The sequence below is a fragment of the Thermobia domestica genome, chromosome 5 (assembly GCF_964235325.1).
Source record: "Thermobia domestica chromosome 5, izTheDome1.hap1.1, whole genome shotgun sequence".
Taxonomy (NCBI): Eukaryota; Metazoa; Arthropoda; class Insecta; order Zygentoma; family Lepismatidae; genus Thermobia; species Thermobia domestica.
The window spans coordinates 129,908,421-130,052,599 of record NC_137458.1 but is presented as its reverse complement, the minus strand read 5'-3'; the positions used below and the strand labels follow the sequence as shown (position 1 = coordinate 130,052,599).

The 144,179-nt window shown below is 37.1% G+C and overlaps 1 protein-coding gene across 2 annotated transcripts; it reads right to left on the bottom strand.

The window, feature by feature from the left end:
* Nucleotides 1-36,393: 36,393 nt before the first annotated feature.
* Nucleotides 36,394-130,839, bottom strand: LOC145686126 (phospholipase A1-like). 2 transcript variants are annotated; one of them, XM_081759100.1, is made up of 9 exons: nucleotides 130,773-130,839; nucleotides 113,260-113,370; nucleotides 102,550-102,679; nucleotides 93,783-93,881; nucleotides 88,556-88,704; nucleotides 85,536-85,784; nucleotides 44,797-44,982; nucleotides 41,091-41,247; nucleotides 36,394-36,669 (listed from the first exon to the last, which is right to left on the bottom strand). In XM_081759100.1, exons 2-9 carry the CDS (start codon nucleotides 113,315-113,317, stop codon nucleotides 36,600-36,602), a joined length of 1,098 nt encoding a protein of 365 aa, XP_081615226.1. In that variant the 5' UTR covers nucleotides 113,318-113,370; nucleotides 130,773-130,839; the 3' UTR covers nucleotides 36,394-36,599. The 2 variants fall into 2 exon arrangements, with proteins under 2 accessions (XP_081615226.1, XP_081615227.1); XM_081759101.1 differs by having other exon boundaries at nucleotides 36,394-36,666.
* Between the last annotated feature and the right edge of the window lie 13,340 nt (nucleotides 130,840-144,179).

The following is a 144,179-nucleotide window of genomic DNA, read 5'->3' as shown; positions in this document are numbered from 1 at the left end:
AGCAAGAAAGGAACTACATTTTTGTCTCCTCTTCAGTGATTATGTTTGTTACTTAATAACTGTTGAACCATCCGACCGATCTCGATCAAATTTACCACATAGATGAGGCTCGGGCCTGGGAGTGTTTTTATCATTTCACTTTGTGCAACTTAGGGGAGGGGAAGGGAAGATATTTAAAAATAATCGAAAATAACTGCTATTAGTGTCGAATCTATAGTTTTCGGAGTAGCTGAGATGAACAGTGACACTTCCGATGCCGTTTAAGTCCAAATTCAGTTCGGCAACTTCGGGGAAGGTGAGGGGGAGTCATTATAATGATGGAATATGACCGATATTAGTGCCAAATCCACAGTTTTCTAGGTCGCTGAGATGAACAGTAATACTTCCGATGCCCTAGCCCTTTATGTCCAAAATGAAACTATTCTCCCAGTGCGAAGAACGAGTATTCTGCTAGTTTTCTATACTGGTAAATATTCTCCTTGCACTCTAGGCTGCAAATAAGGCAAAGTTTCTCGAACTGCATATCATTAGGGAAGGTAAGAGTTTAGGCTTTGGCATGTTTGTATAATTCACTTGAATTCAGTATAAAAGACGAAGAGGAATGGAATGCATGGAAAAGAAGAGATGAAAAATATAGTATTATTCGTGGTAATATGTGGAGGTAGACGCTAGTTCATCATAAAACAACAATTATTTACGCATATATCCTTACTAACTAGAGTCAATGAACTATCAGTATGTGTGCAATATATTAAGTACTATACTATGCGAGAGCAAATTACTATGTATTAACATTTTTTTCCCAAGAAATGAACACCCTTCGGAACCATTTGTAACCGTGTGGAACTGTTAGTTTCAATTTGATTTCCTTAGATTCGTGAAATGAAATGAAATAAAATCTTTCAGTTTAACATCCCACGTTTATGCCTTTGAAGCTAAGGGAGACGATGATTAAAGCAAGTGAGTGATGATGGGAAAAAAAGTGGTGGAATGAGAAAGTGGGAATAAACAGGTATACTCCGAGAAAATTCACGGACACGATGTTGTCCACCACAAATTTACTTTGCCGGGGATGGAACCAGGGACCCTACGTATCAGAGATAAGCACTCTACCACTTAGCCACCGTGGCCCCTTTATTAGATTCGTTATGAACCCACCTCAGCTGGATGCATTTTTCTGCAATGAGAATTAAAGGAGTATTAGATATCGAAATTCATATATGTTTTGCTGCTAAAGTATAAAAGTTTATTGGGATATAAGTTTTGTAACAAAAACAATTCTAATGAGTTGACTAGTATACTTTGAGTGTAAGAACAAAGTTCAGATTTTATTCTTTTAAATGTTACTTTACTTTACGTGTTGTAAGTCAACTCATATTTAGCAAAGTATTTTTCGTGTGGTTTATTTCTGTCATTTTATTAATTTCATGACCATTAATTAGGAAGAAATAATAGACTTTCACCTACGTGTGTTACTGCCAATAGGTAAAAGTAAATTTTATTTGAAATTCAAAATTTATATACATGTCATCTATTAATGGAAAGCCTTAATCATCCTTAATTACAGAAGAGTTCTGATTAAGCAGTGTCAGGAAATATTTGATCAATTACAAGTAAATATTCATTGATATTATCTAGCTTTGCCGAACCAGAAGCAAGTATGTATTTGTTATCATTTAAAGCTGCATTTTTGTTGCATTTCATATCCATCATAACACTTCTGTGAGCAAAGTAGATGATTTTATGTAAATTCTGACTCGTAAGTTTTCAAAATATATATTGCTATAGTTCTGCTTGAGATTAGAGGTCTGCACGGGCCTCCCGACTCGAGTCCGAAATATGTTTTAGCATTTATGCCCGAGCCCGTCGAGCTCGCAAGATAATCAAATGAGCCCGAAATAAGCCCGAATTACAGAAAATTTAATAATTAACGCAAAATTGTATTTTTATTGACAGGAATTAGAGGTTTAATTTTGCAGTTGTGCTTTAAAAGTTCTGCAGAAAGAACGATGCAGCATATAATTATCGTTGTGCAGTATATTTACAAAGTGAGGCCCAAAAAGGTCCGAGAAATATGATTGTATATTTAAAAATTTACGGCTCGAGCCTGGCTCGGGCCCGAAGTTACATATGCTTTGTAATCCCAAGCCCGTACAGACCTCTACTTGAGATCCAAATTTACATGGGATAAATTGTCTTTTAATGGCACTTAATCGTATTTTAAATGATCAAAATCACACATAGACATAAAACAGCTCCCTCTTGACCAAATCTCTGAAAAAATATTTTTTTAAAATTCTTATTATGGCCAACTAAAAAATCAGCTCCCTTCTGGCTATGTTGATAGCGTAAGCGACTTTGGCGCGGGAGTCCAGGGTTCGATTCCCAGAGGATGTTCATATGGATTCCAAGTTAATTTGTAGGTCCACGTCTCATATAGTCTCACTACTGAAAGTTACGATAAACTGAAATTCAAATCCAAAATCTAACGAAAAGAAAGTCCCTGGGAAAAAATATATCTTCATGTCCTCACATTTAAAGTTTTGTAAACTCAATAAATTCGGGGAAAATTGCTTTCGGATTCAACACAACTATTAGAAATTATCTATTAAGATGAACCTCGCAGAAATAGGAATACAAAGTAGAAACTGAATCCAGTTGGCTGAGGACAGAAACCAATGAAGGGCTTTGTTAACGCATTGCACAACAAAAAATGAGATGTTGAAATACACCCTCTTTTAGGTGGGAGAAGTGAAGGTATTATGGTAGATAAGTAAGGCATGGGTGGGCTAAGAGTAATTCATTTATTTATTATTTATTTATTACTAGAACTAGGACATTATGATCTTTTCGATCATAATCATACATGAATTGTAGGTGTAGTTTTAATAACTTAAGAGCAGTAACATAATAACGAGTATAATTGAACACAACATAAATATGGTAATTGTAGAAATATATATATATATATATATATATATATATATATATATATATATATATATATATATATATATATATATATAAGTGAGAAAATAAAGCAAAATATGAGAAACAATAAAGCACGAAAATTAAGATGAGACATTATATAAATAGATGAAAAGAAACGTTACTTTACATATATATGATTGTTATTGATAGGGAAATAAATAAGGAAATAAGGAGACAGTATATTATAAGCAAAGAACAATATTGATCATAACGAAGGATTAGGTATAGTATGCATGATATATACGATATACGATACAGTAATGGGCGTGAATGATGTGGCGAGGTGCATACACAGGACAACACGTGGGTGATATTAGTTAGACAAATGAGCTTATCTTCAGCCTAGGGGCTGCTCTAGGCAATGATGAAAACGAATGAAGCCCATGTTAGTAAATAATGGTAATAACTGTGCTGGAAATGATGGGTGAATGAGAGGAAGATGTTCATGAATGACATAATCTGTGATAATGAGTAAAGCATGGTCTAATGGTGGTAGAGTATAATGATATAATGTGAAGAGAAGTGAAAGAGGAGGATAGTAATAATGGTGAGGTGTTGGATGAAGTGCTAAGTAACGCATTGTATCCTAAAGTAAAGGATAACGAGTTTCGAAGCGTCTGGCACTATATGTGAGCTGCAGTTTTTCAATGTAGAACTGTGAGGTCGGAAAAGGAATTTGATCTTGTGTGGGACTAGGTAGCTTAGTACGGAACGCTGTACGGAAAGCATGGCGTTCTAGGATTAAAAGTTCATTGTAGAACTTTGTCGGGGCAGCCTACCAAGCAGTAAATCCGTAGTAAGGACTGGTCGTAAGAAAACTTTGTACGTATTTAGTATGGTGTGTGCTTTAAGGCCCCAAGTGGTAACAGTCAAGCGTTTTAAGAGATTTAGTCTATTATAGGCTTTAGTAGTAACGGTTTTCAGGTGTTGCAACCAGGTAAGATGGCGATCATATGTAATTCCCAGATATGTAACAATATACTAAGTTGAATAGGCACCACATCAACGTGTAGAGAGAGTTTCCGTGGATTTCTACGGAATTTGGAAGTTCGTCTAGGTGGTAAGAAAACTATGGCCTGAATTTTAGCTGCGTTTATAGTAAGCCTCCAGAAAGTACATCAGGTGTAGAAGCTATCGATAGCAGTCTGTAAGATAGTGCTGATCTACTGAATAGTGGTTCCAAGTGCTAGAAGGGCCGTGTCGTCCGCATATTGGAAGAGATGAACTTTATCTGGCAATCGGGGCAAATAAGCTACGTATAGAAGATATAATAAAGAGGTTAAAGCCGATCCTTGCGGTACTCCAGAGAATAGAAAGATAGGATGTGATAAACTGCCTCGAACTGAGATATAGGTAATATGATTGGTAATGAAGTTGTATATGAGGCGAATATATGAGATAGGGAGCTGGAATTTGAGAAGTTTGTATATGAGCCCAAGGTCAACACTAGCCTTTTTTTTTTTTGTTTTGTTTTGGAGATGAGTAGATGCAAGTAATATTTTATTTCTTCATTCAGAAGTTGAGGGGTATCAATTAGTGGAAGAGCATTCTTTGTAGTATAGCAATAGAGTATCAAGGAGGTTATAACAATCTGCCACTAGAGCGTTTCGCCCTCTCTCTTGGCCTGGGATTTATGATCATTATTTATTCTTTATTTAATTTATAGATGGTCAGTGAGCTGTGAAAGAAATATACATAAATAATAATAATAATAATATGTGCCCGTCCGAATACTAAGTGTGCCCCCAAGGAACATTTTTCCTGAAAGAAACACTGCTTATTCTGTATTTCTTTATTAACTCAATTTATTTCATGCAAAACTGAATCCCAAAATGCTAAATTAATTACAAATTTCAGATCTTTGATTGATTTCATTAAATTTTAGGCAAATGATTTGACTTCTGAATTAGAAGACGTGATATAATTTTATCAAATGCTGCGAGAACATTTTTCAGCTCAGATTTCCTCCCGCTTTCTTCATTCCACCAACCATCGTCCATACGGCGTTCCAAACTTGCCGGCGTTACTCTTGCCTCAAAATGGCGCTCCCTACATGCTCTCAACAAGTTGCACCCCGGGGCAAATGCACCGAATCCCTCCCCCCGTAGATCCGGCCTTGCACTAATTAAGTTGAGGGGACAATTTTTAAATCAACTTATAGTCTTAAGAAATATATGTTATTTCTGGAGGGCTTTAATAGTAGAACTTTTTACGGAAATGAGCCTAAATCTCATTTTCGTTTCATTTGAGACATTTCTTTTTCGGGGGGTGGGGGGTAATTGTTGAATCTATTCCATGCTTCATATATACATTCATATTCATATCGTATCACATGTAATAAGGAAGTTTTACCTTGAAGTGGGCCCTTCCTCGAATACCAGGGAGCTTATACGGAGCAATTGCCCCCTACCTCCCACAAGTTATGCCAGTAACAACATGCTTTATTGTCAAAACCTTCTCTCTCAATTAAATGCATATCTTTGCAATACTGAGTCTTGAGAAATGAAAGTTTCAACGTATGTATTCAAACTACGTTAGGTATATTATAATACAGTATAAAATCATTTGTAAGCACTTCTTCTTCTTCTTCTTTTTTTACATATGTACTCGAACAAACAATATTAACAAACGTCCTGAAAACATCTATTGAATAATTGAAAAGAAACAAAACAAACACAACAAAAGGGCGAAAATTGATGAATATGCTTAAAAGAAAAACTGAGTAAATGGATTTGACACAATTTCTCCTTTTATTCATCAGTGTTCCAGACGCTTTGTATAGCCGTATTGTAAACAATCATTTTTATTTCTCTGCTTCGTTTCAGATGATGTGAGTCTAGAGATCAGAACACTATCTCCTTGAACTCGCTGACAACTATTTAAGTGACTCACTCGGAAATCGCAGTGTATAATTTTCATTGCTGACGTCATCAGAAATAAGATAATGATGGCTCGTCTTATAACACACTCTCTTTGGTACTGGTATTAACATGTATAAGCATTAGTTCACATAAGAAGAATAAGTAAAAAACTAAATTGTATTGAAAAGAAGGGAAAATTCTGTGCAAAATTAGAACACATACTAATATAATTAATTCAGCCGATGTTGCAAGACATTCGTAAGGTTAAGGTAGCTGTGCTGTAGTACGCGACAAAGAAGAAAGAAAAAGAAAACTGAAATAATGATACGATGATTTGTAAACTTCAATAAAGAGCATGCCAACAGGGATTCGGAAACGACGACGTCCTTGGGATAAACTGTGAGAACGCTACCTATGCTTTTGTAACCGAATAATTAAAAGGTTAGCTTGAAGCTATGTAGTAGCCTACTTTGCCTCAATTTACTCGAAAGTAAGTTCATGGTCCGTGTGTAACTTAACTAGATTACTTAACCATTTCAAATATTAAGGTGGCCAGAAATATTTTGATCAAAAAGAAGTATGAGATGAGTATATACTGTAAAACCATAACTCATATTTGTCTTGTTAGGCAAGGGGTGTCTTGATAGTGGTTCTCACAGTTGCATCGTCATGGAAGCTACAAGAAAGCATGACCACGTGACACAAATGATAAGCTAGCACTCTCTTCTGGTCCAGTGGTTAGCGCGCGCTCCTTTGATACACGGGTCCGTATTCGATAGGAGATTAGATGTCCATATCACATAATATACATCAATTTTATATCTACGATTACTAGAGGTAAATATGGATTATTATCATTTGGGTTAAAAATGTCTATGAGTACAGTAGTGCATAGGGATGAAATCATTTTTTTTTGTAAGAGTAACCTTTGGTAATTTGTAGTAGTTTGAAGTTATGACGACAGATGGCAAATCGATCATAAAGATGATGATGCATTGAATTAGTAGATCCTAACACTGGCTAAACTCACTGTTTCATTGTTGTAATGTCACGCGGATTTGAGATAGAAAAACCTATAAATCCTATAATAACTTAGAGAGTATTGTAAACAAAAATGTGTAATTGGTTGACCGATGATCTATGTTTAATTTACGATATGGTAAGTGGTGGCTCAGTGGTAGAGCGCTCACCTCTGGTGCGAGTGGTCCCTATCTCGATTCCAGGCCATGCAAGCTTGTGGTAGACAACATCGTATCCGCACACGCGCGAACCCATAGATTTTTGTTGGGAGGGATCCGAGGTTGGGGGGATGTTTAAGCAGTATCGAACGGGCGTTATTCTACAGGCGAAAAAAGAAGTGATTAAAGTTTTAAGTGCTGACACCTATATTCTCACGATTGTTTTTATTAGAAAAGAAATAGTACCGATGATGAATAAGGTCAAATGCTTAGTCTGTATCAAGCACTTCTCTGCTAAGCAATACTTTTATTAAGAAAGTGTATAAATGTATGTCGAGTTGCAAAGTTTTTTTTAGGGTGGGGGGAGCGGATCCGGTGAACCCCCCGTGGGTTCGGCTTAGTATTCGCAGGTTTTCTCAGTTTCTCCCTTTTCTCCTACGTTCTCTCTTTCACCATTTATTTAATAATCATTCATTATTCATCAATCACTTGTCTTGTGTAGCCTGAAGGGCATAATCGTAGGACGTAAAACTTGAAATTTCAGCTCATTTTACAAATAGTATGTGTGTTTCTGTTAGAAGCATGTGTGTCATCGTTAGGACATAACAACAACAATAGATAGGCCTATAATCTACTACTTAACAGAGCATTTGTCTTACATGCAGTTCTGGATTTGGTTTGATGAGTCCCTTTATATTTCTAGCTTCCTTTTTCAGCGAAAAAATGTCCTTTTTTTGTTTGAATATATGCTATGTGATAATTTATTGACCTAATACACATTTAAGTACGTTTACAAATAAAATATATATTTCGTTAACTTAACTTACTGTTTTGAAGATATTACAGAAAAACTGTAAAACTAGCAGTAGTTTAATTTCCTCCCAATGAAGCCTCTTACTGATCTTCTCTGTTTCCTTTTGCGCCAATTATGATCAATGCTCCATTCCATGCTTCTATATGAGAAGGCCACATCATTTCTAATTTCAAGTTGTTTCTATTCAGTTTGGTAAAGTTTGAAACATTTCCAATGTAGGTAAACACAGTTTGAATATCATCCAGGGTTGGTAAGTACTGCCTCGAGCTCAACTCCGCTCTCACCTAACCGTGAGAGCTTTTTCCATGTCAGGTTACTAGAGTAACTAAAAATGGAATGCAACCCTTGAAGATTACACAAGATATAATACGACGCAAATTCGCTGGAAACAGTGGCGAACCTAGAAGGTAAAATCTGGGGGAGTGACAACCAGAACCCAGATTAAGATAGGTATATCGTGTGTTTACTATAAATTTTCAAAAATATACAAGTAATAGCTTCAATTATTTTTGTCACTCAAACAACTGAGATCTTAGGCCCCTCCGGCCCCGGGGTAGAACCGCCTCTGGCTGGAAATAATCAAAATATAGGTGAAAAACGTAAGTGTTGCAAGTTAAAACGTAATCTTATAAAATTATTATAAGATCTATAAATGTATGTAGCTTCTTTTTACTGCGACGTGAAGATATCGGTACCTTGCAGGCCTGTAGCCAGGATTTCGTAATAGGGTGGTTCTGTGACGAAACACTGCGGTTATCACACCAGGGGCTGGATTGTTCTAAACTATTTTACTGGCAACATACAGTATATTAGTTCGTTTAGCCAGGATTTCGTAATGTGTGTGTGTGTGAGGGGGGAGGTCGTGACATGAAATATTGTGGTTACACACCAGGGGTTCGATCAACCTAAACTATCTTACTGGCAACATATCCATATTGGTTTATTAGGACAATAAAATGAGGACATGTTAGTAAGTACTTTACTAACAAAGTATAAATAAATATCCAGTAAAAAAATATTTTAAAAATGTTGAAAAAAGATATAGTCTTTCGAGGTCATTCGAAATCGGTTCGTCTTGTCTTTTTTGTCTCTTCTCACGCATGCGATCTTTGATCCTGGGGAACAGAAAAAATCACACGGAGCCAGGTCAGGGCTATATGGTGGATGAGTCATAAGTTTGACCTCCGTAGATTCTAAAAACTGAATTGTAATGTTGGCCGTGGTGCGGACGCGTTGTCATGATGAGGCAGGATCCCACGCAATCCAGTTCTTGGACGCCGTTCCCGAAGCTTCTGGAACACTTTTGTTAGGCAAACAGTGGTGTACCACTGAGCAGTAACAGTCCTTTGTTCTTCAAGTGGAACAGTTGCAACATGGCCAGATTTGGAGAAGAAAGTTGTGACCATCTTCTTCCCCACACTTCGCTGTCGCTTCACTTTCGTGGTCTGGAAAGATCCAAACTGTAGACTGGCATTTATTTTCAGGGTCAAATTGATAGATCCAAGTCTCATCACCAGTAACAATATCAGAGACGCGTCGGGAATTGCCTCCATCAAATCTTGCAAGCATTTCTTCACACCATTCCCCACGCATGCGCTTCTGCTGTTCAGTCAAAGTGTGAGGCACCCAACGAGATGAAACCTTCCTGAGCCGAAGATGATCATGTAGAATTTTTGTTACTGCTGGCTATCCAATGTTCACTGTAGGTTCAATGTTCTTGAAAGTTGTTCGAGGATTTTCTCGAATCATTTGTTCCACAGCGGCAATGTTTTCATCTGACACAGCTGTTGCCGGACGTCCAGCTCTCTCTTCATCTTTAAGGGATGTCCGGCCTCTTCTGCATTCAGCAAACCACCGAAAAATTGTAGCACGGGAAGGAGCAAGGTCCCCAAATGCCCCCTGCAAACGGTCAAGGTTTTGTGTCTCGTTCAAACCACTTTTGAAATCGTAAAGGATCATTGCCCGAAAATGTTCCCTTTCGAGCTCCATTCTAGACAGCCGAATACTGCTCACATCAACAAACAAGTGAAGGCGATACGGCCACGCCGATAAGCGAGGCGAGTTGAAACTTGCTTCACTTCTTCGCTCTGGATACCACTACCGAACACAATTGTTGGAATTCAAATACTGTGCCACAACAATGCGTGTCTCAAAACTTTCGTAGTGACCCTCGTATAAACAAACGAATGACTCATATACCTAGAACGAATGGGTCAAATCACTACGATTCGTGCTCCTATTCTTACCTTTAGTGATTCATTATTGACACCCTATGATCACTATGAAAATCAGTGCCAAGGCTAGCAATTCGGAATATTAGGAAAATACTTCTACACACTACTTCTCATACTTACGTAAAGCGAAATATCTATAATTTTGCAATATAAAAAATATTGCCGCTTAGGGCTGTAATTCCTTTATATTTTACTATTATTGTGCCAGCTTGTCGTTTCATGTCTTCTTCTTATGCATCCAATGTTACCAGACTCAATTTCTTATCGAATTCCAAAGAGTACGCGAAAGGGCAGCACTAGAGGTCTATCCGCATACAATTACAAGATACCGTATCACTTATACTGTGAAGTCTTATTTAAGTAGCTAAGTGTAATGACTGGGAAAGGGGTCACCATTACAAGCGGGGCTCTAAAACAGGTCCCATCACAAGCAGAGCTGGAAAACAAGGGGGCCCCATTATAAGCAGGGCTAGCAAACGACGGCCCCATTATAAGCGGGACTGGGCAACAGAGGTCCCATTGCAAGCGGGTTGGGAAACAGGACTCCATTATTTGCTTCATAAGAGCCTAATACATAACAGTACAGAACACTGTTGTATGCGCGTTTTATCTTATTTGCTTTTTGTTATTATTTGGAAATGACATTAAGCCAGATTTTTTCTTTAAATATTTTGGGGCCCATAAGACAGTGGGCCCTATATGTATAGTATATAATAAATAAACAATCTCTTCCAGCAGAATCAAAACTATCATGCCAATACGAATGGCGTACCAGTTGTAGGCTACTTTTTTTTTTTTTTTTAGTTATTTAAATTTATTATCTCGACTTTCATAAAAAGGTACGCAAAGGTATTCAACCTGTGGTGAATATTTTCTAGCAGTTAGGATTAGCAAAACTCCTTTATGTATTTACCATGTCCGTATATATAATGTGTGTGTGTATCTGTATAAGAGAGAGAGAGTGAGTCCGCCCGGGAGACGAAAAGATCACTACTATGCAATAAGGATGTTAGAGTCACTATTATGCACACCAGTTAAATTTGATTGTATCATGCGTGTCTTCAACTCCGGATTATCCTTAACTAGTATCAATAAAATTTGTTTAATTTTTACATCATCTCCGACACGTAGCAAGCTTAATCAGAGACTTATGCTATGGACGTTCCGGTAGTATGTCAAACGAGTGAAATTTGAATTCGAAAGTTATAATTTCACCAACGCAAATAAAAAACTAGTTGATTAAGTGCTTTGTGAAAATTCAAGTTGTAATGTATTGGGACGACAAAACTATAAATGAAGCAGAGACGTATAAAAAACTGCTAGAGTATAAAGAATACTTGTTCATCTTGAGCTTCTTTCAGATGTGTTTTTGCACATCTGATCTTAATGTACTTCAGAACATTTTGCAATAAAAAATACAAATGTTGAAAGTAATGGAAGAGCTTTGTAGTCATTTCCTGCATTCGAATTTCTAAGATTTGAGCAAATACTCTACTGGGAAATATTCCAGTATCATGTGAAATTCACTTGCTACAAAAGAAAAAAAAATCTATAACGAAACATCATATGACTAAATAATTACACAAATAGCAGATATGTTTGAATCGAATGAAATACCATGTTCAAGTGCACGTTACAAATTTTGTGTAAGGGTTATCTTGGGCTTCATGCGTTTCCTTCCACTTTCTTCAGTCCACCAGTTTCGTTCATTGTCATCATCACCGCCTCTCTTAGCCTTTGAACATAAAAATGACATTTAAACAAAAGAAAAATATAAAATATTATACCCTACTCTTATTTTCAGTATTGAATTCTCAGAAATGTTGAAAGGAAAATGAGAAAACTATTATTTTTTTCAGAATGAACGTTACTTTTATTTCCCAAAATTTTATGTAAAATGAGTAACTAAAAATAAAGTTTGCATTCCTAATGGTCGTTTTCCGATTGGTCTTCCAGTCAAGACTTTGAAAGCGTTTCTACTTTCTTCTATCCTAGCTACATGACCTGCCCACCTAAGCCTCCTAGACTTGATGACCCTAACAATGTTTGGTTACCATATAAATTATGTAGTTCCTCGTTATGAATCATTCCCCATTTCCGTTCCTCTTGGGTCCGAATATTTATCTCAGGATCTTGTTCTCAAATACTTTCAGTCTATGTTCTTCTCGCAGAGTAAGCGACCATGTTTTTCAACCATATAGAACAACAGGTATGATTGTCGTTTTATATATTTTAAGCTTCAAATTCCTCGACAGAATTCGCGACCACAAGAGATTTTGAACTGATTAATAACACGAATTCCCTACTTTTAATCGGCATTTAATTTTTTCGTGAATGTGATTTTCCTCTGTTAATATTGACCCTAGATATTTGAAGTTATGCACTTTATCAAAAGTATCATTTAATATTTTAAGGCATCCATAATTTGCCGTATTACGGTCCCGACGCACTTCCATGTATTTAGTTTTCTCTGCATTTACTTCTAAACCCATGTTCCTGCAAGGTTTTAATAAGACCTCTGCATTTCTTTCTATTGTTCTCCTATCATCCCCCATTAAATTTATATCATCAGCATATGCCATAACCTGGTGAATACCGTTCAACTCTAGGCCCTGGCTGCTATCTTTGATTTTCCTTGTAACGTATTCCAGAACAAAGTTGAATGATAACGGCGAAAAAGCATCTCATTGTTTCAGGTCATTTTCGACGTGAAAGCTCGTGGACAAAAAAGTTCCTACCCGGACTTCACCTTGGGATTCATTTAAACATGCATCCAAATAAGAAAATAAATAATAGTATCATCAGTAATTGATACTATTGCTTTTAAAACTTAATATTATTTTAAATAACAATTTATACAATAACAATATATAACAAATGTTTTTCGTAGATCTTAAGAACAGTAATTAAAATTTAAACGCAAATATAAGAATTATTTATAGAAAAGTAAAAGGACAGTTACTTGAATACATGATAGACACACCTGAAAGATGTAAACAAATACTTGCTTCTGATTGGCCAAAAACTGGAAATTGTAAACAAATCCATACCTGGGATTGTGCGAATGCCTGTCCACAATATTTGAAGGGAATGTCTAAGAATACTTATATATATTTTTTTGTTTATACAATTTTATTTCCTTAACAGATTTTCAATAGCTATTTGCTAATGGTTACTTAGAATTCAAATGTATTTTTATTTTTTCTTTGTTAGTAACACATTGAAATCTTTAAGTTTTACGTCCCACGATTATGCCGGTTAGGCTAAAGGAGACGGTGATGATAAGAGATGAGTGAAATGGTGGAATGGACAAAGTGGGAGGAAACGGGAGAACTCCGAGAAAACCTACAAGCACGGTGTTTGTCCATTACAAAGTCCACACGGCGCGAGCTGGGATCGAACCAGGGACCCCAAGCACCGGAGTTTAACGCTCTACCACTGAGCCACCGCACCCCCTAGTAACACATTGAAATATTTGGATTGTGGAATTATGCAAAGATCAACTTGCCAGTAGAGCGATTTGTCCAAATCACTCATTTCAATCACAGTTGTCCATTTAATGAGCTAATTTAGATATATCTTGTCAGATCTAGCTCGAAACGTTTTCAAATTTCATATTAATTAAAATAATATAGAATCACAATAGGATCTCTTATAATGGATTAACAGTTTTAAAAAAAAGCTTTGAGATTGGAGTGACTACAATAATATAACTTCTGCATCCACATTAGTACGAAACAGAAATATAAAATCCATATTTTCATAATACTCATGCAAATTATATTTCCTTTAAGATGCTTATTAACAGTACCATCTGACAGTATCAGATATTTGGAAACAAACTGCAAACTAAAACACTCACCTTTAAACGAAATTAATAATAGGAAATAAAGTATGTATAACTTGTTTTTTCCCCATCTGAAATATAGCCACTATAGATGCTGTGAGGGCGTTAAGTTTAAATGAAAAGTATATCGAATGTTAATGTTCTCAAAATGGAAAGGAAAAATAACCATAACACAAATGACGAAGCATTTTCCCTAAAGCAAATGCTCATACTACAAATTAGTTTTGGTGAAATAAAATATTTCTCAGTTCTTCATATAGTAGGGAATAATCTTTCGAAATGTACCTCCAGTCTTACTTCCGCGAATTTTTTTATGGTCCGCCATTTTAGGCGAAACGAGGATTAGGCCAAACGAGGATACTTATTTCGCCTAAAACGGCGGACACAAATCTTATCATTCATCTGCCATAAAAAATGTCAGATAATTGGTTAGGCGAAACGAGGATTAGGTCAAACGATGCAAGATCCATAGTCCCATAGGGTGTATCGCGAAATTTTAGAATCTAAAAAAAATATCACAAAGCACTTATAGTTAAAGGTCAATTCAATTTTGAGACAACTGAACCAGTCCACGCTTTCAGCGGCATCAACAATGCTTAGTACTACATGGAGTCACTCCTGTATAGAAACTTACAGTGTATCAAACACTATTAATATAAAAAATCACATTTTATCATATTAACAAATGTGTCACAATGTTGTAGATGATCAGTAAAGTGCGTCGTCAATCAAAAAAATAGTGGGAACCACTGTGTTGATAGATGGCGTAATTAATTATTAGGTTTACAAATAAAAGAAAAAAATGTTTTCTCGATTTTCTCTGAGATCTGTCGATGAGTATATATTTTTTCTTCCGACATTTTCTTTTCGTACATATCCCAACTATATACAGGGTGTTTCAAAGCAACACGGACAACGTTTGGGAGATGACTCTTGACACCAAAGTATAGACCAACCTGGGTGCACAAACGCTTCCTTTCGGAGTTATAGGTTACCGAAAACATGAAAAATTGAACTTTAAAGGCTGAGCTCCAAAACTATGGAATCTACCATAGTCGGGTAAAGACTTCACTTAGGAACTAATATGTGCCCTATCCAAATATCCATGTTTCAGAATCCTAAGGTATTTCCACAACAATTTTTAAAGAAGTAGTTTGTGAGTACTTCAATTTATATGCCCGTAGCCAAACTAATTGTGTGACTACCTTAGAATTCTGAAATACGTTGGTCTATACTTTTTGTCTTACCTTGGTGTCAGGATTCACCTCCCAAACGTTGTCGGTGTTGTTTTGAAACACCTTGTATAAAACTACATGAACTGACATAAAATAAAGGGGTACTTCCGGTTGACGTGGAAAGTTGAAATTTGGCATGATTGTGGCTTTCTGGGACTAACCGACAGAAAAATTGCCAAAAGTGAATATTTTAAATTTTTAATTGGTCTAAAGGGGAATGAAGACATCACCATGTTTTTTAAATAGGCGTTTTCTATTGATACAAAATCTTATCTTTTAGATACTTGAAATGGGAAAAGAAACTTGTAATTCGGCAGAATTGTGGGTTTATGAGGTGCGAGGCCATAGGCCTAGCAAACGCGGGGGTCTGGAGGCGGGCAAAAGGGTAGTATATATATATACTATATATATATATAAGGGTAGATAAAAAATCTAAAAACACTTCATACAGGACACGTAAGTTTGGCCCTCCACTGTGCAATGCGTGTTGCGGTTGCCGATCGTTTTTTGTTTTCAATGTGTCATATGGACCTTCCTCTTCCGTTAGCAGTAACCCGTTCACCTGTGAGTGTCGTGGTGTGAAAGTAGTGCGATAAAATGGGCGACCTGACAGACTTCCAAAGACACATGATCGTTGGTGCCCGTCTGATTGGAGCTTCAGTGGCAACAGTGGCGAACATTATGGAGGCATCGAAAGGCACTGTGCCCAATGTCACGAGGGCATTCACAGTTCATGGGCAAACGACGTCTGCAAAGCACAACAGTGTCGAAAGACAATCCTGTCAGATAGGGACCGGAAGTCATTAAAACGGATTGTAGCATCTAAAAATAAGACTACTGCAATGAAAATTACTAATGAACTGAATACCGGCCTACAAAACCCGGTTTCATCGAAAACAGTGCAACGGGAACTTCATAAAATGAAAATTCATGGCAGGGCCGCTATCGCCAAACCCCTGGTCACAGCAGTAAATGCGAAGAGGCGTATCCAGTGGTGCAAGGGCCACAAGGCGTGAACTCATGAGCAGTGGAAACACGTAATGTGATTCGATGAATGGACCTTCACCTTGTTTCCAACAACCGGTCGATGGAGAACATGTCGCAGGCCTATGATACAGACTGTCTGCTCCCAACTGTAAAGCATGGGGGTGGTTCTGTTACAGTATGGGCAGTGATATCATGGCTTTCCACAGGTCCCATCATAGCCCTGTATGGAATGATGAATGCTAAGGCGTATGAGGCCAGTTTGGAGTACCAGGTTTTACCCATGGTCCAAATATTGTTCCCTGATGGTGATGGCATCTACCAAGATGATTTGGCACCCATCACGCTGCAAAAATGGTGAAATCATGGTTTGAGGAGCATGACCAGGAGCTATCACACATCCCCTGGGTCCCACAATCACCAGATCTGAACATCATTGAGCCATTGTGGTCTGAGTTAGAAAGGAGTATTTGGTCTCATTACCCTCCACCAGCATCCCTTAAGGAACTGGAGCATGTTTTGGAGGAACAATGGTACGAAATTCCACACACCACGATTCAGGAGCTGTATACGCCCATTCCACATCGGATCCAAGCTGTTTTGGACGCAAAAGGAGGCCTCACACCATACTACGTATGATTTTCACACTTGCAAACGTTTTAGATTTTTCGTCCTACCCCTGTATATATAGTTCATTGTGTGTAGTTCATTAATTTCTGCAATATGTTAAGCATGAGAGGCAATATTGCAATACTATAACGATAAAATAATACAGTTGAAAGTCCAATGATCTTTTTACGTATACAAAAAAGGTAATAACACGCAACCGGAAATTTCCTCTTGATGCAACTGTAATCTAAACTCAAATAATAAAATATTATACATCACATGCGGTAAAACTTTCTATGCAGTGTTGATATTATCAAGTTTCCTACTCCACTTCAGTAACATGCGAATTGAGCAATAGAATTTTTGTGTCTTTTGTTCACCATTAAAATCTGACATAACTGGTGGAAGTATAATATACAGTATATACTGTTTCCTAATGTCAAATTGCTTTTAGATCATAAATACTGAGATATTTAAAATGTAAACTGAAGATTAGTCTATATCAGAATGCAAAATTGCTATAAAATGTCCCGTATGGAGAGATTCGTATGTTTCCAGATTTAAATCATGCTGGGAGTGCAATGATTCGGACGCAAATTCCCATTTTGGTCCGGACATATTTTAGTAATAGCCGGTCTGTATTTCATAATTTTCGTGTTGCGTAAGGGCATGAGTCACAATCAAAACCATCACAACGCCAACGTATTGATGCTATTCAGTGTACAGCCTATATTTCAATTTTGACTCAAGTGGTACTGAAACTAATCTATAAAGATACGGTAACCAAGAAAATTCTATCGCTTTTTCACCCACAACCTTCGAACATCGATATGTTACCTAAGACGTACTTGTAAGATCAAAAATAGTCCCCATCAGCATCGACGACCTTCTACCAACGTTCCATCGCATAAGGACTTGGTGGGCCGTGAAGCGAAGAAAGTACCAAGTGCGTTTTACATCTCTGCTACGGATTTGAACTGGCGTTCTCTCAGATGATTGTCCAAGAAATGGAACAGGCGATAATCGGACGGTGCAATGCCCGGGGAGTATGGCGGATGCAATAGTGTTTCTCATCCAAAGTGTAGAATGATGTCCCGAGTCATCCTAGTCACGTGAGGCTTAGCGTTGCCCTGTAACAGGAGGGCTCCTTTCCGATTCAGAACTGCTGGATCGAGAGTTTTGAGTTTTCCTTGAACACGGCTCAACTGCTGACAGTGCACAGTTGCATTGGTGCTCTGACCAGCTAGTAACAGTTCTCAATGCACGATGCCGCGAGCAGTCCACCAAACACACAGAAGGAACTTCTTTTGGTGCAGTGCTGGTTTCAGCTGTTTTGGAATCGGTTCATGTGATGCTAACCAATGATGATGGCGCCATGAAGCTTCGTACATGACCCACTTCTCATCACATGTCAACACCCTGTCCACAAATGGCTCCTTCCTCAGACGAGACAGCAAAGAAACGTAGCTGTCTTTTCGCGTTGCCTTCTGGCCCGTAGTCAAATCATCTGGGAACCATCGACTCAACTTGTAGTGCTTCTCAAGTCGATGGAGGTGCTGCCGAATGGTTTCTCCATTCACACTGAATTGTAGTCCCAGTTCCTCACATTTCTGGCCACTTTTCGTCTCAATTGCTGCCTGACAATCTTCATTTTGTACATGTGTTGGTCTTCCGGCACGTGATGCGTCTTCGAGTGTTTCGTCACCGTTCTTAAACTTGTTAAACCACCACCGCACTGTCCAAGTAGTCACGACATCCTCACCAAAAGCCTGGCAGGGGCGACAACAGGGGTGGATCAAGGAGGGCAATCGGGGCGATTGCCCCCCAGAAGAGGAGACTTCCTTATTTTATATATAGATTAAACCCCTCCCAGAGTTTGGAGCTCACAAAAGTAGCTCTAAGTAGCAGCATTACAACCCACCGCCCCCTCCCTAGAAGTCTGTCCTGGATCCACCTCTATACCTGTTGCAGGTTCCTTGGTCATACCTGAGATGAGATATGGAGGAGCAGCAAAGTCTCCATAAGAATAACATGGGGACATTTTTAAAATACAGGAAAACAACCGATATTAGAGTTAAATTCAAAGTTTTTGGGATCGCTGAGATGAATAGTGATAGTTTTATCCAATTCAACTTCAAGGTCACACTCCACTCCCAGGGAGAAGGCGAGATTTTAAAAGTAAGCAAAAACGATAGATATTAGTGTTGAATTCATATTTTTTTGAGATCGCTGAGTTTAATGGTATCAGTTTTCATGATGTTCAAGTTCATCCTCACCGCTTGGGGTGGGGTGAGAGAGAATGCCTTTTTAAAAATAATGAAATAAGCTACCTAATTAGGAAGTACTGTAATTAGAGCGAGTTAAACACATTAACATCTTTTCTCGTGCTTGCGCAGGACTCAGCGGGTTCCAAGTTTTAAAGATTACTTTATTGTGAATCTTAAATCCAAAATTTTGCGGCCCCCTAAATTCTGCCACCCTGTGCTCGAACACAGAATAGCACTTATCTAAATACTGGCCTGTCTCTACCCGTATAATTCTACTACTAACGGAAGTGGTTGAAATTCATCGCAACTTTCGGTTTCAACCTTAATATTCATAAACGTAGTGGTAGAAACGGTAATAGAAACAACAAACGATTTCCTGCAATCAATTAAGTGTCCCAAGAATACATTTCATCTTCATTCTAACCCCTTTACTAAAACCGGAAGTTATAGAAATTCACAAACTTCCTGTTTCAATATTGATTTACATAGAGGAAAAACGATAAGAGATACTGAGATGCGGTTATATTGGAATCCATTTAGAGTTTTAAGAGTGAGTATTACCTTCTCTCTTAATTCTCTATTCAAACCGGATGTGACAGAAGACAACCGCTTCCGGTTTTAAATTTGATAGCGAGAAGGTGTTTTCTGCAATCAAATAAGCATCCCAAGAATATATTCCATTTCCACTCTAATCTCTCTATGAAAACCGGAAATGGTAGTAATCTACTTCCACTTCCGGTTTCAATATTGAGAAAGCATCACATCACGTCATACAAATCAAACTCCTCACGTGGTGTACAAGTGGCATTGCTACTTGTATTTATAATCGTTAGTCACTATGGCAGCAAAGTTTACGCCGAGTACTATAGCAGGAATTTCCGTACAAATATGCCTCCCAATTTTTCACCAACTTAGATCTTATTACTTTTCATTCTCTTCATTTAAGTTTTTATATTTTCTTTATCTCAAATATCGAGTAAAAGCAGGGAATTATTGTCATTATTCGGTTCAAAATCTTCTGTCGTCGCGAATTCTGTGGAGGGATTTGAAGCTTAAAATAGATAGAACGATAATTATGCCTGTTGTGCTGTATGGTTGCGAAACGTGGTTGCTTACTCTGACGGAAGAACATAGATTGGAAATATTTGACAATAAAATCCAGATACGAATACTCGGACTCAAGAGGAACGCGGGAATGGGAAATGGCGGACACTTCGTAACGAGGAACTGCATGATTTGCACCGTTTGCCAAACATTGTTAGGGTCATCAAATCTAGAATTCTCAGGTGGGCAGGTCATGTAGCCAGAATGGAAGAAGGTAGGAAGGCTTTCAAAGTTTTAACTGGAAATCCAACGAAAAGCGTCTATTAGGAAGACCTAGATGCATATAAGAGGACAATATTAAGATGGATCTCTCAGAAATAGGAATACAAAGAAGAAACTGGATTCAGTTGGCTAAGGAAAGAAGTCAGTGGGGAACATTTGTGAAGGCGATATTGAACCTTCGGGTTCCATAGGCTATAGAGTTAGTTTTTTTTTTATCTTCTCTACAAGCAAATAATAATAATAAACAAAAATAAAAAATAAGTATACAAAGAAATATAAAAAGAAGAGCCTTCACATCTCAAGGACACATTCTGAACATATTGTTTATTGTATGATCTCGTTTACAAACAACTACTTTGTAATTGTAATTAGCAAATAACATCTCGTAAGTCCTCATTGTATTTGTTTCTGTAAGCATATTTCTTCTGCTGAATATATGAAATGCATTAACCTATATTCTGAACAATGATATTGGTGAAGTAAGCAACATTTATTTTACAGACATAATCAAAATAGCATTTTTAGATACGATTTTGACATTATTTCACTTTTTTTTTTTTAATGTATAGAAATATCTGAAGTGTTGTAAGCATACTGATAAAGATGATGCACGGATTTACTATAAGGGAAAAGGTAGTATCTGGTCAAAACTAAATAGGCAAAAGCCTGTGCAATGCCAAAAGAATGCAAGCAATAAGAGCGAACACCAAAAACGGCTGGTGAAAAAATGTGACCAAATTTTAGAAAGTAAATTTCGTATATCTAATACAACGGAATAACTAGATGATTAGTGATCTCTCCATTGGAGCGGCAGAGCGGATCCGCGTTCGAACCTCGATCAGAATACATGAAGCTCGGACCTAACCTTAAATTGTGAATTTAAGTTGCATTGAGTATAGTTGTGGAAAATGGACGTGGAAGTAACCAATACCGCAAAAGCCCTAATAAAAATTCTACGAAAGTAGGCAAACTGTCAACGTTTTTAATTCGTAATGGGGGTGTCCAATGTTTGTGATTGTTTATCTAACTTTTTTACTTTTGAGCGACGATAGAAGCGAAGATAATACAATGATCATAAAATAAATCGAATTCGAAATTTCAACGGTTTTACATGTTTCATGGACACTAGATACCGAAAAAGTGGTGGTTCTTGGATGTCCGTCCGTCCGTTCGTTCCGATGTAAACAGGTTCACTTGCCTAGAAGTCATACTGTTCAACGTATCCACAGCAAATTTGAAAATTTAAGGTTTATATAAGATTCACTAGGAGTGTTTTTCGAATAATCTGCCAGCCCCAAAATAAGGGTATTTTACTGAAGGGGGAAAATATAAAGTTGAAATTTTCTTCTGGTAGAGCGTTCACCTCCGGTGCTTGAGGTCACTGGTTCGATCCCAGCTCGTGCCGTGTGGACTTCGAGGTGGACAGACACCGTGCTCGTGGATTTCCTCGGTGTTCTCCCATTTCATCCCACTTTCTTCATTCCACCATTTCATTAATTTCTCATAATCACCGTCTCCTTTAGCCTAACCGGCATAACTGGGGGACGTAAAACTTAAAGATTTCATTTCATTTTTTTTCTATCATGTAACGTAATTTCATGTAACAATATTCCATTAAGATTCCTGTATTGTGGTATAAATCATTTTTCTGTGAAAATTCTATGAGAGGTAGTCGGAGATAAGCTCTTTTTGGACGATTTTCTCAGAACGACTCAGGTGATTTTGTTTTAATCCTATAATGTTGTGCGGATCAGTTTCATGAAAATATCATCAAGTGGTAGCTTACTCTTGAGAGTGAGTTTTTTTGGATAATTTTCTCAAATTCAACTCTTGCGATTTTGTTGATATTTTGTAAACAAATATTTCATTAATAACCCTAACATAAGGCATAATATATTCCTTATAAGAAAAATCCACAAACGGTGATTTACTTCTGGGGTTGACTTTTCTTCGGGAGAAGTCTTTTGGAAACACCTTATATATATATAAAATTAATAACTGCAGCATAACACAGAGTTATTTCTAGAAGTTATTTCGTATTTTTTATTGCTAATATTTCCAGTGTAAACTGTGGCCATGTTTGGATCTCTATTAATAAATAAATAAATAAATAAAGTATTTCTTACAGTGCACTACAAATGTGGTGGGAAAATATTCCAGCAGCTACATCTTCAAAACATAAGCTATTAATGGACTGGTATTAACAATGAAACAAGAAAAACTTTTATGTCCAATAAATCCATAATCGGCGTGAGAAGTTCTGCCTGTAGGTCTAATTTTCAAATGCTGTTCAGCGAAAACATTCCAAACCTTTAATATGTTTCATCTGATTGATCGGATACAGTATAAACGAGATTATCCCATCTGACTCAACATTCATATGCCAATCTCTCTGATCCATGAATAACTTCTGTAATTCTTTTGTGACTTTAATAAAACTTAATGAGAAAATTGATTAATCTGACCGAGGAACTAAAATAAAAAGAAGAAAATAGATTATACAATATGAAAATAAAAATGAAGAGGACAAAACCCTTCATGTACACGAACAACAGAAAGAAATAACATTTTTATTTGGCAGTGAACAAACTGAAGAAGTGAAATAATTCAAATATTTAAACAGCAAATTGAAAAAGTGAAAAAACGACGTTAAAACTTTTACTGCACATCATAAATAGAGATCTGCGCAGATATAAAATATCGCATCCGCATTTGCAGCATCTGTATCCACATCCGCCCCCGCATTTGCAGATAGTAAGGTAGCAAATATATACAACTTACATATTCGATAATAGTCATGATTTCGAAAATATTTTTAAACACATTTTAAATAGCTACCTCTTGTAGTTTTCTGAATCAAACAAAACAATACATTATATATATATATATATATATATATATATATATATATATATATATATATATATATATATATATATATATATATATATATATATTTTTTTTTTTTTTTTTTTTTGTAGTGGGACTTCTCCCAAGAGAGAAATCTGCGGGGTCGCAAATGTGCATTCGGTATCTGCTGTACTTCAAACGAAACAGTAAAGAAGATTTCTTTTAAAGAGACAGAGAGAAAGATGAGCGTATTTTTCTAGATTTTAGTTGCTGAAGATTAATGTGATTTATTTACTATTTCGATGACCTACACGCTTCTCCAGTTTGTCACAAAAGGCAAAGATCTGCTGACTAGTTCTCAGATTATGGAAGGGGATGTGGTGTGTTAAATTAGGGTTTTGGTTTCTGACCTCTCAGGCTGGGAAAGCTTTATTTGAACACATTTCTTCACCTTCAAGGCCAAGAGTCTGAAAATTTTCAGCTTTATCACAAGAACTTTAGTGGCATTTTTTCTTTTCTTTCCTTTTTTTCTTTTTTTCTTTCCTTTTTTAACAGTGAAAAGTGGTACTTGAGGAGTAGCGAAGGGGCCTGTCGTTTCGTTCTGTTTAGATCAGAGATGTCATTCACCTACAAAACGGCTGCTAAAAATATTGAAAAGATCAATAAAAGGACAACTCTCTCATGTCATTTCTTCTCCTTTTGCTGTCACTGACCGTGAGTCACAAGTTTCAAGCACACTTATTTTGATTTTACTTATTTCTTAACCGGATTTAAAACTTTTAATTCGAAATAAACGTTTCTTAGTGCTTTTTCACCATCACCACAAATTTCATAGCGTTTTTTTTTAGGTAGGGAAAAGATGTAGGAAACATATCCGCTATCCACATAGAAAAAGAAATATATTTATTCGTAGATACCCACTTTGATGCGGAGATATCTGCGGATACCCGCGTCTGCGCAGAGCTCTAATCATAAAGTAAACGTTCTTTGGAAACGATTGTGTACTTCAAACAAAGAACACATGAATAGCATTACGAAAAAACAACATAAAACTCTTTCAGACCTGATTTTATTTTAATCTTTAAAAGAAATATTTCTGTATTTCGGAGAATCAAGAAGGAAATCCATTAGGAAGCCATCCAATTAGTAGTACATCTAGTATCCATCTAATATACCCAATGTTCTCAACTAAAGCATTCTATCATAAAAATAAGAAGTAGCAAGATAAACTACATGTCCATTGGAATGAGCATTGGGTCTGAAAGGTTCAAAAGCAGAGATGTTCACCCTCGCGAGGGTGGCCCTCTCGAGTGCATTCCTCATCCTCAAATTCCCTCGCCCACAATTACGCGAGGGCGAGAGTGCGCGAGGGCGAGAGTGCGCGAGGGCGAGGACAAGCTTCGACAGTGAGGGTGAGGGTGCGCGAGGGAGAGGACAAGCTTCGACAGCGAGGGTGAGGGCGCGCGAGGGCGAGGAGAAATTCTCAACACGAGAGCGAGGGTGCGCGAGGGCGATGGACAACTCCCTTCACGAGGGCGAGGGTCAAATGTCACTGCGAGGACGAGGACAAGTTTCGGCAGCGATGGCGAGAATGCGCGAGGGCGAGAAGAAATTCCCAACACGAGGGCGAGGGCCAACTGTCACTGTGAGGGTGAAGGTGCGCTAGGGCGAGCGTCAACTTCCTCTGCAATGGCGAGGGTTCGCGAGGGTGAGGAACAATTTCCTTCGCGAGAACAAGGGCACGCGAGGGAGAAGAACACGCTTCCTTAACAACTATTTTGAATTTGCTGTTTAACCATTTTTGGAGGATTACGAGACAAGACGAGCGTTTTTTCGAGTTTTGTGAGCAACACTAGTTCACTCAAGTCTTAGGTCTCGAACACCATTTTGGCGCTAAATGATCCGTTTGAAAAACCTATAAATTGATAAAGGTGATCGCAATGAAGAGCATTTATGAACGTTTAAAATACTCAAATCACAATATATTCCAATAATAAATATGATTTAAATGTTCTTAGATGTTCTTATGGTGTAAATGTTCTTACACCTCTCGTGACGCAGAAGGATTCTGAGAACTTCTAGACAAGGGAATACATTTTGTACGTAAATTTACAGAACGAGACGAGAAGTGAGTCGTCGACAATGGAGACAATAAAGAAGTATCCAAAAATTGAGACGAGACGAGATTTCTATAAAATTTAAGAGACGATATGACAAACCTTATTTCTTGTCTCGTCTTGTCTCATGGGCAACACTAGTTTGCACCGAAAGATGTAAAGGAAACTATTCAAATTTCATCTGAAAATATTCATGGTAATATTAAGCTTGGAGTAGTCAATGATATGTTCCATTTTAGATGATCTGGAGTAAGTTATACGATGGTATGTGTAGTTTTCTTTGTTTAGGACTATGTTAAGGAAAACAATTCAGCAAATATTCTGGAAAATTAAGGATCTGATCCTCGCGAGGGCTTCCTCACCCTCAATAATATAAGGGCGAGGGCGAGCGAGGGCTGTGGGCAACTCCCTTCCCGAGGATGACGGTGAACGAGGGCAAGGGCCAACTGCCACTGCCATTGCGAGGGTGCGTGAGGGCGAGAAGAAGTTTCCAGTACGAGAGCAAAGGCGAGCGAGGGCAATGCACAACCATCCTCGCGAGGGCGAGAACGAACTTTCACTGCGAGGGCGAGGGCTAACTGTCACTGCGAGGGCGAGGGTGAGTGAGGTCGGAGCAAAATGAACATCTACAGTCAAAAGCTTTGAACAGAGTGTATGGATGATAAAAATACAGACAATTCGCAAAAGAGAGAGAAAAAAGAAGAAATTTAACATTATGTTTCTAAATTGCAGAAATAATTCATCTTTCATTCACAATAATGCAGAAATAATTGCAGCACACCTTTATTATAGGAACACACCGCATTTACTTAACGATGTTCAGTACCTGCGCCATCTTTGCTTTTAAGCTTATTTATTATATCGGGAAGTATTCTTCTCCTTTTCTTTGAAATAAACGGGGATTTTAATGGCGCAATTTTACTGTTTTCTTCTTCAGATCTAATTTAAATGTCTATTGCTTTGTCAAAATTATGCCTTATTACATATAAATGTAACATTCTTTAAATTAGGTTTCATTTATAATATTAAAACTGTAAAGTAAAAAACGTAGTTAGTCCGTTTTGGCATGGGAGCACCCATTTGTAATTTCTCCGAAATAACCGTAAAATTGAGCGTAGCTCAAATAAAGCCGAGTTGAGCTGAGAGTGTTAATTTTTTGAGTATGAACTTAACATTCAAGTTGAGCTAAATTCCTTTCAAATGTGAGGTTCTACAACTCAGTATCATATTAACCCACTATTTTATGCAGTAAAATATAGTGACGTATCTATGCTCAAAATCTTTACTATATGTACTTTTGTACTTCCTTTATATATTTCAGAAATGATTAAATTAAATGTTTTAATAGTTACGGACTATTTTATTTTTGTGTTACTGTATCTGTGATTCATATTCTCTGAACAAAAATATGTGTTACTTGGCTGAGTTCAACATTGACTAAGAGATCAAAGTCTTGGATTGTAGAACAGAACTGGTGAAAGAACGTGACATTTTCAGATAACTATAGCAGATTAACAACACAAGTCATGACACGTGCAAGAATTAAATATTTATTTTACACTATTGTGCGCTTTTCCTTTTCAGTCGAAGTTCATACTTAAAATATTCTTTTCCCTGCTAAAGCACAATGAAAGATTTTCTAAATTTCAATCTGGTGAAGTTTTTAATGGATAACTATTGAACATAGTGGCGTAATGTTAGAGTCGGGATGATCCAATTCAGGCAGAAACGTAGTGGCGTAGTGATTAGAATGAGAAAGATTGTATGTATTCAGACGGTTTTGTAGGAGAGTCCTATGGTCACTATAGGTAGGACAGAGAAAATTTCAAACACATATTTTAGTTTTATGTTGAGATTGGTGTAATTGTTAAGGGTGCTCAGTCTGTAAAACCGACCAATATATCTGACAGCACAGTATATTGGCTTTCTCTGCACGTACTGTTTCTCTTTCTCCCAGGGATGCTATATGTACTAGGCGCGAAGTCGGGAGACTCCAACATGAAAAGGAAGCAGCTATGTCTTACGCAAAACTAAAGTAACTTATAAATGCAGGGGCACAAAACTGTAATGGATTTAATTTTAAAATATTAGTAATTTATCTGATAAGTAATTAAACAACTTTCATAGGTATTGTAATCTAGTAATGACAAACAGTACAGTTACTTGAATTTTTCTCTGCTGCAATACATTGTAACTAATCGTAACTCACTTAGCTCCTGTAAATTTTTGACACTTTTCTAGGGAACCAGATATTCATTTTGAGGCCGCATAATTATCGTGACGCCACTGATTGAACTTGACAACGATATTGGAATGAGGTTATCGAAAGTTCATTTAAAAAAAAAAAATGTTATTCAACGTCATGAATGAGAAATCAGGCATCGGTATCATAAAGGAACAAATCTCACCCTGGCCAATCTTCGTAATACTGTTTTAATGTTTCAGGAATATTCCATATTTATGGAGAAATATATTAGGAACATGGTAGCTGTTTATACGGCTGCATTTTTGGATAAGGGAAAAAATTAACTAAAATAAACCGTTATTTGAGAAAATTACAAAGCCAAAAAGAGTGATGGGAATCCATTTTAAATCTCAGGATTTGTAATGCAAGGAATGACGCTTGAACGATTATAATTTTAGCATATAAGGCGGATTTTCATGTGTCCTTTACCTCCGTGAGTTGCGAGCGATTGTGCTAAACAGCCAATGAAATCACGCATCGGAGATGGCGCGCTACACTCGCGTCAGAGTTAGTCCAGTCCCTGTCCATAAGACCCGTAGGAATTTTGAGGTGGACTAAGTTTCTCTTCAGATCTAAGTAAGACACGTCTCAGTGATGGAAAAAATCTTGGGTGATCATCTGGCAACCCGGGCATAAGTTGGCAAATTGGAAATTCAATATGGCGGTCATGCGAAAATGCCATATTTAACTAAAACACGAATATCTCATCATTAAATGAAGCTAGAAACTTCATTCTTGTACCGAATTCAAGATAATGAACACTGTAATCAAGAAACATTCGTAACGTCGAAATATAGTGCCGCCATTTTTAAATATGGCGGCAGGTTTTTCGAAATTTCGATTTTTTTCGTACACTATTATCATTTATTCGAAGATAACTACGAAACTATAAGAGATACCATAAACATACCTCAAATAAACGGGATAGAGCATAATGAGAGCTTTCCAACGGTACCAATATCTTTTCTCTATCTTTAAATTTGACGGAGTTATTGAAATTTTAGTAGCTCAAGGTGTTTGGCTTCAGATTAAGTTAAGAAAGGTTAAGCGCTAAAACAAAACTATCCATGATTTTTCTGCACAAATTTTAATGCTGATAAATTACTCTAAGATCTTACAGTGAGATTTCTAGGTAAAAGTGCAAATGGTTAATAATAATAATAATAATAATAATAATAATAATAATAATAATAATAATAATAATAATAATAATAATAATAATAATAATAATAACTCGTGGTTGCTAAAATAATAATTCAACAATTTCAGTAGAAAAAAGCAAATAATTAAAAGTGATATAAAGTTAGTACACTAATACAAATAATAATAAAAGCACCATATTTATAATATAACAAAGCTTTATGAAATTACTTGGTTTTGGTTTTCTTACAATCCTGTGATGAAATATTTTGATCGGTCTTTTTGAGGGCAACTAATTAAATGTTATTAATAAGTTCGTTGTATATTTTGTCTACATGGATTGAGTTACAGTTCGTAACGTTACCGATTATTACAAATCATTTTGCACTTACAGAAGGTCGTACAACCAACAATTTTTTAAGGCATTTGCATCGTCTTGTAGAACAGCTCTTGCAAGTACATGTTAGAATAACATCTTCTGGTAGGTCATTAATGCTAGTATCCGGTGTGAGCGATGAATCATCTGCATTGTATGTCCATCCAAAATCCGTTGGATCTAATGGTTCTTCTGCGCCTAACACTGTAGAATACGAATATACCATGTAAAAGGATCTTTTCAGGTGACCCTGTAATGACGAACTGGTGCAAGGTAATTCCTGTAAGCTATGAAGACTACTTTGATTCATAATTTCAAATTGGAGAGTGTCAAATGTCTTAGATCTTGAGTCTGATTTTACAACCCTGACCAAATATTCTTCAGCAAGTTCCAAGCACTCAGCACTTGGAGGAAGACTTCGTCCAAATTTGCACATATACTTTTCCGGTTCTGCCTTAAGAGCGGATATTTTGTTACCTATCTTACTGGTAACATCAGACCCTGTAAGAAAGTGTGCTGCAAGAAGGGCATCTGTTGCTGCACATATTTCGTTGACAAGTGTGTGAATTGGTATAATATCGGATCTCGATTTTCGCATCCATAATTCTGAAAGTCCATTTTCATGTAGCATCTTGTAAAAATGAACCAGTAAAACAAACACATCTGTGTCATTTGAGAACACTACAACGCGTTGCATCCCATGCTTAACCGCATGGAAAACGTGAGGGATAATGTGTATGTCAGCCTCCTCAACACCTACTTTGAGAGTTTCTGATATTTCCGTGAATCTCTTATCTTTGATTGATACAGCTGGAATAAGACCACCGTCAAGCAAGACGCCACTGAGAATAGTTTCTCAATCTCGATTTATTGTAACTGTCTTCAAAAATTCAGCCAGAGCAGCCTGAATCAAAACTTTGTTCTCAGATGATGCCCAAAATCTGTCCATCTGTACAGGAAGTGTTGTGGTAGTGCTTATTGATGTCAATGGTAGTGGCTGTACAGATCTTCTTTCCCTCTCAGCACTTTTGATTGATGTTGGAAGATAGCTATCAAACACATAGTCGACACGGCTGAATTTGCAGGCATTATTTAGAATGGTGTCAAGTGATGTGAACAAGTCTTTAAATGTGACATTTCCTTTAACTTTCAGTCTTCGAAACTGGTTCATTACATTAACTACAACACAGGTTTCGAGAGGATCATTTTCTGGAAATTTATGGCCGTGGTATCTAATCTTTTTATCAAAATATTCATAAGCTGAGACTTTGAGGGTTTCGTAGTGGCGCCGTTCTCATCTATTAAGGGTGAAGGTGAAATATCATAACTAAGAATTTCTGCCATCGACAATCCTCTCTCCTTGGCAATTTCTACTTTTCTTTGAACCAGTAATTGATCCTTAATAACGCTTCTCACAGTTTTCTTTTTCATCTACATGCTAGGTTGTGTTATACTTCGAAATGTGGGAAGATTTTGTCTGTGAAGGGTGCCATCAGTGATTTCGAGCGAGATATAAACCTTTCCTGTCGGAATGTGGCAAAAGCTTCTTCGGCAGTCATCAAAATTGTAAAAGTTTCTTAGCACTCGATTCCGGGACACACTCATTGGTTAGAAGGTTGTGAAGCTTCACTTCGCCATTCACAATATATGATTTTTTTCTGCTCTCAATGTACTGGAACATGTTTTGGATGCTTTCTTCCATTTTATTTCTGAGCCTTCCCGTTAATTCATGATGCATTTTTAACTCATAATCACACGGTATTACATTAAGAACAGACTGAAATGTTTTTCGTATGACCAGTACTTCATGGTAAGCAAGCTCCCATTCTGCAATATATTCCTTCCTTTTTGTTTGGTCAATAATCCCTCCAGCTGATTTTTGAGAACGATTTAGTGTCTGTTCGAGAGCCATGTCAATACCCACAGCGTTAAATTTTCCACTTGTCCTTCGTACAACAAAATGTTCTTGTTTGAATTTGTTATATATTTCAGGATGGCGTGTTTCAAGATTCAGCATTTGCTCAAAGAATAGTGAACCCCATCTCAAATAGTTTATTCTGTCAAATACCTGAAAAACTGGAAGGATATCTTTTAGTGTTTGAAGATAGAGACTCCAATTACCTTCTCTGTCAGCTCTTATGAGGTTCTTTAAAAGACTTATTAGATGTAAGAACCCCTCAAGGAATTGACACTGCTCAGACATCCTCATCTGCTCTTCAGTGAAAACATTTAAGGCTTCCAAAACTGCCTGTGATGCTGCAATCAGCTCTTTAAACATTGCTTGCGCATCTTCTGTTGTTGAGTGATTCATAGCAGTAAGAACTTCTGCAACTCTTATAGATAACTGATAATCATCGTCAGAAGTATGCAAAAGTGCTTTCCACTTTAATCTCTCCACAACTTCTGCTAACATTAACATTCCTTTGGGTGACCTCACATAATTACTCCCTTGAAGAACACTTTCAGCAACTTTAACACCAAACACGTGATTTTCGATGAGAACATTTTCTAATCCACTCCCATTTATGTACTTATCAATACAAGAAAGTAAAATTTTGGTCATATGGAAAGATCCCAAGAGCAGCACTAGGTTTGGAAATTCATTTGAAACTAACTGAATTTCTGCTGCAATATGAAAAACGCCTTCATCACATGAAATTGGCAGAGCTGGTTGATCGAGAACTGAAAGCAAGCTTTGAAAGTTTTTCATACATGAATATACAGTATCATAAGATGTTACTGGATAAGGCAAAATAGGGAGAAAACCAACTTGTTGTAGTGGAACATCAGCTTCTGAAATAATAGCATGAATTCCAGACCATGCCAATGTTTTTTTGTTTGTCAATCCTCCAACAGCTTGCAACATACTTATCACTACCTCTTCTTTTTTGATCTCATCACACGGCAAAGTGTAAGCATCTTCAATGATTTTAAGATCCTGTGGAATGTTCAGCGGTGTTGATGGTTTCTGGTAATCTCTAATTTGTTGACATGGTAAAAGGACACCAGTTCGTTTTCTGAGTCTGTTAAGAGCTACTTCAGATAGTGGTGGCTTACTAGGATTTACACTTGGAGTTTTCTGGAATAATACCATAACAGTATCATGCGTACCCTGTAGACCGGAAAGGCTTGCCTCTTCGTGGTAAGTTATCCATAGCACCTACAGTAAAGTTACTACTGACAAAATGATTTGGAAGTGCAAGGTTCTGTGAGCATGCCATCATAGTGTATTGTGCAAGATTATGACGAGATTCCATAACTTCATTATAGCTGACTGATAACTCAGCTTTATTGAATAATGTTATCAGCTGTTTGCTCTTACATTTTTCATGAATTGAATGGCCAGTCATTAAATGCAAAGGGGTTTTCCTTTTTCCCTTATGAACATTATAAAACATTATCTGGAAAAGGACTTTAACTCGATTTGTTATAGGAGTTTCTCTTCTATCGTTGTTGTCTTCAATTTCACTGCATTCTGCTTCTTCTTCGTCTAAGCTCATAAATGCTTGACTGTCATCATTGATGTGAGAAAACAGTGTCAATTTATCTACGTTGAATACATGAGAGAAAAAGTCAATTAGCGGTTGGGGAATAGGTGTTGTCTTCCATGATTTTTCTAGTTGATTCGCATCTCCAAATTCATTGTCTAGGTTGAAGTCTGTTTCCAGAAGTGATTTTCTAATTAGCTTTCCAGCCTCTCCGACAGAAGAAACAGAACGTAGTTTGTCAGCTATTTAATCAATAGTGAGGTTTGATGAATAAACAAGTTGGGTCTGGTTTCTTTGTAGTGGTTGGCAAAATTGAATAGTATCACCAAATATATTTTTCATGTATAGCTTGACCTCTTTGTTAGTAATTAAATTCTCTCCAGCCTGCTTGTTGACATAACTACGAATCTCAGAAAGGGTTTGGCCATAGCCATTATTTAGAATGTTCTGAAAAAGTAGTCGACTATCCTCCATAAATTGACTTTTTTTTTTTTTTTTGGTATATATTCTTAAGGCAGAACCGGTAAAGTATGTGTGCAAATTTGGACGAAGTCTTCCTCCAAGTGCTGAGTGCTTGGAACTTGCTGAAGAATATTTGGTCAGGGTTGTAAAATCAGGCTCAAAATCTAAGACGTTTGACATTCTCCGATTTGAAATTATGAATCAAAGTAGTCTTCATAGCTTACAGGAATTACCTTGCACCAGTTCGTCATTACAGGGTCACCTGAAAAGATCCTTTTACATGGTATATTCGTATTCTACAGTGTTAGGCGCAGAAGAACCATTAGATCCAACGGATTTTGGATGGACATACAATGCAGATGATTCATCGCTCACACCGGATACTAGCATTAATGAGCTACCAGAAGATCTTATTCGAACATGTACTTGCAAGAGCTGTTCTACAAGACAATGCAAATGCCTAAAAAAATTGTTGGTTGTACGACCTTCTGTAAGTGCAAAATGATTTGTAATAATCGGTAACGTTACGAACTGTAACTCAATCCATGTAGACAAAATATGCAACGAACTTATTAATAACATTTAATTAGTTGCCCTCAAAAAGACCGATCAAAATATTTCATCACAGGATTGTAAGAAAACCAAAACCAAGTAATTTCATAAAGCTTTGTTATATTATAAATATGGTGCTTTTATTATTATTTGTATTAGTGTACTAACTTTATATCACTTTTAATTATATTGCTTTTTTTCTACTGAAATTGTTGAATTATTATTTTAGCAACCACGATTTATTATTATTATTATTATTATTATTATTATTATTATTATTATTATTATTATTATTATTATTATTATTAACCATTTGCACGTTTACCTAGAAATCTCACTGTAAGATCTTAGAGTAATTTATCAGCATTAAAACTTGTGCAGAAAAATCATGGATAGTTTTGCTTTAGCGCTTAACCTTTCTTAACTTAATCTGAAGCCAAACACCTTGAGCTACTAAAATTTCAATAACTCCGTCAAATTTAAAGATAGAGAAAAGATATTGGTACCGTTGGAAAGCTCTCATTATGCTCTATCCCGTTTATTTGAGGTATGTTTATGGTATCTCTTATAGTTTCGTAGTTATCTTCGAATAAATGATAATAGTGTACGAAAAAAATCGAAATTTCGAAAAACCTGCCGCCATATTTAAAAATGGCGGCACTATGTTTCGACGTTACGAATGTTTCTTGATTACAGTGTTCATTATCTTGAATTCGGTACAAGAATGAAGTTTCTAGCTTCATTTAATGATGAGATATTCGTGTTTTAGTTAAATATGGCATTTTCGCATGGCCGCCATATTGAATTTCCAATTTGCCAACTTATGCCCGGGTTGCCAGATGATCACCCAAGATTTTTTCCATCACTGAGATGTGTCTTACTTAGATCTGAAGAGAAACTTAGTCCACCTCAAAATTCCTACGGGTCTTATGGACAGGGTCTGTATTAAGTAGAAATTTGTTCAATTCTGACGGAAGTAGCGCGCGTACACTATTGTATTCACTGACTAACATGGCGGAGGTAAGAACAACGTTTGAAGAACTGCTCGTAGAACAAGTAAGAGAAAACAAAATTTGAACAACCTTAAGTATCCGAAATACAAGGATTCAGTATTAAGGACAAAAACATGCCATCAAATTGCTGAAAATATTGGTATCGTTGGTTAGTACTTTTATATTTGTGTAATTAATTAGTTGTATTACCGGGAACAATAGATAGTTCATACAATAACTGGTATGTACAAATTATCAATCCCTATATAAAATAAAAGCAATGTAATTTGAAACATGCTTTAGTATGATTTATAAATATTTTTTATTTGTTTTATAAAATTTATCCGGATCGGATTTTAATTCAAAGAAAAGGTTCCTGTATATTCCGTATTCTCGTCGAAGCTGGAAAATGGGGTGAGCCCACCACATTTTCCTAACATACTTCTGACAGCGGCGTTTTGAAATATAATATATTCCAGCTAAAACGATAGCTCTCCTTCGGGAATCCATTATCACAAAGTAAAGTCGCAAACTTTCTATTTTACGCATGCGCATTAGCTAGCGAGTAGTAATTTGGCGCAATACACGCACGGATGTATGAAAACGAAAATAATTTACAATGAATACGCTACATGTGATGCTTCCGTTCTAACGCGGGCATGAAAATCCGCCTATATATTGTAGGAACAGCAGCGCCCTATGGTCGGTGTCCGAAGTAATATAGTAAGAGGACGGTTTACTCAGTACTCACAAAGAGAACAGAGCATGGACAAATAAACAGGAAGCATGTGGGCAAGTGTCATTTGCGTCGTTATCATCAAAGGGTACAATGTAAACAAATAATTGAACTAATAAACTAGGTCACAATATTGATCTACGGAAAGAAAGGAAGCTTCTTTATCTTAACATGGAACACGTACAGAGGATGTCTCCACGAAAGTGATGTAGGAGTTGAAACGAACAAAAGAGAATTCTATGATTTGGAAGTGGATCGCACTATGTGCGCACACGTAGAATGACAGGCATCGTGTTCGCATTAACGTGACGGACTCTAAAGGTCCGTCCACCTTTAAGGTTGGCGTTTAAGCACGGCAACGGATGTGAAATTGTCTGTGTTGACGATTCGATGGAATCTGCTAAGCGCTGGACTGGCAACATGCATGCTTTTGTGTTGGCCTCCATTGATCAAAAAATACAATCGTTTCAAGCTACAACGGACACACAAACATTATTGTTCGCGCACTGAGAAGAAAACAGTCATATTTTCGGACGAGTTTCACTTCAACTTGTTCTGGAGTGAGAACTGCATACGCCCTTGACATTTCCTCGACTCCAGATGCAATATTTTAGCGGAACATTGACTGGTCACATGTATCCCGAACTGTGCAAGGTTTCTTCGAGGAACGGCGAGCACTTTGGTTCCTTGGTTTGCATGGTTGCCCGACACATTACCCAACGAATATATATAGAATGCGGTTGGTCGTTACCTTACTCGTCACGGTCCTCCAACATAACAGAGTCGGCATACGTGAACTCGTATACAAACAGCATGGTAAACTATTCTTCAGAAACACATCTGCTTCGATATCACGAAGAATAGAGACTTAGATTGCAGAACGCCGAGGTTTGAAGGTATCCTGATTTATTAAGGCTAGAGATAGTTGTACAGTTCTGAAATTCTGATCACTAAGCTGTTGTATAAATTTAATTTCATTCACACATGTCTACCTTGGCATTGCGATTTTCACAAACAGCACCATATAATTGAATTCAATGGCTACTCAACACAAAATCAAGACTTATTTTTATTCTCATGCTAGTTTTACTACGTTTATAATACAAAATATATACATGTATGGACTAATTAAAAGAAAATATTGCCTGCTAAAAATTACAAACACGGAATAAAGTTCAGAGTACATTCATTTATTACAACGAAGAATAACGACTCCGAATGTAGAGATAATTGATACGTTTTAGAAATCTGTTAGTCAACGAGGCAAAGTCTGAAATCATGAAAATAAAAGTTGCTTATGTAATTTCCTCTATAGCATATGGAGGCGAAGGATTCGTCACTAGATAATACTTTCCACTGGCACTACTAGAACAGAGAGAATAGTTTTAAACAAAGTATAGTGTTACATTAACTACAACATTACGTTTTAACAATGCATGGATAGTATCACAGTTTTGGATGTTATCCCATTGTCAGCAAATTACTAAATAATACGTACTATTCTTAAATTATACAGGCTGTTTCAAAACAACACTGACATCGTTTGGAAGGTGATTCCTGACACCTAGATAAGACGAAAAGTATAGACCAACGTGGGTGCACAAATGCTTCCTCTCGAAGTTATAGGCTGTCAAAAACATTAAATATATATATATATATATATATATATATATATATATATAATATATAATTAATATTATATATATAATATTATATATATATATATAATTAATATATATATATCCAAGCTGGAAGAACCAGGGACCCCATGCACCAGAGGTGAACGCTCTACCACTTTTTCTTTTAATTAACTGATTCGCCGAACGTGCCTCATTAACTTACTTTACTACTTATTACTAAATTTCTACTGAACTTTACTTGAGTTTTACTCGTTTAACCAGTAACCTAGAACGACAGGAACAGGGACATAGAAACATCGAGGACAGTTAAAATCACAAAGGATCTATCACCAGAAATCGAACCCGGGATCCCATGCAACAAAGACGCACGTGTTAGCCACTAGACCAGCAGGGAGAGCACCACTGAGCCACCGCGGCCCCCTGTGAATGCGGAGAGTAGAAGTGATCGGATGTATGATAACTGTGTATTATCTTAATTAACAATTTCTGTGTTCATCGTTTACTTGTACCTTCATTGGGTCTTGTCTCCCTAGTAGCTCCATATCGATCCCTCCAAAAAACTAGAACGTGGAGCGAAGATGGTAAAACTTTCTCTCGATGACAGATACCGATCATTGTTATAATATGACTATTTACTCATTCCGCAAAAGGAAGTCGCTGAGGAAGCAAGGGGTACGATAAGCGAAACAGCGTCCCCATATATTTATACAGAATAAAAATCGATTACTCATATATTCTTGTAATCTTCAGAAAGCTACAATCCTCAGCAGGGTGGTTTTGTTGTGTCGTTCTGTAAAAGGATATCTCAAAAACTGCTTGTTTACTAAAAATTCAGTCATCGTTGAAGACATCCCTAAACTTCGTGTTTTGTTAGCTCACGAAATAACACGGAGTATAAGTAAATAATTTCCCAGTATCTCAGCTTAGAAGATTGACTTGTATTGAATAACACTTTTTTTTTTATCACACAGATGCTCTTCAACTTGCTACAAGGACCTGTGACATGAGAATGCAGTTGAGTTTCAGCCGACGGAACTCGCCTCAGTCACGTGTTCCTCGAACCTTGACTAAAGAATATATTTGTAGAACGTAAAATTAAAAAAAAAAAAAAAAAAAATCATTTCATGTCTTAGATTATAGTGTACTTAAAATAAGTAATTGCAAGTGAATAGATTAGGGTATAAAAGAAATGTTACTAATCAGTTACGTATACGACTGAAAGTAAATAATGGTCACAGCATCCGGTATGTACAGCCGAGTTTTCTGAAGCTTAAGCTGATGTAAGGTGTGAAGTGAGACAGAAACGCATCATTAATTCAAATAAGATCTTTACTACACTTCAACCCAACAATTCTTTTTTCCGTAAATAATCCCAGGACAACAAATAGTGTGAGAATTTGGATGAAAGAACTATACTCTCAAGACTCACCACAAAAGAATACATATGGGATGTACTTTTGTTTACAGAGAACACAATTAATTAGGTCTCTCATTCCCAACTAGTCATGAAAATTGTGGAGTAGAAGAGTGTTGAGACATTATGGTGAACACTTCGGAAACGTCATTAAACGAAGCATGTTCCATTAAGTATGCCAAAATATACCTTTACCGCAGAACGGACGTCTCTGCTTTTTTCCTGTCAATAAGTTGATAACGAAGGTTGTCACTCACATTATATGATGTTGTGAAGCTTCTTTTCATTTTTTTAAGTGCAGAATCCGATGAAACACTTTAAGGTACACTGGATTCTCCCTCTTTAACCACCCGTCGACTTAATCAATCAATTTAGAAAAAATAGTTCATTTTTGTTATCAGCCACACTCCTTGCTTCACAATAATAATAAACATACATACACACAGCTATACCTACTGTTCAGTATGGGCTCAATTGTGTTTTTTCAGTTTTGTGTTTTTCTTCAATAAATACACATGCACCATAAATAAGTCCGTGGTTTATGTGAAAGTCTATTGTGCTTTATTCAATATACAGTATTTCGGTCAACTAAACGTCACTGGAGCAGCTTGTGGCCGAAGCTGTTTATTTTAATAAGCTGAATTTATAGAAGTATAGCACTATAAACCTTTTCTAAAACCTTTACCAAACTTTTCCAAAACTTTTACCAAACTTTCCCAAACCTTTTCTAGGTGCTACACTGTTGAGGGACTATGTAATGTTGATATTCATTTTAACTGACTTTTTCGTTGTCCGATCAAGCCCCATTCCCGTGGTGATCGGCTAACTGTGAGTCTACTGTGTTACGAAATCCTTTTTGTATAGTGATAACAAGTAACATCAATAATATTGTAATATCCTACACGTAGTCTATATTTGTAAACACCAATACGTGCTTTCCGTTTGTAGATAAAACAACGTTTATACTACAAGCAAGCAAACAATAGGCATCCTCGTCATCATCAAGCCATGTAACAGAGGAAAAACACTGGCGCCAACGCTGTCCAAAAGAAAGTATAAAACACCTTGTAAGGTATTCATCAACATCAGTTTCAGTTGGTCATCCCATCTCTTAGCTTGCCTGGAGCTCTAAAAATCAAACCTAACCCAAGCCTCTTAGCTTCCTTAGACCTTCGAGGTCTGCTCACTTAGCTTGCCTAGAGTTCTATGGGAACTCAGTATATAGTGTGACGGCTGAAAGGAACACCTAAACTCAAGTGAAACAAATAAACAAACGAAAACGACCTAGATTGAATTCGATCCAATTAGCAGATGCACCACCCGTCATCATATGCAAGAACAGCCTTCATTGTACAGGGCTGTTCTCCACTATACTATTTGACCTCCAAGAGAGCTGGATTATTGGACCAAAGGATGCTCCAAAATAAAGCATAAAATTCAGTAAACCCAGCTTTATCTGTTTTGTCTACGTCTCAATTTATGTGTTTACACTGTTTTATTTATTAGCTCAAAGTGTTGTATTCATTTGCCAAATTTGCCACTCCAGGTTTAAAATGTTGCCAATTTGGGGGAAAAGTCGCAAAATCTAGGGGATTCGACTTCCGTGATAGTGACAACAAATCATTTTTTTCCGATTAGTGACTTTTCCTGCTGATTTTTAAATACAATTTGGCGACTTACTTATAAACCTAGTGACTTTCGTGCTAGAATACTTGTCCTGCAATCAAGTACTATTAGTTCGAAGCAGTTTGTTTCTCTGCCTTTTTCTTGTTTTTTTTTTGTTTGTTTTAATCTGCACAAAACAGAACAAGGTGGGTAAATATACAGTGACCACCGATCCATATTTTTGTTTTATTTTCTGTTACCCATTCCCCTCTTACGAAGAATATCTCAACCTTCAATGTCCTTTAATTTACATAGCTTCCACTGAGAATCACAAGTAAAGCATTAATAGCGAGCAAATTAGCTGTAGAAGCGAGACTAGAATGGGTGTTAGTCAGTGATGATTTCAAGGGGTGTCCCGGGCTGAAAATCTCACTTCCCCGTAGGTTCAAAATACCCCGGAAACATTTGAAGGGTATGAGGCAAGACCATGGTAACCCACAATTTTACTATTTTAAGAAATTAGAGGTTTTCTGCTGCACAATTCATTTGCGAAGTCGGAAAGCTTATTTTTTACATAAGACTAGGCCTATACATGGAGGATTAAACACGGACAAGGTTAAATAAAGCGGTATGCGTTGCCCTCTATTGGGTGCTGTAAAACGCAGCAATTTCAAAACCGTGGGTTACCATGTTCTTGCCTTACACCCTTCATTTCTCCGATTATGTTCAATTTAGTTCACCAATATTTTCGCACCCTTGTTTATTCAGTCCTACGTGAATTTTCTGAAATCATTACTGGTGTTAGATTTTTTTCTTTTGTAAATTTTAATTTTTGTGTATTTTGAAAAATCCTATAATGTAAATACTTTATAATCTTAATTGTGTTTTGAAAGTGTTACGGTTTTAATTTTTTAGCGGCTTTTCACTCCAAATTGGAGTCATTTCATCTCTCGTTTAGCGACTTATTGTGTTAATGTTTTGGCGCAAGTGCAAACTATGCGTTATCGGTAACTCTCGACAGCCTAGTTAACAAAGCTTGTGCTGCTCTATTCATTAACCTGTTATAGTAGGCCGAGTCGGCTACCAATTTGGTGTAGGATGTTTTCATAGATGATAAAAATATTTACCTTTTGCTACAAGGATCTCCCATGAGTTGTGTATGGTCTTTAGTACACTCTTGATCTAAAAACTTCTTCCAAGAAGGGCATGGAACTCCTACAAACTTTCTTCCTTTCTTGATGGACTCGATAAAATACTCAACCGAACGTCGGTGGTTACAGAATACTATAAAATACAAAATAAGATTATACATGCTCAAAATTACATTCTCATTATTTCTTGCTATATTTATAAAGTTAACGTGTATTTCTAAGTTTCTATGTTTCTTCGAGGTAATGTCTGAAATTTTACTCAATTGATTTGAATAATTCTTTTACTAATGGAAAACATATTCCTTCCAGATTGCTATAGTTTATCTATTATCATGCCTTGATTCCTAGAGTGCTGTTAGAATTCATTATTCAAATGTTTGATTCTTCAAACACCTGTTATTCGAATAATGAATAATATATTTTTATGCTTTGAAAACGAATATTCGAAGAACAGTACATTTAGGATTTAGATTTCTGGGCTTTCGGCATCTAGGGCCATTTAGCCCTTCACGATTTGAGGGATGACGTCCCTCGGCGAGCACACTATCCGGGGAAAGGGAAGGAAGGAAGCGGCCTGGGACCTATAAGTTAGGTACCACCCCGGCATTTGCTTGGTGTGAATGAGGAAAACCCAGGAAAACCTCATTCTAGGTGGCTGGCCTGAAAAAGCGTGTTACACTTTTCGACAGAGTGAGCCCACCGGGAATCGAACCCGGGACCGCTCGCACCGAAGCGTTAGCGACTACGAACGCGGGGCCACCGAAGAACAGTAGAAAAATTATTCGGATAATTTTAATAGCCTTTTTTGGGTTTAAAATGTACATTTCGATTATCTGTGCCCAATGGTACCACTTTTGATTTCTGGAACCGACCTCTTCAAGGTCAAATTAGGGGTCAAAAATAAAAAGTGGGACCATTTGGGCAACGCGAACCTGTGGCCGACTGAGCGAAATGTGTGTCATTCGATTCGTATTTACACACATACACGAATAATTGATGTCATTTTCCCGAAAACTCAATTTTGACCGCGAAAATTAACGAAAATCTGGAATTTTCGACCTTGGATTTTCGTTAAATTTCCGGATCAAAATTGAATTTTCGGGAAAATTATATATAAATTATTCGTGTATGTGTGTAAATACGAATCGAATGACGCCCATTTCGTCCCAGTCGATCACAGATCCGAATTGACCAAAAGCCCGGATTTTCGGGGCCAAAATTGAATTTTCGGGAAAATGGCATATCAATCATTAATGTACGTGAATACGAATCGAATGACAACCATTTCGTTCCAGTCGCTCACTGGTCCGCGTTGCCCAAAATCCCATATTTTATCCCACTTTTTATTTTAGACCCGTAATTTGACCTGAAAGCAACGGCGCAAATCTATCTTCAACATTGGGGGGACAATCAAAACCGTTTCCTTTTTTCTTTCTTTTTTTCTTTTTTGTTAAGCGATGCTCAAAATATTTCTGAAGTTGAAAACCAATCCTGTGGAGGATCAGGGAGCAGAGTTGTCTTCAACATTAAGAGGCGGGCAGATTTGAAGCTTATTCTGGGTGGACATCAACTTCATCTCACTTTCCTTTGTGGTAATCGGACACAAATCATTACATTCCCCCTTCCAAAAAAATACATTTCAAATCGGATTATTAAGGTTGACAGTCCCCCCAGGTCCAAGATTGGAGGGGACATGTCTCCTTCATCTCCCCGGGATTTGCGCCAGTGCCATGAAGCAGTCGATTCCAGAAACCAAAAGTGGTGCCACTGGACACAGCTAATCGAAATCTATATTTTAAACACAAAAAGAAAAAGTTGAACAATACGGAGCCACGGGTGTTACCCTGAACTCCCTTTTAACTGAACTGATCAATAACGTGAAGCGGGAAATGGAATGTTCAGAAAACTTAGTATTACATTGACTATTTTCATATTGTTATTTGTTACTTTTCAATCACCGAACTAGAGCTCTCTCGTGGCTATATGGTTAGCGTACGCACCTTGACGTGGGAGACCCAAGTTCGATTCCCGTCAGGAGTTTATGCGGTTTGGATTCCACGTTAAGTTGTAGGTCTACGTCTTACATAGTCTCGCTGCTAAAAGAGACACTAAACTCAGAAATCCAATCCACCACAATGAACAAGTGAACATTAAGGCATGAAAATTCGAACTACTGCATGTATAAAACACGTATAAAAGTAAAAATTCTTTCCCGAATGCTTAAAAGTGAGAAACAATATGATAGACTCAGAAGAAGTAAAGGATTTTCTTTTTGTGAGCCATTGGACATAAAGGAACGAAATTTGGTACTACAGTATGCGGTAAAACAAACAGTACTGAAATTCGCGTACGGATGGCGTCAGGTGCAATGTGGTATGAACAGTGAGCTGCACATGTGCGCCCAGTTGTGTGTATGTGCACCAAGGAAGACGGATGAAGAATTAGTGGAATGAAAAGTGGGAGGAAACGGGAGTATCCCGAGAAAACCCACGGACACGATGTTGTTCACCATAAACTTACTAGGCCGGGGATCGAATCACGGATTCCACGCATCAAAGGTAAGCGCTCCACCACTGAGCCACCGTGCTCTTGTTAGATAGTAGAAAACTGTATATGGTATACAAAGCAACTTGTGTTTATATACATTGTTGCAATGAGATAAAGCAAAAATTATTATTATTATTATTATTATTATTATTATTATTATTATTATTATTATTATTATTATTATTATTAGTAGTAGTAGTAGTAGTAGTAGTAGTAGTATTTTTACGAAATCAAATTTTCTTATTCACATATATTTAAGAAAAATCTTTTCAAATATCAGTTGCACATATGAGTTTGGAAACTTACCTTTACGTAATAATGATGTATTCTTCAATAATGAGTCAAATCTTATATATAAAAGAGAACGCACAAATCCTTTGTTCCCTCATCACGCTAATACGGCTGAACCAATTTCTTTCATTTTTGGGGGGTTATTAGGATTTGGACCCTAGATGGTTTTTATCATATCACTTTAATTTTCAATTACCAGTGTCTTGAGATAATTGACCATTCAAGTGTCCATAACGTACAAATCCTTTGTTAGTTCATCATAGGTAAAAATAAACGTATTTATATGCAACCCGCATGACCGTGTCACTCGGCGGGTTAACATAAATGACAGGCGATATAATGTTAACATTTACTGCAATCTACTATGGTTTTTATCATATCACTTGAAAGCGAAAAAGTAAAAATTATCTAAGTAACAAAGTTTATTGCGTTCCGGGGTGACCCCAGCGAAGCGGGGTGAACGCTGCTAGTATAATATATAATTGCAGTCTCAAATCATATATAATTTCAATTGAAGTACATTTTTACAGTCATCATCAGTTAAATTTGTTCAGGATTAGATAAACGATACTTTACCTTGATGTATCTTTTTTTCTAATTAGTTTAGCTGATAATTTGGAGATTGACTGTGGCCTACGGTTAGAGTTAGTTCCAAAATATTAAATATACCGGTATATGCTTTCATCGGGAATCGAACCTGTGTCTCCACACGAAAGAAAGAGAATATTAACCACTTTGCAGCGACAGAACCCTCGTCTATTGGGATCCCAAGGTATGTATACGTATACACAACAGTATTAAATTTTCAATAGTCTTTCTTGATTTATTCCTTAGTTTCACTTACCATTTGATACTGTGCATCCTGGTTGTTTATGACCTCCATTAGGATAGAAGTCAGCGTCACCCACTCGACTCCCAATCCCAAATACTCCTGCGTTGGTATGGATTACGTCCACAAACTCAGCATCAGTCTTGTCCAAACGATGTTTGATGTCGGTTGTGTGGAACTGTGGTGAAGCTGGATCTAGGCCTAAAAGAGTCATAGATTTATCAAGATACTATAATTATATATAGGTGTATATGCAACCAATGGCGTCTTACACAGCGAGCTACAATAATCCTTCTAGACTTCCTTCCATGATCATTTCATGATATGATGATTTGGACCAATCATTTTCAAGCCATCGAAGCATTCAATTATAATCTCCTTCGTGACAATTTTGGTTCAAATCTGTTAATTTGTTTCTGACAAGTTAATAGTTTAAGGAGAGATGACATAATAAATAATTATGTTGTGAAAACACTGGAGTACACAGAACTTTATGAAGGAGAGAATGAAGCACCTAGGCTCATACCTCTTCACGACACGGGCGATTTTTGAATTCCATAATGATAATCATTTTGAAGGGGCAGCTTAAAACTCACAAGGAACGTACATGAACCTGTCATCCGTACATCCGAATCAAATCTAGTCCATTCGATAAACATAACAAAGATGTGCTCATGCACAAAAATAGGTACCATGAATAAATGAGTAAGTCCCTGGGGTCCATTAACCTTGGTATAAAGTAGATTTGCAGCGAAATAGCTAGTGAATCAATACTGTTCATTGGAAAGTTCATGGTTTATAGTTCATCCTCTTCAGCATGAAACAAGCTTTCCAGAGGGGCCCATAACGTAGTTGAACAGGGAAAATTGGGAGAATGTCGAAAAAATTCTCTCCACAAATCCCTCCCATCAATTTTGAACCCCTCTGGACTGGTCCCGGGTAAAGGCACACAATCCAAATGTATATCGGAAAATAGTATACGGAGTAAGAAATGTGTGTACCAAGTTTATTCTTGATAGACCAGGTGGAATAGATATGAGGGAAAAGCTTGCATAACAATACACGCTTTCCCCTCATATATAAATGTTATACGGGAATCAAACAAATCAATGTTCAAGCTCGAATAGTGGTCAGCTGTGTTGGTGTGGGTCAATGAAAACTTGATCCACGACCCACTGACCCACCACCCACCATGACATACCACCCACCGTGACCCACTCTGACCCACCACCCACCATGAACCACTCTCATCCACTGTGATCTACTCTAACTCACCAAAATCCATCATCATCAACTCTGACACATGATCCACGGCCTCTTCCCTACTGACTAAAGAGTTTATACTTGTAATAAAATAAGTCTGTGAAATTGTCACTAATCGGAGTTTGAATTTCTAAGGTCAATCGCTCAAGCACCACTCTGTTACAATAGCGGTGGATCTGACCTTTACGATATAAAATGGTAAAGTGTTTGTCAGTGTGGAAATTGAAGCATTTCGAGGTGGGGTGGGGGTGGGGAATTAGTGTGTGCCTAAAATATACTTGTACCAGGAGAGTATTCTTGCAAGTGTTAATTTCTCAACGCACTCCAAAAGAAACTTCTATTCGCAGGAAAATACCCCTGTTCAATATGGAAAAGGTTATGATTTCTTAGTTTACAGTATTTTTCTCACAAGACTTGTAAAATCAGTTTTTCATAGCGTATAAATGTACTCGGATATAATCTGTAAGAGCATCTCCACAAAGTATGCTCATAATTGTAATTTGTGTAATCACTAAAACACCACGTTAAATTTAAGTTACAAATATGCTTAATTGCAAATATTATGAATATTTATTCAAAGTAGTTTACCTTCTAGTTTAATAAAGCAGTATTATACATAAAAGGTAGAACAGATACTTGTGAAAAATTAGGTACAAAGTTGAATAACACAACTAAGCAATTAATAACACAAGTATACTTTTTCCGTAATCTGTAATTTGCAAAACAAATCTGAAATCGGGTTTCTTTCCTGCTGGCCTCAGAAGTTTTTCGTGGTAAATCATCCGCAGCGGAATGATGTCCATCCTTCAGCCAAGAAATAACAAGTTAGACAATGTTTAAGCACTTAGTCTATTTCTAATATCAATCATCTGTAAATTCATAAGAGGAAATTCCCGTTCGCACTCTGTTGTGGAAATTGGTAATACTTCTACCCGACGTAGAAATTCCTGCAACTCCTCATCGACAATATGTTTATTAGACTAAAGTCTGATAACAATTTTTCTCGGTCAGTTTTGAAATACTCAGCAAGAAGTATTACCTCTATATCAACATACAAGATATTTTCCATATCGACCATGTCAGTTGGCAATGTCGACTGATGGAGAACAGAAACTTCATTTACCACACCTTCGATAGGGAATCTTGTGCATAAATGATCAAGCCTGATAAACTGATGATTTCTTATTTGTTCATAACTTTAATTTTTGTAATTACACATGAAGGTTTGATGTCTTTACCAAGTTCCTCCCCCCCCCTCTAGAAAGCAAAAGGGAACGAGGTTTCTGGAAAGTGTTCAGAGGTGAATGGGAATTTCCCTCCTTCTTCAACTTCAATTATCACACTGCTGTTAGTCATGGGCCAAACTACGATGAATTTCAATTAAATTATCATAGTATAATTATTTTCTTGTTGAATTACAGATACTTTTCAGTGGAAAAAAGGATGAAATTTGAAAGTCCCAAATCAAAGTAAGTAGACCAACGTAAAGGAAAAAAAGTGTAAAATTTTCCATATAATTATGTGTATAGTCCAAACTTAAAATTTCCGTGTAATTAAGCTTACAGTGCAAATTTTTTGTCTATTTTTCTCACAACTTTATGAATTGATTTCCCTGTGCTCTAAGCGCTCCATATAATAAACATAAGCTTCAGCATTTATTATAGTAGAAAGCAATGGATATATGAAGCGAAGCACTGTATTTTTTGTTTCTGAGTTTTTTCTCAACTAATATTGATCGTTTTCGATTATTTTTACAAACCAGCCCACTACCAATTTTCCATATATAGAAAGTGCCCCCCCCCCCATAAAGAAGAATTTTTAAAAAATGCTAGGACACATTCTGTTTATTTTCAATAAAGAGTTAATACACTGAATTTCAGCTCCGTAAGTTTAACGGCTTGCGAGATTCGGATCCCCACTACTTCCTTAGGATATGCATTATAATGAAAGCGATATAACATAGTTTTGATTAAGGCCTAACTATATACCAAAAGTCATTTCATTTGACTTTGCAATTTGACCGTGATGATCAGGCACACATAGTTATATTCAATTTTTTATGTAATAATTTATATATTACAGTGATTCAAAAATGTATTTTTCCAGTAGTAGTTCCTCTAAAAACTCGAAAGCCAAATAATAATATAAGTCCTATTGCTATTATTACAATTACAAATATCAATATCCAAAAGTGTCTGCACTGTAAAAAATGAGGTGTTGAAACAACACAAAATGACTACCACTTTGGAGTGTTACTTGTGTGTTAATTCAGCACCAAGTTTTTTTTTAAAATTACTAGCCCGTAGGCTAGCTACCCTGTAGAGGGCTACACCCTCTTGGAGGGAAGGGTTGCAAACGACACTATTTGGATGTGGTATGACAGGCGTTGGGCTATGGGATGTTCCTATATTAATAAAGACTTCAGTTTGTAGGTCATTATGGGCTTTGCATCCATAATCATTATTGAGGAAGGTAAAACATAACACATGTATAAAACATTGTAAGTATCATATAAATATCATATAAATAGAAATAACAATTGCAATAACATTAAGGAATGCAGGATAGTTTTTTTGGGCAAAGATGAAGATGAGGGATGGAATGAGTTGCAGATGACATCAAAACACATGGGAGATGTTAGTGAGGACAAATGCAGGTTATCGTCTGTCTAGGGGCGACGCTAGGCCAATGAAGACGGGGGAAGCCCTGTTAGAGACAGAGGTTGATTACGGTGCTTGATGCGATAGATATATATGCGGAAGATGAATATGCAATCGATGGTTCTGCAAAAGTCCTGAGACTGGATGATTTGGTGGCAAGGTATAATAATACAAGGTAAACAGTAAATTTAGAGGAAGGTGGTAATATCGAGGGAGTGCCGATGAAAGTGCAAGGTACTGAATGGTGGCTAACAGGAGTGGCTGTTGCCGCATATAGAGGACAGTGATGAACTTTTGGCGAAGAGATTCGAGGTGATAAAGTAGTGTAGGAAAAGTAATGAGTGAATACAAGTTCTAGTTGGACTGGGAAGAGATATGCGATGAGCAATACGGAAGACATGGCGTTCAAAGGTGGCAAGTTTGTAGTAGTAGGGGACGGGAGCTGATATCCAGGCAGTGAAACCGTATGTGATCACGGGCCGGAGAAAGGCTTTGTAGGTGTTGAGTATAAGTTTGAAGCTGGGTCCCCATGTAGTGCTAGTGAGACGTTTAAGAAGATTCAGACGATTATATCCTTTGGTTTTGGTGTAGTTAAGATGAGGAAGCCAGGTGAGATGGTGGTCATAAACAATACCAAGATACGTGACTGTTTTAGATGGACGGGTCGGCGTACCTTGAACTGACAAAGAAAGAAGCGAAGGATTCTGGTGAATCCTGGAATGTTTGCGTGGGGGCAGAAATACTATGGCCTGTGTCTTGGAAGTGTTAATGGTGAGGTGCCATTTACTACACCATTGAGAGAAACGATTTATAGATTCCTGCAAGATGATGTTGATATGACTGATGGTGCGTCCAAGGGCAAGGAAGGTGGTATCATCTACATATTGAAAAGGATACACATCGTCTGGAAGAGAAGGGAAGTCGGAAACAAACAGTAAATAGAGCAAAGGAGACAGAACTGAGCCTTGAGGAACACCAGAATTCAAGAATACAGGATGTGACAGATGATTGTTGATATTAACGAAGGTGATACGGCAGGCCAAAAAGTGAAAAATAAAGCGGATGCAAAATATGGGCAATTTACATTTGATGAGTTTGAAAATGAGTCCAAGGTGCCGGAACTTATCAAATGCTTTTTCTAGGTCAAATGGAACAAGGCAGGAGGGACGGACTGAATTATAGTGGTTTGTAATGAGGGTGGTTAGACGTTGAAGCTGATCGTTAATAGAATATGACGGGCGAAATCCGGCTTGAAAAGATTGTATGAGATGGCGTGTACGAAGGTATGGATGAAGTCTATTGACAAGGATGCGGTCAAGGATTTTGCTGAAAGTGGAAGTAAGTCGTATTGGTCGATACAAAGAGACGTCGCTGGGAGGTTCGTTAGGTTTCGGGAGCATGAGGGATTTGGATATTTTCAATTCAGCAGGAAAAAAAGCCAATTCTAATTATAAAAATGCAAATGGATGCAAGAAGAAGAAGTAGAGAAATAGGACTTTCTTTAATATGGCGATATGTGATGGAAACCAAGCCAGGAGCAGAGTTGGTTTATGTTGAACAACTGTTGTTATGTCAGTAATGGTGATGGGAGATGTGAGTTCATGCGGCGGCAAAGGATGATTAAGATTTGGTTGGAAGATAGGATTTGTGGTGTTTACATGATCGACTGGATGACCAAAGATGTGGGCATGAGGGGATGGTGTAAAGATGCTTTACAGATAATCGGCAAAGGTGTTGGCTTTATCTTGATCAGAAGGTGCGTAGCTATTGTTGTGATGATAGAATATGAAGTTTTGGTGTAATTGCCACAGAGTGCGTTAAGACGTTTCCAATAACGTGAAGGATGTGCACTTTCAGCAAGGTTATTGCAAGTTTTGATCCACTGACGGCGTTTGTACGCTTGAATGTAATTTTTGATTGAACGTTGCAGCTGACGGTGGAGACGAAGAGCTTCGGGATTCTGTGTTCTTATGTAGAACTCGATAAGCTTGTCGGGAGCGTTTGACTTGAGCAAGGTAATTCGGAGGCAATTTAGGCTTATATGGTGTTGAACTAGTAGTAGGGATATACATCTCTGATGCATGGGTAATTTCTGAAGTTATAGTGTCAACATGGGCGAAAAGCACTTCTGATGTAGTGGGAGGATGTAAATGTGCTACGGCAGTTATAAGATAGGTGCGATAATGTTCCCAGTCGGCTTTGTCAAAACGTGGCGATTGAATCGGCGGAGGGACTAGAGTATGATCACTGCCGAGGAGGTCGAGAACTGTAAGGGTGATGTGAGCAGCAAGTGCAATGGACATGATAGGTACATCAGGGGTAGGCCTAGTAGGAGTCGGAGGAATATGCAAAATGCCAGTAGTATGAGTGGTAATATGGTCGGAGAACTGTGTGCGTTCTGTAGGAGTGCGACTATGATAGTTGATATCATAGGATGATATAATGTTTATAGCTATGGGATATGTGACTAAAAAGAACAAGAGGAATAGAGGAAGGTCGAACGTAAATAATGGCAAAGGTGATCATGATAGACTTGAAGTATAATGTAGAAATGAGATGTTCGAGTAGGTGAGGAATGTGACAAATTTGTTGGCGGTAAGGTATATGATTGCGAAAACCGATCGCTACGCCACCATTTGCCCGTAATGCTGATACTGTGCTGTCCTGACGTAGAAGCGTATAGCGAGAAATGTTTTTCGTTAGGAACGTTTCAATTAATAGGAAAACGGATACGTGTTCCTCAAGTAGAAGTGCTTCGAAGAGAGTTTTGTTCGTTGGTAGAGAGCGAATATTAAGAAACAGGAAGACTAAATCCATGATAAGCATGTTTAAACGGCTGTTTCTTGTGGTGATGTATGAAAATGAACATAGTTGTTTGTGTATGTGGCGTAAAAGTTGACATTGAAAACAGACTTTGCGGCCTCGGTGAGTTGTTGGAGAATGTGAGTACGCTGAAAGGGATGGATGTTCTGTAAAGTGAGTGTTAGAAATTGAAGTAGTTGTTGAATAGTAACTGGATTTGTAGTTTGTTGGGTGGGAGGAGGTGAAGAGTCTGAGATGCGGGGTGGAACTACTAAATATGGGTGTTGTTGGTCAGGTTGCGGTTTATTTTTGCATTTATAGCTGTATGCCGGATGTTGGTCGTGACAAGTTGGACATTCAGGTGACCATTGGAAATTCTGACAAGAGCATGTTTGATGAGGTCCTGCGCAGTACCCACAAACTGGCGGATTCTTGAAACTATTAGTACTATGATTATTGTAAGTCTGGCAATTTTCGCATCGCACAGGAAGAGGAGCGGGTTAGAGTGAGGGCTCGACTCTGTGCCTACGATGATATATGTAAGCGCCAGTAGTAAGCAAGGAATCTATGGTATTTTGTGAGGAAGTAAGCACACGAACCATATATTTGGCATCGTTATTGTTACGTATGCGTATTGCTTTGTGAATGGTATGGCCAGCGAGTTGAAGTTCCTCTTGGATTTCGTCATCAGAGTAGGATGTATCAACTCCACGGATCACGACAGACAGAAATGGCGGGTGTTTGGGAGTGGCGGTTGTTTCTAGCGTGCGGAAGAAAGAGATAACATCGTGGCATTCTTGCCAAATATTTCATATGAAGCCTTATTCCTGTGGTGAGAAACTGCGGATCTGTGGATTTGAAGATGTGGCTATCTCGAGTTTTGATGACTTTTGTGATCGGTATACTTGGAAGATATTTCCGAATTTGGAGAGTTATGAACTTCTCGTTGCTATACTTAGTGTCGTAGTGTTGTAGTAGATATGAATGAAGTATAGGTTTATCAGAAGGTTTGTTGATGGGTGAATATTGAGTTTGATGGATTGCAGAAGAGCTCATGTCACCGGTTTCCATGCCAGAAGTTTCTGAAACATTATCTTTGTGCGGTTTCTTGGCTTGATGGCGAAGCTGTTTGATAGTGTCAGCATAGACTTTTTGCTGTCTTGGAGACCTGGATCTAGTGGAGACATTTGAAGCAGTGGATGCTGTCGAACTGCCCGATTGGGTTCTCTGCCTATTGCCCTTATCCTTCCGCTTGACCACCTTCGCGGTCGAAGCGGACGGAGTGACAAAGACAGGAGGTAAGCCAGAGTGGTATCCATCCAACAAGGACCTAGGATGAGTATCTGAATTTCCCATCGCAAAAAAAGGGATGTGTGCTGGAAAACCGTGACGCTTGACAATGAAAAAATGAATGATGGAGTGGAAGTTGATTATGATAATGAAGGTAGGACAACCCGTTTGGATAGTTGTCCAGGGGGAGCAGGTCCCCTCCCTCGATCTGTAGAACCGGCTGCCCTTGGCTTGATCAGTCTGACAGACGGTTCGCGCAAAAGAGACAGAGAGAGAAAAGTGCAAAATTAAAATTGAACTAATACTAATTATGTCAAAAATTTCCAGTGTGATTACTGAAATGAAAATGAAGCAATATATTTAGTGTAGAAAACATTAAACGGAGTATTCTTCAGTTAATATTACAGTTCCTAAGGTAAACAGTTTTCTTCAGTGGTTTGTAGAAGAATAATTATACTAAAGCTTTGGTATTTGGACGTGAAGATTGCTTCGCCGTTAAATTGATAATGTCCACATTTCTAAAACGATATCGTAAAATGAAATGAAATCTTTGAGTTTGGCGTTCCATGTTTATGTCGTGTGAACTAAAGGAGAGGATGATGATGAGAAATGAATGATATAGTGGAATGAAGTAAGTGGAAGGAAACGGGAGAACCTTGAGAAAACACACGTTACATGGCCACCTCAAAGCCCACTTGGCGCGAGCTGGGATGGAACTATGGACCCCGCGTACCAGAGGTGAACGCTCTAGCACTGAACCATCGAGGCCCCTAAAATGATATCGTTTCAAAAAGTACCATAGTATTACTAAATACAGACGTCAAAAGAATGATATTTACTACAATGCTCAACGTTTTAGTCTAACATGATTGCAGCCATTTTGATTCTTCTTTTATGTTTTAATATATAACTCAACAAGGCTTACAGTGGGAGACCTGGGTTCGATTCCCGGAGGGAGCTTTGTGGTTCGAATTCCACGTTAATCAGTAGGTCCTGTCTCATACAGCCCCGCTGCTGAAAGGGACGTTAAACTCAAAATCAACCCAACTCAACTCAATAAGTCTCACAATAAGCAAATTCTTTTAAGCACGCTATAAAATTGTATTAAATGAGTTAATATTAGTTTTCTCAATACTTTTTCTAACGGGGCTGAAATATGAGTGCCTAACACGTAACACGCAATAAACTGAGCAAACAGATGTCTCACTACTCATCCGTGGTTTGTTTAAGAACAGTTTATGCGCAGTATTTGACTTTGTTTAAAATATTTTGATCTTTATTGTCTTAATTTATTCGCTTGGCTAAAAGATATTGAGCCTTTGGAGAAATACATTTATTGTGCTCTGAAAACAGCATTATACGAGCACGTACCAAATTTCACATAAGTAAATCCCCACGATAAGCGGGTTTGCATATCCAGGCTCCTAACTATGAAAATATTTACGATCACTCCAACCCCAATCATTTCACAGATTCAACCTGTTGTATATAAGTTATTAGGACGTAAAATTGAATGTAATTTATACGAAAAACCCTTTTATGCATTGCAAGACCTGTAACGTCCAAATATTCACCACAAACTTAAAGTTGTATCGACATAAACAAACAAAAAAAAAAAGTGTGGAGCACGAAACCACTTTATACAAAAGTCAAAAGAGGTCATTGAAGACATAGCACCTGGTCGAGCGGTTTGTGTCACTAGTCTATCAATCAGAAGTTTCTGTGTTCAAACCCTGTAGAAAATATTAGGTTTTTTTTTTTCTGAAAAGTGTGTTCCTATTTTCATCAGAGAACTGAGAACATTTCTTTGAATAAATCTTTGGAAACTACTTTTCTCTCAAATTCGGTTAGAAGCGAACATTATATGAATTGCTAATCTAAAATCCACAGCTGAGAACAAAATATTAAGTATGTTCAATATGTCATTATTATCATTTGATTTGTAATTAAAAACTAATTATAAGCATTGACGATTTCAGAAGATTCTCCCCGGTAATGGTCAAGATATGAATGAGAAAAAAACTGATAAAACATTATTAGTCTACTTTGAGCATGATCGAAAATAACTTATGGCCACGAAGGGGAAATTTATGTCGACAGGGTCTCAAATTCTCCGACGGGTCATGACCTGAAATTATCATTGTTTGAAAGGTTTCCTTAACAAATAGAATATTATATTTATTTCTCGTTCTACGTTTTGAAATGGAAAAATCATAATTTTAAATAGAATTATAATACGATAAGCATAAAGATTTATACAACTAATGAAGTAAATATCCTTGTGTAAGTTATCGATTTCTATTCGGATTAAAACTCGAATACTCGTTTGCATTACACTTTAAAGTAATTCCTCTCTCTATATATATTTCCTACTGGAAAGCATGTTTAACTCCAATTACTTAATCAATATTTTTAATAATATATTTTTATTGTAATACTCTTACTATTCAATGTTGTATGCACTTAATTTCTCAAAGCAAAACCTCACAAATGTATAATTGACTAGTAAATATTATCAAATAAATTATCATTTAGTTTACGTAAATATTGCATCGCCTGATTTGAAACTTCGTATTTTAAATAATAATAATAATAATAATAATAATAATAATAATAGTAATAAAATCATAGCCATATCTTTATCAGAATTTCAGGCTTAGTCAATAAATGAATTCAACATAGTCTCTATTCGAAGCTCTATTTAATCGAATCAGATAGAAATACGAAGAGGAACTTCGAGAACAGGTAAAAAAAAATGTCACTTTGGTGGGTTTGGAAGTAACTTTTAAGTTTTTTTTTTTGTTTTTTTTTTTTTACAGACAAATGCCTTGGACACTTTTTTCTTTTCTTTAAGTTAACTGATTCACCGAACGTATCTGACATATGAGTAACTTGTCTCTATTTTCTACTCGGTTATACACGTTTTTCCATTAACCTTGAACGACAAGAATACGAACACAAAAACATCCACATAGGTATGACAGTTAAAATTCCTAACTACCCCCACGGGGAATCGAACCCGGGACCACATACACCTGAGGCACACGTGCTAGCCACTAGACCAGCGGGAAGAGCAAATGAAATGTATTTTGTAGTGTCTGAAGTTTATAGCTATTTCACCCTGTTGTAGTATGTCTATTGATTTTTTAATGTTTACCGTATTCGTTACTTTGAGGAATGATATATATTATTGATATAGGCTTTATTACATATTCGGCCATAAATATTATATAAATTATCAGAATTATTCATGATCTTCCATGGAAATTCACTGGTGCATGCACAGTAGACAGACAGTGTAATTGGAAGATGAGTTCAACAGAGATTATATATTCCGCCGATTATATTTTATTTAATAACTATTTAGAAGAGATAACGAAAACGAGTCTACATAATGAAGATGGAATTTCCGTAGAAGATAGAATGGTGAGGTGTATACGGTTTGGGGTTGATATGGTTGTTGTTGCAGAATCTAAAAAGAAAATTAATAAGATGTAGAAAACTTGAGAAAGGCTTGTGAAGAATATGGGATGAAAATAAATGTTAGAAAGACAAAATCCATGGTGATTGAAACGAAGCGATCGGTGTGAAATATAGAAGTAGGAGCGGGAAAAAACAACAAGTGATTAGTTTTCGATATCTGAGTACTATTACTAGTGATGATATGACATGCGAACGTGAAATAAAAGCAAGGCTAGAAATGGCGAAAAGAGCCTTTAGGATGGAGGAAATAGTATTTTGAGGGGACCACGAATAGAGTTGTAAAGAAAAAGACTCATAAAAGGCTTCGTTTACTGTATTTTACTGTATTTATAGGACATAAACATGGACGAAACTGTAGAAACTGTTAAGAAGGAACTGTATCATGACGGATGTGCTAGAGGGTATGGTGGCAGGGAAGAGAGGGAGAGGACGAATTAGACTATATAGAAACAGAATTAGGCTATTGGCGATATCAAAACAGAAAAATCGTATGTGAAGATGGAGAGGTTAACAGAGGATCGTGGAGCATGGCAGCTTCTTAGCTGCGGTAAGTGACCCGCTGGTAATGGCGGAATACTTCTGATATAATGATACTGATTATGCACAGTAGGAACAGAAATATCCGCTTTACTGTCATTGCTAATACGAATCACAATGCAAATTTCTACAGGTTGTCAAAATACCTCGCTCTAAAAGCTGTAGAAAACTATATGTTACTATGCGAGGGAAAATCATAGGTCGAGCAACAATTAGACAAATTGCCATTCAGATAGCTAGGGGTATGAGCTGTGACGAGAAAACAGTGAAGAAATTGATTTAGCGGTATGAAGAAGGTAGTGAATATTTCACATCTTGGCCAAGAAGTAGGAGACCAATAATAATAATAATAATAATAATAATAATAATAATAATAATAATAATAATAATAATAATAATAATAATAATAATAATAATAATAATAATAATAATAATAATATTAATAATAATAATCCCAGGAATTTATATTTATTTCCAGCAAGACTTTTGCATACCCTCCTAGTGCAATATGTTTTTGTAAAACGGCAATTATAAAATTGTCAAGCTGAATTTGAAAGTCATAATAAGTAGTGCTTTATTTATTTATTGCACAATTCTTTTATGCCAGTAGCTTTCGCCACCTTATTCGCTCTTCATGCTTACTCAGGAGGAAGCTGCGGGTCCCTAGGTTGGGAACTACTGCTTTCCACCAAGGAATTCAGACATCCTGTTAGAAATTTGTGTTCTGACCAACATCAGAAAGTTGTGTTCTTCTGTTTCTACTGCGCACACACCAGTGAATTTCCATGGAAGATCATGAATAATTCTGATAATTTATATATTTATGGCCAAATATGTAATAAAACCTATATCAATAATATATATCATTCCTCAAAGTAACGAATACGGTAAACATTAAAAAATCAATAGACATACTACAACAGGGTGAAATAGCTATAAACTTCAGACACTACAAAATACATTTCATTTGCTCTTCCCGCTGGTCCAGTGGCTAGCACGTGTGCCTCAGGTGTATGTGGTCCCGGGTTCGATTCCCCGTGGGGGAAGTTAGGAATTTTAACTGTCATACCTATGTGGATGTTTTTGTGTTCGTGTTCTTGTCGTTCAAGGTTAATGGAAAAGAGTGTATAACCGAGTAGAAAATAGAGACAAGTTACTCATATGTCAGATACGTTCGGTGAATCAGTTAACTTAAAGAAAAGAAAAAAAGTGTTCAAGGCATTTGTCTGTAATTTGTAAAAAAAAAAAAAAAAAAACTCTTAAAAGTTACTTCCAAACCCACCAAAGTGACATTTTTTTTTTACCTGTTCTCGAAGTTCCTCTTCGTATTTCTATCTGATTCGATTAAATAGAGCTTCGAATAGAGACTATGTTGAATTCATTTATTGACTAAGCCTGAAATTCTGATAAAGATATGGCTATGATTTTATTACTACTACTACTACTACTACTACTACTACTATTATTATTATTATTATTATTATTATTATTATTATTATTATTATTATTATTATTATTATTATTATTATTATTATTATTATTATTATTATTTAAAATACGAAGTTTCAAATCAGGCGATGCAATATTTACGTAAACTAAATGATAATTTATTTGATAATATTTACTAGTCAATTATACATTTGTAAGGTTTTGCTTTGAGAAATTAAGTGCATACAACATTGAATAGTAAGAGTATTACAATAAAAATATATTATTAAAAATATTGATTAAGTAATTGGAGTTAAACATGCTTTCCAGTAGGAAATATATATAGAGAGAGGAATTACTTTAAAGTGTGATGCAAACGAGTATTCGAGTTTTAATCCGAATAGAAATCGATAACTTACACAAGGATATTTACTTCATTAGTTGTATAAATCTTTATGCTTATCGTATTATAATTCTATTTAAAATTATGATTTTTCCATTTCAAAACGTAGAACGACAAATAAATATAATATTCTATTTGTTAAGGAAATCTTTCAAACAATGATAATTTCAGGTCATGACCCGTCGGAGAATTTGAGACCCTGTCGACATAAATTTCCCCTTCATGGCCATAAGTTATCTTCGATCATGCTCAAATGGACTAATAATGTTTTATCAGTTTTTTCTCATTCATATATTGACCATTACCGGGGGAGAATCTTCTGAAATTGTCAATGCTTATAATTAGTTTTTCACTACAAATCAAAGGATAATAATGACATATTGAACATACTTAATATTTTGTTCTCAGCTGTGGATGTTAGATTTTCAATTCATATAATGTTCGCTTCTAATCGAATTTGAGAGAAAAGTAGTTTCCAAAGATTTATTCAAAGAAATGTTCTCAGTTCTCTGATGAAAATAGAAACACACTTTTCAGAAAAAAAAACGAATATTTTCTACAGGGTTTGAACACAGAAACTTCTGATTGATAGACTAGTGACACAAACCGCTCGACCAGTTGTTATGTCTTCAATGACCTCTTTTGACTTTTGTGTAAAGTGGTTTCGTGCTCCACACTTTTTTTTGTTTGTTTGTTTGTTTATGTCGATACAACTATAAGTTTGTGGTGAATATTTGGACGTTACAGGTCTTGCAATGCATAAAAGGGTTTTTCGTATAAATTACATTCAATTTTACGTCCTAATAACTTATATACAACAGGTTGAATCTGTGAAATGATTGGGGTTGGAGTGATCGTAAATATTTTCATAGTTAGGAGCCTGGATATGCAAACCCGCTTAGCGTGGGGATTTACTTATGTGAAATTTGGTACATACCATTTTGTTCGACGACCTTTTTCCGACACAACATAATCCCATTGCTATTGAAAATCTGTGGTTTAGTCAACAAATTGTGACACGTGGTTTTCATTGACCTCTTTTGAAATAAACTTAAGACTATGCAGAGAATTCTGCAAGACTGGAACGAATACTGGTCTGATGGTGCCAAGTCCGGGTTACACGGTCGCTTCATTAGAACATCCCAGTCAAGTTTTCTCAATTTCTGGCGAATTGTTAAAGATAGGTGCTCTTTGACGGTTTACATTTTGGTATATCCTTTTTGTTAATCAGTTCCGATTATTATTATTATTATTATTATTATTATTATTATTATTATTATTATTATTATTATTATTATTATTATTATTTGAATCGTTACGAGTAGGTGCTCTCGCGACAATTGTCAACAGTACAGGTTCGAGCTTATTGTTCTTACCAGGGGCAGCAGCTCCTGAAGCACGATGCCCTTCCAATTTCACTAAATGGACAGTATAACCTTCCTGGGCGTCAGTGTGGACCAAAGGTGGCCATTTTCCACTGGGCTCGCTCGGGCTCGCGCTCACTTCTCTCAACTGAGCTCGCACTCACTCGGGCTCGCGCTCATCTCTCTGGACTGGGCTCGCACTCACTCGCGCTCGCGCTCACCAGTCTCAACTGGACTGCGATCACTAGCGCTCGCACTCACTTCTCCCAATTGGGCTCGCGCTCACTCGCGCTCGCACTCACTAATCTTATCTGGGCTCGCACTCACTCGGGCTCGCGTTCATCTCTCTCGACTGAGCTCGCACTCACTCGGGCTCGCGCTCATGTCTCTCGACTGGGCTCGCACTCACTCACTCGGGCTCGCGCTCACTTCTGTCCACTGGGCTTGTACTCATCCGGGCTCGCGCTCACTTGTCTCAAATGGACTTGCGATCACTAGCGCTCGCGATCACTTCTCCCAACTGGGCTCGCACTCACTCGGGCTCGCGCTCACTTCTCTTCAATAGGTTTGCGCTCACCCGGGCTCACGCTCACTTGCCTTAATTGGGCTCGCGGGTATATGATGGGTATAAAGAGGTATTAAAATCTAGACTTTGACTAGCAGTAGGCCTAATTCAGTAGAAAATAGAGCTATTAATGCTATATATCAGTTGTCAGGTATAAAAATAAAATAATAAAAATGTTGCAGGGTTTAATGTATTAAACGTGGGCGGACTTTGAGGAACTTGAAATAAAATGCTCCTGATATTTAAATCTGGGCTTTGACTACTAGTAGTCCTAGTTTCTCAATAGAAAATAGGCTATATGACTAACGTCATATAGGAGTTATCAGACATCAGAATAAAATATTAAGAGTGTTGCAGAGTTCAAGTCTTAAGGCTGTCATCACACTTGTAGACCAATACTCATTAAATGAATCTCTTTCTTATTTACTAAGATCAAAACAACTTATGAACAAAAAAGCAAAAAAAAAAAAAAAAAAAAACCGCTTAGTGTTAGTAAATAAGAAAGAAACTTGTTTGAGTGTTTGTCTGCAAGCACGACGGCAGCACTAAGAAGCAAAGCCTAAATATATCTGAATATGATGATTTCGTAAAAAAAAAAAAAAAAAAAAAAGTCCTGTTAGCAAACAAATTCTATTATGTAAGTACTCATGCCTTATCATGAAATTATTTTAATGCAGTTGATGAATTGTCAGGCTTATAAGAAAAATTTGGTAGGAAAATTTCCAGGGCCAAAATTAGGCTTATTGTCGCCCATGTTTCACAAATTAAACTTGCAACATCCCTATTTTATTCTGGTATCTGATAACTGCTATACAACATTAGTAGCTTTACTTTCTACCGAGTTATTTGGCCTAATTTGTAATTGTAGTCAAAAGCTAGATTTTAATATCCAGGGCATTTTATTACAAGTTCCTCAAGGTCTGCCCACGTTTAATACAACGCAACTCCGCAACGTCCTTATTATTGTTTTTTTTTAAATATGCCTGATAGATAAGTCATATAAGATAGTAGCTCCATTTTCTGCTTAGGAAGTAACTAACACCTGAATTTCAATATTCGGTGAATTTTATTACAAGTCCTTCAAGGAAGCTTATGTTTGCTATCGGTGAGCTTTTGTCCATCCCTGTAATATGAGACTGTCGGTGAGCTTTTTGCCGGTGAGCTTATGTCCAACACCCACATTACGCATAGATATCTCTTGTTTTTAACTAACACACAGATTCTTAGGTTTTAATTTTTTATTTATTTATATTTTTGTGAGAAGACAGCTTTAGAAGTAAAATTAGAAGTAGAAATTTAGGAAGACATTACAGGTATTCAACATTCGTGAAATTACATAACTTATAATGACAAGAGCTAAACGTTTCCCGAAAATCTGCTAAACGTTTGGTAAAGGAAGTAACAGGATCTGATATCAGTGACTCTAAGTGTTTGTTAAAACCATTTTATAATAAAACAGCTAGCTCTGCGGAAGCTAAAAGCAAACCAAAAGGTAAAAGGGAACTTTCTCTGATCCCTTTATATCGGTTTGAATGTAACACAACGAAATAATAGTACTTCAGAGGGTATTGCAATGTCAATGGTCTCATAGGCTCCAGTAATACTTGCAGGAGTTCCGGCCTATCCTACAGGGATGTGCTAATCAAAGCACTAAAAATTAGAGATTTTTGAGAAATTTTGGTAGTGTATACCTCTAGAGCAATAACTTTTATATATATAGAGAAGGAAAAGTAGAAAAATATTTTCTAATTTTTTTAAAATGTACTTTTAATCGGAGGGGGCTTGTAAGAGAAGTAACACGGATAAAAATTAAAAGACTGTTTGTTGCTTCAAACTAAAAGAAGAAAACTTCCCTACTATATTAATTGTCGTATACAACAATCAGGGCCGGACTTCAGCGGATTGGACCGATTGTTCCCAGTCGGGTCCCGCGCTAGAGTGTAATCTACTATTCAGTGCCGTCTTAGCAGCATAATGTTCCCCTGTGGAAACCAGTGTGGCTCTTATGACTAAATTCTGCAAGTAATACTCGCGGGTCCCTCGGCCAAGTGATCATCAGACTGTTGGATGGCTCTTACTCTTGGCTTGTGAAATACTCACAATAACATATTGTAATAAATGTACATCCATGAACATAAACAAGGGAGCGTATAGCCTGTTGGCCTCTATCTAGAATTTGAGGGGGTAAATCGTTTGTATTAAAAGCAATATTTTCTAAAGTTAATTCTGCAGTAGTTTCTTTATTTCTTTACGTTTCCAACTTCCGATGAAAAAATATGCCTATTAAGTGATATGACATCTCAATGAATACCAGGATGATATAGTCTTTTAATGCGATTTCTTTACTTGTTTTTCTGGAACCGGGAGTCCCGCAATAGTGTTCCCATTCGGGCCTGCATCTTCTAAGTCCATTAGATTACTTTTACGCCTTACTTTGAAGCAAGAAAACTTTAATTTTTTAACGTTGTGACTTCCCTCAGGAGAAACCACTACTTTTAATTATGTATTTGAAAGCATATTGTCCTGCTAAAATACATTAAATATGAATATTTCTTAATTTAGGCCAAGTTTAAGAGTATTAAAACTGAAAATTTGAAAGTATGCGTTGATTATAGCCTGTATTTTGTTAAAACAACACCAAAGAAAATTAGAAGTTAATGAAAGCTCAATAAAGATATTTATGAATGAAATTTACGTCATAACATCAGTTTGAGTCAAGAAGTTATGTGTAATACTTTCGAAAGTGGTAAGCATATTGTGGTTCTAGTTTTCAATTCATCTGTACATTTCCTTATGTATATTAAAAGCCGGTTCTTTAATGGCGTAACATAACGGAAAAATAGAACTTATATAAAATAAGGTCTGCGTTAAAAGAGGAAATGTAATTATGTCAATTTACAAAGCTATCGTGAAATTTAGAATGTTTTGTGTTTGTTTGTTTGGAGCTTAATATTCTTTTTCATCAGTGAGGTTATATGAGATCTCGCTCGTCTGGAAGATGAGAATACTTACCACTTATTCATAGTGAATCAATATGAATAAGTGCCTGGCAACCCTTAGATATTTCGTCAGGTATGTGCTAATCTTCACGGTAATAAGATTTGATAAATCCGCAATGAAAATATTGTCAAACAACATCAAAATCGAGTTGTAACCAGGGGTAAAAATTGATCTGAAAAGGTTGGGGAACGCATGACGTCATGTCATCCCTTGTGCCTATCTTGGTCCACTATATTTTTTAGGAAGTGGAGGGACGCCATAGATATTTTTAGAAATGGGAGATGACGTCCCCCATGTTTTCCTTCACTTTTAACTCTGGTTGCAACAAACGACACGCCATCGTTTCAGGGTAGCTTTCGAAAATAGACTTTAATGAAAAAAGGTGTGTGTGTGTGTGTATATATTTTTTTTTTTTTTTTTTTTTTTAGATTTTGACTGTGTGGCTATTACTGAGTCCTGGCTAAAAAATGAAATATTTAGTTCTGAATTATTTGATGAAAGATATCAAATTTTCAGGAAGGATAGAAATTTTGAACGTTGTGGAATGCGTGATGGGGGAGGTGTGGTCTTGGCCATTAAAAATAAATATACTTCAGAGAGAATAAGTAAATTTGAGTTACCGGACTATGAAGATTTGTGGGTTAGGATAGATATATCAGGATCAAACTATATATACATTTGTGTAATATATTTTCCTCCATACAGTAAAGAGGAACATTATTTGGAATTTCTTAAGAACATTGAAAGATTCAAAGAATTATCACTATCCCAAAATGTTTTAATAATAGGCGATTTCAATCTTGGACTGCTAACAGAATATATGAAAGGAAATTATTCTGTAACATTAAGTACTTTAGAAATTAATGTGTTGCATAAATTAAACTTTTTAAATTTTTCACAGTTGAATACTGTTAAAAATGTAAACGACAGAATTTTGGATGTTGTGTTCAGTAATTCACCCAATGTTGAAGTGTTTGAATCTGACGTTTACTTTGTTCAACAAGATAAACATCACCCGTGCTTGAATATTAGTATTCAATTCCTAAAAAGTTGCAAAATATATAGGGAGCTTGGTGATGCGGTTTATGATTTTAAGAAATGTGATTTTCTAAAGTTATATCAGCTTTTGAAGATTAAAAAATGGGATTCGTTGTATGTAATTAAAGATGTAGATGAAGGTGTTAATTACTTTTATTCTGAACTATATAAAGTACTTGATGAAAGTGCACCTAAAAAGTCAAAGAGTAAGCATTTATACCCGCCTTGGTTTACTGCTGATATAATTAAAAACTTAAAGAAGAAAGATCGTTTTAGACGTGCATTTAACAATTCTAAACGCTATTCTGATTATATACGTTTTGTTGATATTAGGAAACAACTTAAGTCTAGTATTGAACTGGCTTATAAAAATTATAATCAGAAAATAGAAGAGAACATCATTAAAGAACCTAAGGTATTCTGGAGATATGTAAATAGTAGAAGACGTCCAAATTCGACTAAGAAACATTCTGTTCTTGAGTACAACAACGATAAAATTATCGATAATAAATTAAAATGTGAAGCCTTTGCCACACATTTTCAATCCGTTTATAGTTCAGAACGACCTAATATAGATTTATCTGAAATATACTCAATTCCAACACCTTCATCTGCAGACATAATGGTTTTAGATAAGATATATGAATTTGAAGTTGAAGCAGCAATAAATAAAATAAAAAGTAAAAGATCATTTGGTCATGATAGTATACCATCTTATATTTTTAAGGGCTGTAAAGAATTCCTCATCAAACCATTGACTTATTTGTTCAATTTGTCTTTGCATCAAGGAAAATTTCCAGCAAAATTTAAAATTTCAGCGGTATGCCCAGTTCCTAAAGTTAATCCAGTAAGACTGATAGAAGATCATAGACCAATTAATCTGATACCTTCTCCTGCTAAAATATTTGAAGCAGTTATTTATAAACATCTATTCAATCATGTTTCTAGGTATTTGTCTAACTCTCAATATGGTTTTAGGTGTAATCGATCAACTACTTCAAATTTATTGATTATGAATCAAGTAATTAATGACTCTTTCAGTAGAGGGACACAAGTAGATGTAATATATACAGACTTTAAACGAGCTTTCGACTTAGTTGACCATGGTGTACTTCTTAGAAAGCTGAGAATGTTTGGTATATCGAGGGATTTAATTAAATTGTTTTATTCATATTTAACTGAAAGAATGCAATATGTAATCTTTAATAATATAAAATCTAAACAATATTCAGTATATTCAGGGGTACCTCAAGGATCAAATTTAGGTCCTTTACTTTTTCTGATAATGATTAATGATCTACCAGAAGCTTTTAAACATACATCATGCCTGATATTTGCAGACGACACCAAATTATATAATGAAATCCAAACAGAGAGGGATTGTAATACATTACAGTCGGATATAAATAGACTAAGTGAATGGTGTATGAAAAACAAATTCCAACTGAATACTTCTAAATGTTATGTAATGACTTATACACTCAACAAAAAACAAATATTGTTTGAATATATTATAGGAAATCAGAGGTTAAAAAGAAAGGAAATTATAAGAGATCTAGGGGTATGGTTTGACATGAATTTGAAATTCAAACACCATATAAATATAATAACTAATGAAGCTTTTAAAATGCTCGGTTTTATAAAGAGGTCAAGTCATTATTTTAAAAATACTAGAACTATATTATCGTTATATAATGCATTTGTACGATCAAAATTGGAATATGCATCTATAGTTTGGGATCCTTTTTATCAGTGTCAAAAACAACAAATTGAGAAAGTTCAAAACAAATTATTGAAATATACTGCCTATAAAATATTTGGTATACAAACACAATATATTTCTTACGAAGTTCTTCTTAAAAAATTTAAATTGTTGTCACTAGAAAAAAGCAGGTTTATACAAATAGTGTTATATCTTAAAAAATTGATTGACAATAGGGAAGATAATATGTTTTTATTAGGTAGATTACCTTTTTATATTCCTCGACAAAATCTAAGAGGAAGAAATACTTTGTACATGCCTCATAGTAGAATAAGTACTAATAAAAATTCTCCACTGTATAAATTATGTGATGCGGGTAATAGAATTGGGATTATGGGTTTAGATATATTTCAGTATACATTTACGACTTTCAAGCGAAAGTGTTTTGAAATGTTAATTGATAAATTGTAGATTTGTTTTTGTATGTTATAACCTGAAGAAGGAAAAAAGGGTATACTTATTGTAATGTTCATGTTTAAATACTAGTTATATGTATGTTTGATGTTGCTCATCCTTTGATGATTGTATATAAAATTTTGTACTTTGTAATTGCCTTTGGGGGTTAAGTACAATAAAATATATTATTATTATTAGATGTTGAATTACTATCTTTCTTTTTTTTAATAGCCCATTGATTTATATGAGGAAGTATTTTTCTTTTCAATAGACGAGATTTTACTCATTCAATTTTACTAATTTCTTCTGGCCTAGTTAAGGGTTCCTTGCTTTAAAAATATTCAATGTAATATTGTTTTAGTTTTTATTTATATATATTAAAATTACATAATACAGTGGTTAAATTTCGCATAGAATACATTTAAAGATCTCAAGAAGTAGTTAGTAAAATTAACTGGCTAAAATTCTTTGTTTCCTCATATAAATTAATGGCTGGGCTGAATAACCATTATGATGTAAATTATCAACATTCCTAAGAGCTACTCTTGTTTATTGGGATTTAAAGAAGCTATAATTAAATAATACATAATTATTTCGCTCGACTTTTCTATGAACGCACAGCTTCATTAGTTGTTAGTAAATAAATTTCCTACTTCGGAAGGTCAAGTAGTTTCCTTATTCTATGATCTCGCACACACACACACACACAAAAGCTTGGGTCATGGAAGTTGTTATTAAAACAACAAAAACAAGTACCTGCCTCAAATACCATCCTCTCATAGTAGTCATGAAAAAGTCGGTTCTCTATCGAAAGGTGTTTGAAGTCCTCTGGACAATAAAATGACAGCTCAGACCTCAAGAATGTGATTTTTCATTTTGTAAAGTTGTTTAATTCTTCCTTTACAATTCTGCACATGGAATGAATTTCCTATTTTTTTGACTCTAAAGCAAATTAGTCCACGTGAGTGTGAAGTGAGCGCGGGCTCGCACTCACTCGGGCTCGCGCTCATCTCTCTGGACTGGGCTCGCACTCACTCGCGCTCGCGCTCACCAGTCTCAACTGGACTCGCGATCACTGGCGCTCGCGATCACTTCTCCCAACTGGGCTCGCGCTCACTCGCGCTCGCACTCACTAATATTATCTGGGCTCGCACTCGCTCGCGCTCATGTCTCTCGACTGGGCTCGCACTCACTCGCGCTCGCGCTCACTTCTCCCAACTGGGCTCGCGCTCACTCGGGCTCGCGATCACTTCTGTTAACTGAGCTCGCGCTCACTCGGGCTCGCGCTCACTAATCTCAAGTGGGCTCGGGCTCACTCGGGCTCGTGCTCACTTATTTCATTGGGGCTCGGGCACACTCGGGATCGCGCTCAATTATTGAGCCCGAGCCCGGTTGAGCGTGAGTGCCGAGCTCACGAGCATCGGGCTCGCGAGTTTGGACACCTATGGTGTGGACTTTACCACAGACTGTGGAGCTTCGACCACGATCTTTTTCCCACATTGTTATTGTACGTCAACCATTTTTTAATCACTCCTGATCAATCGCTTCAGAAATCGCACGCGTTCGTTACCTTTCAGTACAGATTAGCAGATAAAAAAAATCAATCGACTTTTTTTAAAGTCAGATCACGTGGTACCCAACGTCAAACTTCTTTTGTAGTCATCTTTCTCCAAATAGTTTTACTCTATTTAGCGATGGATTGTTAAGTCATTGGCGATGGCAAGACTGCTTATATGCCGGTCTTGCTTGACATTTGCTACAATGTTATCCGTTTCTTCTGCGCTTGGTCGCCCACTGCGAGGAACATCTTGAACATTGAAACTTCCAGAACGAAAGCAACTGATATATCTTTTAGCCATTACTTGCCCATAAACAGCACAAGTTAAAAAAAAAGTTTCACGGGCCTGCGCAGCGTCTGCTCCTTTATTGAAATACAATTGTAATAATGTAGCGTAGTTATGCGGAAAGTTAATTTATCTTCACGGCGCAATACCTTACAACTGGCCATAAGAATGCTAACATACTTTACACATCTACTAGATTTAACTGTCAGATATCAAATGACGTTGGGCGTGACCCGCTGTGATTCATATAACATGAGATTTGGGACACTAACGCCATCTCGTGCGCAAAAGGTTCAATACTTTTTAGACTACCTGATAATACTATATATATTTTTTTAAGGAAATGAAAGTCAGTAAGGAACTGGGTAAAATATTGAAAACTCGTAATGTTGCTATGTCAAAAGTTAAGCTTTGATAAGTGAATTCAATCGATAAGAACATAGCCTCGGATATGCAATATTTTATATTTACATTTCGTTCATGTACGATTGCCTGAGCCTGTTTTACGGACGCCAAAACTCCCCCTCCCCCCCAAAAAAATCGGGAAAATTCTTACGTTTTCCCTAATTTCTTTGTATTCTCTAAATTTTTCATCCGTAAAGCACGTGTTTGGTATTATTCGAAAGCCTGATTCATATATAAAGACAATGATGCATGAACCATTCACCGAGGCTAATTAAAGTATATAAAATTCAAAAATATTTTTTATCTTTATATCCATTACCTGTATTTCAGCAATTCGAAGTACATACGTTCCTAAGTAAGGTTATGAGTTACTTTTTGAGAAATAATAAAAACTTCCATTTTCGTGAATATTCCGATAAAATCCCTAAATTTTGCATCCATGAGAAAAGGTTGACTAATTATGAAAACAACTATGTACGAACCATGAACTTGATACACGAACGTAATAAGAATAAGAGCAGCAGCTTCCTGAGAGAAAGTATACAATTTCTTTAAAAAAAAAATCTTAAAAGAAACTTGATTTTAAAAGGTTAATAGCACTCATGCGGATGACAATAAAGCTCGATCATTACCATCATAAATAAATCTGACACAGTTAATCAAATTAATCGATATATGAAGTCATGCAGAATGTGCAACTACGCATTGAACACAGTAGCGTCATTTCAGATTTGGCTTGGGGAGGCTAAGACCCCTTGATCTAAGTAAAATTTCGCGTTTTTCACTGACTTACTACTATTCTATTGATAAAATCTATATAAATCTCAAACTCAGGGGGGGCAAATGCCCCTCCCTGCCCCCCTAAATGACGCCCCTGATTGAACACAATAACGGTCAGACGATTAGATCTAAGGAAGAATGAGAATAGTATAGAAAAGTATTGGCAGTGTATGAGTTGTTATATGGGTCCACGAATGAAGGACCTGCAGAAACCATCGACCAGACAAATAGCCAGGATTTCGTAATAGAGGGTGAGGTCCATGACGAAATACTGTGGTTATCACACCAGGGGCTTGATCATTCTAAAACTATTTTACTGACAACATATATTGGTTAATTTGGCCAGGATTTCGTAATGGGGGGGAGCGTGACATGAAATACTGTGGTTATATACCAGGGGCTTGATCCATCTAAACTATTGTATTGGCAACATACCCATATTGTTTAGTTAGGACAACAAAATGAGGATATGTTAATAAGTATTTTAATAACAAACAATGAAGAAATCTCGAGAAAAAGAATATTAAAAAGTACTGAAAAAGATATAGTCTTCCGAACTCGGTTCTCCTTGTCGTCTTCTTTTTCTTATCTTCGTTTAAGGCTGTCAAGGATAGCAACGATGGCTCTTTCGGCAGTAAAGACATCCTATAACATGGATTAGTGTTGCCGCGATATTGAAACTTTCTTTAACAAGTGTAACAGGTATCTATATTACCAGGCTCATATTGTTGGTGATTGGGGGCATTTCTTAAATTCTACCTGAGAGTCTCTCTAATCGAACCCATTTATCGATCGTCATTTATAGTCCATAGGATTAGCATGGAACTAGATGGAATTCGGAATGCTCCTTAAAGGGCATCGAAACAAATATTTATCTTAGACCCATAGCTAGAGCACTAAGACAGGGGGAACTGAGATAATTTGTAGGGATGACTTCAGTTCACCCCTTATGCATAGGGGCTAAATTCCAACAAACAACTGGAGGACTGAAGGTGGTCGCAGGGGACCTTAACCCCCTAGGCCACACCCTAGCTAAGGGCCTGATGTATCTACATAAAACAAGTGTAGTTATTGCAACTTTTCTCATTACTCCCTCTAGTGTTAGGTTCACGAACAAAAAAATGTTAATTATCCTCATGCAATTACCCTTATTATTGCGTTCAATGAACGTCTGCGCTCTCTCTCCTACTTCATGATTGCGCGAACTGTCCTATTTTGGTAAAGAACAACGATCCCACATAGCTTGGGTGGAATTTCTCAGACCAGAGGTAAAGTACACTTTGACAATGAGTTAATCTAAATACACATCACTTTTGAGTATTTGACACCATAACTTTACTTAAAAAAATGAACGTTTGGGGAAATGTACACATTAGTTTGCACAGCTTCTATCAACGCATGAATTTAGCTGATGACTGACTCTATTTCCAAAGTTGTCAATTGTCTTTACTTAGAAATTATAAAAGATTTTAAATATAGGAAATAAGTAAAGGAAAAAGATATATATACAGATGGTGATCAGAAAAAAGGAAACACCTGTAGTTGGCAACACGTCAGATGTATGGGTTGGCAGTGGTGTCGTGGCGCCCGCAGCGCCGGACCGCTGGTGGTGGTGTGTGAGGTCGGTCTCCATACTACGTCAGGCGCAGTGGAACAGTAGTGTCCAGTGGCTGCAGCAGACGGAGATAGTGTAAAATCGGAGAACTCTAAGATTTTCAAAGAGGGCAAATTGTTGGTGCGCGGTTATGTGGAGTGAGTATGACGGCAGTGGCTACTGTGTTAGGTGTGTCGCGTGGGACAGTGTCGAAGGTGATGACGGCCTACACAACACACGGAAAAACCACATCGGGGAAGCGGAACAGTGGGCGGAAGAAAATCATGAGTGACAGGTCACGCCGGGTATTAAAGCACATTGTCACGCAGAACCGTCGTGCCACTGCGGAGCAAGTGACGGAGGAACTCAATCAGCACCTCCCCCACCCTGTTTCGACAATCACAGTCCGCCGCGAATTACATGACATGAACTTACGGGGTCGTGTTGCACGGGCCAAACCGCTCATCAGGGACCATAACGCTTTCGCTCGCCGCAAATGGTGCCGCGACCATGCAACTTGGACCGTTGAGGACTAGAAACGTGTGATATGGTCGGATAAGTCATCCTTCACCCTATTCCCAACCAAGGGCCGTGTTTATGTGTGGAGAACGCCCAAAGAACTTATGATCTGCAGTGTCTCCGCCCAACTGTGAAACATGGCGGCGGCTCGGTGATGCTGTGGGCCGCCATACCATGGTTTTCATTGGGTCCTGTGGTCACACTTAGCGGACGAATCACTGCCAACGATTATGTCGCAATTTTAGGAGACTACTTGCATCCTATGGTCCGGATGTTGTTCCCGGACAATGACGCCATCTTCCAGGATAATAATGCACCCATTCACACAGCTGGCGTTGTTGCAGCGTGGTTTGAGGAACATCGGGATGAATTCCAACATCTCCCCTGGCCCGCACAATCCCCAGATCGCAACATAATTGAACATCTGTGGTCCTTCTTGGAAACACGACTCCGGCGACGATTTCCACCTCCATCCTCTCTCACAGAACTGGCCTCCATCCCACGTCGCATCAAGACTGTTCTGAAGGCGAAAGGTGGCCCGACACCATATTAATCTCGTAAATTGCAATTTCGTTCAGGTGTTTCCATTTTTCTGGTCACCATCTATATATATATATATCAAATCCTGGAAATATATCGTCAACAGCTGACGAGTAAAAGTCAAGATCGGAAAAGAAGACGATGGGAATAATACGTAATGTAGATCACAAATTGGGAAATGCAACATTGTAAAACAAAAACGAAAATTAAATCAAGCCATATAAAGAAGACAGAGTAGAAAAAATCGTGAAAATAAGAAAAATAAAAAGGCCTCTATTTGAAAATAATAGAATTGGATAGCAAAACTGGGAAAACGAATGAAAATAATAACGCACAGCATTAGAGTAACTCAGTCAATTCTTGAAGAACTTTACAAGATCTTTATTCATCCAAAACCACGAACGTGTGAGGAAGAAAAACGGTAAGCAACATGTATTATATAGAAGTATGAATGAAACTTTTACGTTTAATTGCAAATGTGTGCAAAATAAACTCAAAAGTATGCTTATAGATAATTGTGTTTAAAAGTACATATAATTAGTTTGCCATAATTCTCGTTCTGTGAGAGCATTAAAAAGAATGTATAAAGACAGCATAGTTGAACAGAAACACCATCTTACATTGTTTATTGAAATGATTTAATTTTAAGTTAATCGTTTGAAATACCGAGACTGGGTGAAGCAAACAATGGCATCACAAACCAGAGAGTTGGAAATGACACTTTTGAAGGGTAATTTGGGAAGTACTTTCTATTCACTAGCTTTCGGAAGTACAGTATATGTAAACAAGTGAGTTTCGTTTCACGGTCTGAAATTACTGTAGACTTCCAAACTATGAGAATTCAATGCTCAAACTTGAAGTAGTACATCTACAGCCAGAGTTGGCGTGGGTCAATGAAAACTTGACCCACGACCCACTGACCCACCACCCACCGAGACCCACTCTGACCCACGACCCACCGTGACCCACCGTGACCCACTCTGACCCACCACCCATCATGACCCACCACTCGCGGTGACCCACTCTGACCTACCACCCACCGTGACCCACCACCCACCATGAACCACTCTCATCCACTTTGACCTACTCTGACTCACCAAAATCCATCGTCATCAACTCTGAACACGATCCACGGCCTCTTCTGAACTGACTAAAGAGTTTACACTTGTAATAAAACAAGACTGAAATTGTCACTAATTGGAGTTTGAATTTCTAGTCAATCGCTCAAGCACCACTCTGTTACAATAACGGTGGATCTGACCTTTACGATATAAAATGGTAAAGTGTTTGTCAGTGAGGAAATTGAAACAGTTCGAGGTGGGGGGAAATTAGTGTGTGCCTAAAATATATCTGTACTAAGAGAGTATTCTTGCAAGTGTTAATTTCTGAACGCATTCCACAAGAAACTTCTATTCGCAGGAAAATACCTCTGTACAATATGGAAAAGGTTATGGTCCACAGGGCCGGCGCGAGGGGGGTCGAGCCGTGCCACCGCCCAGGGCGGCAACTACAATGGGCGGCAAAATTTGAAAACAGAAAAGAATATTATCAAAATATAATGCTTCGTTATAGGTCCACATGGAAAAATAAAATTGTGTTCATCTGAGAATGTAATTGAACTTATTTCACTCACATTCATGAAATTCAGAACATTCCCTTCATTTTCAGTTATCAAACTAGTAGCCACAGGTATCTCATTCAATATTTCCCTTGCCGACTTTCTGTTACAGAACAAATGACAATAATCTTTCGTTGTGTACAAATTACACACAATAATGGAGAATGCCTCGTAAAAATTTGCTAACACGTTCTTAGTTTCGTACACCACTGGTCTAGGACTGACAGAAGAAATAATTAAACAGCTAAAGTAAATAAACATTCCTATCGAAGACATGAGGAGCCAAGGATATGATAATGATTCCAATATGAAAGGCAAACATTCAGGTATTCAGAAGAGAATTTTAGAAATAAATTCCCGAGTCTTCTATGTTCCTTGCAGTAGTCATTCACTAGACCTTGTCGTTAACGATGCAACCACAGTATCTTAGTACGCCGTTTCATTTTTTTTTTTTTTTTTTTGTATAGTTAAAAAGTTTATGACTTTTTTTTTGCGTCAGTTCAACGTTGGGCCATACTAAAGGAGCATATTAGTAATCTCACTTTAAGACCATTAAGCACCACAAAGTAGGAGAGCCGAATTGATGCTCTGACTTTACTTACGTTAGATATCAAATAGGGGAGGCTTATGATGTCTTACTTCAAATAAGTAACGACAATAGAACAGATAGAATAGTCACCCACGATGCTCTGTGTATAGTAAATCAGCTCCATGACTTTTACTTTCCTTTGCTCACTTGATATCCGGTATGACTTTTTACTCCACGTAAACATAGTGAGCAAAAGTCTCCAAAGCATTCATTCTCATGTGTTGGATGCAGTCGGGTTTCTCGAAAATATACCTGAGTACTTTGAAAGAGGCAGAAATGATGCAAAGTTTCATTCTTACTTAGTTTATGCGATGGAGTTAGCATCAGCATTGTATATGGATGATCCACGGATAGGTACTACACTGTAAGCTCGAAGGCGAAAGAAGAGAGAGTTTCAGTACGAGGCAGAGGATGAAGCAATTGAAGATCCACAAACAAGATACAAGATCGATTTTTATTACAAAGTTCTAGACGTGATTATGTTAACTTTAAGAGAGATGTTTGAGCAACTTAAACATCACAGCGAGTATTTCGATTTTCTTTACGATACCGGTATAAGTAATCTTAAAGATATTATGCTACCTAAACTTTTGTCTGAAAATTGTACTAAACTTGCCAGCATTTTAACACACCAAGAATCGAAAGATATTAATCCCAGTAATTTGGAAGACGAACTGAAAGCGTTATCCGCTATAATTAAGCCTAAAAGTTCACCAAAAGAGATTTTAAGATTAATGAAATGAAATGAAATCTATGAGTTTTACGTCCCACGGATATGCTGGTGCTGGGACGTAAAGGAAACGGTGAAGATGAGAAATGAATGAAATGATGGAATGAAGAAAGTGGAAGGAAACGGGAGAACCCCGAGAAAACTTACGAGCACGGTTTGTCCACCACAATGTCCACACGGCGCGAGCTGGGATCGCACCAGGGACCCCAACACGTCTTTGCTCCCAACGTCAGTGTGGCACTTAGGATTTTGTTAACCTTACCGGTAACAGTGGCAAGTGGAGAAAGAAGTTTTTCGAAACTTATATCTAAGCTTATTAAAAACTATCCACGTTCTTTCATGTCTGAAACACGCTTGAGTGGTCTAGCGACGATATGAATAAAACACGAATTGCCTGGAACATTGGACTACTCGAATGTGATACAGAAATTTGCTCATATCAAAGCAAGAAAAGTTTCTTTCAATTAAGGTATGTTAAATTTTATATATCTCCATTGTATTCAGAAATTATAATGCTTAGGCTAATCACTTAGCTTGCCGTAATATCTGATTCACTATATTATCGTCATCCTCCATACTCTCTTGGAAACACCTTTTTGATATAAAATAAGCTTAAAAATTAAAATTCTTAGTCATGACTAAAACATATTTTTAAAAAAAATAATTTTTGCATTCGCTTCTGTATATCACAGATATACAGCGAAATTGAGCATACTGAATATTGTGTCATGTGTGTAACGTTTAAATATTACGTAAACCTTCGAGAAGGGTAGTTCAATTGTTTATTTATTTTTCCATTTCATAGTATACATGTTTTTAAATAGGGCATCTTACTTTTTCGTGACGTCTTCTGTTAAAATAAGGTTTGCGAATTAAAGGGGCGGCATGTGAAAGTTTCGCCCAGGGCGGCGAAACTGCTAGCGCTCGCCCTGGTTATGGTTTCTCAGTTCACAGTATTTTTCTCACAAAAGACTTGAAAAATCAGTTTTTCATAGGGTATAAATGTGCTCGGGTACCCTATGTGAGAGCATCTCCATAAAGTATGCTCATAATTGTAATTTGTATAATCACTAAAACACCACGTTAAATTTAAGTTACAAATATGCATAACTGCAATTATTATGAATATTTATTCGAAAGTAGTTTACCTAAAGCAAAGAAGAGAGCTACTAAAAAGTAGGTACAAAGTTGAATAACACAAATAAGCCATTAGTAATACAAATATACATTTTCCGTAACTCGTAATTTTCCACCTTAAAACAAATCTGAAATCGGATTTATTTTCTGTTGGTAACTTTTTGGCGGTAAATCATCCGCAGTGGAATGATGTCCATCTTTCAGCCAAGAAATAACTAGCTCGTCTACTTTGAGCTCGTCTAGCGATGGGCCATTAACATTAATGAGCAACAAGTTAGACAATGTTTGAGCACTTAATCTATTTCTAATATCAGTCATCTGTAAATTCATAAGGGGAAATCCCCGTTCGCACTCTGTCGTGGAAATTGATAATACTTCTACCCGATTTCTGCAACTTCTCATCGACAATCTACTTGTTAGACTTAAGTCTGATAATGATTTTTCTTGGTCAGTTTTGAAATACTCAGCAAGAAGTATAATCTCTCTATCACCATACAACATCTTTTCCATATCGACCATGTCAGTTGGCCATGTCCACCCATGTAGAACAGAAACTTCATCTCCCACGCCTTTGATAGGGAATCTTGTGAATAAATTATCAATTAAAGCCTGATAAACTGATGATTTCTTATTTGTTTATAAATTTAATTTTTGTAATTACACATGAAGGTTTGATACCATTACCAAGTTCCCTCCCTCGTCTAGAAAGCGAAAGGGAACGAGGTTTCTGAAAAGTGTTCAGAGGTGAATGGGAATTTCGCTCCTTCTTTAACTTCAATTACCACACTGCTGTTTGCCATGTGCCAAATTACGATGAATTTCAATTAAATTATCATAGTATAATTATTTCCTTGTTGAATTATCAATACTTTTCAGTGGAAAAAAGGATGAAATTTCAAAGTTCCAAATCAAAGTAAGTAGACCAACGTAAAGGGAAAAAAGTCTAAAATTTTCCATACAATTATGCGTACAATCCAAAGTTCAAATTTCCGTGTAATTAAGCTTACAGTACAAATTTTATGCCTATTTTTCTCACAACTTTATGGGTTGATTGTCCTGTGCTGTGAGCGCTCCATATAATAAACATAAGCTTCATCAATTATTATAGCAGAAAGCAATGGATATATGAAGCCAAGCACTGTATTTTTTGTTTCTGATTTTTTTTCTTAAATAACATCGATCGTTTTCGATCAGTTTTCAAACCAACTCACTACCAATTTTCCATATATAGAAAGTGCTCCCCCCCCACACACACACATAAAGGAGAATTTAAAAAAATGCTACGACACATTCTGATTATTTTCAATAAAGAGTTAATACACTGAATTTCAGCTCCGTAAGTTTAACGGCTTGCGAGATACTCATTTTTTTTCTCGCAAAAATTCGGATCCTCACTACCTCCATAGGATATTATGCATTATAATAAAAGCAATATAACATCCCAATTTGGATTAAGGCCTAACTAAATGTATCAAAAGTAATTTCATTTGACTTTGCAATTTGACCGCGATGATCAGGCACACATAGTTACATTCAATTTTTTATAAATAATTTATATATTAGTGATTCAAAAATGTATTTTTTCCAGTAGTTAGCTCTAAAAGCCCACAGGTCTCGAAAACCAAGTTGTAGTATAAGTCCTATTGCTATTATTACAATTAAAAATATCAATATCCAAAAGAGCCTGAAGTTCTTTTTTCACTTGGTTAGATATACTCACCTCAGGCAAGTAGACAGAAACAAGTGGTAAAGAAAGGGAAATGAAGGTCTTGAAAGTAAAACGGAGACACATTTACCAGTCTTCAGAAGATACTGTCTACAATGCAGTGAGCAGAGGGTCGGTAGATCATACTGAGTCGGTGGGTCGCAGTGGGTCACGGTGGGTGGTGGGTCACAGTGGGTCATGGTGGGTGGTGGGTCGCAGTGGGTCACGGTGGGTGGTGGGTCACAGTGGGTCATGGTGGGTGGTGGGTCGCAGTGGGTCACGCTTGGTGGTGGGTCACAGTGGGTCACATGCTGTTGACCCACGATCCACTGACCCACTCAGAAAACTTGACCCACTTGACCCACTGACCCGCTCCATCTCTGTCTACAGCTACTGGTTGCAATAGATTAATAAGATCAAAGATAGAACCTGTTTCTCGAAAGCTGAATCCATAACAGAAAGACATTATTCACTATGCTAGACACCTGATGAAAAGAACTAACGCCACCCCTCTAGCAATTCCGTAACAACGTCTTTAATGAAAAAAAATCGTAGAACCAACGTACTCAAGGAGAGTGAGAAAAGCACGAAACAACCAACTAGTGTTTCTTCCAGTCACGCTTCTTGGAAACGTACTTCCTCCGCCCGGAGTTGTAAGGTTGTCCCCCCGGAGGAGACCAAAATAATACCCGTATAATGTAAAGGCAACCAAGAAAGTTCTGTCGCTTTTTGTGGAGGTCTGTGTTCAATTGGCCCTCACACCGTGAGTTGAAAGCGAATGGAGATAAGGCGAAGGTCAGTTGGTGTGGGTATATCCAACATACTACCCAGTTGTGGCAGTTTACTTACACCGTCAACTTGCGTAAGAACAGAGTGAAAATGGGACCTTCACAGAGCGTCATAAGGGCGTGTATGCTGTACGAGTTCAAAGTGGTGTCAAACGCAGCTGCAGCTGGATATGCCAGACCTTTGGTGAGGGTGTCGTAACTACGCGGACAGTGCAGCAGTGGTTTAAAAGGTTAAAGATGCTGACGAAACACTCGAAGACGCACCACGTGCCGGAAGAACAACATATATACAAAATGAAGATCTTCTGGCAGCAATTGAGGCGAACAGTGGCCAGACATTTGATGAACTGGGACTACAATTCAGTGTGAGTGGAGAAACCATTAGGTAGCACCTCCATCAACTTGGGAAGCACTACAAGTTGGGTCGATGGGTCCCACATGATTTGACTCTGGGCCAGAAGACAACCCGAGCAGACACCTATCTGTGTTCCTCTGCTGTCTCGGCTCAGGAATGATAAATTTTTGGACAGGATGTTAACATGTAATGAGAAGTGGGCCCTATACGAAGCTTCACGGCGCCGTCATCATTGGATACCATCCCATGAACTGGTTCCAAAACAGCCAAAATCAACACTGCACCAGAATAATATCCTATTGTGTGTTTGGTGGACTGCTCGCGGCATCGTGTACCGAGAATTGCTACCAGCTGGTCACAGCACCAATATAACTGTGTCCTGTCATAAGTAGAGTCCGGATTTTTATGTAATATCAACCCTCTAAATATGTACATAAACATGTAACAAAAATCTCTTAAAATGTAAAAATGCGTAATATTATATAAGAACGTGTAATATTACATATGTTACATATATATGAAAAAGTAATATTAACACGCATATGAGTATGCAATATTTAAACGAATTATGAAAATAAAAAGGAAAATCTACTACACTTTATCCTGCTTAATGCAAGTGAAATGCTTGAACAGCTGAGACAGCCATACGTCACTGACGTGACTGATTGCAGGATAATAAAATTCAGACCCGAATGAAGGAAGATGTGAATCGGCTAGAGAGAAACAGGAAAGTCCCGAGAAAAGCAATGCATACGGCATTTGTACGTCAGAAATCTCATGTGGTGTGGTGTGGTCCCGTTTCAAATCTAGAACCTTTTACACTAAATGCGCATCCGTCACCACGGCCCAATCTTGAAATGAATTATACGCAATATACAAATTTAAATACTAAAAGCAACTTAAGACGAAGTGTATTGTTTTATATACGTATATTTATTTCATGTAGGGAAAAGCAGTCCTACATCTTTTAACCAATACCAGCTGAACTAAGATTGAAGAATATTTCCACTAATGAACATTTGTAATTTGAAATAAAGTACTTACAAGAGATGTGCCTGCAGTTCAACTGTGTGTTGTTGCACAATGGGTTACAAGGTATATTTCCAAATGATCAGAAGTAAAATCTTGTCGGCGATCGGATAACATATTCTTGTATGCAGAGAATGATCTCTCCACATCACATGGGGAACAGGGGAATGTAGTTGGTGAAATATCTTCAGTGGGGGTTCTTGTTTCACCACTGAGAATCTCACACACTTCCAATAGGCTGTCGTAATCCATGTTTCTTTCCAGCACTGCATTTAGTTTCTTTCGAACTTTTTCTCCTACATCTCCACACACACCTTCAGCAGTCTCTTTGCATCCTCTATGATTTCCATGGATTCCGGAAGAGGCCACCCAACAGTCTCTAGCTTTTTAATTTTTGTAGGTAGCCAACCAAATGCTGTCTATGTATGCGATATCACACGCTACAGTTGAGTCATTAAACAGTTTCTGAGCAATGCCAACTGACAAAGCAGACTCCGATGGAAATGAATGAACAACAGGCTTATTTTTTATTTTATTTTATTTTGTTTATTTATTTATTTTGCAAATGTTCATTGTAGAAATGTACTGCCAGTATCCAAGTGCCCCATCGTGTTAGCACAGGTTCCGGAGGAAGTGGCACGTCTGGCAGTTGATCTCTGTAAACTTGAACACGTTGTGGCGCCTTAACAAATTTTTTTTTTCGTGGAAGAAACTAGTTGATTTACTTCACAAAAGTTGCCTCTAACCTCTTCAGGAACACGCTGAAGAGCATGGGCCATACGGGTGAAATGAATTAAGTGAGGGTAAAAAAACTGTAAGTGCTCTAGCCGCTTTTAACATGTACCCTGCACTGTCTGTATAGAGAACAAGGACTTTTTCTTCCTGAACTCCTCCCGGCCAGAACACTTTAAGACCATCGTTTACAAAGCGAGCCATTGTGGAATGATTCGTGCGTTCCAGCAATTTACACGCAATAAGATAGGATTTAGATGGAGCATCTTCACTTATCTTTCCAATCACTAAATTTGCTATATAATATCCCAAAACGTCTGTTGTTTCGTCCACAAAATCCAAATATATGAACTACCTATTTCTGCCCTAATGATATCTATAGCTTCCCTATAACAAACTTCGAGATAACACTTTCGAAGAGTGGATTCGTCATGAATTTGACGCCCGCAATACTTCTCCAGAAAAGTTGAGTTGAGTTGATTTTGAGTTTAACGTCCCGTTCGGCAGCGAGGCTATATGAGACGTGGACCTACTGATTAACGTTGAATCCGAACCACATGAGCTCCCGCCGGGTTCTCCAGAAAAGCACGGTATTTTGGCACTTGAACTTTGTTCCAAAGAATGTTTGCTGCTATCATTGCTCGGCACAAGTCTTTGAAAAACTCACTCACTGAAGTATCTTGATGCATTTGTGTCAAGAGTACTTGTTTTTTTTTGCAGTTCGCAAATTTTTTATTCCTTGCATTGAGTGCACTTCGTCCATGTTGTTCTAACTGAGATTTCATTGAACCATGGACGTCTCTGGCGGGGGGACGCGTCCCCCTCAATATTTTGAAATACGAAATATTCAATATTTTATTGTAATTTAATTTATTTACTAACAACAGAATAATATATAAATAATAATCATTTCCTTTGATGTCCCCCCAAATTTTACATGCCAGAGACGCCAATGCATTGAACATCCATTTTTTTTTTTTTTTTTTATCACACACTTGGCACACCACTTTACCGTCCGTAGTAAACGCATCATCGATAGTAACCCACGACCGCAATTTCGCGGATTAAGTTGAGGCAAAAGGAACCATCTCTAACTTCAACTGTCAATACAGAACACCTGCGTTTTGCAACTGCGGTACTAGAGTACTGTCCTCCTGTCATTCTGTTGAACAAGCGAAGTTCTTTGAAAGCTTAGGTTACCTGCTATGATATTGCAATTGGAGCCATTTTCTTGGAACGAACTCTTGCAGTAAATTCCTCGAAGCACACTAGCATACAGTTTAAACTTGAATTGCAGGATTTGCTTTCATCTTTTTTCTCATCCGACCTCCGATAACAATCAAATAGACTTCATTTTAGGAATTTCGTGGCCAGTCGCCTGTTAGGCACGTGATCTGTCCTCCTCCAGAGTTGAGAATAGAGAGCGCTGCTAATGTACCCGGAGGGAGAATTTTTACTTGTTTCCTCTTATATTTCTTTTGTTATCGGCGAAAATTCTGCGAAACATGGTTTGACAAATAAAAAAAAAAAGAGAGAGAGAGATGTTTCTCTTTCGGTAAAGAAACGAAAAGATAGACCTGACAAAATTGAATCTAGATGCAAGCCTTGCACAGTTGGAGAGTTTACCTTTTTTTTTTTAATTTTAAATTAAAATTTCAGTAAACACAAAATTTTAAGACAGTTTTATGTAAAAAAAATGTAGAAACCATAGAAATATGTAATATTGGTCAAAATATGTAAAAATATGTAATATGAATCTTGAGTTGAAGCACCCTACACGTGTGAATCACAAACATTTAAGGATTTGAAGGAACCCACATATGAAGAAAAAAATATGTAATTATATACAAATACGGACATTAGTCATCAGTTAAGCCGTGTGCAAGAAAAGCTCAACACTCAACACTTCTGAATCGCGAATGGGTCCTCCTGTTACACGACAACGCTAAGCCCCACGTGGCTAGGATAACACGAGACACCATTCTACGCCTTGGATGGGAAACACTATTGCATCTGCCATATTCTCCGGACATTGCATCATCCGATTATCATCTGTTCCGTTCCTTGGACAATTGCCTTAGAGGACGTCAGTTCAAATCCCTAGTATAGGTGCAAAATGCGCTTGATATCTTCTTCGCCCCACGGCCCACCAAGTTCTACCGTGATGGAATCCATGGCCTTCCAGAACGTTGGCAGAAGGTCGTCGATGCTGATGGGGACTATTTTTAATCTTCCAGGTACATCTTAGGTGACATATCGATGTTCGAAGGTAGTGGGTAAAAAAGCGACAGAACTTTCTTGGTTGCCTTGTATATCAGACGATTTTCTTCAGATTTCATAAATAAATATTTCATTTACATATGATATGGGGCATTGAATATGGTAAACATGCTTATTACCGAGAACGTTTAGTAATGACCTGTACCTTTGTTTTAAGATACAATGTAAGGATCCATATACTCGCACATACTGCAAGCCTAATGTCTACAAACACGTGTTTTTACAATTGTAAACAAACAGTGACAGACGACGGAATAAGACTACACCTCCAGGAAGAAACGAAGATAATTTGGAAAACTAGGAAGAAAGCCGAATGTCCTTACTAGAGACCTGCATGGGCGGGCCGGGCTTGTGCGGGCCGACACTGATTTCTCTTCAGGTCGGGCCGGGCTGGGGCCGATTAATTGCAATTCTTTAATAATTATTGACTTTCGTTAAACGATAATTAGAATAAAGGCAAACGTTGAAGAAATGTACCCGTGGAAAATGTTACAAAATGAAACTTTTAAAATTTATCGGGCCCGGGCCGGGCTTGGGCCAAGAATTTTAAAAGAACTTATCGGGCCGGGCCGGGCTCGGGCCGAAAATCTCCAAAATTTTTCGGGCCCGGGCTTGGCCGGGCCTAGGTACATTCGGGCTGGATTGGGCTCGGGCCGAAAAATTCGGCCCGTGCAGGTCTCTAGTCCTTACATGGGTTCTTCCTCCAAGAAGATGGCTAGAAAAGAGGATGACGAGACGAGGAAATTATGAGTTCTGTGCTGCTAACCCAGCGTTTCCCAACCTTTTTCAACTTGCGGCACACTTCAGGGTAACTTGAATTCTCGCGGCACACATATTATTATTATTATTATTATTATTATTATTATTATTATTATTATTATTATTATTATTATTATTATTATTATTATTATTATTATTATTATTATTATTTGAAAATATAAAATACTGTAGTATTTTTTTCTGATTACTGACATCCTTCTCACAGAGAAGAAAGCTAGACCACTGTTTTTTCCCCGTGGTAAATCATTATGCTTATTTTTCATTTTAATTTAAAAATAGAAAACAATTACAATCAGATATAGGGCTCAAGTTGTTAAAAATACACTTTTTTTTTCGAAAACTGTATCCAACCTTTCATTAAGAAGGAGGATCACTAAATAACGAACGAACAAACGAATCTCTTTTACTTTTAAAACACAAATATAGGTAATTCGTATGCATGTTTACTTTGCCGGAAGGATTGAATAATATTTTAAAATTTCAAGTTACGAAATAGTCTGCAACAATAAAGAAGCAATAATGGTCATAACAATGATAACAAATTCTTTTTTTCAAAATTAGAAATGTACAGAAAAATGTTCTACAGAAAAGTAACACAGTATGAAACTTTAAATTTTAGATTCATAGTAGTAATTTGAAATACAAATATACCTTTTTCTGTATGTCTTGCAATTTGATTGCTATAGAATTAATAATTTTGTTCCGATTTCCTCGCGGCACACCAGCAACCCATTCGCGGCACACCACTGTGCCGCGGCACACCGGTTGGGAAACGCTGTGCTAACCTATCAAAACCTTCTCCCGACACTGCCATGAGCTACAAAGACTTCTGCTAGTACTTACTCCTGGGGCTGCCATGAGCTACGGAGTATAAGCCTTTAAAACCATCTAATGAGGCTGCTATGAACCAATGTGATATCCTTTAATAGCTACTTCCGGGCTGTCATCCATGAGCTATGGAGTATAATTAATTCCTGTGTAATGCGGCCGCTGTGGGCTAAGACAAACATCTTTTATTCAGAGACCACATAGTGCACTGAAGAACAGTAACAAGAACTTTGAAATATATAAAAACAATGTCATATATATATATATATATATATATATATATATATATATATATATATATATATATGACATTCTTTTTATAATAAAAAAGTGGAGTTGAAATTCCGTATACATTATTTAGACTCTGCCTATAGAACATTGTAATAATCTAGTCATCTTTGTAATTGAACTTAACTAAAATAGTCGAGTTTAAGAGTCAGTTATTTCGAACATGTATATAATTACGAGTACTTACATATAATGATAAAAGTAGTTACTTGGGATACTAACCTGTGATACGACAAAGATTTCCGTATTTGACAAACTGTCCAACAAATCCTGCAACGTGTGCTCCTAAGCTGTAGCCCACAACGTGAATATTGCTTGGTCGTATCCCACTCAAAACAAGGTAATCCAACAACCTAGCTGTAAACTTCCCAACGTACACCGCATTTTTGACAGCCTTTATATAACAAGGAGGCGCTGACAGAGAATTCCATAATACAATAATCACATTATAGTTACCTCTTTCCAGATACGCTGTATAAAAACAGGAACCAAAAAGAAGTAAATCTTGATGTGGGAGTTAGAAATAGAACTTAACAAAAATAGTAGGGGCTAAAACTATTTAATCAATTCAATAATTTTAAAGTTCGTGTTCTAATTAACATTAAGTGCTTTCTCGTAGCTGTCTACTTAGCGTTACTGGTTTTGGTTCGTCAGACTCACGTTCGATTCCCTGTTAGAGCATGTATGTTTCGTATTCTACCTTGAGATGTAAGTTTATATCTGGATTCAAACGCTTTTTTTAGTTGGTATGTTCTCCTTGTAATCTTGCTTAAATTAAAATCCATTTCTTATATCCAGTCAATAGCTTGGACAGCTTCTATAGCGATGGTAATAAAGTTATCTCTTACTTTTTCCATATCTAATAATAAATTCCTTTAGTGTAAGAAGCAGCAGCGTCGAAAAGTACACCTCGGGAAGGAGTTTGGTTTATCACAGTGTACACAACGTGAAAATTTAAGTTTGAATTTTTGCATCTCTCCTCACCCTCCATTCCCGACTCAAAATTTTTACTAAGATAAATGAATATTTGAAAATTAAAAAAAAATACATTTAAGTTTTTCTTTGATTTATCGAGTAGAAAGCCATTTGGTTTCATTTTAGCGTTGTATTCCATGGACAGGTTAGTATTCAGTATCCTGAACATTACTCCAACCCGCTAGTCTCAACATTTATGCGGATAGTCTATCAATCAAGGATACTATCCTATTTTATTCCCATAGGAATACACGGGATAAACGAATTTTGATTGTCTATATCTTACGATCACCTCCATCAACGAACTTAACCTTCTAAATCCTGGCCAAAACTGATAGTGATCCATGAAGTAGTTGCTGAGATTTTCTGCCTCCCGGACAGATATACGGACAGAGTAAATATATAAAAGAGCTTTTCCTAAACCAAATTCCTTAATTACCCAACTCTTTCCGTGTCCCGAGCTTCTTCGTGGCTAAGCGGTTAGCGTACGCGCCTAACGACGGGTTTGATTCCCGGCGGGAGCTCATGTGGTTTGTTTTCCACGTTAATCAGTAGGTCCAGTCTCATATAGCCTCGCTGCTGACCGGGACGTTAAACTCAAAATCAATTCAACAACTCTCTCCGTGTCCCATAAAAGAAAATCCAACTAAAACTGTCAAGTGTTAGTGGGAAAATGATTATATATGTTTGAAGTACTGGTCTATACCAAAACAGTCATGTGATCACTCAAAAGGCTATTGATCAGGGTAAATTTCGCGGCAAAAGGTTCATTGATCCAGTCACGTTAACATCTTATGCGTATTATATTCCAAAACACACGTGTTGTACTGAAAAATAAACGTTAATGATTTGGTAAAATGTTTCATTTCTCAATAACAGTATTTACATTAAAAATGGCTTTCATAAAGGAGAAAGAACACTGCAAAAGGAGACGAAATGTCCAAAAATATTTGTCAAAAGATTATGTATGTTAACTATTTTGTCATTCAGTAGTAAGTTAAGACCTTTTTTTCTTCAATTTTGCACAGGTAGTTATACTGTCTCTCCGATAGTGAAATTTTTTCATCTGACGTATTTCACTATATTGTAGATGGTCTGTTCTGCTATTAAATTAAGTTTTGTGGGAAGATATGTATAATAAAATGACATCAACAGTTGCGAATAATATTGTGATATGCAACCAGATTGAAGTGCATAAACGTCAGTAAGAGTGGCGAATCCAAACCGGGGCCAGGGCGGCCTAAGCCCCCCCCCCAGTTTTCTAAGTGACAAATATAATTGAAGCTATTATTTATGTTTTTGAAAGTTTATAGTAAACGTTACTTTTTATTCTTTTTTGGAACATTTTTTCAAACATGAGATATAGCTTCAGTTGCAGTTTTCCTGTTATATAATGTGTAAAACAATACATGAGGTTCACAATGTCAACGTCCAACCTAAGCATAATATCCATCTGAACATGGGCACCCACAGAGGGGGGCAAGAGGGGGCAATTGCCCCTCCCTGGATTTTCGAAAAAGGTTAAAATTTTTAGGCTCATCTGGTGACAAAAGTATACTTTTAAAATCAACATTCACTAAATGATTTAGAGTAACAAAATTTAGTCAAATACATCCCCAACATTTTAATCTACTTCTCTCCCCCATATGATGCTTCATATTTTTTCAGTAATAATTACGTATATCCAGTCTGATGCCGCATGCAATGCTAAGTATTTTGAATGATGGTATCTGTTGCTTGAGTTGAAAAGATAATTTCGCTCTTTGTTGTTTCTTTTGCTGACGTGGTGCTGATAGCAATGAAGTTTTGTTTTGTTGGGTTCCATTCTAGCAATTGTGTGTGTGTGTGTGTTTTACCCCCCCCCCCTTGGAAAATATCCTGCGGGCGCCCATGCATCTGAGGAGAGTTAAGTTGAAAAGTTGTAAACTCACTATATCTATGATAGTTTGGGTTCTGGCTGCCCCTAGTTTTTTACCTTCTAGATCCGCTACTGATCAGTAAATCGCAAAAGAGAAAGAGGAAAAATCAAAGAAAGCAATAAAGTTAAGTAATAAAGACATGTAAAGGATGTAGAAAACTTGGACATTTGTGGGAAAGCATTCAATGCACACTACTGTGCTTCGGGATGCTTCTTTCTTTAACTGTAGGATAACTTCTTATATAGCCTTGGTGCTGCAAAAGAAAACTTAGGCTTCAACAGAACAAACAAATAAACGAAACAATATTTCTTCCAAATATATACATTTGACTTCAAATTACTATCTTACCGTTTGTAACTTCTCTAATAAGTCTGTTATTGTATGCTCCTGAGAATCCATGGATGAGAACTTTTGTGGCCTGATTCGCATCGTAGTATTTTGATTGAATAAAACCTGCCTTGTTTATGTCAAAAGGCTTTCGTGTAGAGATATGCTTTCTGTAGAAGTAGACAATAATAACAAATAAATACATAGTTCAAGGATAGGCATAGAATGTCAATTGAAGACCTATATTTACCATATGTCTACTTAAACACTAGGACAAGTATGATTATTGGACATTGTCGTTTTTAACAGTTCAATGCGTACACTATATAATTTCTAGTTTTAGACAACGGAAGTGATATGTAAAAGCATTTATGCTACATTAGTTTTTATAATATGTGAATGTAACAACATTTTGTTAAAATCACCGTATGCATTACAGAAATTACCGTCTTATTCTTCATTTCAATGTACAACACTAACAAAGTATAATAATAATAATAATAATAATAATAATAATAATAATAATAATAATAATAATAATAATAATAATAATAATAATAATAATAATAATAAGTAGGTCTATGAAATTAAATTTACTAAAAATACTTCGAAATGCTATAATCAATTTTTCGTTCTTTTTTTTTAAATAAAGTGAGAACGTGAAATAAAAGCAAGGATAGGAATGGCGAAAGAAGCCTTCAGGAAGAAGAAAATTCTATTTTGTGGCATCTTGTATAAAGAGTTGAGAAAAAGACTCATAAAAAGTTTCGTGTGGAATATTCAACTGTATTAGTCAGAAACATAGACATTACGCAAAAACGATGAAAAACGACTGGAAGGTTGCGAAATGTGGGTGTGGAGAAGAATGGAGAGAATTAGCTGGGTCGAGCAAAAAACGAATGTGAGTGTCTTAGAAATGATATGGGAGAAAAGAACAATTTTAGGCATTATTAAGAAGAGGAAAAGAAACTGGTTTGGATATTGTCTAAGAAGGAATTGTATCATGAGGGACGTGGTAGAGGGTATGGTGGCAGGAAAGAGGAGGAAGTGGGAGAAGGAAACTACAATTAATGGACGATATCCGAACAGAAAAATCGTATGTGAAGAAAAGAGGTTAACGGAAGACCGCGGAGCATGGTAGCTTCCCAGTTGCGTCAAGTGACTTCCCAATACTGGCATAATACCTATGATGATGATTAGAGTCCGTATTTTTATGTAATATCAACCCCCTAAATATGTACATAAATATGTAACAAAAATCGCTTAAAATGTAAGAAATATATAATATGTACATATGTTACATATGTTACATATTTATGAAAACGTAATATTAACACGCGTATGAGTATGCAATATATAAACGATTTATGAAAATAAAAAGGAAAATCTACTATACTTTATCCTGCTTAATGCAAGTCCCCAAATGAAGTGAAATGCTTGAACAGCTGAGGCAGCCATATGTCACTGACGTGACGGATTGGGTGGGGTGCTGACTGCCACGGGTGCTGACTGCCACAGCCAATTATTGGTGCTGACTGCCACGACTGTCGCTGATTGCAAATATGAAGGTGCTGACTGCCACGATGGCGTGCTGACTGCCAGGAGCCTGAGAGAAAGTTGCTAGACGTAACATTACCAGACGCCAAGAAGCATGAAAGAAACTAGATGATCCTTAGGATCGTGTTGTTCAGACCAACACCTAACAAAGGTAAACAGGTCTCTGTATGTACACTCATGTCCAAAATTATTGTCACATGATTATAAATATGTTGTTCTAGTAATATAATTTGATAACGAATTCGCCCGGTATTTCTTATAATGTTAGTATGTGTATAATCGGCAAAGACAAGTATGTGGTAAATTTCATGTCAAAAGAGCAGTAAATAAGAACAATAAAACGAAAATAAAATTTTCTTGTCCATTTAGTTACATTTTATTTTACTCATTATGATTTTCGTATTTATAATTCTTTCCCTATGAAATTTACAATATATATATCAGTATTAAAAGTACTCTGCAAAATTATCAAATTATATACTTACAAGAAGACAGTTATAGATATGCGACAATAATTTTGAACATGAGTGTACTTTCAGTTTTGTCAGGGAGCGGTGCGTACAAAATTGGTACGATTTATGTATTCTCACTTGAACTCCCTATGTCAGCATGAACTGTGTACAACTGTGCAAATTGTTTCGAGCAGCTCTAGAAAGTTCCATCAAAAAAGCACTGCTGGCTGTACCTCACAAGGGAAGTTCAGGAGAAAGCACTCGCCTGCAGAGAATCTAAGCATGCCATTTAAAGTCCCAATTCATGTTGATTATAACAAGCTAATAAAATTCCAGTACGGTTGAGAACGGTTCGAGATATTCAACTTGGAAGTTTATATGAGAAAATGAGGATATAAGCATTTATACGTGTCAAGTACAACATAATTAGTAATGAATATTGACATACGAATTGAAAGCTATCGGAAGTAACAGAAAAAAAAAAGTGTTTCGCAATAACTAACGGGTTTGTTAGATACAATTAGTCATTACATTGTTCACAATAATCATAGGTTAGAGATGAAAATTGATCACTGTTGTTCTTCTGTTTTATGAAGAAATGACGCAGGCAAAAGACTCCCTTGCACCATGAACATTTTATATGTGCAATTGTGTTGCATCCGTCAAGGGAACAGTTCGCAGAACCAAAGCAAAAAGCAAATTCGACAAGTGATTCAAAAGTCACAGGCCTATAATTTGTTCGTAACCTGCCTTGCAGAACGCATGGACACGAACTTTATTTGATTGTTTCGTTGGTACATTATAACGTCCAGATGAAGAAGATTCATACTATGTACAAACCTCCTGCTATAATCTTTGATTGTTCGGAATCAAAACACATCAAATGGTTGCACAAATCGTGTGCAATTCTTTGGTATCTTCTCAACCATTAGGTCTTTGCCATCCGTCATGCAACTTGTAATGGATAGTTTGTCTGTGAATAGACCCCAGTGATCAAGCAATAGTAAGTTCAAACAACCAGGCTTCGCCATGGGTGAGAATACTTAACGCATTGAAACGTGCTTCCACTCATTTTCTCATAGAAATTTCCAAGCTGAATATCTCGAACAGTTCTCAACGTACAGGAGTTTTATTACCTGTTGTAATCAGCATGAATTGGTCCTTCAAATGACATGCTTATTTCTCTGCAGGCGAGTGCTTCTCCCAAATTTCCCTTGTCAGCTGGCTTCAGACCATCATATCCATTAAATAATACAATAAAACAATTCATATAAACAATGAAATGTGCAAATTGTACATATAACAGAAAAAACAATCCCTTTATAAACACCCAAGTGTATGTCGCTCTACTTAGTGAGAAAGTTTGTAACCTATAGGATGCCACATAGATTTGCTGTGATGATTACTAAATTAATCCCTACTAAATTAATTAATAATCATAAATTTAGTATGAGGGATTAATTCCTCTCTTTCCAAATACAGTTTCTCCCAGGTTCGTGGCAGTCAGCACCTTCATATTTGCAATCAGCTACAGTCGTGGCAGTCAGCACCAATAATTGGTTGTGGCAGTCAGCACCCGTGGCAATCAGCACCTATCCACGGATTGCAGGATAATAAAAATCAGACGCGAATGAAGGAAGATGTGAATCGGCTAGAGAGAAACAGGAAAGTCCCGAGAAAAGCAATGCATACGGCATTTGTACGTCAGAAATCTCATGTGGTGTGGTGTGGTCCCGTTTCAAATCTAGAACCTTTTACACTATTCCTGGAAGCACACTAGCATACAGTTTTAACTTGAATTGCAGGATTTGCTTTCATCTTTTTTCCCGTACGACCTCCGATAACAATCAAATAGACTTCATTTTAGGAATTTCGTGGCCAGTCGCCTGTTAGGCACGTGATCTGTCCTCCTCCAGAGTTGAGAATAAAGGGCGCTGCTAATGTACCCCAGAGGGAGGATTTTTACTTGTTTCTTCTTATATTTCTTTTGTTATCGGCGAAAATTCTGCGAAACATGGTTTGACAAATAAAAAAAAGAGAGAGAGATTTCTCTTTCGGTAAAGAAACGAAAAGATAGACATGACAAAATTGAATCTAGATGCCAGCCTTGCACAGTTGGAGAGTTTGCTTTTTTATTTTAAATTAAAATTTCAGTAAACGCAAAATTTTAAGACAGTTTTATGTAAAAAAAAATATGTAGAAACCATAGAAATATGTAATATTGGTCAAAATATGTAATATGAAACTTGAGTTGAAGCACCTTACAGGTGTGAATTACAAACATTTAAGGATTTGACGAATCTACATATGAAGGAAAAAATATGTAATTACATACAAATCCGGACATTAATGATGATTGTTCCTAAAGATTTTAATACTGCAAATTCAACCCTTTGGAAAGTATCAGAAAGCTTTATTGAAAGAAAATAATTCTAATACAGCAAAACGTCTGAATAACGGACACCTATGGTTACAGAAATTTAGATTACTTATAGCTCATGCGGCAATTATATGTAGAATACAGTAACTTCATTAATTACACGTTTAAATGTAGATGATATAAAAACAATGTACTCAGTGTTTCAGTTACTGCTGGGTTGAAAACGATATTCACTTCGATAAAGAAAGTAAAGTATAGCTGGGAACGTGTTTATATGGACTGTAAAATAATAGTTGGTTTGTGGTAATATTTCTTTCTTAAGCAAATGCTGTCTCCTTGAGAACATTCCGTAATTCGCACACTGACTTTATTAAAGGTAATTTAATAAGAAAAATATAACATCATTATTAATGTACTGAACATTTATTATGGACAGAGACAAGCATACTTTAAGCTCAACTTGCATCTGATCCGTGTGGTGACTCACCAGGACATTAATTGACTTGGGAAATGGAAGGGATTTTCTTTCTATTTCAGTACATTACAGATTCATTTTCAAATTGCGAACAACTATTTTCTGTTCTAAGTATGTTTAAAATGAGAATAATTTCTGTCCGTTATGAAGAGGTCGTTAAAAAATGTTAGGGGCAACACAAGACTGTCTATGTCCGTATCTGAGTACTAGAGTACACCTGTAAAAGTGAGTGTTCTGCCCTGTAATAATGCATTTATTTTTGTTCAGAAAAAAAAATGGAGGTGCCCGTTGAGAGATTTCACTGTATTACTTACAAAATACATTGTAAGCATTACAGCAATAAGTATTATTAAAAATAACCCGTAAGTTAGAATCTTTACTTACGTTTTTAGAATATCACACGATACATCTGGCAAAGGGACTTGTGGGTGCTTTAGATGACGAAATTTCACTCCTAATTCTTCGCCATCATTGTTGTTCTTTCTTCATCACATGAAAGCAAAAGAAAGAAAAGAAAGCTTTACTAACCTAAAATTTGCTAATTATATGTATGCGCATACTTATAGTTATGAAAATAATGTAAATACCTTAATAAAATGCAAACTTACTTTACTGATTCAGCGTTGGACAAACTTCAGTCTGTAACACACCTGCTATTCGCAGCAAAATTCAGGATTATTACTCGTTCATGGCTTCTAGGAGAATGGTGGACCATTCCTCCTGCAATCAGCACTTACAGCGTGAAAACGTAATGAAAGCACTTCACCTTGCAGTTCACTTATCAATTCACCTTGCACAGTTACTCAGTAATTCTAGCACATATGAGTACTGTATACAGTATAACACATAGTCAAGCATCTCTTCAGTAATTTTGGTTCATTTGATTTGATTTGAAGGGTTTTAGCGTCCCTTTGAGCAGTGGAGTTATATGAGACGTGGACCTGCAGCTTAACGTGGGATTAGAATCACAAGTGTTCCCGCCGGAAATCAAACCCGAGTCTTTCACGCCAAAGGAGTTTACTTCACTTTTGTGTTTGGTTTTTTTCTTTAACAGTCATCTTGCTACTGCGCACCTCTGATTGGCTCATTCACTGTATCTTCTGCTGTTCTTTTGCCACAATTATTTGAGGAACAAGTTTCATTCCACTCTCTTTTGTATAATCGTAAAATAATAAAGAATCGCTAAGTAACCGCAGTTTTCATCCACTCTGGGACATGAAATAGAATCACCACAAAGATACGTAATTTATATATGTTCCGTTTGAATGCCAAGTGGCCTACCTTTAAAATTAAAATTTTTCGGGAGAGACATTTGATGTTAAATGAAAAATACATATTTCTCTTATGTTAACAATCAGAACCATGATTATATACACCCTCCATTCCAAAAGAAACCGAACTTTTGAAAACAAATAGTACCACTACTGCCATCTGTTGTAATATTTTACCGGTAGATGGCGTAGTCCCTCATTGACAACTGGTATAAATGTCATGACATTTGGATGCATGGCAACAAAGTTATTGCGTTTCAACTGTCAGTGTGTTGTGTACATCGGTCGGAAAATGAGTTTCAAACAACGAGCTGCAATTGAGTTTTGTGTTAAACTGGGTAGCCTAAAACTTTTAGTGAAACGCACCAAATGCTACAAAATGCATATGGTGATGAGTGTGTATCCCGTACGCAAGTTTACGAGTGGTTCAGGCGATTCAAATCGGGTAGAGAGACGCTGGATGATGACGAAAGATCAGGCCGTCCCAGAACCGGATTATCGGAAGAAAACATCGAAAAAGTGCGTGAATTCATCAAACATAACAAAAAATCGTCGGTGAAAGTTACTGAAATGGAATTAGGCATTCCTCAAACAACCGCATACAGCATTTTGACCGAAGTTTTGGGCCTTAAGAAGGTTAATTCGCGGTTTGTACCACACAATCTCACCGAAGACCAAAAAGTTGATCGAATTGCGCATTGCAAAGACCGTTAAAAGTGCTCGGCAGGATCGAAACTTCTTGAAATCGATTGTAACTGGTGACGAGACGTGGTGTTTTGAATATGAGCCCGAAACAAAGCGGCAAAGTGCTGAATGGAGAGCGCCGGATGAAGGAACACCCAAAAAAAGTCGCTTGGTGAAGTCAAAAGTTAAGGTGATGCTGATTTGTTTTTACCATTCAAAAGAAATTATCCACAAAGAATTTGTTCAGCCCGGCCAGACAGTCACTGGAGAGTTTTACTTGGGCGTCATGAAGCGTTTGCTGGCAAGAATTCGTTGTATTCGGCCCGAATATCGCGAAATCGGCAGTTGGACTCTTTTGGACGATAATGCACCATCACATCGTTCGCGACTTGTAACTGAATTTTTGGTCAAAAATCACATTATTCGGTTGCATCATCCGCCCTATTCACCAGATCTCGCTCCGTGCGATTTCTATCTGTTCCCGAAACTGCATTTGGCGATGAAAGGAAAGTGGCACGCATCGATTGATGCCATTGAGAAGGCGACGACCACCGTCCTAAAGACCATTCCAATAAAGGACATGGAGAAGTCGTTTGACAACTTGTTGGAGCGTGCAAATATGTGTATCGATGCAGAAGGGGAATACATTGATTAATAAAAATTATTTGTTCCAAAATGTACATTGCTTTTTTGTTTTTTTAAAACGTTCGGTTTCTTTTGGAATGGAGGGTGTAGTTTATTATCTTATCATTTATTGTTTACAAAAAAATCTTTTAAAAAAGTAAAAGAAAGACTAGTGTTAGTGTGAAAGAAATGAAATATTTAGAAACAACGACAAGACTCAGTTGAAATTGAATAACTGAAAAAGTGCTGGAGAATACTACGTATACAAACTAAAGGTTTGGAGTTACATAAGGTAATAGAAAATTGAAATAAATGTACTTAGGTAAGTTGTTATCAAAACTTACTGTGACAGGTTTCTCAGTTCACGTTCCCTCATTCTTGTACTTCTTCTACGTCTTCTGTCTCTTCTCATAGCTATTCTATGCACGTAAATTAATAAAGAGAAGACGACATAGTGGAATGAAGTGAAGTAAATCTATCGCATCTTTCTTTTTTACAGACGGTTACTTCCTGCTATCCGGATATACTCATGCTGATGCGCAGAAAGAATTGTACATGTCGAACTTTTCTTCTGTTTAGCTTTCTCGTAGATCAAGCACAGATCTACCCACGGTGGTGTTTAGATTTCCTTTATATTTATAAAATATCTGTTGTAGAAATTTTTTGTCATACCTGATGTGGGGCATCTTGAGCCAATTGATTGTGTTGTATTCGTGGTTTTCATTTCGTCTGGTAATATTTTCTTCGAGTGGCGTGACTAATGTCAAATCTGTGGGTTTCGTTAGGTAATAAACTTACACTTTCTGCGGGATGTAACCATTATGTTGTACCTACTTTAGGGATGTAGATAGGTTTTTCCTTAGCTAGTTTCAACTAATCCGAAGTTTACGTCATTAGAGAGATAGGAGTGTATCTTAAATCAATCCCAGGGAATTAACTCTTGCAGCATTCTTTCAATTCCTTCACCACTCTCCCTCCCATCATTTATAGAATCGACACGAGACGAGACTTCTACAAAATTAACGAGACAAGAAAAGAAAATTTTCTTTTTCTTCTCATTTCGTCGATGGGGACACTATCGAAAAAGTGTAAAACCTTTTTCAGGTTAGCCATCCTAAGTAAGGTTTTCCTGGGATTTCCTCATTCACACCAGCCAAATGCCTGGATGGTGTCTAATATATAGGTACAATGCTGCAAATCATTCTAATTCCTAATCGTAATCGTCTCGTCTCTTCTAATTGGCGTTATGTAGCTCTGTCGGAATGTGATGATAGAAACAAGTCGTTCCAGATGCTGTTTGACTGGTGCAGTTAGTTGTACCACATAACCTTTAGTCTTCGGCAATCTCACCTATGCTTATTAGTCTCTGACCCCAATTCCTCCTCTCTCACGCTGTCCCTTCACGAGTTCTGTATGCCTTCATCATTTGGACATTGTTGTTCGCGATATACTTAACACACCGGCAGTCTTGAATAAAATTTGCCGAACTAACCACCACCCACCCACTAGGGTCGCCAACCGTCCGATATTTTACTATTACGTGTTAGAGGATCTATTCAATTAGCTATATTATGCTGTCACTTTTTATCACCGTATATATACTGAAAATGCAGATATAACCAGTGACCACAGGTTACTATTTGATACCAAAATGTTCACCATCTCTTACGCATTAATTAACACCAATATCATCTCTCTTTGACTTACCGTAGAGGTCTGCACGGGCTCGGGAAGAGCCCTCGGGCCCACAAAGCATATATCACTTCGGGCCCGGGCTAGCTCAGGTAGTACATTTTTAAATATACAATCATATCTCTCGGGCTTTTTCGGGCCTAACTTTGTAAATATACTGTGCAATGATATTTATTCTTAAGTTCTTTCTTGAGAAGTTTTAAAGCATAATTGCAAAATTAAACCTCTAATTGCTGTAAATATAAATGCAATTTTGCGTTAATTATCAAGTTTCTGTAATTTGGACTTATTTCGGGCTCATTTGATTACCACACGAGCTCGGACCGGGCTTGAGCCTAAATGCTAAAAGAGCTCCTCCGTGGCTAAGCGGTTAGCGTACGCGCCTTTGGCGTGGGAGACCCGGGTTCGATTCCCGACGGGAGCTCATGCGGTTCGGATTCCACGTTAATCAGTAGGTCCACGTCTCATATAGCCTCGCTACTGAACGGACGTAAAACTCAAAATCAATCAATCAATCAATCAACCTAAATGCTAAAACATATTTCGGACTCGGGTCGGGCCTTACATTACAAATTCAAGGACCGGGTCCGGGCTAAAAATTCTGGCCCGGGCAGACCTCTAACTTACCGTTTCCGAGATATCGCTTCTTAAATCTCCCGAAATTGGAATTTGTTTTGATCAATATCTCAGGAACGGTAAGAATTACGTGAAAAATCCCATCACTTCTTTCAGATAGTTTTTGATACTCTATCGAATGGAGGGCTCAATAATTGAAAACTTCGCACACACAGAGACATATAGAATTCAGTAATGAAGTTTTTAAGTTCATTGAAAACGGAGAAGAAAACACAAAGCTGCAACACAATGAGTACAAGTAACTTCATTTTCATTTACCCCCCCCCCCAAAAAAAAAATGCTTTCTGCTTGTATACGTATTTTTTTCTATCGTATCAAACTATAAAATTGATTACCATTATTCTTTTATACAATTTTTATAAATAATAATTATATTTTTTCTGAACAAAACTTCTATTTTTTTAAAAAAATATACTAGAATATATAATAATGAACTTGTCACTACTTTAAGAACGGTTTGGAATAATATGGAATAACTACAATTCAAAAGATTGCTTGCACTATTACACTAAAACTGGTTGTTTACGTAACTGAAATATTAAAATTTGGTTACATAAGGAATTAATAGCATAATAAACAATTGACTGTGGGCATGCTTATCGAAAGTTCTTTGTTTCACAATTAACTCAGTAAATAAAGTCACAATAAAATCATTCAGAATTTAATAATAATAATAATAATAATCTTTATAAAGAACGTTTATGCAATATTTTTACATTCAATAAATGCATTTTTTAGAAATATCTATTTTTTTCGCACTTTACACACAATCAGAGACAGAGAGAAACACGTTGTAATTTTTTATTATTATTAAGTTCTAATATGTGTAAATAATATATAAAAATTTTCCAGTTGTGAAAATTGATACTGGAAGATTATTATTTGCTGTTATTTAATATTTATATGCATGGGTTCAAATCAATTTTATAGTTTAATCTGAATTTATCGAGGATATGTTCTAGAACACAATGTTCTATCTCACATCACTACCTGCTTTTACACCTTTTCATGCACTGAAATATGTGATTTATTAAGAAGTTGTTATGACTGAAAGGAAAATAATGAGCATGAAAAAAAAAAAAAAAAAGTGTAGGGTTGCAATGAGCACTTTCAGGCCCATTGCTAGATATATATATATTGAAGGTATATAATATTCATATTTTTCTTTGATTATTAATGCATATATAATTAGGGTAAGGAACCAGCGCTGGTAAAATTATTATAGATTGGTATTTTTGTCTATTAATCTTTATATAAAATTATATATTTCATGTGTGCATTTATGTATTGTTTAATGTATATATATATATATATATGTACCGTGTCATGCGAAAACGAACTAAGCGCCACTTTCATACTTTTAAGAAAATTACGTTTAAAGGTTGATGTCCAGCATTAAGGTAGCCGTAATCTAAAGTGAAATTATGTTTCTTTTTTTGGAAAGGTGTTGGTTTTCCTCTCTTTTCGATTGTGCAAAACGTTCTAATGCTTATCAGGAACCAATCGTCGCATTTACGTGGAATTTCAAAATTTGGCGCTTAGTTCACTTTTGCATAACACGGTACATATATATATATATATATATATATATATATATATATATATATATGTTAATCTTAAAGTTATTCTTTTCCGTTTTAGAAAAATAATTCCAAGTAAGGTTAAAGATTAGTAGCTAGCTAGCTCATTTGGAAACACTGCTAAGCTCAGTGACAGTTTCTTCTCGCCGTGCTGAGAGGGGGAAGCTGTTAAATCGTATATAAGTAAGAAGGGAAATGGCAGCGGGGAGGCAGAATTTGGATTCTTTTGATAGAGTCGAGACGGAATTTCTTGCGGGAGGAGCTTGCATGCTCCTTGGGTCTCGTTTGCTTCGCGACTTTTCTTTTTAAGTCAGAGCAGGGGTACAGCCGAAAGAGATGGCTGTGTATAAGGTCAACCTTTAGACTTGTTAAGCGGAATACGAATCAGAATATTTAAGTTCTGGTTGTATGTCCTAGGGTTTATAGTCTAAGGATAGGTTCGATTCCCGGTTAGGAATAATTAAAGAAATGAAATTTAGTAGGGATCTTTAGATCTATTGTGGCAACGTTCCTTTCGAACGCTGTCTGTTTTCAGAAATTTTCTTTTGTTTTTTAGGGAAGGCTGTTGCTATGGCAACCTGGCCGGATAAGTAAATTATATTTTTTTTCTCGGTTAGTTGCATTTGATTAGCCGATTAGAATTTTCACAGCTGATTCCTTACATAAGGGGATGGTAGGCTGTTGTTTATTTTGATTTTATTCCTACTACCGAGCCTGAGCGGAGGTGCTTTATTCCTAAATGAAGGAAATTTCTCTTTCCCTTTACCTTTTAAAGTCAGTTAGCTAGCTATTTCCTTAAGGGTTGTCCAATAAAGGGCAATTCCTGAATTAGGGACTTAGGCCAGACAGTTCTCAGAATGTTGGGTCTGTCTTTAGAGTATGTGAGGTTCATGATGGCTTGTACGAGGACGCATGTTCAGAACCTCTCTTAAGGAATTTTAGTCAATTTTTAAAGGAAGCTTCATTTTGGAGCGAACTGTTATTTAATGTTTTAAATAGGTGGGGACCTCTGGGTCTAGAGGTGTACCTGAACGATTTTTTTTTTTTGGATTAGAGAAATCATTTTCATTAAGGAACATTTTTCTATGTTTTGGAATTTTGAATAAACTAGTCTACTTGGAAAAGTCTGATTGATATAAAATTCCCTGAATCCTTGGGTATTAATTTTAAGTTTATTGTTTCGTAGACGATTAGTAAGCAAATTTATTTATATTATGTGAGTGTCCCATGGATTAAGTTTCAGGTTTGGAAGCAAAGTATAAGATAGTAGAAGGAACATACTATATCATATACGTGTTATATAGGGCACATCACAGGGTATATCAGGAAGGAGTTCGAACTTGGATATATTGATGTGGCGCTAACCAAAAAGAATTGTCATGCAAAAAGGAAAGATACAGTGAACCACAGTACAGCAACTCGTTGGTTCCAGAAATTTCGTGTCGGCTGTAAAAATTTCTAAGATCAGAATAAAAATTAAATGAAATGAAATTTTGAGTTTTACGTCCCACGGTTTTTCGAGTACTGTGTCTCATTTCTTTATTTTCGAGCGAAGTACAGTATATTGATCGTAGAAAAAAATAATAAATAAATAAATAAATAAAAATTAAATAAAGAAAATAAATTCAAGATCTTGACGGAATTATACCTCTCAGACTTCACGATATTGAAAAAGGGGGATTTTTCGATGCTTGACCATTTCTGTCAATATATATACAGTCGCCTAGAGGACATATCATTCAACATACCCGGAAAAAAATCAAGGCTTTTATAAGATTCTAGAGAGAGAGAGAGAGGGGGGGGATTTTCGACTCCTCTTCCTACGTCGCAAAAATAAGGGTAGCTTATCTTGGTGATTTTCTCGAAAACAGGCTTTAACGATTTCGTTTATTTTTCATAAATCAATTTTCATTAATAACTCTATAATTAGTACAAGTATTTTTTTTCTCTCTCTCTCTCTCTCAAGAAATTAGAATGGGTAGTTTACTCTGGAATGAGGAAAAAACTTTCAAGACTATTTCTCAGAAACGGTTTATTTAATTTTGATCATATCTTATAAATAACTATTTAATTGACAACTCTACAATATGGCATAAGGTATTTGTCATGAAATGTTAGAAATCCACAAGATAGTTTACACTTAGGGTTGAGTCGAACTTTTTTTCTTCTCAAAAATGGCTCATTCGATTTCGCTCATATTTCATAAATAAATGTTTTATTATTATCCTTACGATTGGTATAAATAATTTCTCATGAAATAATCCAAAAGGGTTAGTTTACTTTTTAGGGGTGTTTTCTTTGGACAAAGTTTTGCGAAAATACATATTGTATTTCTTTCTTTTTACATTTTGTAAATAAACGTTTCCATTATAACTGCAACAGGACATCATTCAATGTAAGATATGGGAGTGAGAAATTTTAGTGCAATGTCCCGTACCTTTTATTTTCTGGTTCCGGCCTGGCGTACAATAAGCATTCAAACTGATACTCGTTTACTTTCTTTTAGAAAGTACGAAAAACATGAATATCACTTGACATATATTCAAAGACTTACAACATAAGAAGATATATTTTATCATACTAATAATTCTAACAGTAGAGAGTACTACATAACGTTTGTCAGAATGATATTGGTAACCTTGTGATTAAATAAATACCGTTTACCTGGTAAACAATACAAATTGAACGTCTCTCCTTGCTGGTGGGTGATACGAATTGATTAAGCAGCGCCATTGGGCAGAGGTTCTTAGAGACATGTTCAAGTGCTTTCCTGGTATCTTTCTGGCAGCAGTCACTGTTAAAAAAAAAGTAAACTAAAGGAATATTTAAATAGATCGATATAAATAATGATGGAAGTAAAGGTAATTAATAAAATAAATTCAAAATATTTTAACATTATTTGAAAAGTATTTACTATAATGCAAACAAATATCTTTATTCTGCATAGAACATTTGTTAAGAATAATATTTCTTTTTAGTGCAGGAATAGGCAGAGCAAATTACAGTCCGGAATCGTTTCCCACTGGCAGTTTTATTATAAAAATCCTCTATAAACAGTATTTTACAGATATACTACAATAACATACGTAAATTTTCTAGTATAAGGTAGGAATGGGCTTTTCTTCGACTTGACGGTTTCGGAAAGGATTCCTCAGTAGCGAACTACGTGAGGAGGCATAGAATACTAACTGCTTTACTGCAAGTAAGGCCGGGTTGTGATTAGGAATCTCCTGCTGCTCTACTGCAAGTAGAAACAAATGTAAAGTTTCTCACAGGGCTCCACTGCAAGCTAGGAGAAAGAGGAACCGTTAGTCCCATTGCAAGCTAAGACGTGCATCGTGGTCGTGGGTTTGGGTGAGGTACTTCCTAGGTTCCGCTGAAACCCAAGAAAGGGGATTTAACCAGTCGAAACTGAGGTCTGTCCCTGGAACCCTTATGGTTATATATGTGCTCCAGTTGAGGTGGTGGCCTTGCTGTTCCCTCGTCGTCATGTCACCGGTGGTGTCACTGTCGTCACCGTCGCTGCAGCTAAAATACTCCATAGTAAGGTGCACGTGGTCGTTGTTTGTAAATAGGAACACATGTTTGATGTTTGTAAACACAAGTACGTGAGACATTACAATATATAAGTTCGATGTATAGTCTCTGATATTTATAGGGGAATTAGTAAATCGCCTTCTTAGCGAACTATAAATTTTTGGTGAGATTAAAGAAGATTGGGTGGGAGTGAATGGACCAGAGACTCACGACAAGCTATACCGTATATGAACGATGTATAAAAATAATACTATAAACTAAAAGTATAGCTAAAGTAGAAGTAGAAACGATAGAAAAAGTGTAACTGAATGGGAATTTCGACAGAAATGTTGCATCTTAACAAAGTTGTTTATTATCAATTTAGAGAAAATAGTAAAGTAAATAAGTATACATAAAAAAAAGTACACAGATGGATGACAGTATTTTCAGGAAAGGATGTAACGGAAAGGTTAGGTACATAGCTTGCTACTAAAGTGACGGCTCTTATTGTGTAACTCAAATAATAATAATAATAATAAAAATAAACACGATATTAGAAAACTTGAGAAACAGCTGTGAAGAAAATGGAATTACAATTAACTTCCGAGAGATAAAAGCAACAATAATTGGAATGAAGCTGTCAATATCAATAATATATTTTTATAATTATAGCTACTCATTTCCTATGTAAGTGGGACAGCAGAAAGTAGAAAAAGGGACTTGTGTTTAATACCTAGCTTATATTATTAATGAAGATATGAATGTGAACGAGAAACCAAAGCATGAATAGGAATTGCGAAGAAAGCCTTTAGGGAAAAGGAAAAGTGTTTATAGAGGATCTTTCACTAAAGGGCTAAAGAAATGACTTCTTTGATATCGTCCGTCGATTATAATACTTACTTCTTTCCTTCTACCATCTCTTCTATCACACCCTTAATAAGACAATTTCTACTTAAATATTCTAATCAGTTCTTTTATTTTTTCATTTATTTCCATATTTGCTCTGATTTCAAATATAGGGTTTTCTGATTAGATTTTCGTTCCATCCAGCTAAAGTCAGTCTGTACCTATATTTCCATCGTTTTCAGTCGTTTCACAGGGTCTAGGTCAAAACCCCCACAGCCAAAACCTCCACACTCAAGAAATGTCAAAACGCCCACACGATCGGTCATAACCCCACACAAATGGACAAATCTCCCAAACGCACGAACGGTCAAAACCCCCACAGCCAAACTCACACACTCAAGAAATGTCAAAACGCCCAGACAATCGGTCATAACTCCCACACAAATGGACAAATCTCCCAAACGCACGAACGGTCAAAACCCCCACACTCAAGAAATGTCAAAACGCCCACACAATCGGTCATAACTCCCACACAAATGGACTAAACAGCCACACATAGCAACGGTCATAATCCCCACATAAATGGACAAAACTCCCACACAAATGGTCAAAACTCCCATATGCAGAAATTGCAGGGGTGTAGCCAGCAGGTTTGTGTAGGGGGGGCGTCGTTTTTGAGGAGGGGCCAGCTACAATGTACAAAGCCCAAAAAATGTGTTGCTACTAGTGTTTTTGAGGTCTGAAAGAAAGGAAAATTTGGTTCCCTTCTGGAAAACTGAAAACGCTATTTTAGCTCTTCTTCTTCTTCTTCTTCGTCTTATTATTATTATTATTATTATTATTATTATTATTATTATTATTATTATTATTATTATTATTATTATTATTAATACTATTAATATCTCCATAAATTATATTCAAGATAGTTTTTATTATGTTTAATCAAGAACTACTGCCTGGGACCAAACGCTATACTTTTGTGCATAACTGTAAAGGTAACCAAGAAAGCTCTGTCCCTTTTTGTGGAGGTCTGTGTTCAATTGGATCTTACATCTTGAGTTGAATGCGAGTGGAGATACGGCGAACGTTAGTTGTTGGTGTGGGTATATCCAACATTCTATCTGGTTGTGGCAATTCAGATACACAGTGAACTTACATAAAGACAGAGGGAACATGGGACATCCACAGAGCGTCATAAGAGCATGTATGCTGAACGAATTCAAATGGAGGTCAAACGCCGCTGTAGCGGGACAGAAGATCTGCCAGGCCTTTGGTGAGGGTGTCGTGACGACGCGGACAGTGCAGCGATGGTTTAACAAGTTTAAGGACGATGACGAAACACCCGAAAACACCACGTGCCAGAAGACCAACACAAGTACAAAGAGGAACTGGGCTTACAATTCAGTGTATGGAGAAACCATTCGGCAGCACATTTATCAACTTGGGAAGCACTACAAGTTACGTCTATGGGTCTCACATGTTTTGACTCCGGGCCGGAAGGCAACGAGGCAGTCGCCTGTGTTTATTTACTGTTTCGGAGCCATTTCTGGACAGGGCGTTGACATGTGATAAAAAGTGGGTCCTATACGAAGCTCCACTGCGCCGTCATCATTGGTTAGCATCCCATGAACCGATTTCAAAACAGCCGAAACCAGCACTGTACCAGAAGAACTGTATCTTCTTTGTGTTTGGTGCATCGTGCATCGGGAACTGCTACCAGCTGGTCAGAGTATCAATGCAACTGTGTAGTGTCAGCAGTTGAGCTGTGCTCAAGAAAAACTCAAAACTCTGGAGCCATCACTTCTGAATTGCAAATGGGTCCTCGTTTACGGGACAACGCTAAGTCCCACGTGGCTAGGATGACTCAGGACACCATTCTCCGCCTTGGATGGGAAACAATATTACAACCACTATATTCTCCGGGTATTGCACCGTCCGATTATCACCTGTTCCATTCTTTGGACAATCACCTTAGAGGCTGCCAGTTCAAATCCCTAGTAAAAGTCCAAAATGCAGCTGATACCTTCTTTTCACGGCCTACCAAGTTCTACCGCGATGGATTCCATGGCTTTCCAGAACGTTTTCAGAAGGTCGTCGATGCTGATGGGGACAATTTTTGATCTTTCAGGTTAGGTGTTCGAAGGTGGTGGGTGAAAAAGCGACAGAACGTTTCTTGCTTACCTTTATATTTTAATTTAAGACCTTGTATACAGAACCTATCTACACAAGATTGATTTTCTTTGAAATTTCACTTAATTTCTTTACGGTTTCCTGACAAAAATACTTATTTGTTATTTGTGACTTAAAAAAAAAACACAATTATTTTATTACACTGAGTAGAAATAAAAGAGAGAGCGAATTAAATCCAAATTGAATAAAAACATTGTTTCTCCCAAATTTTCCATCCTCTGTGTCTTTTAAAACACTTGTTAAAACATATAAAAATATACTGCACTTACAAATCAGTTTAGTACCTTTGTTTTATGGCTGTATTTGTAGTACCTTGTTAAAACGTTTGTCTTCAAACTGTCAAATATAAATCGCAGTAAATTGTGTAATCTGCTGTCACAAAAAAAGTATCCTATTTTTCGATCGGTATAAGGAAGAGATAGTATACTATTTTTCGATCGGTATTTAAAAACAATATTTCTCCATACTATTTTCCCATAAATTATTAATTGTCAATAAACTTTGTTACTTTTAAATGAATGAATCGAGATAATTTTACTATGATGTTTTAAAAGCTGGTCATTTGGGGGGGCGAGGAAACCATTTGGGGGGGCCGGGCCCCGATGGGCCCCCCCTTGGCTACACCCCTGAGAAATTGTCACAACTGCCACACAAATGGACAAAACCCCCATACAATCGGACAAATTCCCCACACTCTGAAATGATCGTGATTGCACGTTTTTGTTGTGGCTCTTTATGACGCCCACTTTAGTGTTTCTGTCATTAGAAAACAGTGCAAGAAGAATAGTTGCAACATCAGTTTAAGTGGAATAAAAATGTTATTAAAAAGTACAAGGGCAAGACATGCATCCAGGATCATTTCAGAGTGTGGGAGATTTGTCCGATTGTGTGGGGTTTTTGTCCATTTGTGTGGCAGTTGTGACAATTTCTGCATGTGGGAGTTTTGTCCATTTCTGTGGGGGTTTTGTCCATTTATGTGGGGATTGTGACCGTTGCTATGTGTGGGAGTTTTGTCCATTTGTGTGGGAGTTTTGTCCATTTGTGTGGGAGTTATGACCGTTGGAGGTTATGACCGATTACCAGTGTGGGGGTTTTGGCTATGGGAGTTATGACCGTTCGTACATTTGGGAGATTTGTCCGTTTCTGTGGAAGTTATGACCGATTGTGTGGGCGTTTTGACATTTCTTGAGTGTGGGAGTTTGGCTGTGGGGGTTTTGACCTGTTCCCGTTTTACATTGTTGTTTGGAAGCGACACGTTTCTGCCTCGTGCGTGACAATTAGTGCTCTCAAACGGGTCGGGTCGGGTCAACTCGGGTCGGGTCAATCGGGTGAGCTCGGGTCGGGTTGTCGGGCCGGGTCAATCGGGTCAGCTCGGTTCGGGTTATCGGGTCGGGTCAGTCGGGTCAGCTCGGGTCGGGTTGTCGGGTCGGGTCAGTTCACTTTCGTCAACTGAGTTTAAGTTGAGCTTAAACTCGGCTGGAGTCGAAAGCTGCTGTTTTTCACTAGCTGCCTAATTAAAAATAGCAATTTTCAATTGATTTTATAGAAGCCATAAATCTATTTTGAGCACTTGCAGCTAGTGTTTTTATGCTAAATGCTTATTTTTGTACTTGTGTATACTTTAATTTTTAAATGTGGAAAATTGTTTTTACCAATCGACTGTAATATTAATATCTACGCCAATATGGAGTCTGGGTTTAGAACAAAACTAGAAGTTGCTTAAGCAAGGCCAAAGAAAGATTGGATATGGACAACCAAGCCCAAGCAGGACCGCGGTGGCTCAGTGGTAGAGAATTCATCTCTAGTGCATGGTGTCCATGGTTCGATCCCAGCTTGTGCTAAGTGGGCTTTGTGGTGGAGGAACGCCTTGTATTGAGTTTTCTCTAGGTTCTCCTGTTTCCTCCCACTTTCTTCATTCCACCATTACATTCATTTCTCATGGTCACCATATCCCTTAGCCTCGGTACAGAATCGAGGGACCTTAAACTGAATATTTCATTTTATTGCACCAAGCCCAAGGACATCGATACAAGAATAAGATAAAGATTATATAGTATGAAAGACCTTAATCAAAATCACACTTGGTCTTCATTTGTACCGATGAGGCGAGCATTCTTGGCTCTTATATAGCATGAAAGATAACCAAGACTACGAAATGCAGGACCAAGACTTGACTGTGCAAGACAAAGAATAAGACGCAGTATTGATGACCAAGACCCAGGGTGCGAATCATTTGAATTTCATTTGTTGGGCTGAAAGTGATGAAATAAAATTAGTACTCTATAATTAATTATCATACTGTATTTTTAAATTTTAAATTACAAAATTCATATTATGTATCTTCCTACTTGCAACTATATATACTGTAAAATAGGTTTTAATTACCGAGAAAGAAAAATCAAAGTGGCGCGGGTCCCGGAATCATAAGAACCTATTTTGGAATGAAAGTTGAAGGGTTGGAAAAAATCACAGATGTTCTCCCATTTCCTCAACCCTTATCATTGTAGTTAAACTATTTCCTTGCTACTGCCTTCCGAGAAGACCCCCTGTCGTCCGAGCAGGTGAGAACTTTGAACTTGAATAAAAATTTCGTCTCATAGAACTAAAGCAAGAAAAAATAAATAAATTTCTCCCACGTCGGACATTTGTATCAGTTATAAAAAGAAATAACCAAACCTCAAAAGTGCCAAATATTCATTAAGAGCACATACAAATCCCCCGCTTGACCTAGCTAGTGATTAACGTGTAAGACTTCGGTACACGTGGTCCGTGTTTAATTCCCAATGGGAGTGCATTTTGGCGTTCACCCAGTGTCGTGACCATAGTGCTCTCAAACGGGTCGGGTTGACCCGACCCGACCCAATCCGGGTCAGCTCGGGTCGGGTTGGGTTGTCCGGTCGGGTCAGTCGGGTCAGCTCAGGTCGGGTTGTCGGGTCAGGTCAATCGGATCAGATCACGGGTCGGGTCAGTCAATTTGGGTCACGGGTCGGGTCGGGTCGGTCTTCAACCCGACCCGTTGAGAGCACTAGTGACAATACTACTACTACCTTAACGTGTCTCGTTACTTAAGAACCCACCAACAACAGTAGGTTGTATAATATAACAGGATAGCGTGATGCTTGTTAGGGTGACATATTTCCCTTTTATAATTATGATTAACAGAAAATGGAAATGGTAAGGAATATTTAGAAGAAAGTTCTCTAGGAAACTGTATATAAAAATCAGATCAGCAGTGTGCTGTGTGCTTTGTCAGTTTGACCTCAACGCGTCCGCGAGGGTGAACTCCCCAGCCTCTGCTGACGATTGGTGCTACTGCTCCAGGCATACAGCTGCTGCTCGACACTGTAGTGGACGTGCTCCGGAAGAATGGCCCTGAGCTCAACCTTCAGAAGAGCTCACTACTCTCTCTAACGCCAGACCGAAAGAAGAAGAAGATGAAGATCTTGATATAGCCACGGTTTCACGTAGGATCCGACTCTCTTCCTCGAACCTATGTCATCTCACGCTGCGGTTATTTGGGAGTGAAATTTACATCTAGGGGACGACAGACGATCAGGCCTTCTATGGCACTTTATCTAGAAAGTCTTCGGAAAGCGCCACTGAAATCGCAGCAGCGGCTCTTGCTATTAGTCCAGTTCCTGTTGCCGAAGTTTTATGAAGTACTGGTGTTGGGGCATACTACAACGGGTCGCCTTGAAGCACTTGATCGACAAGTGCTTGTTGCAGTGCGCCACTAGCTTCGACCTCGAGATGTCTCGAAGGCGCATGTGCTGCCCTACTTTCATCACATTGCAGAAGGGTTATTACATTTCGTAGTTTTCACATTTTAGGTTCTGCGTGTTGATGGAGACTTCCACAGTAAAGGATATTATCATTTCTACTCTCCATATCAGATGTACATTCAGCCTATGATTCCTTGTACTATTTACTGGATGATATTATTAAATGACGTACTGGTATACATATGTGTAGATATATTTTATTGGAGATTAATTCAGTTACTCCTTTATCAGCCTCTTCATCAATTTAAACATTATTATTATTATTATTATTAACATACACATCACTTATCATTATATTTATTTTCAATATTTATTCACATATTATTATGATATATAGATATATCAAATTATATTCTGTTGAAGGCCGAATTTAGTAATAATACACTAGGATCACATGTCAACATATACACGTAGGCATCATCATCCAGCTAATTATCCATCATACCGCGTTATTAAAATTACTCATTGCACTATCTGATAGTTCAAATTAAATCACAATATCATATACAAACTACAGTTGGGACAGCGTCGATGTTTGATCCGAGGCTTACAAATTTTAAAGATACATTTCTACACAATGCATGTTAACTAACTCAGAAAATGTCTTCTTTACTATAATATTTATCTCAGTTTGTTTATCCAAAAACGATTCGAAAAAATGTAATTTCTTTTAGATTTGGAATGTTTTAAATCATCCGGTACGGACCACTATCCCTTAAATATTCTCAAGAACAGTTCGTAATGCGTCGCTCAGCTATACAATAGCAGCGCATTACACGCATCAGACGTCAGATGTTATCTGTGGTGCTTTGTGCTAGATCTTAAGGAGCAGGGATGGATTGTGGTTCGGGAGCCATCATTGAAACATCGAAGGAATTAAGGAAGTCTGATATAGTCGCTTATCCTCCATTGCAATAATAGACGTGCAGGTCGTGGGCTGGACGTGGCTCTCTACTAAAACGTGTCAAATACTCCCGAAACCCTCAACTCCGGGAGTACTTTAGAAACCTTTCAGGAGAGTGGCCCCGTATAACTACGTGCACTGTCTCGTGGAGGGGAATATGATCGGCTCACGCCTCTAGAGAGCTGGCCGTTTTCGCACGACATGCTGCTCTTGAGCGCATTATGATCTTTCCACGCACCGATAAGAGATGGCGGACTTGGTATCCTCTCCCTGATGTTAACCACATCTATGCTGAAATTAAGCGACTCAACAAGCTCCAGAACGCACCACTCGAGGTTTTCCGTGCTGCCTTCCTCAACTTGCTCCAAACAGTTGGAGCTTAAGCTGAAGAGTTCCACCGACGGACATGAGCTTCGGGAATGTTTCAGAGCTGGCGCGTTATCTGCTCCTCCCTTTGAGTGGTGCATTGAGTCTTTCCGGTGTGGTCTATGTGGATTTTATCCATACGAAGATCAACTATCTACCTACTAGGATTCGAACTTCTCATGGGCCCCGGAGATATGGGATGTCTACTGACTGTCGGGCCAGCTGTAGAATCTGAGAGACAGTTGCCTATATCATCCAGAATTGTGGTAGGACTCATGGAATTCGCATCAGACGTCAGATGTTGTCTGTGGCGTTTTGTGCGAGGATCTTAAGGAGCAGGAATGGATTGTGGTTCGGGAGCCCGTATTCCAACCTCGAAGGGATTAAGGAAGTCTGATATGGTCGCTTATTCTCCATTGTAAGTGGAATAATTGACGTGCAGGTCGTCTCCGGAGCCACTGGGCTGGATGTGGGTCTATCAAAAACGTGTGAAATACTCCCGAAACCCTCAACTCTAGGAGTACGTTAGAAACCTTTCAGGTCAGTGACCCCGTATGACTACGTGTATTGTCTCGTGGAAGGGAATATGATCGGCAGCCTCCAGCGGGTTGGCCGTTCTCGTACGACATGCTACTCTTGAGCGCATTACGATCTTTGCGCTAAAGGGATAAATTAAGATATTCAGAAGCTTCATGATCAACGCTACCCGTAAGGCAGCCGATTCAAAGTGTCGGAGTGGGATAAGGAGCCTTTACTTTGTTCCACTACCCTACCCTGATTTCACCTTGAGTGGTAATCATGGATCCACTGAATGTCTTCCTTACATCCACTGAAGGTTAAGACGGATATATAAAAAAGAAGTTTCTACTGCGAGTCTGAACGTTTCGGGAGACTTTTGGATTAACGTCTGAACGTCTGAACGTTCCGGGACACCCGGCTGAAATTTTACAGCTTATGCATTTAAGCAAGTGCAAATTTGGACCATATTTCAGGAGTGGTTATTGTTCTTGTCGATCGGGCTCCGAGTTTTATTTATTTATTTTTGTTTTATTCCTATTATTTTTGTTGAAAAGAAGTACTAAAATAGAAACAGCAGTTCCAAAAACGTCTAAAGAGTCGAAACGTAATACTCATTGCACAGATGTTGAAGTATACGTACAATTTTCTTGATTGACAAAGAATAAATTATTCCTATCAGTTAAGTATAGATCACTACTAAAAGCGTTCTTTTAAAAATATATAACAAATGATATTCATTTATGCTTTGGATGGAAACCGGGACATTTCGGATGGATAAATCAAGTAATTTCGTTACTTTTAATATCAACCTAAGGGCAAGATTTCAAAAATCACATTTTCGGTTCCAAACATTTTCGTCTGCTAGGTAAACATAAGCCGATATATGTTTCATCTTGTTTCCATGTAAATAGTTTCCTTACATATCTTATCTTTGATCCATTTGCTCTTTAAAGTTTCTTCTTGTGGAAATTTGAACGAAAATTGCAGTTCTCTCTCTTTCACTATAATATTTATAATCCAATGCAAAAGATTACATTTGTAACTTCCGTATGTAACTGATTATGTTTGGAAGACACCGGAAACAAATAATACCAGAAGTACCGGCGGAAATACGTCACGCTTGGCCCATATATTCAGAACAATTCCTTTGGGAAAAGGGAGATAGATAATGTCGGGACGTCTGGAAGAGTTATGTGGTCTGTCACGTTCGAACCTTATTTCCATACATTTTACAGGGTAGTTCCTTCTTACCTATTATTTGGCTAATGATGGATACCAAAACAGCACTGAATAAAAAGTTAATTAACATTTTTTCTCTCCTCTGAACTGAAGAAATCTTCTGCTCGTATCCGAAGTGGGAACCTGAGAGATGGAAAATAATGAATGTTGTTAATTTAATTAAATCAACTCTTTTGTTATTCATTATGTAAATGAAGAATGCCAGTTTTTCAGGAACATCATCATACGAAAACTACTTTCTAAATTGGAATTATCTTTTAGTTATGATGACTGCTTATTGCTTCAGGCAGGTTATAGGTATATTATGAAAATTCAAACCTCAAGGAGGCAAGGAGTACACACTTTCACTATCGAAGCGACTTTTGGTCGGTTGTGAAGGTTTGCCTGGGTGTTATTATAAATGACCTATCCTTATACTAGACAGGATATGTCTCTGTGACTAAAGCTAATTCCTAATACAAGGTGCGTTCAAGTTATAACCCCTCCTATTTTTTTCTCACTAACTAATCACACGGACACTATGAAACTTATGTCACTTCTCGATATGATCTCTCTGCAGCCGTAAACATTTTTCACAACGTCGACGCTATGATTCCATAACTGCAACAAACGCTCCTTTAGGAGTCTGTTTTAACCAGTAGAAACTTGCTGATGAAATGGTTGCACGGCTAATGAATGTGCGACCATGCGGAGTGTCTTTCATCACTGGAAACAGCCAAAAGTGTGTCAACGTTACTTGACAACATGCCACACGCGCAGCCTTGTGGTTGTCTGTCGGGATTTGCGGCAGCTACCTGAAGGATATTTTCACATTTTCAGGACTTTATGCAGAATTGTGTGCACAGATTCCACGGCAATGCCAACTTTTTAGGTGATGTGTTCCACATTCATTCGGTGATCCTCCAAAACAACTTTCTCCACTCGTTCGATCATGTTGTCTAACCGGCTTGTGCAAGACCGAGATTGTCTTGGCTTGCTGTCACACGACGTTCTGCCTTCTTTAAAATGTCTCATAAGCGAAAGCACATTAGACACATCCATGACACCATCGTCACATGTCTCTCTCTACTGGCGATGAATTTCAAGCAGTGTCACACCACACAAATGTAGAAAACGAATGATTGCATGTGGTTCTTGTAATGAAAACGTCGCCATTTTACGAGTATCGTAAGTACTATCAAAAGCAGTCATCACTCTCGCCGCTGCCGTTAGAGTTCTGTGCCGCCCGGTATTGCCATTTCTGTCACGCATTAACAACGAGTGACCGCGTATTTTAAAACAAACAGCATATTTCTCTTAGTTACCAGTCCTGAGAAAAAATGGAGATGTTATAATTTGAATGCACTTCGTATAACGCTAATCATAAGTGAAAATGTTTCTGAATACGGCTGATTATGTTTTAGCCTGTGTTTTTATTAGGGATGAGCACGAACGAGTTCGAGCGAGTTTTCATTGAAACTCGACTCGACTCGAAACAGATATCTTTGACTCGAGAACTCGGCTTGAAAAATTTCCTCCAACTCGACTCGGAACTCGGCTCGAATTTGACTCGAGCTTCGAGTCGAATCGAGCCAAATCGAGCCTAATGCTGTGTGTAGTTTCAAGTACTTTCTTTAAGTATCCTACATAGACAATATAATTATTATCAATGATACTACTACTACTATAACATTATTATTATTATTATTATTATTATTATTATTATTATTATTATTATTATTATTATAACAACACCGTGTATAAACATGAAATATAGATGTTTTTTTTTTTATATCTGAATACTAAAAACTAGTTGACTGCTGACCTCGGTAGTCCTGAAGACTAGGAGGCAAGGACATCATTCACTAGGTTCTGGGTTTGTGTTCCGGAGGAGCAAGTATCCGAGCTCGAACCAAAAATCGTTAGAAGTTAGAGGGCGCCGGCCACACATGTTCAAAACTGCTTGGTCCGGATTTATCAACGGCTATCAACAGCTCAAGCGGCTCGGCTCACAACTCATTCCCTATCGAGCCAAGCCAACAGCTCACCCTCCCAAACCGACACGAGCCGAAACAAATCGAGCTAATGGCTCATCCCAACCGGGCCGGCTCGAGACGATGGCTCACCTGAGCTGACTCGGTGCCTCATCTCAACCAAGCTGGCTCGAGCTGTTCGCTCAGTTGAACCGAGCTAAGCCGGTTAACATCCCTACACGTATTGGGCTTCTGCTTCGGCTCAAAACTTTCACCGTGCAGGTCTCAGCCTTGATTGTGAGAACTACAGTATATACTTCTGTTAGTGCTCACAACATTTGAGGCTGTCTCGTTATAAAAATCCATTGTCGTCTTGTTAATCGAGACGAGACGAGATGCTGGCAGTGTCTCACCTCGTGAGCAACACTAAAAACTTTCCACATTACTGCTTACATTTCTCATAGCTTTCACTTTCTAATCGGGGAATGATTTCAAAATGAGTTGAAACGAGCTAAACGAGCGAACCATTTTCCAAACTCCACTCGACTCGAAACTCAACCTCAAAACAGTGACTCGGCTCGGAACTCGACTCGAGAAAATTACCTTTAACTCGACTCGTGCCCATCCCTAGTTTTTATAAACAAAAATGAACATAACATAGATACAAAATTAACACACTGATTTGATAGTTCGTCTTACAAATTATATTGACATATATACATTATTATTATTCATATTATACATATTATACATGTATTATTCATATGAGTAGAACTTAATTTTAGGTTGCTAATGCTACCGCGACAGTCGAACAGAAACAGGTATGGAAATTTGCAGCAGTTAAAGCAAACACTGTATATAGGCAAGTTGTGGATGGAAAAATATGATAACTGTCAAAAGTTAGATGATGATGTCAATTAGGGATGAGCACGAGACGAGTCGAGACAGGATTTTCCTGACAAAATTCGAGTCGAGACATTGCTCTTCCAATAGATAAATATACATTTTTCGAGTCGAGACATCACTTTTACAGCATACTTCCGAGGCGAGACAACCACAAATCTTGTCTCGTGTGCATTCCTAATGTCAATGTTTCTTCACATTTTTCAGTTATCATTCTTCACATATTTTCTTCAAAATGTTTAAATAGTGTGAAAAGATTGCGATAAACTGAATAACATACTGAACATAATGAAGTGTCCTTTTTACTTCTACAATTATGTTTAACATAAAAGCAGTGATCGAAGTGAGACGGTATGAGGTGGTATGCCATACAGCTTCCGGTTTTTCAGTGACGAAAGTATACCGCTTCTGGTTTTCCAGTGATCAAGACTTACCGCTACTGGAGAGTAGATGCTAAATATCTTTAATAAATCCGTTTTTATACACAGTAATTGAAGAATAGCTTTGCACATAAAAAGATTTAATTTCTTATTTGGAAATAATTTCTAAGTTGCCGACACCGACATTTTTATTATCTTTTCCTACCTTTTGTTTTTAAAATGGGATGTCTTTTTTGATGTACCATATTCAATTTTTCCTTTATATATATATATATATATATATATATATATATATATATATATATATATATATATATATATATATATATATATGTGTGTGTGTGTGTGTGTGTGTTGTCTGCTGTGGGGGTGGATCTTCCGGAGGTTTGGAATACCCCTCAGTCGAGTAGAGGGACCGGAAGTTTTCCCGCAGGAAATTGTTAATATAAAAACTAGGTTTTTGAGTATTTTCGTGTTAATTCTCTATAATACAACATAAGGGGATATTTAAAAAAAAAATCAAAACATTGTTGGCAGGGGATCAAAGTCTCTCCATGTCCTCCCCCCCCCCCTGTAACTACAAAGAAGCTCTCCAATGATTTTTAGTCATTATGTAAATAGAAATGCAATCTTTTAGGCAACATACCCTCACTGTATTTCAACATTTAGATAGCCGGTATGTCGAGTAAAAATCGTAATAAAATATACCGTCTACACTTTCTTTCCACTTCGAACACTGCATAAAATTAAAAAGAAAAATATGCATTTGAAATTATGTGAATGATGTAGTGGTATTGATACGTTTAAGAAGGTAGAAGCAGGCACGTAGCCAGGATTGCGTGAAGGGGGGGGGGGGTCCGAGGATCGGCGCCCTTGGTCATCACACCAGGGGCTCGATCATTCTAAACAATTTTACTGGAATATATATTGGTTCGCTTAGCCAGTATTTCGTAACGGGGGGGGGGGGGGGACATGAAATTCTGAAGGCCCAGGAGCTCGATCAATCTAAACTACTTTACTATCAACATTTATTGGTTTGTGAGGATATGTTGGTAAGTATTTTAATAAACTATGAAGAAATCTCGAGTAAAATTTTTAAAAAAGTATTGAAAAAGAGAATACAATATTTACATCCTTCCTCTGTTTATTCAAATATAACAATTTTCCTTTCATTATGACCTCAACTATTATAAAAAGTACATATTCACTATTATAAAAAGTACATACTCAATAATGTATTGTAAAATATTTTGCAATATCTCCGTTCTTCTTTCTGTTGAATCAAATGTTAACATAACTTTCTTTCCACATATATTTTTGTTTTTATTATCCGTCAACTACTGTCTGTTTCAAATGACAGGTTAAAGGAGCAGTAGAAAATTGTTTTTGAAATAACATGTTTGATATTGCAAGGATGCGATGACGAAAAATTATGATAAAAAATGTACACGCTGTTACACAACGGCACTATGCTTTCGGAAGCTTGAACTCTTTCTGACTAGTAGCAGAAATTCTGAGAATTCCGCAACTTTTCTAGAAATTTCAAATTCCCTGACTCTTCCAGGATATATCCTATCGCTCATCTTGCAACCTTATATTGCAAGTAATACAAATTTCCTTATAAGAAAGAGTAATCAAAAGCTTCCTGTAGTTTATTTTTAACGCTGATCCTTCTTTTTCTCATTTCATTTTGTTCCATCCTTCCTTAATTTTTTTCATTTCTGGTCTCGAAGGGGGGGGGTCCGGACCCCCCCCTTGGCTACGTGCCTCGTAGAAGCATTATTTCCATCCTTCACCGAGACGCAGTTAAATGCTAGATACGTCACTAGATGTAAAACTTCCCTCTTCTAGAATTCTGGAGTCACGACCGCTGGTCCTTTTTCCCTAATCAAACCAACATTCCGAAACAAATCACGTATTCTACTGGATCCTTTACTCATTACAAAGTACAACGTAATCCCGTTAGATGTCAGCAGAAGTGAAATATTTTAGCCAGACTTGCCTCACGTTGTTTCACTTACCAATTATAGATGGCAGGAGAGTACAGTGTACTTAGTGTTCATACTTTGATTTGAAAATGGAAAAAGAAGAAATAACAGGTGGTGTGGTGTTTTTAGCTTTACCTACCCATATTAAAAACCAAATAAGCAGTGAGACTGATTTTAGGTGAATAGAAAATGGAACCAAACTGTTCCAAATTAGACAGTTTTCAGTAGAGATGCAAAAAAGCCGGCTTTTTTGAATCGATGGTTTTTTTCACATAAAAAGCCAGCTTTTTGGGGAAAAAAACGAGAACTTTGGAAATTTTGGCTTTTTTCATTTTCATGATTTTTCTATCTAAATAGCTTTCTTATAGTATATTCTGTACTTAGATAAGAATTCCATGACCTAAATGCCATATTTCGCTCTAAAATTCACCATCAAGATGGATGGAGCACATGTTTTACGAATTAAAGCTAACATGAAGAATGTAGTATTTGAGGGCAATTTTAGAGGCTATTTAACTTTTGAGTTATCGATATTTTTTCTTCTCGATATCATTTCAGTTTGTCGTCTGTTTCATTTCTAAGAGCTTAGTACTCTAGCTTCTAACGCAGAAGTTAAACTTACGTTTTTCTATATATCCGTCAAAGCGTACCGGTACGTTTTTTAATATATCCGTCTAACCGTACTTCCACATTTCTGTTATACTGTAGCTGTGCAACGATTTAGCAATAATTTTCCGGATACAACCTTGAATACTAATTTATACAAATAATCAGTAGCGGATTTAGAAACGTACTTTGGGACGGGTTTCTCTGATTGTTTCATTTTCTAAAATCTCCTAATTTTATTTGGGAGGAGCTTGAAGTTTATGAGTACAGGCATAACTAATACTGTATTTCGTTTCGTTTATATATTTATCGATAATCTTCCGGATACAACCTTGAAGATCATTTTATATTGAGAATCAGTGGCGGATTTAGAAAAGTATTTTGGGAGGATTTTTTTCTTACTAATGTTTAGTTTTTCTAAACATTCGTAATTTTTATTTGACGGCAGCTTAAAGTTTATGAGTAAAGGCATAACTAATAGATATTTCGTTTGTTTTAGACATTCTGTAATTTTGGGGAACAGGCTTCAGTCCGAAAGACCGCCCCCCTAACCCTCGCAAAACCGTCATTGCTGGTAATTAGTAATAATAACGATTTAAAAACAATAAGAAATGAAGTCAGCCAACTCACAGTACACGCACTATTTCTACTTCACAGATGGAATGAAAAAATACTTTGTCAGAATGGTCGAATGCTGGGTTGAATTCCGGACTTCTCGATAGAAGCGCAAAAGCTCCAGTCAATCATGTTTGTTGTGCAGTTGTATTTATCTTAACTTAAATATATTCCGTAGTCCTTTTTTTTTTTGTGTGTGTGTTGGTGGAGTGGGGAGAGTTCCATAATGATATGAAGGGTGTGAGCCAAGAACATGGTAACTAACAAATTTTCAATTGCTGAGTTACGCAGCATCAGATAGGCAGCAACGCATACCGCTTCGTTTAATCCCTCATGTATAGACTAGTGTTGCCACGAGACGAGACGAGACGAGACTTTAGGCTGTCTCGTCTCGTCTCGTGCAAAGCATGTCTCGTCTCGTGTCTCGTCTCGAAAAAATGTGCTCGTCCCGTCTCGTGTCTCGTCTCGAGAGGTTCTGTCCCGTCTCGTCTCGTTTGTCTCGTTTTGTCTCGTCTTGTCTCGTAAAAATATAGCAGCATACCATGGGAACGAAAGCAAAATGTAGCAGACTGCACCATGCTAATCAAGATACAACTAAGTTACAAGTATTACCCAGAACACACAAGACAAGAAATGTCACGGTAGCTACACCGTGAAGCCTTCACCTCTGGTGTATGTGGTAGTCGGTTCGATCTCGGTTAGTGCCATGTGAGCTTTGTGGTGGACAAACGTCGAATGTGTGTGGGGGCCGCGGTAGGTCAGTGGTAGAGCGTTCACCTCTGGTGCTTGGGGTCTCGGATTCGATCCCAGCCCCCGCCAAGTGAACCTTGTGGTGGACAAACACCGTGTGCGTGGGTTTTCTCGGGGTTCTCTCGTTTCCTCCCACTTTCTTCATTCCACCATTTCATTCATTACTCATCATCACCGTCTCCTTTAGCCTAACCGGCATAACCGTGGGACGTAAAACTCAAAGATTTCATTTCATTTCATTTCATTTTTCGTATGTGTGTGTTTTCTCGAAGTTGTCTAGTCTCCTACCACTTTCTTCATTCGACTAATTTTCCCATCAACATCCATTCGGGGTGGGCCAAAGTTGCCTAAAGGTCTTAAAAATAAATTCAAATAAGTTCACGAGGCAAGGAAAAATAGTTTACAAGATAATATATCTCTGCTGTTAGTCGTCTGAGGCTTCTCGTCCCTGGCTTTTTTTTTTTTTTTTTTTTTTTTTTTTTTTACATTCTGAAACATTGTAATTTGTTTCACAGTTTCAATACACGAATATACAGTAAATTGCTCATAGGTACGTCGAAGATGAAGACACTAATGTCAAATAACACTGGTATACAAAATTTTGCTTATTATTACTTCTTGATGAATTTTTATGTATTTTGACCCCCTGAACATGAATCTGGCACTTATTTTTATGTAGTGTCAACATTTTCAATGATATAAGCATGTTTTATTTTTCTCCTATACTGATTTATGCAGAGTAATTTGCGTCCTTTTACTTCGATACTCGCTAGGTGTTATCGCATTTGTTATTAAAGATAATTGTTCGGAGTACGAAACAGAGAATATAGATTCTAAAGATACATAGCAGAATTGTAAATTGATTAAATAGAGTTATTCAAGTGTGAAGCTGATTTTGGAGAAAACAAAATATAAGGAACATCAATGGGACGTGTGTGAGGATTTCAAAATTATTGGTTTTCTTCTTGGGTTGCAAAGTGGTTATACTAAATATTCCTGCTTTCTATGTCTGTGGGACAGTCGGACAACTAACCAGCATTATGATCAAACCGTGTGGCCTGAAAGAACGGAGCTTATTCCAGGAGCACATAATGTGATAAATGAAGCATTAGTGCCCAGGGGGAAGATTCTCATGCCAACATTACATATTAAGCTGGGATTGGCAAAACAATTTGTGAAGCTCTGGGTCGCAATTCACCAACCCAACAACGTATCAAACAAATGTTTCCAGCTTTATCAGAGGCAAAAGTTCTGGCTGGCATTTTCACAGGGCCTCAGATTTCTTGTCATGCTTAATAGTGCTCCACTTAAACAAAAAATGACGGAGTTGGAAAGAAACGCTTGGGAGGCCTTTCATAAATTGGTGACGGGATTTCTTGTGCATAAACGAAGTGAAGCGTTTGAACACCAAGTTAAGACACTCATTGATCAATATCGAGCATTGGGATGTAGAATGTCTTTAAAATTACATATGCTACATTCATACTTGGATTTCTTTAAGAAGAATTAAGGAGATGTTAGCGAAGAGCAGGGGAACGTTTCCATAAGGACATTGAGGTAATGGAAAGCAGATACCAAGAAAGGTGGGATTGTGCAATGATGGGTGATTATATTTGGGGGTTAGTCCGTGAGGAAGTGAACGTTTCCCACAAAAGAAAGAGAACCACTAACCTTCACTTTTGATTACGGAATTCCAGTACTTGATTAACACTTTCCTCCAATCTCAAGTACTTTTGTATATAATTTTTATAAGAAATGTAATATTCATATATTTTAGTATTTATGTATTGCTATGTAGATTTTTGTTACCCAGAAAGTTGATGTCCAAAATGTGTGTTATGTTTGTAATTCAATGTTCCTATAAGACACAATTGTATAATATATTACTGTTTGAGTCAAATCTAATATGCTTATATCATTACAAATTTTGACATTACGGGAAAATAACTGTCATACTCGTGTTCAGCGGGTGCAAATCGTTAAGAAACCGACGAAAAACCAACATAAGCACGACCTTGATCAAAATTTGTATACCAGTGTAATGTTACATGACAAGCAAAGTTCAATGTAAAGGTGTCACCATCCCCGACACTATCAGCCCACTTGCTTTATAGTGTCTGTATATATATATATATATATATATATATATATATATATATATATATATATATATATATATATATATATATAGAGAGAGAGAGAGAGAGAGAGAGAGAGAGGGGAAGATATATATATAAATACAGAGATAGATATGTGTGTACACTTTGATTTCATATATTCCAGCCTTTAGGTTTCCATACCAATCCAAAAACTACTTTCCATTTTAGCATATTTAGATTTGTTGCAATTCTTCTTCTTCTTCTTTTTTTTTAAAAAAGCTCGGAACCAAATAATTTTATTGAGTAATGGAAAGTATTTGATTGAAATTTTATATGTTACTGCACAATAAGCTCTACTTAAAGTGCCATAGTAATGGGAGCTGAAAGACACATCGGACCAAAGAATGCTTGGGGTCAGTCTTCACCTCCATGGTACAAATCTGTTCCCATAACCGCGGGGTGTGTGCCACTATATGGTGGTTGCCCCGTTTGTGTAACAAACTCATGACAGTACACCCAGATTAGCTAGTGGTCTAAAAAATAGTTGATTTTTGGGTGGCCATTTTGGATTAAAGTTTCTTATATTGTCGTGATCTATTCGCAATCATACAACTTACATCTTCATACCAAGCCGAGCGGTCTGCGGCGATAGACCATCGGCTTGAAGGCCCCGGGTTGAGTCCCGGAAGGGTCATGTGTATGGATTTTAACAGCATTTGTTTTTTCGTATTGTGTCAGGGGGCGAAATCGTACGGGATAAAAGGATTTCAGTCTGAAAAAATTGGAGAGAATATCCTCCCCAGGATACTTTCATGGGAGTAAGAAATTAGTAAAAATATAGGATATACATTTTATAGCAGGTTTAAAATTATGGGTATCCTATTTCTTTTCTGTTAATTATGTTCTTCAATGTTCGAATTTTGATCATTCTCATATTTTCTGCTTTCAACGGAGTTCCATGAATATTGTACCAAATGTTCTTTACACTCTGTAAGAAACCATTTCGGAAGATAATTTAGGTCCTAATGAATATTATTCACTAGGAAAGGGAAATATTCCCCTGCTCAACATGGAAGCAGAGGGCAATTTCGCACTCTGGTCAGATCAAACATTTCCGCGTAACAAAACGAAGGTCCCCCTCTAAAGGCTCTTCAACTAAAGTGTTATTGTTAGTATCATAAATTTGCTGAAAGCAAACAATTTGAAGGGTTCGTCGATAATATCTTTGCCTTTTTTTTGTCCTTCGACCGCCTTCCAAACAAAGAGGTGAATTTTACAATATGACTGCTGTATAATAAGCGAGCGATTGGTAAAACGGTAAAAGTGTGTTTTTATGTGTATGTGTGTGTGTGTGTGTGTGAGAGAGAGAGAGAGAGAGAGAAGACAAAATTTTAGTTACAAGATGACATACTTCAATTGCCATTTTCGGTTCATATAGCAAAAAGAATACTGCCACCAGAGAATAAAGACAAGTGTAGTGTGTTCTGTTCTTTTCCGCCATCCCAGCCAGAACTTTCAACTACAGCCTGTAATGAGTGTAGACCTTATCCAGTTTTCAAATTGAATAGATGGTCGTGGTAGTTCGGTTTCTTGACCTTGTAAAAATCTTCCCTGTCGTTGATTTTGTTTGTCATTATTCCAGCCAGAAATGAAAAAAATGAGAATTCCTCAGTTTACAGCAAGGGGAATTGGGGACAAGACATTAAGGATGATATTCCTGGAAGCTCATGTATCACGATTGTTTCATTCAATAGACAGAGGACACTTTTCTATGAAGGCTTTCAACATGTTTTCACACAAACATGTCTTCTCCTTTTGCAATCTATATGACTACTGGCAATTTCAATCTTGGCCATTTCCGCCAGCGTTTTCATTTTCGAGACACGAGACGAGACGAGACATTTCAAGAGACGTCCCGTCTCGTCTCGTGTCTCGTCTCGTTTTCGAGACGGGACAAGTAGTCTGTCTCGTCTCGTGTCTCGTCTAAAAGGTTCTGTCTCGTCTCGTGTCTCGTCTCGTTTACGAGACGAGACGAGACGAGACACGAGAAATGTCTCGTCTCGTGGCAACACTAGTATAGACTTATGTGAAAAATCAGCTTTCCGACTTTCAAAATGGATTGTGCAGCAGAAAATTTCTAATTTCTTAAAATAGTAAAATTATGGGTTACCATGTTCTTATCTCACACCCTTCATGTTCAATCCCTCTTGTTAAAAATACAGAAAACTTGAGGACTGAATAAACCGTGATGGTGCTTATATAAAACTGTAGAATTTCAAGAATATACAAAACCAAAAGCTCTAGGTGTGCAGCCTTTAAGTGTATCATATAAATCTAAGTATTTTTCTTATGTTTTATTTTAATTTTATTTTGTTCCAAAAAGAGGGTATGGAATATTTTGAAGTAAAAATACTACATAGAATTTTGCTACTTATTTGAGTATTTTTTTAAAAAGAAGTATTTACTTTTAGGGTTGGCCGGTTTACAACAGCTGTTTTTCTTTTTTTTAAAATAAACAACTGGTTTAAACCGAAAAAAAAATAAAGGGTACGAAAAATGCGAATCGTGTGAACTTCATGGTGACGTTTCCATACATCAATCCATCTGCATTAGTTTTATTTCCTTTTCACCTTTTAATCAAGGTGTCCCATGTTCAATTCTCGGTCGAACCACAACCCTTCTTTCATGCGTAAACAAAGTAGCGGTTCGGATGTCACTTTAAGCGAAATTCTTCTCCTTGATAACCTCGGTATTACGTAAGGATGTTAAGCCTGAACATACGAAACGAAACTAAATTGTATATTTCTGCATGCCTGAATGCCTGTTGTTTTATAAAGAAGCCAAGGTTGCTTAAATATACTGATATAAATTGACAAAATTTATCGATTGCCTACGTAGCTTCCAACATTAGCTTGGATTGTACTTTCAATGATATGTACGCACTAAATTTGTAATTTAGTACCTCAGTTTTAGCGTACTGATTATGATACGTTGACCTTTAAATTTTACATGCAAAGCAATAACAGGATTTTTTCCGCTATTCTTTTACATTTAGAGTAATGACGGGATTTTCCCGATTGCTAGGGCGGGAGTTTCTCAATTTAAGAAATTTACTGACCGGACTTCTTTAAGCTTATGTGACCTCTTCCAGCATAACCCCGTTGTTGCATAATAACACTAAGGCGAAACAAACTTCTTTCTGTCAATATGTAATATAAATACATAAAGCAAAATATCTAAACCCAAAAAAACCTGGTTTAAACCAAAAAAGCCTAGTTTAAACTCCCCCCAAAAAACGGGTTTTTGGCATTTTCAAAAACAACCATGGCTCTTGCCAACCCTGCTTACTTTTGTATGTAGGAGGTTAAAAAAAATCTTATTATATACATTGGTTAATCCTTTGAAATTCATAATGTAAATATGTTGAGAAGTAAAACTGTTTGAAATATCTTTTAGAAATTCATGGTTTATTTTCGAGGTTTTATATTATTATCGGCATCAACCACTAATTAAATGACTTTTTGTGTTGTAGAGAAGCGAAACAAAATGTGGTTTATCAATTTAAAGCAGAATTTTCAAAAAAGCCCAAAATTTCCCAAGCAAAAAAGCTAAGCAGAAAAAACCGAGTTTTTTTCCAAAAAAGCCGGTTTTTTTCCGAGCCCTTGCATCTCTAGTTTTCAGAGAAAAAATGTTAGGGCATCTAAGAAAATTCGATCATTCTCAAAATGCATATTATTTAGGTTAAAAGGATAAACGGTTAAAAGGTTAAAGACCATGAAGATTTAAAGCAGCAACAGAGGTTTGACATTTAGTGGTTTACACCAGTGATGGCCAATGTGATTAAAAGTTATAAGAAGCTATGATTGCTTCCTCTCTTTATCTCCGAACATAACAAAAAGAATGTAGCCGGAAATCATAATGCGCGCAAAGTATTGTTTAAAAAATAAAATTGGTCAGCAATTTTTCACTTTTTAAAAAGTTCTGCACTCTTACTCACAGTTGGGGCACTCGGTCGGAAAAGTGTTAGAAAGCTTTTACAGGTCAGCCATCCTGCATGAGGGTTTCCTGGAGTTTCCTCATTCATACCAGGCAAATGCCGGGATGATACCTAACATACAGGTCCCAGGCCGCTTCCTTCCTTTTGCAATCCTTTCTTCCTTCCCTTCAGGCCCGTATCCAAGGGGTCTAAGGGGGCCGGGTCCCCCTAAATTTTGGCGGGCCCCCCTAAAATTTTCACGGTAGGCTTGCAAGTGAACTATAATATGGTGATAAACTATAATATTTTTGGATCGGGCCTCCCCTACATTTTTGGGCTGGCTACCGGCCTGCTTCCCTTTCCCCGGATAGTGTGATCGCTGAGGAACATCATCTCTCATACGTGACGGGCTAACATGGCCTTCAGATGCTGAAGGCCCTGAAGTCTAAATCCTAAATCTTACCCACAGTTAAGTGTAGATTTCAATCAAACAAATGTGAATTCTCTTCAGCCAATTGAGATCTTTATATATTTAGAGTCACAGTATTAGAATTGTTTACGTATGGTTGCCAGAATATGATTTTTTTTAGAGCAAGGTGGGTGGCCAGAATTTTTGGACAAGACTGTACCTAAGTTGAGATTCAATTTTTAACTACGAAAATATTTTCTTGGACCTTTTGTTATCAAAACCATTCTGCAAAGTAAGGATATTGGCAGCGACATTTTTTTTTTTTAGAAAAAAACATATTTGAATTGAATTAAATTGATTTTCAGGTTAGCATCCCTTTCAGCAGCGAGGCCATATGAGACGGGGACTTACAGCTTAAGTGAGATTCGAACCACATGAGCTCTCGCCGGGAATTTAACCCAGGTTTCCTTTGCCAAAAGTGCGTACGCTAACCACTTACGAGGGAGCTCTAAGTGCATATTTCGTAGAGCTACTTTCAAATGTTCATCAGATTCTAATTGACCTAGACACATGAAACAAGAGATAGGCAGAATAGAACAAAGATTCATAAAATGTATGACTTACCCTTTTAAACTTAAGGAAGGAAGAGAAGGGAAGAAAAATGGAATATGGTTCCTAAGTTTAGGTTTTGTTTTCTTCTACTAGCAAACACTGAATTATAAATTACTCATCTATGGATTAAATTACTTACGTATGTACACAGATGAGTAAACTTTGTTAGAAGACAATGTATAGGCAGCAAACATTTATATGGAGGCATGTGAGAATTAGTTTGAACACTTAGATGTTGTGGTAACGAATGAGGTAAACGAGAGAGAGAAAAAAAAAAAACTTTTGGCGGATGATGAGTGTTAGTTCTGTAATATGTTGATTTGCGCTTACGTTTTTTTTCTTTCTTGTCAGTTGCGAGTCTATTCCCCTTTTAATTTGTTTTTTTTTTTTTTAAATATACATTCTCCTAGAACCCCAAGAAACTTAGAATCATGTTTATTCCCTTTAGAATGAAGCAGGGTTCGAATGAAGCCATAAGCATATAAGGACCCATACATTTGGGAGAAATTCGACACATTCTTCGAAATTTCCTTAGATTTTTTTTTTCATTTAGACGTCTCTATCAAAGGTACACCGAGAAACATTACATGTCCTAAACTATCTATATATTTGCTAAGTTTCATTGAAGCACGTTCAGTAGGTATGAAGATAGAAAATATTTCTTGAAACAAAGATTCTTCAGTGAGCAAAATGTTTCGCTTGTACGGGGGTATTTCCAATAGTTTCTCTCCTGATACTGAAATATTGGGCCATTGGAGCCGATCATAGCATATGAAAAAAAAAAAAAAACAATGTATCAGTTTCAACTATCTAGACTATGTTAGTGTTACATGATCCATAGTATATAAAACTATACATTGATAAAATGACTGTGCGAACACAATAAACAGCACTAATCAATGTTTGAAAGGCTTAAGTTTAAGAGTCTTGACTACAGCGAAATTAAACTTCCGCTAATTTTAGAGTTTTTTTCTGTAATATCTTCAAAACAAATAAAAATATTCGAAAAGCAAAAAACGTAGTGAACTAGACAATACGATTTTGTATGTGATACCTTTACCACAATTCACCTATTCGCTATCGGTATCCCGCTATTTACAGAACCCGCAAAAAAGGCTAAATCTATCTACAGTTGCATATCGAAAGCAGATACATGAGTTGTGATAACGGTATCATATGCAAAATCGTATTACCTAGTTCACTACGTTTCTGCTTTTCCAGTATTTTAATTTTTTTGAGACATTACAGAAAAAAAACTCTAAAATTAGCGGTAGTTTTATTTTGCAGTAATGAAGACCCTTAAGAGTTGCCCTTACAGTTTCAAACATACAAAAAAAGCAATTAAAACAAATATTGTTAAGTTATGTTAGGTTTGGTTTGGTAAGTTTAGGTAACGGGTAAGGCTTTAGTTAGACTAGAACAGTGAGAGGAACCGGTTCTCATAGAAGCTTTAGTTATCAATAAATTCAGTAATCCGTACTTCTCATAAAAATTTAATAGATTCTCTTCATTATTCTTTTGTAATTCTGTAAAACTTAATGCGGAAACATCACATTCAAAGCACAGATTCTCATTTTATACGACTACTATGCTGTTGAATCTCCGAAACCTTCCGCGTGTTGCAAGTAGTACCCATTTCTACATATCTTTTCTCGGATTAAATATAACTTTATTAACTAACTAACTAACTAACTCTATGGCCTATGGAACCCGCAGGTTCAGTGCCGCGTTCACAAAAGCTCTCCACTGACTTCTATCCTTAGCTAATTGCATCCATTTTCTACTTTGTATTCCTATCTCTGCGAGATCCATCTTAATATTATCCTCCCATCTGCGCCTAGGTCTTCCTAATGGTCGTTTTCCTATGGGTCTTCCAGTTAAGACTTTGAAAGCGTTTCTACTTTCTTCCATTCTAGCTACATGACCTGCCCACCTAAGCCTCCTAGACTTGACGACCATAACAATGTTGGGTAAACCGTATAAACTATGTAGTTCTTCGTTATGAAGTTTCCGCCATTCCCCATTCTCGTTCCTCTTGGGTCCGAATATTCTTCTCAGGATCTTGTTCTCAAATACTTTCAGTCTATGTTCTTCCCTCAGACTAAGTGACCATGTTTCGCAGCTGTACAGAACAACAGGCATGATTATCGTTTTGTATATTTTAAGCTTCAAATTCCTCGACAGAATTCGCAACGACAAGATATTTTGAACCGAATAGTAACACGAATTCCCTGCTTTTAGTCGACATTTAATTTCTTCGTGAATATGATTTTCATCTGTTAATATTGATCCTAAATATTTGAAAGTATCCAGTTTATCAAAAGTATTATTTAATATTTTAATGCCTCCACAATTTGCCGTATTACGGTCCCGACGCACTTCCATGTATTTAGTTTTCTCTGCATTTACTTCTAAACCCATGTCCCTGCAAGCATTTAATAAGATCTCTGCATTTATTTCTACTGTTCTCCTATCACTTTAATATAACTTTACTGCCAAACTTAAACACTTAAACATAACATAAGAACTCCGAATCATTCATTTCTCCTATAAATTTTCCTATTTTTATGAGAAAGGGAGGGGCAACTCGAAACTTAACCCGTTTGAAAATATGCAAGTCATTATGGTACAAAGTAGTTTAGATGTTGTTATATCGTACCGGTAACCTTTGTGAACCTTTCGTGACGCGGAAGAATTTGTAACTTCTGGGTAAAATCAGGGGAAAAAGTGCGAGGTAACACGAGAGATGCCCATCCCCCATTTCCATAAAATATCTAAGGCGTCCCTCTACTTCCTAAAAATTACAATGAGTAAAGATAGGCACGGGGAACGGCGTGACGTCGTGCGTCCCCCTACGTTTTCACATCCACTTTTACCTCTGGATAAAATTAAGAAGAAATAGGGGCAGGGGCGTACGCAGGGGGTGGGTCTTGGGGTCCGGACCCCCATGAAATCCCGACATTTTTGTAAATGTAGTCTACTTTTAGGCGCAATTTTAGAAATGTTCATATAATTTAGCCTCAAATTGTATTTGGACCCCCAAAACGCTTTAGATCCTTCCCGAAATAAATTCCTGCGTACGTCCCTGAATAGGGGATACAATTTGTAGATAATTTTATAAAGAGAGACGAGAAAAACTTCTTAGAGAATCTAATCTAATACACCGTAACTAAACCAAAAAAATTTTGAATCTACCACATACAATACATTTTAAGACTTTTAAGACAATACTTACTGGTAATGAATCTGATCTCATTATCATATTATTGACATCATCAAGAAAAACGTAATTTCAATCTTCAACAACTAAAGAAAATTTGAACTTTCATATTTAACAATGTTTTCAAAGAATACACTTTTCGTTACTATTTGTAACGTATTTGGGATTAAATTTATGAGTTAATGTTACAGTTTTGTTGTTAAATCATATTTCTGGCCTTTGTTATGTTAGTAAAAATTCAATCTTTTCCAAAAATCTGGAAAGAAAGTATGAATATGTTTAAATTATTATTTGGTGATTATGCGTTTTGCCGTTATAATAGACTTAAAAGTAGAGATGCACCTAACAAATTGAGATCTGATGATGAGAGGTTTCCTTATTCTGAAATACCAAAATGCTGATAAACTTCCGCCAGACTAACTTGTTATATACGAGAGAGTACCAATAAAATAACGGAATATTGCTGGGCTGCGCGGAGCTTCCCTAGTACCATGGGCGCCGATCCTGTGGGGAGGGCGTGGGGGCCCGGGCTCCCCCAGAGTTCACGTGGGCCCCCTTACAGTATTTAAGAATATACCGGTACAATATTTGGCATAATTTGAATGCAATTTGTCTTAAAATCCTCATATATGCCTTCTGCATCTGAACGCCCCCCTCCCTCAATTTACAGAGAAATCGGTGCCCTTGCTTAGTACGCATTTTTTTTTTCGTTAGCCATGTATCGAGCAACTTGCTCTGAGTTAGGGCACCCAATGGCGTTGCCTTGGAAGGTTTTATCTGGTCACAGTGAATTTCTTTCCTTAAAAGCAGCTTCGGACGTATCTCGTTTCCTGTGATACCCGATTTAAGAGAATATCGTACGACTGTGAAATTTTGTTTCCTGCTCGGGCAAAATGCCGCAGAAACTACATTGATGCTTAACATAACTTATTGAGGACATCGGTATGGGAAGAACTCAAATATATGACTGGTTTTCCCATTTCAAAAATTGTGAAATATCGATTGATGACAAATCTCGTTCCGGACCTCCGTCAACTTCCGCAGCGGGCGTAGACGCCGAGAAAATTAGTGCATTTATGCTCGAAGACCCGACGACGGACATTCAACAGATGAGGAACGTATCTGGTTTTCTGGACAATCTTGGAGCTTAGTTCAGCGAATTTTAACGGAAGGCTTGGGAATGAGAAGGACAACTGCGAAGTTTCTGCTTCAGGTTCTGATTAACCTGCAAAAAGAAACTTTAGAAGAAGCACCACTTTGAAAGAACAGACCTTTTTTCCCCCAAGGTCATCACTGGTCTTTTTGTTTCCGCAAATAAAGAGAGACATGCAAACACAGCGATGCGATGTAGAAGAGGTATTAATCAAAATGTATCACGAATCTGAAAGGGACATTAACATTAAAAATCAAATCAAATATAAAGGTCATCGTACACCTTTCAGCGTCACAAAAATGTTTTTTTTTCGAAAACTACGCATGACTTTTGAAAATTACGAAAACGAAAACTACCCTCAAAAGGATGTCTTTTTCTTCGGCTCGATCTGATTTATCGATTGTTATGCGCCTGATCTTTGGACAGTATTATAGATCTCATAAAAATTAAATTTTACGAGCTAATAATTATTTTGAGCTTTATCTTATCATTAATCACCTTGTGTAATGTTATCTTGCTATTGTCATAATCAATGACGTATTTATGATTTTGTTTCGGGGGGGGGGGCTTTGCTAACTTTAGTCCTGGAAATGTGAAAATTCTGCAAGACATTTCATTTATTTTAATATAGTAAATAAAATTTCGGGGGGGTCTTAAGCCCGGAAGCCACCGAAAGCCACGCCACTGGTCATAATGAAAAGGATATTCTTCATTCTTCAGCATCAGTTTCATCTTTATAGATGTGTACTTATCGTACACGTGCCCTGATCACGTGGTTAGAAGGGCGCCTAAAGGCAAATTCACACACAGGGTGAAGTGCTAATGCCGTTCCTCTGTCGTGCTCCATACCGTGCCATGGTCGCGACCATTCACACATCGTTCCCACGCCGCGCCGTTACTGCTTTCTAAACAATTTCCCAAGATGAATTACAAGAAAGAAGGCATTCTTATTGGTTACAGTTAACTTCGTGTTGCTTGGACCACTCTGAGAAGAGCCGAAGTATCATGGCCATCGAGTCGCAACCGGGGTGGTTTCTCTTCAAGGTGGTATGGTGGGGGAACCGGTACGTCAGAATGAATTTCCAATGTCAAAATCTGAAAAAGAAACTTTGTGGACCACAGCACGACATAGGAACGGCATCCTTGTATGTTATCAGGCCGGTAGTCAGCCCAGAAATGTAGGGGGGGAGGGGGTAGAAGTTAGGTGGTCGATGCAACCATATTAGAGTTCATTTGCAAACCTTCCGTAAAAATTTTTAGGGGGGTAGCAAAAATTAAGGGGTAACCCGGTCGTCTAGACCCCCGTGGACAGGGATCTGTGTGTTATTTAGACTTAAAAGGGCAGTAAAAATTTGAGGCGCCGAATTCCCTGTTTGCTCCGGGTGACAAAACCTTAGTAGTGGACCTAACTTTTATTCTTACAGAAAAGAAAACTGGTTTTCCTGAAAACTGTGCATAAGATTTTACATTCACCCCGATTATTTTATTCAGCAAGGATCTATCAATTGGTATAGTCTGTTTCATCCGTGCAGGTTTACTTTTGGCACACCTCTCGAAATAATTGTGGAAAAATGAGAATTATTTCTCTAATTTCCTTCATATTGATTCCTAAATGATTTGCGCTGGGCGACATGAAAATATATCACATGGAGTAGATAAAATTCAAGGGGACCATTATAAGCAATTGCTGTAAAATTAAAGTTCATTTACGATTTACGTATAAATACGGCGTCGGAATGTATGTATAAAAACTAGCATGCAAAAATCACAAAACAACCTGTGCTACGTAGCCACTAAAAAGCACGAATGCTATCTAACTGAGTCAGGGCAGGCTGCCCGATCATTAACGAGGGGCTGCGTTCGAAGAGAGCAGGCGCGTCAGCAAAGGTAGGTATACGTATAAGCGGGGGGTAATGAAAACGTGTGGGGTTTGACAATGATACGAGTTCCAATAGATTTTATCATGGTTTCATACTAGTAGTGCTCCATATGTAAAAATAATATAAAGGTGTACTACTTTGTATTTATCGCTTGCAGAAATTTGTTCTTTATAAATATGTCATTTCATGTAAAGTATTGAATTTTGTCTGTAAATCTTCCAAAATGTGATGCGCGAAAATTAAATGAGCACCGTTTTATTGGCACTTTTTTTTGTTAAGCACTAATACTACTGTAGAATTTATTTGCAATTTACGTAGAGTACGTTTATAGAGCAATAAATTTACATAAAATAAAGGAAAAGGTACAAAAGAAAATATAGCATCTTCACTATAGTATAAAACGAACTAAACATAATGTAATGATTCTTTATAATCTCATGAATAGGATACAACGAGACCAGGAGCGGATCCAGGGAGGGGGGGGGAAGAAAACTTTCTTATTTTATATACAGGATGGTATGAAACTATTTGAACAAACTTCAGAAGTTGATTCCTGACACCGAAACAAGCAAAAAAGTCTTGTGGAACTTTGGTCAGAGAGGGGTAGTTTCAGCGATATAAGGTGCCGAAAGAGTGGGAAAATGAACTTCAGAGAGCTGTAATTGAAAAACAACGCAACGTAGAGTGTGTGGTTCAGAACATGACACTCGAAGCCATACCTGCACTTTTGAAAAATGTATGTTGCAAACGTCCACAAGATGTGTGCGAAGGGATACCCCAAAGGAACGTAGGGATTACTTACCAGGTTATAGGGAATCCCAACGTTCCTAATCTGAGATCAGAAGATACCTGAAACGTTTGGGATCCGCAAATAAGCTAGGATTCAGCCTTACATCTGAGTCATCTTAGTTGCAACACATGCTATAACTTGTGACGCTCTTAGGGTAGTGGTCCTCGGAGTCCAGACCCGCCCTGAAATCCCGAGTTGTTTGGACATTTACTCTAAATTTAGGGGTATTTCACAAGTTTTAATATAATATATCCTCATATTGAATCCTCCCCCCAAATAAATTCCTGTCTGTAACGCATATATTTTAATCACGCGCTGCCCTAGTCCCAGGAGCTAAATACACGTTTCTGATTGTTGAAATTATCCATTTCTCGTCATGTAGCATACATATAGCATAAATAAAAACGCCAAGTACTGTCGACCCTCCTAACTGAGCATGTAGCACTAGCTAAAATGAAATTTGCTTTTGGCGTGGGTTCAAACTCGGTCCAAGAAAAGTTTTCTTTTTCTTTTTTAAAATGTTAATAGCACTTTTATCATTAAAATAAAATAAAAATAATACTCATGCCCTTGTACGTAATATATAGGGCCTGATGCATAAAAAGTCATTTACTTACGTTAGGCAACTATATACTATAGGATAGATCCTAGGAAATCTCTTACGATTTGTCCTAGAGTCAAAATCTCAAAGTGTATGGCATCAGATCGCATGTCATTTCCTATGTTCTGAACGATCCTATGAGATTTCTCTTGTTTAGAGCACGCTCTATTTCGGAAAGAAAATTCGTAAGATTTCGATTAAAGCAACATCAGGTGAGAGAAGGTATAAACAGAGCAAGTGAAAATAAACAACTGATGAGTTATTTTTTGATACTTTATTTTCTGATCGTGCAGGTTTACTTTTGGCCCACCACTTGAAATAATTGTTGAAAAATTATAATTTTTCACTAATTTCCTTCCCATTGTTTCCTAAATGATTTGCGCTGAGCGACATGAAAATATCTTACATTGAATAGATAAAATTAAAGGGGACCATCAAAAGCAATTGTTAAAAACTACAATACTTTTACGATTTGCATATAAATACAAAAAACGGGTGCATAGTATAAAAAACTATAGAACAAAAACACAAACGAAACTGTGCTAGGTGGCTACTGAAAAGCATGAATGCCATTTAACCAAGTCAGGGCACGGCGAAGCGGGTGTCCGAGTGTTAACCAGGAGATGCGTCCAAAGGAAGCAGGCGCGCCAGCGAAGGTAGTGAAAACAAGTGGGTTTTGGCAATGATATGAGTTTGAATAGCACTGGTCATGGTATCATGGTAGTAGTGCTCCACTTATAAACATAAATTACAGCATCTGTAAAATGTGCAGAAATACACCGGTGGTATAAAATAGTATCACCGGTCATCTTTCATATGTACTTACTTAGGTAAATGTTTCCAAGCAGGGGTCCAGATCTATGTAAAACATACCAAATTTACAGGAGAAACAGAAGCTGCAGGTACTTAGACCTACCATAACCTAACCAAGTCTAACCTAAATTAAACAAAACTAACTTAATATTAATAGAAATAAGCGAAATTCTATCATCTTTCGGAAAATTATGCTGGACCCTATACTAATATAAAATAAGATAACATAAACTAACCGGAACTAAACTAATGTGAACAGAAACTACCGAAATTTATTATTTGTAACATTTCTTAGAAAAAATAGCTGGTACCCCTTCTGCTAAACACTACCCATCACTTTTTTATAATGATTTTACACTAGTAACCCTACACTTGTAAACGTAAAATAAAGGTGTATTAAATTTTTATTTAATTCTATTGCTTGCACATTTTTTAAAATAAATATATCTTTTCATGTAAAGTATTGAACTTTGCCTGCAAATCTTCTAAAATGTGGTGCGCCAAAGTAAAAGAGAGAGAGAGAGAGAGGTATCCAATTTAACAATATAGCGCCTGGTATTAATATCAGTATAATGTAGTTAGCATAGAAATTCATAAATTTACTTTTAATAAATAGAACTATTTCATAATGTTGAGAAACGTCATTTGGTCAGACAGGAAAACTCTTTACGTGTATGGTACAAAAGGGCGGGATTTCTTATGAGATATGTCATAACATTTTTCCGAAGATAAATCCTAAGATATTTCCTAGAACTTATCTAATAGTGCATAGCCTTCATTATTAAACGTAGTTGAGCGAGCGTCAGTGAGCGAAGGGGGTTTGAAGCTCCATAAGCAATGTTGAATTCAGGCATGTACAAGGGGGGCTGAGCCTCTAGAATATATATGCGCCCCCCTAGAATATCCATTCACGTGCATTGAAATATTTGCTTTTTACTGTTTAAATTTTTCGTAAATAAAAGTCTTAAAGCAAAGACTTTTGTGTTTTTAAAGAAAATTAGTTTCTTCTTTTGCCCAACCTAATTATTCTAATTAACAAACCGCATCCTCATAAAGTATAAAGTCGAAGTTAAAAACTTGGAAATTAGGTACAGACGCACATAAACGCTTTACAACGTTAGTTAGAAAAAATGGTAATATGTTGGTTATAGCAATCAACCAGACAATAAATCGCCAGTTTTGTTGCGACAGAATCCTGTTGCTCTATTGCCAGTGACATAACAAAAGGGGGACAAACGGGGCTTGTGCCCCGGGCGCCGGATTGGGACGCAAAAGTTGGTAAATATTTATTTTCACTATAAGGCGAGGAAAGAGTTTTAGCAAACTAAATATCATAAAAAATTACCTCAGAAACTTAATAGGACAACAAGGTCTCACCAACCGTAGCATCATGTCCATAGATCATAAATTAGCTACCAAGCTATCTTTTGAGAACATTGTTAAAACCTTTGCAGCCAAAACAGCCCGCAAAGTTAAATTTTACTTCCAGCTTTTTATGTTTTCATTTAACTTACATCGATTTAAGATATTTGCAATATGTCCGAGTATAATATTCGAGACAACTTGACTGTTTGTCATAATTGAGTTGAGTTGAATTTCAGTTTAGCGTCCCTTTCAGCAGCGAGGCTATGCGAGACGTGGACCTACTGATTAACGTGGAATCCGAACCACATGAGCTCCCGCCGGGAGTCGAACCCGGGTCTCCCGCGCCAAGGGCGCGTACGCTAACCGCTTAGCCACGGAGGAGCTCTGTTTGTCATAATTAAATATTCTATTCTAAAGCAACAGACGGTTGATGCATTCTACAGATATGCACATTCCAACAATTCCACACATATAATTCCAAAAGCGTGTGTTTTGCAGGTATTATAAGAATATGTCAAGCATGCTACTCTTACAAGGTACACCTTGTCTCAAAAAGGTTGAGCGCATTCTTTACTGGTGTTTTGAGGCAATAATTTTCTAAGTCCAGCTTCGGGTATCTTCGGGAAAAAGTAAGCCAGGTTCGAACCTCCAAGCCAGCCTTTGCAATCGGGAAAAAGTTTGCAGATGTGTTTTTCTTCTTTTAAATATAATAAGACTTGTTACCAAGTGTTTAAAAAAGCAACATTGATTGAAATACTTAATGATACAATATTTCGAAACCTTTTTTTTTTAATGTTAGCACATGCTTGTTTGTCATTTAGCTCTCCATACGTAATGGAACATTTAAATACGTTAAGGAATCTTTCCATATGTAAAAGAATGCTCAAAGTTAAGAAATAGAACATAATTATCGCCTGAGTACTAAAATAAAAGTCAAAGTAGAACAGAAACAGCGTTTGTAATGGATATGAATGTCATAATTATCTTGAGATCCGTTACGCCTCGCTAGAAGGTTGTGTTAGCTCATTGGTAAGCTGTCGGATTTCAAATCATAAGGTTGAGGGTTCGAATCCCGTCTAGGCTAATCATTTTTTTTAAATTATATTTTCCGCAATGCATGAAAAATTATATAAAATAATTACATTAGAATACATAAGTTGTGTATATATAACATAATCATTGCAGAACATAGTAATTATTATGTTTAAAATATAACATCTGAGATAATTTTCACAGTAGGTCGGTATTATATATGAGGATGTAAATACAAGTTAAGAAACTCGTTCAATAGCAATAAATAAATCATGTAGTGTATTTATTTGCAGCTATTTGTCATATAGAGGGTAATCCTCAACATTCATAATACAGAATGTCATTTATGTTCTTGAAAAGTTATTCGATGCATAAACAGAAGGTATAAACAGAGAATCCAAAGTCGGAACGCTCGCAAAAAAAATTCATGAACCCCAAAGGTCACGTGAGCAGACTGGAATTGTCCTTATGAAGCATGCCACAGCAGAAAGTCTTTACATAGATTTTCAATTCAATTCCTGATATATGCTTTTGCAATGTGGAGGTGGTGATGCCTTGAGTCGGCCTCTCTCGCTCGCTCGCTCGCTCGCTCACTCTCTATTTATACAGAATATAAAAGTGGATTTATGTGTGTATTTCAACATAATTCTGATATATCTAGAGCAATTTTAACTATATTTCTTACAGTCTGGAAAAAGAGTACTGTCGGGATACATATCAAATATGCTAGAAACGGGTCGATATTAGTATCGAATCTATAGTTTCGTGGTCGCTTAGGTGAATAGTTCTACTTTCAATTCAAGTCCAATTAAGCTTCCATTAGCACCCAGGGTGGTTACGTAGCGACATAAAGATATCGAAATCATTCGATATTAGAATCGAATCGTAAGTTTTCAGCGCCGCTAACAGTGCAGCATTTCCCATTAGTCCACATTAGCCCACATTTCACATTAGTCCCATTGCCTAGAGGGCAACATATTTGCAGAGTGCAAAGTTTAAAACTTGAATAATATTTTAATTTTTTCCGTATGAAAAAGTTATAAATCAAGAGCAAATATACTATTTCACGAACAATCCTCTTTTACTATTCTAATATCTATATATATAAAAGAGAACGCACAAATCCTTTGTTACCTCATCACGCTAATACGGCTGAACCAATTTCTTTTATTTTTGGGGGGTTATTAGGATTTGGACCCTAGATGGTTTTTATCATATCACTTTAATTTTTAATTACCAGTGTCTTGAGATAATTGACCATTCAAGTGTCCATAACGTACAAATCCTTTGTTAGTTCATCATAGGTAAAAATAAACGTATTTATATGCAACCCGCATGACCGTGTCACTCGGCGGGTTAACATAAATGACAGGCGATATAATGTTAACATTTACTGCAATCTACTATGGTTTTTATCATATCACTTGAAAGCGAAAACTTCCGGGGTGACCGCAGCGAAGCGGGGCGGGTTAACATAAATGACAGGCGATATAATGTTAACATTTACTGCAATCTTCTATGGTTTTTATCATATCACTTGAAAGCGAAAAAGTAAAAATTATCTAAGTAACAAAGTTTATTGCGTTCCGGGGTGACCGCAGCGAAGCGGGGTGAACGCTGCTAGTGTTTAATAATAGCGTAAGAAATCTAATAGTAATTCAGAACATGTTTCACAGTTGTTATTTTTTGTTACATAGTTGTAGCTGTAGCATGTAGTGAATGGAATTTAACTGTAATAAATTCACTAATTAACCATATTCGAATTAAGTTTTATTTTTAAGTTCGGGATGAAGGGGTGGAGAAATATGTAGTTATTGGGGGCACCGAGCTTTTCTACATTTTACTTTCAAGATCTCCATTTTTCTTTTGTCATTTGTTCCTAATAAAAAAAAGTTCAGTCACTTTTGGATTGTCATAGGATAGTAGGAGTTGGATTTTGGGATGCAGCCTGTGAGATTCTAGAGGAGCTAACTGCTTGAAAAAATATTTTTGAATCATCTGTAACATATGAAATAAGGATATGTATCATAAAAAATTGAAAGTAACTATGTCTGCGTAATCATCACGGTCAAATTGCAAAGTCAAATGAATTGACGTTTGGTATATAATCAGGCTCCATTCCCAACTGGGAAGTTACCATACGCGTGTCACTTTCATTATAATACATATCCTTAGGGGGAGTAGAAGTCCGAATTTTTGCGAAAAATTTAGTATCTTACAAGCCGTTCAACTGAGAGCTGAAATTCAACATATAACTCTTTATTAAAAATAAAGAAAATATGTCCTGGCATTTTTTAAAATTATCTTTTATGGGCGGGGGGACGTGGGTGCATTTTCTATATATTGGAAATTGGTAGTGGGTTGATTTGTAAAAATAATCGAAAACGATTGATATTAGTTGAGAAACAAATTGAGTAATGCATACTAAAGTTCTTTTTGAATTTTATACCCACTGCTTTCTATTTATAATTGCTGAAGCTGGTGTTTAATGTATGGAGCGTTCCGAGCATAAGGCAATCAAGCCATAAAGTTAGAGAAAAATGGCCACAAAATTTGTAACATGGGCATTTTCAATTAGTACGGCATGCTTAATTATATAGAAAATTAGTTTTTCTCTCTCTCTCTCTCTCTCTCTTTTTTTTTTTTTTTTTTTTACGTTGGTCTACTTTTCCTTGATTTGAAACTTTCAAATTTCACCCTATTTTCTACTGAAATGTGTCTGTAAGGCAACAAAGAAATAATTATATATGATAAATTTAAATTCATTTTAATTTGGAAGATGAGAAACACTTTGCCATTATATATCGTAAAGGTCAGACCCACCAGTATTGTAACAGAGAGGTGCTTGAGCCATTGACGGTAGAAATTCAAACTCCGATAAGTGATAATTTCACAGTCTTGTTTTATTACAAGTGTAACCTCTTTAGTCAATGGAGAGGAGGACGTGGGCCATCGGTCAGAGTTGATGTCGATGGGTTTTGGTGGGTCGGAGTTGGTCGCAATGGTTCAGAGTGGTTCATAGTTGGTGGTGGGTCAGAGTGGATCACGATGGTTGATGGGTCAGAGTGGGCCAATGGGGCATTTGGGTGGTGGGTGATAGTGGGTCATGGTGGGTCGTGGATCAAATTTTCATTGACCCACACCATCTCTGGTTAAAATTGTACTAAAGATAAGAGGCACCGAAGATGCATGTCGGCTATTATGCTCAAATTTTGCTCATGGATAGTACTCCACCAGGAAGCAATAAATCTGAAACGGTTCACGGTATCACCTTCTAGAACTCGAAATGTAGGGGTTTGTCTGATTGGCTAAATTAAGACGTCAATGATTTATCCTTCAACAACCAAGCCTTTTATGATCGTTTCCGTGGGGAAGTCAGGAGAACACGTGCCTAGTAATCGTAATATTGATAGTTTGCGTCCACCCCGGGTATTTGTTTTGTGTTTTTTTGATTCACCTAAATATAAACAAATCACACATATAGGCATTTTGACATATTTTGGGAGAGTAATTTTGTGGTTCGTTGGCGTTTCATCGCGTCTCTGCTGCTGGTGGTAAAGTTTTCAAAATGGAACTTGGGCCACCACGGATCGTCGCTGCGGGGCCACCAATTTCTGGCGAGAGGTCAATAGTTGACCATCTGTAGTCCACCGACGCTTACAGCTTAGAGTAATGAACGATATCTTTGCCTTGTAGAGTTCATGACTACCGACGTCGGCAGTCAACTAGCTTTTAGTATTCCTTTACTAACCATCTATTGTTCATGTTTGTACACGGTGTTGTCATAATAATAATAATAATAATAATAATAATAATAATAATAATAATAATAATAATAATGATAATAATAATAATAATAATAATTATTATTATTATTATTATTATTATTATTATTATTATTATTGTTATTATTATTATTATTATTATTATTATTATTATTATTATTATTATTATTATTATTATTATTATTTGTAGTAACAGTAGTATAATTGATGATAGAATAAATATTGTCTATGTATTGTCTAGGTAGGACTACACACAGGATTTGGCTCGTTTTGGTTCGACTTGACTCTAATCCGAGTCGAGTTGGAAGATATTTTTCGCGCCGAGTCCAAGAGTAGACCTCAAAGATGTCTGTTTCGAGTCGAGTCGAGTTTCAAAGAAAAGTCGTTCGTGCCCATCCCTACTAATGAGAGCTTAATCGGAGTTAAGCGAAATTGAAAGTCTCACTATTTATCTAAGCGACCCCGAAAACTATTAATCTAATATCGATCATTTTCTAGCAATCTTTTATATGTATCCCCCTCCCATTCACCATAGGTAACCCGACAGCAATCTTTTTGAAACTATAAGAAATGTGGTTAAAATTACTCTAGACCAGTGGTTCTCAATCTAATTCCTATCACGATCCCCTTTTATCACACGCTCTTGCCAGCGACCCTTTTATAATTTGTTTTATAATAAGCTTGTGTGAGATTTTTAACATACCTATTTCTATAATAGTAGAATCCATTTTTTTGTTTATAGTGAACAGTGCCATGGAAAATCAGTGCCCGGGGCGAGAGTATAGTACGATGTCACCGTATATATGAGTGACGTCGACAGACTAGCTACGAAGCACCACCATGGTTGGCACGAAGCTCAATAACATTTTCAAAATAAGCCCTACCTTTCCTTAATTTTGAGCACATTTTATTACGTTTTTCCTTCTATTTTACACATGTGCACATGTACTTTCCTAACATGAGTAACACACTTCCTCCGAAATGTGTGGCCCCTTTTTTCGGCGCCCCGCACTGACAGTGGATACAGTAACTGTAATATCTATATTCCCAATGACGAAGGTGCTGGTTCAAGATGGATGTTAAACTCCTTCATTGAAGAGGCCATTAACGTATCCGATCTAAGCCCACAACTTCTTGACCAAATAATAGAATGATCATGCTACAAGTCTTTGCAACTGGTTTTTTGTAACGAAGACTTGGACAAGTTCTGCCTGATGAGGAGAGAAGAATATCCTGGTCTGGGGATTGCTGCTTTAAAAGTAATAATTCCATTTGCTATATCGTACTTGTGCGAAAGTGTGTTTTTTTAATGGTAAACATAAAAACAAAGATAAGAAATCGCTTATCAGTTGAAAATGGTTTGATAATGTTCGTCATGAAGATTGAACCTGGACATTGCTGCACTAGTGAAATTACACCATGCTTAGGTATCTCATTAGGTTTTAACTTTAATTGTATTTCAATGTGCAGGTTTTGTTGCATGTGTATTTTTCTAGTATTTCTATATACAGTTCTCATTAGTTTTATATCATACCTCTTTGATTTAAATTCATTTTTAAACAACTCTACTAACTAACTAACTCTATGGCCTATGGAACCCGGAGGTTCAATGCCGCGTTCACAAAAGCTCTACACTGACTTCTATCCTTAGCCAATTGGATCCAGCTTCTACTTTGTATTCTTATCTCAGCGAGATCCATCTTAATATTGTCCTCCCATCTGCGCCTAGGTCTTCCTAATGGTCGTTTTCCGATTGGTCTTCCAGTCAAGATTTTGAAAGCGTTTCTACTTTCTTCCATTCTAGCTACATGACCTGCCCACCTAAGCCTTCTAGACTTGGCGACCCTAACAATGTTGGGTAAACCGTATAAATTATGTAGTTCCTCGTTATGAAGTTTCCGCCATTCCCCATTCCCGTTCCTCTTGGGTCCGAATATTCGTCTAAGGATCTTGTTCTCAAATACTTTCAGTCTATGTTCTTCCCTCAGAGTAAGCGACCATGT

Excerpts from the sequence above, each read along its gene's own strand:
- LOC145686126 (XM_081759100.1), bottom strand. The coding sequence starts at position 113,317 with ATGTTAATTAACTTTTTATTCAGTGCTGTTTTGGTATCCATCATTAGC. Across the intron at positions 93,882-102,549 it reads CAATTTGTATTGTTTACCAG|AAAGAACAACAATGATGGCG; the intron begins GTAAACGGTATT and ends CATGTGATGAAG. Across the intron at positions 41,248-44,796 it reads AGGATGCACAGTATCAAATG|TATTCTGTAACCACCGACGT; the intron begins GTAAGTGAAACT and ends TGTATTTTATAG.